The 144,179-nt window shown below is 41.3% G+C and overlaps 1 protein-coding gene across 1 annotated transcript; it reads right to left on the bottom strand.

Moving 5' to 3' along the window:
* Positions 1–31,163: 31,163 nt before the first annotated feature.
* Positions 31,164–99,180, bottom strand: EPC1 (enhancer of polycomb homolog 1). The gene is given in 17 exon segments (XM_032622099.1): positions 31,164–32,539; positions 34,689–35,005; positions 35,007–35,053; positions 35,163–35,245; positions 35,247–35,302; positions 36,141–36,227; positions 36,315–36,427; positions 44,206–44,558; positions 46,151–46,299; positions 46,388–46,477; positions 46,565–46,741; positions 47,751–47,910; positions 48,808–48,956; positions 49,325–49,531; positions 49,934–50,079; positions 60,772–60,931; positions 98,762–99,180. Coding segments are annotated over 17 exon segments (2,520 nt in total). The 5' UTR covers positions 98,915–99,180; the 3' UTR covers positions 31,164–32,466.
* Between the last annotated feature and the right edge of the window lie 44,999 nt (positions 99,181–144,179).

Genomic DNA, 144,179 nt, shown 5'->3' on the forward strand with positions numbered 1-144,179 from the left:
CTTGTCTGTAAGGGACCCCCGGGGTTTGTGGATTGTGTGCGCGTGTGTGTGCGCGTGAGTGTGAGATGGGGAGGTCCAGCCAGGGTCGGGAAAGGGAATCTGAGAGCCTGGTGTTGGGCACACCCGTGGGCCGGAGGGAAGCAGAGCTCGGCACAGATGCGGCCCTAGGGGAACCTGCCGGGCTGGTCTGCGGGGATGGTCCCCACGTGCCCAGGGAACCAGCCTGAAAATGTACCGGGCGGTGAGAAGGGAGCGAGGGACTCGGGAAACAGGAAGATCATCGATCATGATCAGATTTCATTTCCGGCTTCCTGGAAGTCACCTGATTTGGGGGGAAATTGGGATCGAGGAAGGTTTTGTTTTATTTATTTTATTATTATTTTTGGGGGGTTACTTTTTTTTTTGAAGAGCAGTGTCATGTTCATAGCCAAACGGAGAGGAAGGTGCAGAGATTTCCCACGTGCCACCTGCACCACAATCAACATCACTCACCAGCAGGCACGTTTTTTTTTACTAAGGATGAACCTACACTGAACATCAACGTCACCCAAAGTCCATAGTTTCCATTAGGGTTCATGCTTGGTGTTGTACACTCTGTGGGTTTGGACAAATGTATAATGACACGTACCCACCATTAGAGCATCACATAGAGCCTTTTCACTGCCCTCAAAATCCCCTGTGCTGCACCGATTCATCCCTGCCCCACCAAACCCTGGCAACCACTGAACTTTCTACTGTTTCCATAGTTTCTTCTCTCCCAGGAACATCAAATAGTTGGAATCATGTAGGATAGAGCCTTTTCCGACTGGCTTCTTTCACTTAATAATATGAATTTAAGGTTCCTGAGGGGAGATCTTTTTCATTTTGAAATATCGAAAAGAGGAACCTGTGGGAATTTCCTGGCCATCCAGTGATTAGGACTCTACCCTCTCACGGCCAAGGGCCTGGGCTCCATCCCTGGTCGGGGAACTAAAATCCCACAAGCTGCGTGCATGTCCAAAAAACAGAGGAACCTAAGAAAAGCTAGGATCCACAGTCATATTGCTTCTGGTAAGTGAAAACCTCAAAGTGTATCATCGAGTATTTACCTGTGAGACTTGGGAAGCAGACGACCAAACGTCATGATGTAAAGAGCCTGCCTGGCTCAGCATCACACATGGTTTACCTTTAAGGGTTCCAACGGCGTTCCCTGCATCAAGAATACCTTCCCGAGCTTCCCTGGTGGCACAGTGGTTGAGAATCCACCTGCCAATGCAGGGGACATGGGTTCGAGCCCTGCTCGGAGAAGATCCCATATGCCACGGAGCAACTAAGCCCACACACCACAACTACTGAGCCTGCGCTCTAGAGCCCGCGAGCCACAACTGCTGAGCCCATGTGCCACAACTACTGAAGCCCACGAGCCTAGAGCCCGTGCTCCGCAACAAGAGAAGCCACCGCAATGAGAAGCCCGCGCACCGCAACGAAGAGTAGCCCCCGCTCGTCGCAACTAGATAAAGCCCACGCACAGCAACGAAAATGCAACGCAGCCAAATATAAATAAATAAATAAGTTAATTAAATAAGAGAAAAAGAATACCTTCCCAACGTGGGGTGACCCACACCAGCCCGTCAGGGAACTGCAGGACGAGGAACCCAGGTGGTCGCTAGGAGAGAAGCCCTCGGTGGGTAGAAAGATACCAGCAGGAAACTTCACATCCACAGACTCAGCTACTGCTCAGGCAGCCCCTGCATGGCTGGGGGCAGGGACACAAGAGGAGTTAGTTCTCCCACTGTGGCCACAAGGCCACAGAAATGGTGTTCCGGGGCCCAGCCCAGGACAGGCCGGCCTCCTCACTGCCAATCACTTACTAACCTAACCCTGGGGGTGGGGAGTGGGGACAGCCACCTGGTTGTACTTGAAGGATTATCTGATTACAGGCAATTCCTATCTAGGTCAGAGTTGAGGCACCTGCTGAAATCCACATGACATGAGATGAGAATCACCTCCATTTCTCTGAAATCCACCACGTACAGGAGTGCAGTATCTAACGTGCTGTTCTACGCCGCTCTATGCGGTACTTTGTAATCCTATCAAAGAAATCTGGTTAATTTAACACGATGTATTGTCTAATTGGGAAAATGCTGTCTCCTTCATTTCATGTGGCTCCTGTCAAGGTGATTATAGAATCAATATCTTATTTTCCCAGCTCCTGAGGTTAAACTAATTGACTTGATTTTCCCGGATTTTTTTTCTCCTTCTTTCCTTTAATTTGCCCTTTTCAAATACCTTTTTTAAGAATCCATGCTCCAAAAAAACTTAGTCAAAGGGATTTATGATCCTGGCTTCCAGGATGGACATTTGCCAGGTCCATTACAGTTTTACCCCTAAAGATTCCAAATCCATCAATAAATAATCAAGATACAGCAGAACCCTGTTATTGTACCAGGGAGAGAGGCCCAGGATAGCAGTTCCATCCCAACTCTTACCATCCCAGGGGAGGCTGTGTGGATTACAGGGCAGGACATGAAGCTGGAGGCCCAGAGGCAGGAACCACTGATAAGTTGTGGTACCTTGGAGTTAAGTTAACCTCAGGGTTTCATTCTCTACCTGTAAAATGAGAAAACTAGATTAAATCATCTCAGATATCTATATGTCTAAAGTAGCTAAATATACAATAGGGAGGTAGACTGTGATGTAATTTCTGGTTTTGATTTGGAAGGAGAAGGCTACAGTAATAGTGACTTTAGGAAAAAGATTCCCCAGAAATCTGTCCTGAAAAATAAGCACTGTTCCCTCTGATGAAAGGCTCGTCATTTGAGCATCTGCTGGAAATGTGAGTAGGTCAGGGAAGAAATGACTTTCAGCTAAAGGTTTATCAAGAGGAAAACCCACACCTGTCTTGCTTAGGCTCAAGGGAGGAGAGTAAAGGATGCAATCATATATGATGTGGTCTCTACCTCAAGAAGCTTATCTTAGGGGCTTCCCTGGTGGCACAGTGGTTGAGAATCCGCTTGCCAATGCAGGGGACACGGGTTCGAGCCCTGCTCGGGGAAGATCCCACATGCTGCGGAGCGGCTAAACCCATGCGCCACAACTACTGAAGCCTGCACGCCTAGAGCCCACTTGCCGCAACTACTGAGCCCGCGTGCTGCAACTACTGAAGCCCGTGTGCTTAGAGCCCGTGCTCCGCAACAGGAGAAGCCACCGCAATGAGAAGCCCGCGCACCACAACGAAGAGTAGCCTGCGCTCGTCACAACTAGAGAAAGCCCGCCTGCAGCAATGACACCCAACGCAGCCAAAAATAAATAAATAAATTTGTATTAAAAAAGAAGCTTATTATAGAACCATCATTCATCATCATCACCAACATCATCAACATCATAGCTACCCTTTGGGAAGTTCTTATGTTCCAGACAATGTTTATATCTGTTAATTCATTTACTTTACATGGTCATGGAAAAAGGTTCTCACATCTGCGAGTCTTTGAACTCCCTAATTCTGTATCCCTCTCTTGCTTTTTCCTCTCTTCTACTTACATATAAATTTTACAAGAAGTTTGTCTTTTGCTTTTCATCCTCTGCTCGTGAAGACAAGTTACAGCAGTGACATAGTCATAACAAAGAAGACTGGGGGAGACTGGAAGATGTAAAGAAATAAACTGCTTATCGCAACGCTTGGCAAAACTTAGGCCCTTAAAATTTTTTAGTTCCCTTTCTTTTTCTTACAACTGGTTTGGCTGTGTCTGCACTAATCATTCATGCCACTAGATGGCAGACTTTTGGCCTAAAACCTACTCTGACAAATTCATACCTTAAAAGATTTCTTGGGTTCTCCCTACCTGTAATACGTGGTGGCTTTTAATGTGCCGAAGTAATATAAATCTATTTGTTTGTGTCCCAAATAATGGCAAACGTAAATATGTGGGCAGCAAAGAGCTGTTAGGTGGGAAAACTGTCAAAAGCTATGCCCCAGCCAGTACCAGGCACATAACTCTGCACGGGAGGGGTGATCACTGTTTACTGAATGTTAAATGTCTGTTTATCTCACAATGTCTTCAGCATTAACTGGTGACAATGCTTATTTCAGGTTTAAGAGCTAACCGTATTTGCAGGAATATATATATATATATATATATATTTTTTTAGGAATATATTCTTTGAAGTAATTACGCTGGGGAGACTGCTGACCTCAGATCACTCAGTTACCCTTCTCCTGATGCAAGGAGGGCCATCAGTAGTTCTTGGAGTCACACTGTGCTTTGGTTAAGGATAACCTGAAACAGTTACATTTGTAAGCTGAAGCTAAGATGCCTTTGGTGCCCTTAGAACCGTGATGGATGCCCTCATATCATGGGGATTTTCCCAGCCTTCTTTGCGGCAGCCCAGTAGTCCCACCTTGTGGGCTATGGAGGGAGAGGCAAGAGGCAGGTTATTTATTTATTTTTTTTGCGGTACGCGGGCCTCTCACTGCTGTGGCCTCTCCCGTTGCGGAGCACAGGCTCCGGACGCGCAGGCTCAGCGGCCATGGCTCACGGGCCCAGCCGCTCCGCGGCATGTGGGATCTTCCCGGACCGGGGCACGAACCCGTGTCCCCCCCATCGGCAGGCGGACTCTCAACCACTGCGCCACCAGGGAAGCCCCAGAGGCAGGTTCTTTAGCGGGAGGCCTGTTTGCCTGGAAACAAGACCGATATTCAGAGAGTAATCCTGCCCTTGGTGGGCTTGGGCTAAATCTGGTCATAGTGGATCTGTACTTAGTTCTATAGACAGTTTTAGTGGTGATCTTTTTTTTTAATTATTAATTTTTATTGGAGTATGGTTGCTTTACACTGTTGTGTTGGCCTCCACTGTACAACAGAATGAATCAACCATACACATATATATATCCCCTCCCATTTGGACTTCCTTCCCATTTAGGTTACCACAGTGCATTAGGTAGCGTTCCCTGTGCTCTACAGTATGTTCCCATCAGTTGTCTACTCGATACACAGTATCAATAGTGTATATGTGTCAATCCCAGTCTCCCAATTCCTCCCACCCCCACCCCCTTCCCCCTTGGTATCCATACATTTGTTCTCTACAACTGTGTCCCTATTTCTTATAGACAATTTTAAATGGGCTTCTCAGTGGGGACCAAAAGCCAGAATTGCTGGCTCATGTCTACCCGAGTCCCCCAGGCCTGACCCAACAATCCTCAACTCTCTGCAGGAGCATATGCAGTCGTGCATTAGGATGCTTTAGAGCATCTCGGGGACTCCCCTGGCGGTCTGGTGGTTAAGACTCCACGCTTTCACTGCCGGGGGCCCGGATTGGATCCCTGGTCAGGAAACTAAGATCCCACAAGCCAAGAGATGGGTCCAAAAAAAGATTCTTTAGGTGTTCAATGTGTGATCGCCAGTCTGGAAACGTGGTAGAAATGCACCAGGTCCCACTGAATCAGATACTGTGCAGGTAGGGTACAGCAACCCGTGTTTTCACAAGTCCTCTAGGGAATTCTGATGCCCTGGAAAGTTTGAGAACTGCTGTGTTCAATTTTGAGAATGGAGTTGAACTGTAGTGGAGGGAACAGGCCAAGGCTCTAGCTGCTGCCCTGGGAGCGTGCTGTTTCCACCCCTCTCTGCAAGGCCACCTCCCTGCGTTGAGGGCAAGGCTGCCTCTTTGAGAGCTAAGATGCGGGGAAACACGGATGTGGGCTGGTAGGATTCCAGTAGCATAAAAGGCAGAAATGGAGCCAAGAGTTACCTTATTGCCCTAAACCTGGCAGCTTCTGGTGGAGAGGAACGAGGGCAGAGACACCTCGAGCCAGTCCCACGTGAGGCTCCCGTGCACCGAGACCCAGTCGCGCCCCATCCACAGATAGACCCCTTCCTGCCCTGCCCTTAGAGTGGGGAGTTGGCTGATTATGCTGTTTGGTTTTCCGGATTTCAAGAGCTAAATCTGACTTTAAAATGTGACCTCCGTGGTAAACACGCTTTAAAAGGCAGCTGTTGTCTATTTCTGTTTTAGTAAATCAAAAACAGAATTGATCTTCTTATCCCGCAGAAATGCAAGAGGGTGGAAACAGCTGTTCTGTGTTGGCCTTAAAAAAGCGCTGGTCCTCGTAAAGGGCTGCACAGCTGTGGGGTTTGCTGGCTCAGCTCTTAAACCTGCTCCTGTCCTGCTTTTCCGTGGACATATGCCACCGTTTGTTGGATAAAAGTGAACGTGGACGAAAGCCACAGGAAAGCATGGAGGAACAGGGCAGGGATGAGAAAGATAAAGCAAACGAGTGACTGAGGCTGGCACATCATTAACAAAAAGGTGGGAGAGACCTGTGTGCCCTGGGCGGGGCTTCTTGAGTTCTGACGTGCACCCCAGCCACCGGGGAGACTGTCAAGGTACAGATTCTGATTCTGTGCGTCTCGGGGGAGCCCCAGAGCCTGCACTTCTAATAAGCACCTTGATGGGGTTAATGCTGCTGGTCCGAGGGCTGCACTAGACCAGGCACGCTCTAAAGATGTCAAGTGCATGTGATGAGGTTGCCCTCTAGCGATAATCCCGTGCAAGGCCACTTGAACAGAGAACCAGGTCAACCAAGGTGTTGCTTTTTTTAAAAATTAAGATTGTTAAAACAACAAGGTCCTACTGTATAGCACAGAGAACTATATTCAATATCCTATGATAAACCATAATGGAAGAGAGTATAAAAAAGGGGGACTTCCCTGGTAGTCCAGTGGTTAAGACTCTGCACTCCTAATGCAGGGGGCCCGGGAACTAGATCCCGTATGCATGCTGCAACTAAAGATCCCATGTGCCACAACTAAGACCCGGTGCAGCCAAATAAATAAATAAATTTATTTTTTAAACAAAGAACGTGTCTATCTATCCATCTATCTATCTAATCTATCTATCAATATATGTAACTGAATCACTTTGCTGGACAGCAGTAATTAACACAACACTGTAAATCAACTATACTTCAATAAATATGTATATATATAAAAGATTGTTACCACCAAATTAATTAGAAATTTACTCAACTTTACAGAAAAAGAATCAACGTCAATCTTGTTGCTATTTACATTACTTCAAACTCCCCTTTACTGTATAAATGGAGAATCATTCACTCTCAATCTTCTGCCACTTTTCAAGACTGGGAATGCTGGAGCCAACTCTATCCCACATTCACCTTTGTCCAAATGGTCACCACGACTTCCAGTAATACTGTTGCCATCAAACTGTTTCTTGAAAAACATTCTGCAGCTCTCCTTAGACACAGCGTGAAGTTCAAACGCCACAGTCTGGTATCAGCCTTGACAACACAGCTCTAATCCTCTCCAGCCTCGTTGGAGTTGGATTGTTACACACACATCATAATTTTACAATGCTCTCTTTAGTGTGTATATCCCGTACAAATTTATTCTATTATCACGGAGCACCATGCCTGCCAGGTGCCAGGGGCTGTAGGGCTGGGGCCACAGGATCTTGCCATCAAGTAATTTACTTTTTTTTTTTTGGTCACGCCCTGCGGCATGTGGGATCTCAGTTCCCCGGACCAGTGATAGAACCCGCGTCCCCTGTAGTGGAAGCGCAGAGTCTTAACCACTGGACCACCAGGGAAGCCCCTGCATCTTTTTTTATTCTACTCTTTTTCATGTACTATTGGTTTATAGAAACACTCCTGGGCATTGACACAGTCCATTGTGTAACTACACATAGTGTTTGGAATGTTCTGATGTTATTAATGTGCTGTTATGTACACATATCTTTTCTTTTAGTTTTTTAAATTGAAGTATAGTTAATTTACAATGTCGTGTTAGTTTCAAGTGTACAGCAAAGTTCAGTTATACATATATATTTATATTCTTTTTCAGATGCTTTTCCATTATAGGTTATTACAAGATACTGAATATAGTCCCCTGTGCTATACAGTAGGTCCTTGTTGTCTATTTTATATATAGTACTGTGTATATGTTAATCCCAAACTGCTAATTTGTATCTCTCCTCTTCCCATTATCCCCTTTAATAACCATAAGTTTGTTTTCTATGTCTGTGAGTCTATTTCTGTTTTGTGAATAAGTTCATTTGTATCTTTTCTTTTTTTGCGGTACGCGGGCCTCTCACTGCTGTGGCCTCTCCCGTTGCGGAGCACAGGCTCCGGACGCGCAGGCTCAGCGGCCATGGCTCACGGGCCCAGCCGCTCCGCGGCATGTAGGATGTTCCCGGACCGGGGCACGAACCCGTGTCCCCTGCATCGGCAGGCGGACTCCCAACCACTGCGCCACCAGGGAAGCCCTGTATCATTTTTTAAAGATTCCACATGTAAGTGATATCACATGATATTTGTCTTTGTCTGATTTACTTCACTTAATATGATAATCTCTAGGTCTATCCATGTTGCTGCAAATGGCATTATTTCATTCTTTTCTTTAATGGCTGAGTAGTATTCCATTGTATATATGTACCACATCTTCTTTACCCATTCATCTGTCGATGGACATTTAGGTTGCTTCCATGACCTGGCTCTTGTGAATAGTGTTGCTATGAACATAGGGGTGCATGTGTCTTTTTGAAGTATAGTTTTGTCCAGGTATATGCCCAGGAGTGGGATTGCTGGATCATATGGTAATTCTATTTTTAGTTTTTAAGGGACCTCCATACTGTTCTCCATAGTGGCTGCACCAATTTACACTCCCACCCACAGTGTAGGAGGGAATTTCTTTTCTTCACAACCTCTCCAGCATTTATTATTTGTAGACTTTTTAATGATGGCCATTCTGACCCGTGTGAGGTGGTACCTCATTGTTACACATATCTATTTGAGGAGGAGAAGGGTAGGGGAGAATCTATCTTTTTAGTCTATATACCCTAAAATAGAATCATTGAGTTAAGTTATAGTGAGTTTCATAGCTTATTACATATTGACCGATTTCCTTTCAGAGAATGAAAATATTTCCAGGTTACCCGCAAATTATTTATACTAGTTTCCATGCAGTACCTACTTCACTGGGTTCTAAAATATTTTTGTTACCCTGATGGATACATTTAGGGCTACCACTGGCCTATCGGTGCCTTTGTGCAAATTAGGAGAAAACAGCCTTATAGGCATATCTTTTCTTTAAAAAATTGAAGTATGGTTAATTTACAGTTTATTTGTTAGTTTCAGATGTACAGCAAAGTGATTCAGCTTTATATATATGTATGTATATATATATTCAATTATATATGTATTCTTTTTCAGATTCTTTTCCATTATAGGTTACTATAAGGTATTGAATATAATTCCCTGTGCTGTACAGTAGGTCCTTGCTGTTTATCTATTTTATATACAGTAGTGTGTATATGTTCATCCCCAGAGGCACACCTTTGTGTAAGAAAAAGATGCGTTTCCTGTGGATGGATGCAGCCCCATGACAGGGAACAGGATTAGTGGTGGGAGCCTGGGCTAGACTTCAGCTCGTTTCTCCCATCTTCAAAGTGCACAGCTTGACTCTTCATCTGTGGGGCTGTGCGTTTATTTAACAAACATTTTGAATCTCTGTTAAAATAGGTAAAATCATGACCTTAATGCAAATATATAAAAACACATTTCAAAGATTTTTTCCAATTCATTAATTAATGAAGAATCCGGGAAGATGTTATTAATGGCTCCAGGAGCATTTGCAGAGTGGGGCACTTACAGGCAATTTAATAAAGGATTTTTAGGATGAAATTGCTGGGTTAGATTAAAAACTGTTTAATATGCTACAGGTCAATAGACTGGAACTCGTGGTTATCTCTTCCACCAGATTATTTGCATCACTACCAGACCTCTTTAGGTTAACCTTTAAAGAGTTGCGAAACAACCCAATCAATAGAAAGAAAATCAAAGGGCAAACCTAGCACTGCACTGAAAGAACGCCCAGAAATCTCTTGTCTGTTTCCAAGTTTTGCATAAATATTCTGACAATTTCCCTCACTTGCAATCAGAAATAATCGCCAAAGATTGTTTTCGATCCGAGAAAGCTGGTCTCATTAGATTTGCCTGGCTTAATTATTTACGTGCGTGTAGCGAGAAAATTAATTACCTGTCAGGCCAACTTGAGCTTACTCTGCAACCCAGAACCATACACTACTGGGCAACTACCACTCCTAAGACACTCTACTTACCAGATTTCACCAGCAGCACCTATTTAGACCTGACTGAATCAGAATCGTTCTCAAATAGAGCACTCTGGATATGATCCTGATCGCACAAGTGAGCTTTTCATTATTTTCTGGTGAAAAGGAGGACAAATTATTATTAAACCTATATAAATAATGATAGTGTAAAAAGAGAGGTGATTCAGTAAAAGTGTTTTCTGAATTCTGAGCGGTGAGTGAGAATCAGATACCATTAAAAATGTACAAAAGTTTGTACATTAAAAATGTACAAATGGGGCTTCCCTGGTGGCGCAGTGGTTGAGAATCTGCCTGCCAATGCAGGGGACACGGGTTCGAGCCTTGGTCTGGGAAGATCCCACATGCCGCGGAGCAACTAGGCCTGTGAGCCACAATTACTGAGCCTGCGCGTCTGGAGCCTGTGCTCTGTAACAAGAGAGGCCGCGACAGTGAGAGTCCCGCGCACCGCGATGAGGCGTGGCCCCCGCTCACCGCAACTAGAGAAAGCCCACACATCGAAACGAAGACCCAACACGGCCAAAAATAACTAAATAAAATAAATAAATAAAATTTAAAAAAATCTCCCTGGATCTATGAAAATATATTTAAAAAAATAAAATAAAATAAAAATGTACAAATGTTTCAGTTTACCGAAGCATGGGATACTAAATTGAGAGCTATAACTTAAAAAGACAGAGACAGGACTTCCTAGTCTTTGCATGGAAATTAGAGCATTAAAACTAATGCCAACAATATTCTAAACAGAATACCAGAGTGAAATTTCCCTCAGTTCAGTCCTATGGAATTGATTCTTATGTGGCTGGGTCTTGGGTCGGCAATCTGCTTTCATAGGTACGTCTGCATGGATTAAAAAGAGTCCTGGAGGGACTTCCCTGGTGGAGCGGTGGTTAAGAATCCACTTGCCAATGCAGGGGACACGGGTTCGAGCCCTGGTCCAGGAAGATCCCACATGCCGCAGAGCAACTAAGCCCGTGCGCCACAACTACTGAGCCTGCGAGCCACAACTACTGAAGCCTGCGTGCCACAACTCCTGAAGCCTGCGCGCCTAGAGCCCGTGCTCCACAACAAGAGAAGCCACCACAGTGAGAAGCACGCACACCGCAAAGAAGAGTAGCCCCCGCTCACCAGAGAAAGCCCTCACGCAGCAACAAAGACCCAAGGCAGCCAAAAATTAATAAATAAAATGAAAAAAACCTAAATCTTATGAAAAAGTAAAATGTATGCTTATAGTTGACTTAGTACTGATTTTATCTTTCTGTCTCCCTCCCTGTACACTTTTATTTTTTATCTTTATCGGAGTATAGTTGATTTACCTCCTTGTACACTCTGAATTCATCTACTTTGAATCACTCCTGGAATGAAATATGCGCGTTTAATAAATACTTTTGTTCCTGTTATTTGCATGTACTTAACAGACACTTTTGTCACTTGTATTCTCACATATGTAATTTCTTGACCGTTGTTTTCTTTTTGACACGTACAAAATATGTTCCGTTATGCGATTGTAAATTTTAAAAATATCCAAACATCTTAGAACTGATAATAACTTTGACTTATTCATTCATAAGTTTATTTATCTTTTCCAGCAGGTTGTGCTAGTGCTTTATAGATTTTATATATTTTATTTTTTTTTAAATCCACTTGTAATAGTTTGCAGTTTGGGGACTCAGACAGATTTGTCCATCTGCTACCCAGCTGCAGACTTGTTCCAACAGTATTTATGAGTTTCCTTTTCCCCTCTGCTGTGGCACTCCTGGGTTTATAATGCCCTACATCCAAGTAATGGTTGAAGTTAATTTCTGGAGAGCCTTGTTTAGTTTTAATTGTGATTTTAAAGTACAGTCAGCCCTTCGTATGTTCAGGTTCCAAATCCACAGATTCAACCAACTGTGGACTGAAAGTATTCAGAAAAAAAATCCAGAAAATGCCAAAAATCAGTATTTGAATTTTCTGTGCACTGACAACTCTTTACATAGCATTGACATTGTATAAGCTATTACAAGGAATCTAGAGGCGATGTAAAGTATCAGGAAGCATGTATGTAAATTGTATGCAAATATACACCATTTTATATCAGGGACTTGAGCATCCATGGATTTTAGTATCTCCGAGGGGTCCTGGAACCAATCCCTCCAGATACCGAGAGAAGACGTGCTTTTTCTCTTTGTAGTATTCATTTTAATTAAAATTCTCAAAGAATATTTTCTAGAACTTTATAAATTTGTGATGAGGTTTATCCAGAAAAAAACAAGAAAGAATATTAAATATTTTTAAATACTCTAATGAAGATGGACTCAGGTTAAGAAGTCTCCACTTGGATTTTGCAGTTTTCATTGATTAGCTCTCTTGGTTCCTAAGTTACATGAATGCCCACGTATTTTGAGTCTTATTTTGGTGGCAGTAAGGTCATCACTGCGAATGAAATCTTACGATTATGTCTTTTAGCTGTATTTCATTGACACGAAGACTGTGTGATAGGTTTTCTAGTTTCACAGGCAGGAGACTCTGCTTAAGGTATAAACCCAAGATATGACACCAAGCTCTCCTCTCAATTAGAGGCAGTGCAGAAGGCAGTCAGGAGTCCCCAGGTCTGAGCCCTGACTTTGCCCTGTCTGACTTTCAGCAAATCAGTAAATTAGTAAACTTCTCTGTGCCTTGGTGTCCTCAGCTAAAAAGTATGAATAATAATAGTACTTGCCTCATACGATTGTCTAGAGGATTGAGATAATATATGCATAGCTCTGAGGCCATATCTGGCTCATAGCACACACTCAGTAAATATGTTACTACTATTATTATTATTATTAAGGTTTACCTGACCCTTAGGTGAGGGCAAAGAAACAGAGAAGCACTGCAGCTATTGGGAGAGCTGTATGTCTTTGGTGACTGGGCCCTAAACAGCCAGATTTGCCTTGAGTATTTAACGTGCAAGATATGCACCAGGCTGTCACAAACACCTTCCAGAAACCAGAGAAAATCTTGAGTAGATCCTTTTTGTGATCCTATTGCCGTTTCCATAACCAGTGAATTTTTACCTTACAATGCAATTTAGTAAACATTCCTTATTTTGCTTTGTGCATTTTACTTATTAAAAAGCAAAAGGGCTTCCCTGGTGGCACAGTGGTTGAGAGTCCGCCTGCCGATGCAGGGGACACGGGTTCGTGCCCTGGTCCGGGAAGATCCCACATGCCGCGGAGCGGCTGGGCCCGTGAGCCACGGCCGCTGAGCCTGCGCGTCCGGAGCCTGTGCTCCGCAACGGGAGAGGCCACAGCAGTGAGAGGCCCGCGTATGGCAAAAAAAAAAAAAGAATTGGCCACGTGTTCCAAGAAGAAAACTTGATTTTATTCTCCATATGCAAAGCTGCTGTCACAGTCACCGGTTTTGCCAGTGTTTATTAGGCGTTCTGTTTTGCTTCGATTGGCATAATTTCATGCTACATTAACCCTACGAGGAAGATTCACGGCGAATGATATCCAGTAGTTCCAATTAGCAAAGATGCCAGGTGTGTGGTGTTGGAAAATTGTAATGGGAAGATTCTAACCTTGTTCACAGAGCACCCTCATTGCCCAAAACATTATTTTAACATCTGTTCAAGTCACATTGATTAGCAGGCATTTGCAGTATTGTGACTGGAATACTGATTTCCAAAGACAAGGCAATCACCAGTTGCCTGATTTGGAAACCAAACAGTTGCCGTTATTTTGCATGACAGTGTCATTCTGTGGCTGCGAAGAATGCTGTTCTGCTTTGACGAAGAGAAAGTGGCACTGACTGCAGGAGTCTCTAGAAACCTGGTAGGTTTGTGGGAAGGGCTGGAGAGGGCCTTCCCTTGCCCTGCATCTCCCAGCCGCCACGGAGCCAGCTTTTCCATTGGCCCAGCGTGCCATCTGCCCACCCTCTCCTCGTTCTGCCCTGGTGTGGCCGCATCGGTTCCCACGTGGGCTGTTACACAGCTGCCTGCCACTCCTGCTTCTAGCCCCGTTCCCTCCAGTGGTTTCTCCACATGGCTCCTGCCTGAGTGAGCTTTCTAACATGCACATTGTTTTACCTCCCAGAACAAACTCATTCAGCGGCTCTCCGCTAGCCACAATGAGGCAACCGAAAATGTGGCGCTTGGCACGCTAGGCCCTCAGGGTTCCTTCCTGCGAAGCCTCTTCCCCCTCTGTCCCCGCCCAGAAACTTCATTTCTTCTAGTCACCTTTCTGCTCAATTCCTTTCCTCCTGAAAGAGTTCCAGACCCCCCGGCAGACCCTCTTCCCCCGTGCTCCTATAGCACTTTGTAACGTCAACCAAAAAAATAACGCGGGAGGCTGCAAATCGGAAGAGTTTCCTGGGGATCTTAAGAACTGCAATTTGGAAGACAGATCCGGGTAACCCCAAAAGAGTGTTCTGGGGAAGCGAAAGGGTCAGGAGCTTATAAAGGCAAAAAGCCGCAAAGCTGTTAAAAGTTGCCTGACAATAATTGTGATGGACTGTGACGTAAGTCAGAAAATACGTTGTCCTTAAGGAATCACAAGTTGTTTTAGGGTAGGTGTCTGATAAATAGGAAGACTGTCATGAGTTATTATTTTAGGGTAAGTGTCTGATAAGTTGATAGGTTGTCGGGTTTCTGGCAGATGTTCTGGATGATCTCACCAGGTCAAAAGGTCAGATTCCGTCCATCCTGAGACACGCATAGGTCACGCTTTCCCGATGGCCTCCTGGCTCCGCCTTAGAGACCTCTCTTGCCAATACTCACTCCATTTGTACTTTCCTTTCAGAGTACATAGTCCATAATAAGAAATAAAGCATTGTGACGTCACTAGTTGTTTAGTATCTCTCTCTCCACTAAAATGAAAGCAGGGGCTATCTCCTTCATTTTCATCTTTGAATTCCCATGGCCTGGCATGCTACAGGCAGGCAATATCTATTTGTTGGGTCAACTTTAAATTGTAAATAAATAGCATAAATGTATCATTTCACCATAATTTAACTAAAAAAATAAGTTAAAATGTTGAAAAAATAGTAGCTACCTTTCATTGTGTGTTTACTATTTGCAGGCACTTGGGTAAGTACTTTTTATTTGTTTATTTATTTTTTCATATTAAAAAGAAATATTTATTATTTTTTTTTGCTGCATTGGTTCTTCATTGCTGCACGCGGGCTTTCTCTAGTTGCGGCGAGCGGGGGCTACTCTTCGTTGCGGTGTGCGGGCTTCTCATTGCGGCGGCTTCTCTTGTTGCGGAGCACGGGCTCTAGGCGCGCGGGCTTCAGTAGCTGTGGCACTTAGGCTCAGTACTTGTGGCTCAAGGGCCTTAGAGCGCAGGCTCAGTAGTTGTGGCACACGGGCTTCGTTGCTCCGCGGCATGTGGGATCTTCCTGGACCAGGGCTCGAACCCGTGTCCCCTGCATTGGTAGGTGGATTCTTCACCACTGCGCCACCAAGGGAGTCCCAATACTTTTTATTTTGTTTTGTCAGTGTTTCCCAAATTTCAATGTATACATTTTTAAAATTTGACTCATGTTTACTAATATAAATGTAATTTAAAAGAAAAATGTATATGACTACCACATGTGAAAAAACAGCATCACTTGCCGTAAACAAACAAAGAAATAAGCCACGTAATATAAGCAGAAGTGTATTTAATCAGTTTGTCAAAATGTTCTCCAATGAGAAGAAGAAAAGTGGTTAAGATCAGTCAGGAAATAAATATTCAGCTCAGTTTCTCATAGCTTAAGAAAAAAGTATGAGGATCTACAGTAATGTTTCAGTTTTGATGTAAACTTGTACCAAGAATTCTAATTCACGTGCATTCATAGTTTGAGAGGTGATTACATATAATTACTCTTTTGACAGTTCCTAACAAAGGTGATGAAAGCGATTTTTGTTCAACAAATTTTAGTTAAAAGAAGCCACATGAAGAGATCGCCAAAATTTGTACTTGTGTAGAGTTATTTGGTAATGACGCCCAAAGTCATGGAAAACACATTCCTTATTCACCTGAGGCTGCCAAGGGGACTGGAAAAACACTTGTGAGAATCTCTTTTTATTAAGTTGTTAGAGTCTCTTTTTAGTTCAAAATTTTCTCAGCAAGATCTGAGATTTGAACTTGGGCTGAGTTCAAAAGCAGTGTGGTCAACTAACAAGAGGAATCAAGCACACCGTAGTCAGAGTGCCCCTCCCTGGGTCCAGTTTTTGGGCCGTTGTGTACACCTTGCCTCACCTGTGGACCACTGCTTCGTAGGAATCAATTCAAGTTGTTCAGATGAGCAGATGTATCTGCAGGTTATGGTGATCTGCAAAGTCATCCAATCATGCATATTAACTCAGAGGAAAAAAAGGTATCTTTCAGAATGACTTTCTCTTTTTGATTTGGATGGACACTGGGAAAAACCAAAAGCTTCAATGTGAGCCAGTACCTGTTTGGAGTCACTGCCCATCTCTACACAAAGCTAAAAATAAAAGTTGACAATTCAGTTAAAATGGACAAATGTAACCATTTAAACATCTTGATTAAATATCGAAGTACTTCTCTTTACCTCCAGGCATTTGAGGGCTTCTCTGTGTTTCTCTTAGTGCATAGATTTTAGATTGTAATTCTGGAATGATAGCTTGAATAGATGGAACAAGTCCTCTTGGCTTTAGCTCTATCTGGGTTTAACATGTGGTCACTGACATAACAGTTCTCCTAGTGAACTGGACCCACTGTGGTACACGCTCACACTTGTAAAGAATTATGGCAAAAAAAGACAGTTATTGAACATTTGAAATATATTCTGTGTGACAGGCAGAATCATGACCCTCCAAAGATGTCCTAATGCTAACCTCCAGAACCTGTGAATATGTTACCTTATATGGATAAAGGGATTTTGCAGATGTGATTAAGGTTAAAGACCTTAAAATGGGAGATTAAACTGGATTATCTGAATGAACGTAATCTAATTCCATGAGCTCTTAAAAGTTGAGACCCTGGGGAGACCTTCAAGATGGCACAGGAGTGAGACGTGGAGATCACCTTCCTCCCCACAGATACACCAGAAATACATCTACACGTGGAACAACTCCTACAGAACACCTGCTGAACGCTGGCAGAAGACCTCAGACCTCCCAAAAGGCAAGAAACCCCCCACATACCTGGGTAGGGCAAAAGAAAAATGAACAAACAGAGACAAAAGAATAGGGACTGTATCTGCCCCTCTGGGGGGGAGCTGTGAAGGAGGAAAGGTTTCCACACACTAGGAGCCCCTTCGCGGGCGGAGACTGCGGGTGGCGGAGTGGGGAAGAAGCTTCGAGGCCGCGGAGGAGAGCGCAGCAACAGGGATGCAGACGGCAAAGCGGGGAGATTCCCGCACAGAGGATCGGTGCCGACCGGCACTCACCAGCCCGAGAGGCTTGTCTGCTCACCCGCCGGGGCGGGCGGGGCTGGGAGCTGAGGCTCGGGCTTCGGTCGGAGCGCAGGGAGAGGACTGGGGTTGGCGGCGTGAACACAGCCTGAAGGGGCTAGTGCGCCACTGCCAGCCAGGAGGGAGTCCGGGAACAAGCCAAAAGGAGAGATCACTAACAAAGTATAAAAAATAAAATAAAGTTAGAAAAATAAAGATTTATTAGGAAAAATAAAAATATAAAAGAATCAACAAGGTAAAATAGAACCCCAATCTAAAAGAGGAAAAAAGAAAGGAAAAAAAAAATCCCTGGCTATGGGGGTGGAGTTTAGGCAGGGGTGGAACTTAGGCAGGGGTGGGGGTTTAAGGTAGGGCAGGACCTAGGTTGCTGGGGGGGTGCCGTTTGAGCATGGGGTGGGGCCTCTGCTTAGGACCTGCGTGGAAGGGGAGCGGCAATGTTAAGTTGAATACAGGGAGGGGGATTATAGTGGTCATGTCGAAACAATCTACCATAAGACACATCTTTTTCCTTTGTACTAATACATAATGTGGGGGATGAGTCTTTGAAGTCATGTGAATCCTGTTTCTCAACTTTTTACTTGATGGTTTTAGCATCCACTGATATCACACTGGGAGTTACAAAGTGGTGATTTTCTATTTTATCATTTCTTCTACCTTTATTAGCTGTATTTCAGTAAAGAAAAATTCTTCCTTTCCCTCTCTTTTCTGTATCTCTTTTTTGACTATCACTATGCACTTATGGACCTTTAAAGTTCAATAGATTATAATCCATAACTTTAATTTTTTTTTCTTTTTTCTTTCTTTCTTTATCTTTTCTTTTTCTCAGATTGTCTCAGATTTGGTTTGTGGGATCTCCTTCAAACTGACTTCTATGTCCCTTTGACATTATCTCATTTGATGTTTTATGTTACCTTGTTTATGTTACCTTGGACTTTCCCTGACTTGGGTTTTGGAATCAGCTGGAGGATTCCAAAGATCCCGAATTATTTCCAACGGGCAATGGTATAGAAACCAAGAGCTAGACATTAGATATGTTCAATGTTCTGAAATTTTGTTGTTTTTAGACCCTTTCTGTGGACAGAGCTGGGAAATAACACACACACAATCATGCATTTATACTGATATGCCATTCAAACCTGACAGACAGGGTTCTCCTTCACTTTTGCCATTTCATGTCCAGGTACATGAGGGAGTTTAGTCTGTGACAAAGATAGCACCTCAATCAGTGAGGAAAATATGGTTCATTCCATACATTGTTTGGGGGACATTTGGGTATCAATTTGAAAACAAACAAATCCCTACGTAAAGCAAGTTCCAGAAGAGTTGGTTAAATGAGTATAAAAATATTAGAAAAATTGTTGGAGAAAAAACGTAGAATCTTGGGGACGGAAAGCACTTTTTCAGAAAGATGAAACCCATAAGACATAAAGCAAAGGCTGACAGGCCCGAGGGTGAAACGTCCTGCACAATATTCCTGTCAGTGAAAGAAGTGGCATCATTGGGTTGCACTCCTCCTGAGTTTCCAATTTTGAGAGACATTGTCACGTTGTCTTCTAAATAAGAAGTGCGTGTTTCCATTTTAAAATGAACAAAGGGACTTCCCTGATGGTCCAGTGGTTATGACTCTGCCTCCCAATGCAGGAGGTGCAGGTTCGATCCCTGGTCGGGGCACTAAGATCCCGCATGGCTCACGGCCAAAAAACCAAGACATAAAACAGAAGAAGGGCTTCCCTGGTGGCGCAGTGGTTGAGAGTCCACCTGCCAATGCAGGGGACATGGGTTCGTGCCCCAGTCCGGGAAGACCCCCACATGCCGCGGAGTGGCTGGGCCCGTGAGCCATGGCCGCTGAGCCTGTGCGTCTGGAGCCTGTGCTCCGCAACGGAAGAGGCCACAGCAGTGAGAGGCCCGCATACCGCAAAAAAAAAAAAAAAAAAAAAAAAAAAAAAACAAACCCAGAAGCAATATTGTAAGAAATTCAATAAAGACTTAAAAAAAATGAACAACGAAAACATCAAGTAACTAGCTGCCTTCTTGAGGGCCTTGAAGGAAGGTCGGGGGCCAGAGGTTAGACCCCAGACAACCACGAAGCACTAGAGATGCTGAACACATTTCAGAGAGAGAAGGATAAAATTCTCCCATTATGATTCTGCCAGGGTCAGCCCTGGGTTGAGGTGATATGATGGGGCCTTGGAATCACATGTCAACATGTGCCCAATCTCAGGAGTCTAAGGACATATAGCAGTTTCTCAGTAGAATAACCACAGAATTACCATTTGATCCAGCAGTTCCACGTCTGGGTATACACAGAAAAAACTGAAAGCAGAGACTCAAACAGATTCCTGTACACAGTGTTCATTATTCACAATAGCCGAAAGATGGGAAAAACCAAATGTCCCTCAACAGATGAATAAATAGGACTTCCCTGGTGGCGCAGTGGTTAAGAATCCACGTGCCAATGCAGGGGACACGGGTTCAAGCCCTGGTCTGGGAAGAGCTGCATGCCGTGGAGCAGCTAAGCCTGTGTGCCACAACTGCTGAGCCCATATGCCACAGCTACAGAAGCCTGCGTGCCACAACTATTGAAGCCCATGCACCTAGAGCCCGTGCTCCTCAACAAGAGAAGCCACCACAATGAGAAGCCCGCGCACTGCAACAAAGAGTAGCCCCCGCTCGCCGCAACTAGAGAAAGCCTGCGCACAGCAACAAAGAACCAAAGCAGCCAAAAATAAATAAATAGTTTTTAAAAGATGAATAAATAAACTAAATGTGGTATATACATACAGTGGAATGTTATTTGAGCTTAAAAAGGAATGAAATTCTGATACATGCTATAGCACGGGTGAACCCTGAGGACATTATACTAAGCCAAAATAAGCCAGACACGAAAGGACCAAATACTGTCTGATCCCTCTTTCATGATGTTATGGACTGAACTGAGTCCTCCCACGGTTCTCATGTTGAAGCTCCAACCCCCAATCTGACTATATTTGGAGATGAGGCCTTGATGAAGGTAATTAAAGGTTAAATGAGGGGGAAAAAAAGAAAAAATGGGACTTCCTTGGTGGTCCCAGTGGTTAAGGCTCCACGCTCCCAATGCAGAGGGCATGGGTTCAATCCCTGGTCAGGGAACTAAGATCTCGCATGCTGCATGGCATGGCCTTAAAAAAAAAAAAAAAAGTTAAATGAGGTAATAAGGGTGGGGCCCTAATCCAATAAGATTAGTGTTCTTATAAGACACCAGCTAGTTCTCTCTCTCTCTCTCCTTCTCTCTCTCCTTCCCTCTCCCACTCCTTACCAGGTGTGGACATAGTGAGAAGGTGGCCATCTGCACGTCAGGAAGAGAGCCCTCACTGGAACCATCCTGGCACCCTGATCTCAGACTTCCAGCCTCCAGAGCCATGAGAAAATCAATGTCTGTTGTATAAGCCATCCAGTCTGCGGTCACTTGTTATGGTGGCCTGAGCTGACAAAGACATATGGGGTATCTAGATAGTCAAATTCATAGAGATAGAGAGTAGAACAGTGGTTACCAGGGGCTGGGGGGAGGGGAAGTGGGAGTTCTCGTTTGATTGGTACAGAGTTTCAGTTTAGGAAGATGAAAAAGTTCTGGAGCTGTGTAGTGGTGATGGTTGCATAACAATGTGAATGTACTTCATGCCACTGAACTATATGCTTAAAAAATAATTAAAATGGTAAATTTCATTATGTATATTTTGCCACAATTAAAAAGTAAAAATTTTTTAAAATAAGAGGAAAATCTCCAACAACCTTAACAACTAAAGAATCTCAGGGGCCTCTTGTGGCCTTTCTGAAACCCTGATTCTGCGTGATTATCCAAGGCCAAGGTGGCCATCTCTCCCACGGCCATGGACACAGTGACGGTGCCCCCCCTACTAGGGCCTTTGGAAGGCACACAGTTCAGCAGATAACAAACTGGAGAACCGTTTAAGTTCTTTCTGAATGGGCTCTGGAGCTCCGCTGTCACTGAACTGAAAAGTCTTTTTCCCAAGAGGAAAGAAAATTAAGAAGAAAAATATGTTCGCAGCTGGAGCCTGAATTAGCAGTTTTGTCTCCAAAGACCGGAAGGCACCTGGTCCCAGCAGACTTTCTGTTGAATTTCATGTGGCTTTCAAAAACAGGCTCATTCTGAGCTGACTGGTAAGATTTCATTCTGTTCGGTTGTCTAACGCAATTTTATCTAAGTTCAAGCCATCACACAACACTTTATTTATTTTTTAGCGGGGAGAAGGCTACACAAAATTACTGTCATAGCTTTCCTAGATTGAGCTGTAGTTTTGAGAACTCAGGAAGCTTAGAACAGAGCAAAGCTCATGGTATCAGGGTATCAGAGAACACAGCAGTCAGGGGTACACAGACCAACACTGGAAAACCAGGGAAACCTGCTTCTCTGAGCAGGTTCTGGGTCAGGCAATATTTGCATGTTCTCAGAGCTTGTTGGAAATGCAGGACCTTCCACCCAGACCCACTGAATCAGAATGTGCAATTTTAACAATTCCCTAGGAATGCATGTTAAAGTTTGAGAAGCACTGCTCCTCAGAGGGTGCTCTTCAGACGCCCCCTCAGCCAAACTGCCTGGGAATATTTATTAAAAATGCATCTTCCATATACCTGGACAAAACTCTAATTCGAAAAGATCCATGCACCCCAATGTTCACAGCAGCACTATTCACAATAGCCAAGACATGGAAGCACCCTAAATGTCCATTGACAGAGGCATGGATAAAGAAGATGTGGCACATATATACAATGGAATACGGCTCGGCCATAAAAAAGAATGAAATAATGCCATCTGCAGCCACATGGATGGACCTAGAGATGATCACACTAAGCGAAGTAAGTCAGAGAGAGACAAATATCATGGGATATCACTTATATGTGGAGTCTAAAATACAACACAAATGAACAATATCTACAAAACGAAACAGACTCATAGACATAGAGAACAGCCTTGTGGTTCCCAAGGAGGAGTGGGGTGGGGGAGGGATGGACTGGGAGTTTGGGATGAGCAGATGCAAACTAGTATATACAGGATGGATGAACAACAAGGTCCTACTGTAGAGCAAGGGGAAACATATTCAGTATCCTGTGATAAACCATAAATGGAAAAGAATCTGAAAAGAGTGTGTATATATAAGTATAAACCAAGTCCACTTTGCTGTACGGCAGCAGAATTAACACAACATTGTAAATCAACTAGACTCTAATAAAAAAAAAATTTTTTTAATGCTCCTTTTGGATCCTGCCAAGAACTAGGAGGGATTACCTCTTATGATTCTTAGGCAAAGCAGTGTGAGAACTGTTGCTGTAGTTCTCCCCCAAAAGCAGCCCAGCCCTCCCCTTTGGGAACGGGGTTCTAGAATGTGAGGTCTCCTGAGGGGGGAGGGGGGAGGGAGAAGTGAAACTGTGCAGGCGGGATTCTAGGTGGCGCTGACTCTACACACCCGGTTTGGATGTTTTTTTTGTTTGTTTGTTTGTTTGTTTGTTTTTTTGCGGTACGCGGGCCTCTCACCGTTGCGGCCTCTCCCATTGCAGAGCACAGGCTCCGGACGCGCAGGCTCAGCGGCCATGGCTCACGGGCCCAGCCGCTCCACGGCATGTGGGATCTTCCCAGACCAGGGCACGAACCCGTGTCCCCTGCATCGGCAGGCGGACTCTCAACCACTGCGCCACCAGGGAAGCCCCAGACATTTTTCAAATGTCATCAGTTGCCTCACGAATATCCTTTTCCTGGACCAGGATCCATCCGGGAGCACATATAACAGTTAATTGTCCTGCCCCTTCAGTTTCCTTTGATCAGGGACAGAGTCAATGAGAGCCTTTCAGTGACAGATGGCTATGACAACATTAACAACCCACTTGAATTTCTTGCTCATCTTTGAATTCACGTGGTTCTCAAACATCAGTGTTCATAAGAAACACATGGGGAGCTTGTTTAACACGTTCACTCCAAGAGAAACTGAATCTGTAGGGCTTGGGTGACGTTTGGGAATGTGCACTTTTTAAAAAAAATTTATTTATTTATTTAGGCTGTGTGGGGTCTTTAGTTGCAGCATGCAAACTCTTAGTTGCAGCATGCATGTGGGATCTAGTTCCCTGATCAGAGATTGAACGCGGACCCCTGCATTGGGAGCGAGAATCTTACCCACTGGACCACCAGGGAAGTCCCGGGAATGTGATTTTTTATCAGTGTACTGGGAACTATGATGCAGGCAGTCGGATGGAGGACCAGACTCTGAGAAACATGCCCAGGTGAGGCTGGCACAGCTTCAGTGAACACTTGCAGTGCAATCCTCCTTCTACAAGGACAAGCTGCCTCTATTTCTTAAAAACATTTTCTGAAGCGTTACATTGACTCAGCACATTCCTAGAGACAGTGTAGACCTGCGTCCCACCACTGCCCCCATTCATAACACAAATGCCAGAGCAGCAGGTCGCCCTGCTCTGCGCTTGGTGTTGTCACCTTTCCTTTTCCGCGTCTTCTGGGTAGTTGGGGGTTTGCTCTTTTGCAAAGTTTGCCACAAGGGGGCACCAGTGACTTCCTCCTTGTGCTAACATAATAACAGTGCTCGTCAAAGTTGCCAAATTAGGACACAGGACTTTACCACCTGTGCCCTCAACGATCTGGATCTTTTCGCCTTTGGTGGCATTAGGATGAATCCAGAACCACTTGCTTTGGGCTGTCTCTCTGCTGATAATAGAGAGATCTATTTGCATAGAATTGGGTGTGCAGGCTTGGTTCCGTTTGCAGGGGTCTGATCTGGGCTGTCCCGCGCAGCAAGGCCACCGTGAGCAATGCAGCAGTTGTGTAGAGGCTGAGACACAGAACTGCAGGCTCGACACACTCTCCCCATCAGGTCCTTGTGATCTTTTTCTTTTTACATCCCTTTCCCCGGGGGCCAGTGGCAGAAGCAAAGCTCTTCACACGTCTCAACACTCACCCTCATTATCCCGAGAACTATGCCAGTGATGAGTTTCTCGTTCAGTGGCAGACAGGGCTGAGACCAACATCTACGCTGAGCCTAGTGGTGGCTGGTACATGTTCAGCAACCAGCACTCCAAACAAACAATTTTTAGTGTTTCCCAGTTTCTGCGGGGGTAAATTCTCCCATCATGGCCGATTTCAAGCTATCAACGAGATATCATTGAACGCCAAGTTGCGAAGTGATGTGCAGAGGCCCAGCTGTACATAGTATGTCTACCTCATAAACACAGTAGAAGTAAGCTGAAGAGTGTAAACAGGATAGAGCAAAGTAACTAGGAAATGATGAGGTCTGTTTATTATCTTTGATTTTAAAAAATTTTTGTGATAAAACACGATACAAAATTTACCATCTTAACCATTTATTTCAGTAGCGTTAAGTATATTTACATTGCTGTGCAAGCCCCAGAACTGTTATCTTGTAAAACCCAGTCTCTGTACCCATTGAAGAACATCTCCCCATGTCTCCCTTCCCCCAGCCCCTGACAACCACCATTCTACTTTGTCTCTATGAGTTTGACTACTTCGGATACTTTATGTAAGTGGAATCATACCGTATTTGTCTTTCTGTGGCGGGTTTATTTCACTTAGCGTAATGTCCTCAAGATTCATCCATGTTGTAGCATATGACAGGATTTCCTACTTTCTAAAGGCTGAATAGTATTTCACTGTATGTCTATAGCACGTCTTCTTTATCCATTCTTCTGTAGATGAACACTGGGTAGTTTCCACCTCTTGGTTATTGTGAATAATGCTGCTGTAAATGTGGGTGTACAAAGAGCTCTTCTAGACTCTGCTTTCTATTTCTTATACATATGTGCCCAGAGGTAGAATTGCTGGGTCACATGGTAGTTCTGTTTTTAGTCTCTGGCGGGACTGTCACACTGTTCTTTAGCATTTGAACCACTTTACATCCCTACCAACAGTACACAAGGGTTCAAATTCCTCTGTGTCCTCACCAACACTTGTTATTTTCTGTTTTTTTCTTTCTTTCTTTCTTTCTTTTTAATAGTCATTATCCTAATGGGTATGAGATGGTAGCATCTCATTCTGGTTTCGGTTTGCATTTCTCTGATGGTTAATAGGCATGTTGAGCATCTTTTCATACGCTTGTGGCTATTTGTAAGCTTCTTTGGAGAAATGTCTATTCAAATCATTTACCCATTTTTTTATTGGATTATTTTGTTGTTAAGTTATAGGAGTTCTCTATATATTCTTTCATTTAAAAAATACTTTTTAATTGAAGTACAGTTGATTTACAATGTTGTGTTAGTTTCAGGTGTACAGCAAGGTGATTCAGTTATACATATATCCATTCTTTTTCAGATTCTTTTCCCATATAGGTTATTACAAAATATTGAGTAGAGTTCCCTGTGCTACACACTAGGTCCTTGTTGTTTATGTATTTTATATATAGTAGTGTGTATATGTTACTTCCAAATTCCTAACTTATCCCTCCCCCCACACCTTTTCTCTTTGGTAACCACAAGTTTGTTTCCTATGCCTGTGAGTCTGTTTTGTAAATAAGTTCGTTTGTATCAGTTTTTTAGATTCCACATATAACTGATCTCATATGAGATTTGTCTTTCTCTGTCTGGCTTATTTCACTTAGTATAATCTCCAGGTCCACCTATGTTGCTGCAAACGGCATTGTTTCATTCTTTGTTATGGCTGAGTAGTATTCCATTGTATATGTACCACGTCTTCTTTATCCATTCATCTGTTGATGGACATATAGGTTGTTTCCATGCCTTGGCGATTGTAAATAGTGTTGCAATGGACATTGGGGTGCATGTATCTTTTTGAATTATGGTTTTCTCCAGATATATGCCCAGGAGTGGGATTGCTGGATCACAGAGCTTTGTGGTAAGTTTTAAAATCAGGAAATGTGAGACCTCTAACTTTGTTCAAGATAGTTTTGGCTCTTCAGGGTTCCTCGAGATTCTATATGAATTTTAGGATGGATTTTTTCTTTCTGCAAAAACTGCCATTGGGATTTTGATAGGGATTGCTTTGAATCTGTAGGTTGTTTGGGGTTGAACTGACATCTTAACAATATTAAGTCTTCCAATCCATGAACACAGGCTCTCTTTCCATTTATTGATGTCTTTATTTCAGCAACGTTTTGTAGTTTTCAGTGTACGTCTTTCATTTCCTTGTTTACGTTTATTCCTAAGTATTGTATTCTTTTTGATGCTATTGTAAATGGAATTTTTTTTCAATTTCCTTTTCAGATTGTTCATTGTCGGTGTACAAAAACACTACTTATTTTTGTGTTTTGATCTTGTATCATGCAACTTTGCTACTTTTGTGTATTAGTTCCAACAGGTGTTTTTGAGAAATCTTTAGGGGTTTCTCTATATAAGGCCATGTCATCTGCTACAGAGATAGTTTTACTATTTCTTTTCCAATTTGCATGCCTTTTATTTCTTTTTCTTGCTTAATTGCTCTGGCCAGGACTTCCAGTACTATGTTGAATAGGAGTGGTGAAAGCAGGCATCCTTGTTTTGTTTCTGATCTTAGAGGAAGAGCTTTCAGTCTTTCACCACTGAGTACGATGTTTGCTCTGAGGTTGTCCTATAGGCCTTTATTATGTTGAGATAGTTTTCTTCTATTCGTAGTTTGTTGAGTGTTTGTATCATGAAAAAGTGTCACGTTTTGTCAAGTGCTTTTTCTGCATCAGTCGAGATGATCATGTGTGTTTCTTCCATCATTCTGTTAACGTGGTGCATTATATTGATTGACTTTTGTATGTTAAACCCTCATTGCATTTCAGGTCACTTGGTCATAGTGTATAATTCTTTTAATGTGCTATTGAATTCTGTTTGCTCATCTTTTGTTGAAGATTTTGCATTAATATTCATCAGGGATATTGTTCTGTAGTTTTCCTTTTTCGTATCATTATCTTTGTATAATTTATTTACTTGTAAGTTTATATAATTGACTTTCTAATAATGGCTGTTTAACAACCAGTTCATAAAATTCCTGAAAATTTAACAGGTGATTCTCATGAGTCAATGTGAGCTGGCTCCAGCATATTACTGTCCCGACTTTTCATGTGTCTTTTCCTTTTGCAATTTAGGCCACAATAAATTGAGAGACTTACTTAATTTCTCATAGTAATAGGAAGGGCAAGAAACGAAGGGTACCTCTGTGTGTCAACTTATTTGGCAAAAACTAAAAACAAAAAAACAAAACCCCAGAACAAGTATTAAGCTGTGAGTTATTTTCCCAGTTCCCACCTGACTGCATCATCTTGACAAAATGAAATTTAATTCTTTTTAGGGAAAGGCACTACATTCTTTATCTTTTTTTAAACATTGGCCTCAGTACTGTACTTGCATGGTCTCATTTAAATCTCCCAACAATGTAGGTGCTATTATTCTCCTCGTTTTAGAGATTAAGACACTGAGAGAGGTTAAGTAACTTACACGACGTCACACAGTTAGGCATACAGCCAGAATTTGAACCAGAGCTGCCTGGGCTTCATTTGTCATCTGAACACACACTGGCACATGCTAGGATGTATGGTGCCCCATCTGATCCTTGGTTGCTGATACAGAACTGTGTCCCTTGTCCTCCAGTGCTGACTCTCTACAGCTCTGGTTCCATCTAAGTAAGCTCTATCCACGCCTCCTTAGAAGCATGGGGTAAATTTCAGCTGCTTTACAATGCCACTCCTGGAAAATGAGAAACTATGTAGTTATCTCAGGCATTAGTCACCTAGATATGCCACACAGTCATTTTTGATTCTTACTGGTCATAATGTCGTATCATTTGTACATATTGTTGCAACTGACTTGCTAAAAAATGTTAAGCATTTTTTGTGTCAATGTTCACAAGGCACATTAACCTGTAGTTTTCTTTTGTTGAATTTTTTTGTTTTTAAATCTTTCTTCTGGAGAGAGCTTTGGTAATTTGTGTCTTTTAAGGGATTTTTTCCATTTCGCCTAAGTTGTCAAATTTACTGGCGTATAGTTTTTAATATTTCCTTGTATTTGAATTTCAGTAGAATCTGTAGTAATGTTTCCTCTTATACTCCTGATATTGGCAAATTGTATCTTCTTTTTATTCTAATTTGTCTGGCTAGAGGTTTATCAATCTTATTGATCTACTCGGAGAACCAGCTTTTGGTTTCATTGGTTTTCTCGGTTTCACTTTTTAAATTTTCCTTCCATTCTGATCTTCATCATTTCCTTTCTTCGGCTTTAGGTTTAATTTGCACTTCTTATTCTAGTTTTGTAAGGAGGTAGAAGTTTAGGTTATTATTTCTTAATTTTTGGTATAAATTTCCTTCAAGTGCTGATTTAGCTACATCTCACAACTGTTATGTATACTTACTTCCATTTTCCATAGTTTTCCAGTGTCCATAGTTCAAAATATGTTCTAATGCCCCTTTTGATTTCTGCTTTGACCCATATATTTAGAAGTTTGTTATTAGGTTCCAAATATTTAAGGGCTTTCTAGATCTTTCTGTTAATAATACTAACTTAATTCTATTCTAGTCAGAGCAAATACACTGTATGATTTAAATCCTTTTAAATTTATTGAGATTCGCTTTATGGCTCACAGTATGGTGTACCTTGCTAAACATTTCATGTGCATTTGAAGCAAATGTGTATTCTGTATTTGTTGCATAGAATGTTCTAAAAATGTCAATTAGGGCAACTTAGTTGATACCGTGGTTTCAACTGATTTTCTCACTGATTTTTCTCACTGATTTTCTCTGTCTACTTGTTCTATCAAGTATTGGAAAGGGGATACTGAAACCTCTAATTTTAATTGTATATTTGCCTATTTCTCCTTTTAATTCCATCACTTTTGTTTTATGTATATTTGAATTTCTGTAATTAGATGAATAAATGTGTAAGAATGTTATGTCTTCTCGATAAAGTGATCCTTCTATAATTATGAAATGACCTTTTAAAATTCCTGGTAATATTCTTTGCTCCGAAATGTACTGTCTGATATTAATATAGCCACTCTAGATTCTGATGAGTGCTAAATATGGTATATCCTTCTCCATCCTTTTACTTTTGTCCTACTTGTGTCTTTAGATTTGCAGTGGGTTTCTTGAAGGCAGTATATAGACGGGTTTTTCTTTTTTCATACCATCTGACAATCTTTGCCTTTCACTTGGGTTGTTTAGACCATTAGCATTTAATATTATTATTGATGTGGCTGGGTTTAAATCTACCATGTTCATATTTGTTTTCTATTAACTGTCCTCCGTTTCCTTTTTCTTCTTTTTCTGTTTTCCTTTGGGTCAATAGAATATTTTTTACGATTTTACTTTATTTTCTTTCCTGCTTATTAGCTGTACCTCTTTTTTGTGATTTTAGTGGTTGCTTTAGGACTTAAGTATACATCCTTGAACTTAGCACAGTCTACCTTCAAGGGATATTATACCATTCTGAGTGTAGGATCAGGCCCCTAAGGCCCCTTCCTTCCCTGACTTTTGTGCTACTGTTCTCATATTATGTTCCTTCTCCTTTGTGTTATAATGCCATAATACACTCTTATTATTTTTGCTTCAAAAAGCTGATTATCTTTTAAAGACTTAAAAGATCACGAGAAGAGTTTTAATGCGTACACATATATTTACCATTTCTGATGGTCTCTGTGTGCACCCAGATCTCTGATACCATTTTCATCTGCTTCAAGGACATCCTTTAACATTTCTGGTATCGGACGTCTGCTTGCGATGAATTGTCAGATTTTGGATGTATGAAATATTTCACCTTCGTTTTTGAAAAACAATGTTGCTAGGTTTAGAATTCTAGGTTGAGTTTTTTGTTCAGTAAGGATATTGCTCGCATGTCTTCCAGTGAACATCTGCCGTCACTCTTATTTTTCTCTGTAATACGTCTTTTTAAAAATTATTTTTAAGATTTTTCTCTTTATCATTGACACTTAGCAATTTGATTATATGCTTTAACAAATTTTCTTCGTGTGTGTGCTTGTGGTTCGTTGATTTCCTGAGGGCTGTGGATTGTCTTCATCACATTTGGAGAAACTTCGGTCCTTTACTGTATTCTGAACACCTAAGCCAGAGTGAGCCTGTTCTGACCACATCACTCCTCTGCTCCAGAATCCTAAGTCCTTAAAGTCACCTATCGGGCCCACCACGAGCAGCCTCCCCAATGCCCTCTGACCTACCTTACCTACTCCTCTCCTCTTTGCCTGCGCGCCAGAGCCACACTGCTGTTCCTTCAGCAAACCGGGCACACCCCACCCTTGTATGTATGTATCCTCTCCACCCCCCTTGCCCCATCATCTCTGTGGGCGCTTCTCTGCCCACCCTACCGGAAACGGCAACCTCCACCCCATCCTGGCACTGCTTCTCCCCTCTCCTTGCTTTACCTTCCCCCCAAATACTTACCATAATGCAATTTAAATTTTACATATTCATCTTGTTTTTATCACTCAATGAAATTATAAATTCCATGAGGGCAGGACATTTTTTCACTGTAGTAGGACCTAAAACAGTCCCAAGCATACTAGGTAATCATTCAATAAATAATTGTTGAAAAAAATGAACTGGAAAGTAATTGCTCACGTTCCCATGACCGGCCCTGCCCCCACCTTTACTGAATGATTTTAATTAAAGTCACACAAAAGTTCTTGGCTTGAAAAGAAAAGCAAACGACCACTACACATTAGTTTGTCAACATGTAATGCCCTGGGTTTATTTTGTGAGAATTCTATCACAACTTTTCCAGGTGGGATTAAAAACCTTAAGGATAATGTATGCCATTGGACTGGGCATTCAGACTTCGGTACTGACAAAGCACTAGTAGTAGTCTGTTAAGTACCATTCTCTTCACAGAAGAGAGGTCAAATATTTCCAAAGGAAGGCACCCGATATTTGTGGTTCTGGCCTCGCAGCCTTCTGGAGAGTCTTAGAAGGAGAAAAGCTGGCTGGCTGTTTTTAGAAACTGGAATGGTGATACACGTACAGCAATTACTGCATTCTTCTCCCTTATATCCTTTTTGTAAGAACAAGTAAAGCATGAAGTCTTTGAAACAATTCGACAATAAAAAAGTACAATTTTTTTCTTGTGCTAAAAAAAGGGCAAGACAACATAAACTCCAGTTGTAAGGACTCCATCTGCATACTTGATTTAACACTTTCTGGTGTGGAAGGAAATGGGACTACTGGGCTGTTTGCAGAGCAGCAACATGACATTAGTGCTTTAAGTACCAGAAACTGCCCACAGCTCTGTGGGCAGGTGGGGATGGGAAGATTCAAGAGACTTCATTTTTAGCTCGTTACTTGTCCTAATGATAGTAGACCAGGAAGATCCCCATTTAACAGTACATTCCCCATTTTTTAAAAACTGATGCCTTTTTTTTTTTTTTTGTAAAATTCTGTATGTATGTCACCATTTTTTTTCACATGATACACAGAAAACTCAGGGACCCAGAGGGGAACCAAGTTATGTTATACCATTTACAAAATACCAAGGAGTCCACAGCTACCTAACACATTTACTACAGCACAGGAACCAATGAAGGTACAGTGTACAAAACTGTAAACACGGCACAATAAATAGGTAAAACAGCAGGTTCTGCACCATGCACGTGATGTGATGACACCTCATCTCTACACACTCTCACATCTCACACTCTTTGTTGCAATTTATTTCCCTCCCCCCCACCCCCAAGTGCAAAGCATCACAAATGAACATCTCTGTATTCAAGTAACATATATACAAGGGTATTACAAATATGCAGTACTGTACAGGTAATTGCTGTATTCTTAATTTACAGATGTTGATTTTTTCCCCTATTAACAGTAAGAAAAGAAAAATTGAAGCATGAGAGATGAGCATTGCTGTCAAGTCCCCACAGCTGCCACAGAAACGCATGTGCTGCATTCCATCATCCCTTGCATTCAAAATGCTACTGATGCATAGCACCTAATCAAGTCCCCAGGCTGCGGCTCCACTCCTGAGGAAGCTACGTCACCTCCATCGCTACTGTATTGTCTGCTATGTTGTTTAGTGCTGGCTTTTCTGATTCGTGATTTTCCCTGTTGAAAAAAGTTCAATAAATTACTTATCTGCAATCAATTTAACAAATCAAGATGATCTTCCCAATAAAAAGTTTAAATGTTTTTAATAATAGAGAGAGATCTGACTCTTTTGGGACAGGATAGCAAGTAGAGGAATATGAACTTTTACGATTTATTATTAGGAACACACAACTGGAAGTCAGGCTTGGGTCCGCTGCACATTCCATGGTCAGCTACGTTACCAACAAACCTGTAGCAGCACCCAAGCAACCTAGATGTTACAACACATAAATAACCAAGCTTTAGTTTATAGTTTCAATCTCTTCCTCTATTAAACCTTTCCTAAGAGTTTTAAAAAGGAACAATGTGAGTGAAGGTCATTTATGTCAGGACTTTTAAAGTCCGAGTTTTTTCTCTACGTGGAGCTGAGCAATCAGAAGACCAGGGTCCCCGCTGCCCCTGCCCCTCGACTGCCGACGTGCTCTGGGAGCTCAGTTCCTCCTCTGGGTCTCAGTTCTTACTTAACTTACTTACTTACTTATTTACTTTTTTTTTACAGCAGGTTCTTACTAGTCATCCATTTTATACACATCAGTCCCAATCGCCCAATTCATCACACCATCATCCCCACCCCCCCGCGGCTTTCCCCCCTTGGTGTCCATACGTTTGTTCTCTACATGTGTCTCAATTTCTGCCCTGCAAACTCAGCTCCCTCACCTTTAAACAGAGGGGCTAAAGTAAGTGATGCGAACGTTTCCCTTACACTTTGAGTCTCCCGTGGTTATATAATTCTGTCGTGATGAAAACCACGTATTATATATTTAAGTAAGAGCTATAGTTGTTTGGCTAGCTATGACTAGACCCAGAATATTAAGAATGGATAAGCACTGAGCAGATGTGACTACCACGTAAGTTCAGAAGCAGAAGGGATGCACGGGTCCAGAAACCAATGGCTGCAGTCTGTTGCTACGAAGCCCGCTCCCGCCCTGGGCCACTGCCAGCTGAGGAAGTCTACGCGTCAGAGCGGCAGCCAAGACGCCTCACAGTCCGGCCGCCAACCACTTCAACCTCTACCACTAATCTTCCCAAATCTCTAGACAAACTAGCTTACTTGGTAACCTCTGAAACACATACGTATTTCCCCAACTCTTTTCTTCCTCCCTTCTGCCCAGCCAAGATGAAATCTGATTTTTTTTTTTTTTGGTAGAACATTCCCAGAATATCCCTGGTGTAAAAAATATCTCTTATATGGAAATTACAGCCACATTCTATACATGCTAATTTGACAAGCATATTATATTTTGTGATATCTCTAGAACAATTTTTACCTATTACTTACAATTAATATTATTTAACTTTTCACACTTTTATGCTCATCTTCTAACTCAACTGAAAACGCCTGTCTTTCTCTTTTTGTTTACCCTCAAGTTGACAGCAAGATTTTAATTCCCGTTAATATTTAAAACAGAATAGAGCCTGAGCAAACATTCTAAACTGTCTACTGAAACCTAAGAAAACAAGTTAGCATAGAAAATAATGGTTTGATTAAAAGCTAACCCGGCATGAATACTGTAACCCTTTACATTATTTACATTATTAAGAGAGGCTTGGCTGCGACAGTGAGAGGCCCGCGCACCGCGATGAAGAGTGGCCCATGCTCGCCGCAACCAGAGAAAGCCCTCGCACAGAAACGAAGACCCAACACAGCCAAAGATAAATAAATTAATTAAAAAAAACAAAACAAAACAAAACAAAAAAAAAAAGAGAGGCTTAATTAGTGTACTAGCCATGGCGGGTTTTATCAATTCTGTCTATGTGAGAAGCTGTGGAAGAAATCATAAGCAAAAGAAACATTCTAAAGAGAACTCCTTCGATCCAAAGGTGAAATAAAGAGTGAGAATATTATAAGCTCTTATTATACTAAGTCATGTCCCAATCATACATGCAATATTCCCTATACTCCCTTGAAAGTTCAAATTCTCAGCAATACTGAATTACAACATTTATCTGTTTAGTTCTTACATAAATAAGGAATTCTCATCTATACATTTTTAATGTATATAAGGAAAGAGCAAAAAACACAAAGAAATAAGTAGAGAGCAATGCCAGTGGAAGTTAAGTCAGATTTCATATTTTTCAAACACTTTGGGTTTAAGTAACTACTCACCGTGGAACTGCATCTACGGAGGATGAAGACGGGACCTTGGAAACTTGACAGTTTGCTGCGGCAGCCAGCTTTAAGGCAGACGATGGGACAGCACTTAAAGTCCTAGGTATGTGTCGTGCGTTTATGGGGGCAAGAGAGTTTACAGTGGCGACTGACGAAGGTACAGTTAATCGGATGTTGTTCCCAATCAGAACCTGAGTTGTTACAGAACTGGCAGCAGTCACTGGGTGACTCGGTGCACTGTGGGAACCCGCCGCCTGCGTCGCGCTCGCAGGCTGTAGCAAAGCTGGCCCTGCCGTCGACGGACTCGTGTGGACACAGTGCCGGGGGTGCAGTACTACTGAGGTGTAAGCCCTTGTATACTCCTAGGGAAAAGGAAAGAAGCAGCTGAACAACCGCAACTCTGCTCCTTGTTTATTACAGACGTACGTTACAAACACTATCAAAACACCTTAAACGTCTTTATCCTTTTACCTGAGGCTGGAAGGACGCCATTCACCCCGATTCCAAGCACCACATCCTCCTTCATCTTGAATCCCATCAGTGTTCTGATGTCACCAAGCAGAAGCAGCAAACTGAGCACTGGCAGAATCCAAGTCTTGGAAACAAAAACCCTAAAAAGAAAATACAGAACAAATCTAATCAGCATCACTTAGTCTCAAATTATTATTAAAGGCCACACAGGTTACCAAATCAGTCTGAATATAAATGAAAGTTGCAAACCACTGAAATAGCTTCATCTCTCTGACAGGCATAAATTTGATTAATGTTCAAATCATCTTATAACTCAAGGATTATGAATTTTGATCTTCTTATGTGACAATATATAATATGGAATTACCAAAATAAACCTTTCATAAGGTGGAAACAGTAAACCTCCAACACAAAGTGCTGGACACGAAAGATATGCTAGTAAAACACTTCAGTGATTTGCAACGAATGAGTCAATGGATGAATCAATTCATATAATCTGAATAAGTAAGTATGTAAAACTTCCTTCATCTAACTTACACATACATATACACACGTGACCAGAGGCACGTTTGGGACAGTAAGAGAACTCTCCCTTTAGAACAGAAGGAACAAAACATCAACATTCTAACTCAGCCTAGAAATTAAGAAGCGCCTTGAATTTTTTTTAATGAATTTTTCCTCTAAGATGCTTAGAGACACGAATCTCAGCCTTTAGTTAAGCCTTAAATATGTTTAAGTGGCAAACATTTATCACGCTTTAAGTTCAAAAGTGATTTGATAGCAAAAGAGGTTATTGAGCATAAATTTTAATAATAATTAAAGCTCTCCACATAGAGAGCTGGGTGGGGTTGTATATTAAAGAGGTACGTTCACAGACTACAGGTCAGACTGGAAGACAGGGTCTCCGTCTCATCTGACTATGCTTTTTAGTTTTACTTTTTAAAATAGGAAGCAGAGGGCAACAGCTTCTATACTCACCTGTAACGTTCTTTCTAAACCCTGTACAGAGTGGCTATGATGTAGATTCAGGTGAAAGCCACTTTTCTGCTGGTTAGGTGCAAGGCTCTATGACAGCAGTTGGTAATTAGAGATGAGCTCTGGTGGGAAACCACAAGGGGTAATCATGAGACAGACAAGTCCCTCACCTGTGACGCGGGTGGCGGAGGAACTACTACTTGCTTGCTGTTGCTGAGTTTGTGCAAGCTGCTGTTTCTGCATGAGCGCCAGCTGCTGCTGATGTTGCTGGTATTGTTCGGCTGTAAATGCTGAACATAAAATGAGAAAACACTTTATAAAAAGGCACCGCTATCACACACATCATATAGCACACTAAAACACATTTTAGCATTTAAGAACAAATGTACGCAGGATTAAAGCATTTTAGCATCCTGTCAGAGATCACTTCCGAATGAAAAGTTCAGCATGTTTATAACCACACTTAACGAGAGTGGCTTGAGTTTAAAGAAAAACAAAATGAAACTTTCCAAGCTGCACGTAGGAAAGAGAAGTGCTCACTTCCCAAGTTTCAAAACCATTACTTTTTGTAAGCTGTGACACTTGTGCTAGACAGTGTAAAAGGTAATACCAGCTTTTTTCATCCACATTATTTGAAATTCAACTTTGCACTGAGCTTGAGAAGAAATCTGATAATCACCATTCAGTTTCTAGTTTATTCATACTACTGTCCCAATGCATTCAGACGATCCCTAGCACATCTGTGTAGAAAGGCTAATTGTTCTACATATTTTCTAATTTTAGTCATTACAAAAATTTCCTTCATATGAAATAGAAGGTTGTTGGTTTTATTACTTTTTTTTTTTTAAAGAACCCATCCTTTAAGTTTAACAGGAAGAAAAGAGGCTCCAAAGGTTAATTAATTTTCCCCACCCTATTAACCCACCTGGAAAAAAATCCAGTCAATAAGAACGGAGATGTTTATGTTGGTTTACTGTACAGAATGATGTCTGAGGAAAGACACTGTGTTATGCTACTTATGTTTGTCTATGGAGAGCTCAGTTCTAAAAAAAACAAACAAAAAAATGTTCATTTATTACTCCCCCAAAAAGTGTGTGCAGTTTTTAAAAAGGAAACCTTTTTCTTTTTCTTTTTTCTTTTTTTTTTTTTGCCAATTTAAAAAAAAAAAAAAAAAAGCACATACAATCACAACATCTGACTTTAAGGCTTCTTTTAAGAAGCCTGTGATGGTTGCGTAAGAACTATTTAAAACAGAAAAAAAAAGGGTTATCATGCATCCCTGGGTACTAGGGAATCTATAAATCATGCATATTTCCTCAATCTGAAGTTTAATGTTTTCAAAATACTGTCAGCTAATTTGTTGTCTTTAGTTAAAGACATTTTGATAATTTCTTTAGAATATTACTTCATCAAGTTTTGCAGTTTTCACTTATAACTCATAAGAATCTTTATCCCCCAGGATACAGCTTCTGCCTAGGACACCTACAAAATGCTTAGATAGATGTTAAGTAGAAATTCTACCACGTTTTGAACGAATCAGAAAACTGTGAAATAATGTTTAAGAAAACCTCAGAAGTTATTAGTATTTACACAGGCTTTTATACTTGCGCTGAACTAATTTCTTGGGTTACAAAGGCAAAAAATAATTTCGTGTTGGAAAAATTCTACTTTTCATTTTCTTATTTTGGGTGTTACAAATCTGTTTAGTTGATATATGTCCTTTGATGAGTTTCTCTTCCTACTATGTTTGTAATTCTCAGATCTGAATTCTACCGGAAAAAGCTTTTATTGATAATAGGATAATCCCTAAATATTGACATAAACTTTCTGTCAACGTGACCATTTCCATATAACAGAAATGTGTTAAACCAGAACTTGAAAAAAAAAAAAAAATGCTGCCCTGAAAGAGTGATTATTAATTAAAATAATATCTCTATGTTGAAAAAAAATCCATAAAAGCAACTGTTTAAAACTAAAGATCCTTAATTTATTAGATAGGTTCGCTAATATGTTTTTGTGATTTCTACTTTAATTTCCTAAGCTTGAGTGCGTTGCCTAAATCTTGAATTTCCTGGTAGGAGATAATTAATAACTTAAAAAAGAAGAAAAAAAAAAAAAGGACCATTTCTGGAAGGTCACGTCATTACACATCTAGAAAACAATAATTTAGCATTCACTGTAAAGATCTATATACAAAACTCCATTTATATGAATGAAAATATTCTTTTGCAGAATTCTGCTGGTATTTGTTTTAATTTAAACATTGGCAATATTAAATTGGAAATCGATTTGAATAAAGGTTCCAAATATTTTTTCCCTATTTAAATCAACATTTCAGTCCTCAGTCTCTGAGGGTTTTGTGAATTTCATTTTTTTAACAACTGCTAACTTCCTCCAAATACAGATTTAGAAATAAAAATACAACTGACATTTTAGATCACTAACGCTCATTGAGATTTTAGATCCCTATGTTAGCCTATTTCTTACATATCTCTATACTCCAGAGTCTAGTTATAAAAATTTCCCCTGGACATTTTTGATAAATGTTCTAGAAGAAATGCACAGAGTAACGTAAGCTAGAAGTGATGGTAATAAAAACCATGGGTCTAGGGGCCAAGAGATCTTGATTTTTCTTTCATTCTCAGCTCTGTCATAACTGGCTGAGTTCACCTGAGCAAGTTATTTAATCGTTTGGGGCTCAGTATGTTCATCTGAAATATACGAGATTAAATTAAGTCATCATTAAAGTCCTTTTCAAGCCATGGGATGCTAAGATTTTATACTTCTTCTGAGAAATAAAACTCCAATCCAAAAGGCTGTATGAATGAGTAGGAAAGCTTGGACAAAGGTAAGGCAGTAAATTTGGGCAAATAAAATCTGAGCTGGGTTTTGCACTATTACTTACACAGGAAACTGAGCAAAGTCTAACCAAATGCTAAGTGGAAATAAACAAAAATGAGCATATTCCCTGTATCTCTATCAAGGTAAAGTTTTTAGGTTGTATGTCTACCTCCAGATATTGTGTGGTAGTCAAGTTTGCAATTCACATAAAGATGGACAAGGTGGTTTTGTGGACAGATCACCAGACCTAGAATCAGAATCATTTCAAAGGACCAAAAAATTTTAGATCAGGAGGGATTCTTGGTGATTTCCTTCTATAATCTCACACTAGAGATGAAGAAACTTTCATCCGAGGTCACAAAGATATTTAGTAGTGGAAGGGGAAACAAAACTACCCCCAAGCCAATGAGATTTTAAATATAAAAAGAAATAGACAAAAGTTTGTTTTAGATTTAATACGATTTACAAAAAATAATCAAACTTTTTATGTACCAACAGTGTGCATCATGCTTTAAAAGAAATCTCATCTATGGAGCATCTGACAGACAGGGGTCTAGGGAGGGGAGCAGAGTCACGGGAGGGACAAAATTAAAAGCTGAGAACAGGGAAGGAGCACGACAGGACTTCAAATATCTGGAGGACACTATGATGTGGGAGAGCAAGAAAACGTACTCAGTGTGCTTCCAAGGGCAAACAGGACCTGCGGATTTAAATTTAAGGAGGCAGCTTTTGCTCGATATATGGACAAACTTTCTAAACAAGACTCCTAACTGCAGAATAACCTGATCTAGAAAGTTGAATTTTAATCTGTCCCTAGAGGTGCCGAGGCAGAGGCCAGAAACCACCGCTCTGTGGGTAGCTTCTAACAATCCTCTGGGGTAGGAATTTAGATGAAATAATCTAAAACTTTACGAGTCCATGTCTTATGCAAGGACCTATCAGGTAGTAGGTACACCAGCGCCAGGAATGGCCTAGTGCTCAGCCTGCTGGCCTTTAAGTCACATTCCTGTAGCAGATCAATGGAATGACTGGGGGCGGCAGGGCTGTGGGGGGAGGGAGGTGACAGGTACTCAGGAAAAAGTAAACAATTTGAGAATTCAGTTTGAGAAGATGGATTCTAGATTACCAAAATGTATATTTTGTTAAAAAAACAAAACCAACAAACCCAAACACCTGTTTTAAAAGATACTCCTCAATTAGAAGTTTCTCTGAGCAGTACACAGGTAGAAAATTATTTTAATACAGGAGAGAAGGGTAACTATAAAGAAATAAACATAAGCTGAAATGACTCCAGACAGTATTACAGTATGACTGTCTCATCAGTAAGCCTGAACTGACAGACTGGAGGTTCGTGAGCACGTATCAGTTACCTAAAACATCCAATCTGAAAACAAAAGTTTGTTGTAATTCATATGACGGCAAAACACGACCAAACCTGAATTCATTTGGCTGCAAACATCTTGAACATGAGGTTATTTGTGGTCAAACTTTCCACTGAGTGTGACTACTCTCGCACTTCACTACACGACTGTAGAACTAATAATGTATTTCACTATGGGTGTTACTCCAGAATCTGCTGAGGAAGTAATTCTGAGTTTTGAAACACATCCGGGTAAGGGTAAGGTCCCACAAATCTACAAACTCTAACAATGAAAATATTCAGTGTTCAAATCTAGAGTTCCTTTTTTACTGTAATATTAAAATTTTATGCTAACTAATAAGGACCTACTGTAGAGCACAGGGAACTCTTCTCAATATTCTGTAATGACCTATATGGGAAAAGAATCTAAAAAAGAATAGATAGGGGCTTCCCTGGTGGCGCAGTGGTTGAGAGTCCACCTGCTGATGCAGGGGACGCGGGTTCGTGCCCTGGTCCGGGAAGATCCCACATGCCGCGGAGCGGCTGGGCCCGTGAGCCATGGCCGCTGAGCCTGCGCGTCCGGAGCCTGTGCTCCACAACGGGAGAGGCCACAGCAGTGAGAGGCCCGCGTACCGCAAAAAAAAAAAAAAAAAAAAAAAAAAAAAAGAGTAGATATGTATAACTGAGTCACTCTGCTGTACAGCAGAAACTAACACAACATTGTTAATCAACTATACACTCCAATAAAAATGTTTTAAAAAATTTATGCTACAAATAGAAGTAAACCGCACTGCTGAGTAAGCTACAGATATTGAGACTTATTAGAACCTATCATTCTTGCTACAATTTCTTATTGACTTATGAAAATAAACCAAATCTATACTGTAGATATGGGAGTTTGGAAAAATGACTTAAAATGCTGATGAAATTTCACCAGGAACTAGGAATTCAAATCCTGAACATATAATGGTTTTAAAATCACTTTTCTGTTTTCAGTCTTTCTGAATTACAGAGTCTTTCCTAATTATGAAAAAAGGTATTAATTCTGAATCTGATATCCCCTCAAACGCATGCAAATGAACAGTCACTGAACAAACACTAAGCTTTCAAAGATTTTTTTAATAAAGTTTTTTTTTTTTCTTTTCTCTTTTGGCTGCACCGCCCAGCTTGTGGGATTTTACTTCCCCGGGCAGGGATTGAACCCGGGCCCTCGGCAGGGAGAGAGTGCGAAGTCCTAACCACTGAACCGCCTGGGAATTCCCCAAAGATATTTTTGTAGATAAAAAAAAATAGAAAAACGTATTTGGAAACTGTCCAAATCACATATTAACTAAAGATTATTTAAAATACACAATTTATCCTTACGTACTAAAATCCAGTCCCAAAAATTCTAACACTGTGTCATTCTGCTGTACAGTACCCAGAGGCCCAAGCACTCTAGCACTCACTAACCAGGCTACTGGTCTGACTGCACAACTCTGCAAAATGGTCAAGACAGGGAAGCAAGCAAAAAAGATTCCAAGCAGCAGCTGACACAGAGGCTACGAAAGCTGGTGTGTTAGAACTCAGGCCTTTACCAAAAACATGGCTCCTGACAGCCTCATTAGAATTTCCTGTTTCAAAGTGAGAACAGGCCCTTATAGAGGCTTATTTAGAAAAGGGACAATCAGTCCAGAGGGCATCACTATGTCACAGCATACACATAAATATTGATATTTAAAACAATGCTAGAATAATCAAAAATGGCTAAATCAAAACCCACATATTTGGCTTAGGTGGCAGGCAAGTATATCAGGTGACTCGTAGGTCATATAATGACTGGTTAAGTTCTAAAGTCAGTGTGGTAAAAATTAAGCCTTAAAAATTCCTTTAGCGTGTACCACGACGGGTCCATCTCCTCCTTTCAACAAGCCCGACACAGCCGCGTTTCCTCTGGCATCACGCTAGATCAGAGTTTCTGTGGCTGAATACCAGACGGAGCAGTTTGGTTTGTATCTGGGGGCTACACCAAACGAAAAAAAAAAATCTTTAAAACTACAATTACATCGACAAGACGAGATGCTTAACAGAGCGAGGCAGCAATGCAGGCACTGACGCTGCAAGAGGAACAGTAATAGACTCACTTCTCCCGCTCCCAGCGTGGCTCACTCTTTTAGTTCAACTCTATTTAGAATCCTGTATAATATCTGAACTGCTAAAATTTTAATTTTTTCTCCAGGGGCCTATAGCTGAATTCCCTTAAGATAAAGCTACACATGATATGAATCCACTGTTACATACTTTATAGAGCACAAAGAGAAAAGCTTTAGGTTTCTGGAATATCCACAAACATGAAAGAATGAAGCACTACCCTAAAGCAACCTGCAGGTATCTATTCTCTAAGTATACAGGAAGATCTAGTAAAATTTAAGGGAAAATTGAAAACAATTAGATGCAACAGGAAAAAATTGATAAACCCATTTAATTTTATCACATATACAGGGGAAGGAAATGATTAAAAAGAAAATTATACGGTTATTAAAGATTGTTTTCAGCTATACTTATGGTAATACTACTGTTCCATGTTCACCTTTTAATATTCTTTGGCAAACACAAATCAAGTAAGTTTTACAGTATCAATGCTTACTTAAGTAGTATGGCAAAACAATTTACGTTAAAAAAAATCACTGTAAGAGCCTTAGGATAGTTATATGACTTTATTTTAAGAGCTGGAGAAGACGAGGAATTGACAGAACAAGCCAATTTTCTACGTCTAGTCTCAAAAGAATTTTAAACAACTGAAAAATCTTTATCAGGGAAACATATTACAAGTTTATACTATTAAAATCTCTACACTCACACCAATATATGTCCTCCTTCATACTGAAAAATTCTTCATTTTGATTTTTAAGACTATAAAAGCAGAGAGAAACTGACTCTTCATGATATAGACTCTGAAATTAATGAGATTATAAATAATCTATTAGGTAGGCCTCAGACTAAGTTAGATTATCTTCTACTTGATTTCTGAAATGTTACTGTTTTTCTTATGAGCTGAATGACTTCCGCTTCGCAGAAGTACTTTATTTCTAACCACAAATAAATTAGTTTATGGAACCTTTTCTGAAGGTCTTCAAGAATAAGAAGCACATTTTCATATTTATTAGGTTTAACTGTAGCCTTACCAGATAATTAGGGGGACAGAATAAACATCTTTATAAAAATCTGTATGACAATTTTGACAGTGAATTTCTATAATCTACATGCCTCAAACAACAGATATTTGCTTTAAAATAGAAAACTAAAATTTGAAGAATGTTTTAAGTAGATGGCATTTATTTTAGACACATTTCACAATGTAGGCCTAATGCTAAAGTAGGTATTACCTGAAAATGTTTCCAAAATTATTAAAATAATCCTTACACAAACGTTGTTCTTTGAAAAATTAGCTTCCCTCTTACAAATTATTCTGAATGAATGTGTAAGCACAGAAAGCTTGTATATCTATCGACTTGCTGGCTTACTTTAAAGCAGTCTAAGTAAAAGACCAGAAAAGTGTCCAAATATAAAACACTATCAACTTATGGTCCATTTTCTTTTTATTATCATTTGAAACATAATAGTTGGCTCTTGGTTGGCAGTTCACAAAGTATATCCAGGAAACAAATGTCATATATTAAATAGCAGTAAACATCTTATGTATGTGGAAATGTTTAAATGAAGACACACGTACAATCAGGACTCAAATAAATACTTAAACCTTGATTTTTAAAAAGTTCTATTTTAAGAGGAAAGGACTTTTAGCTGTAAGTATAATAGACCACATATTCCAAAAACTGATGAAGCCGGTGCTTCTACAGAAACGCACGTCGTAACAAATGAACATACCGAAGTGCGCCGAGCCACTGCCGCTTTTACTCTGTGCAGAGGCGCTGCATGTCTGGGTCCCGGGCTGTGCTGCTCCTGTTCCACTTACACTCCGATACCATTTTCTACAGGAGACTCCGTCACTGTCACTGTCACGTAGGGATGGTGTCCGAGGCCTAAAATGCCGCCATCTACATGATTTGATATTGACTAATATCTGACTGAGGTCTTTAGAGAAAGATTTGTCCGAGGTATTTGTTTCTGAGGTATTGGCAATCTGATTGACTGGAGAATGTTGTGGTGAGGAAAGCATTTCCAAATCCAGATGGCGAAACATGCTGTCATAGTCCGAGTGAGCTCTGTCCAGTAAGACCCTGTTAAAAATAAGGCACAAACAGACATGTAAAACAGCTACTCCCCCAAGTCCCCCAAAGCCACCTCATACTGAATATTTAAGAGCTATAAATTTGATTATTTCGTTATTTGGCTCTATGGGCTAAAATCTCAATTTCTGTTAAGGTTCTTTCACTTTATAATGATTCGATTAAAGAAGAAAGGAATCCGCCTTCAAGAATAAGGTATACCATCCATCTTACAACAGCTAGAGTCTTCTAACAGTTCTACATTTGGCTTTACTGCATACAAGCGAATTTGATTTTTCGCTTCCATTATAAAGCACCAAAACATTCATGAAATATTGCTAACACATCTGTTCTTTATTTAAGCAAAAACTTCATTTTTTTTTTTTTTTTGGAGGGGGTGGGTAGGAGAAAAGCAGTAAAAGGTATGTGATCTTTGGATATTTTACACTATTAAAATTTTTTATAGACAAAATATTTGAAGCTACCACTCGAGAGGATATATTTTCATTTTATTTATATAAACTTTATAAATGATTCCATCTTAGGATGTTAACACTGACTCATGCTAGTATCGAATAAAATATAGCCAATGTAGAGAATTTTCACTACTATGATGTCAACATAATGATGAGGTTGAAAAAGCGCTTAATAAAATGTATTTTAGTGACTGGATAATTCTAAACTAACGGTGAAGTGATAATAACTGCAATCAAGATTCAAAAATGAGGGCTTCCCTGGTGGCGCAGTGGTTGAGAGTCCGCCTGCCGATGCAGGGGACACGGGTTCGTGCCCCGGTCCGGGAAGATCCCACATGCCGTGGAGCAGCTGGGCCCATGAGCCATGGCCGCTGAGCCTGTGCATCCGGAGCCTGTGCTCCGCAACGGGAGAGACCACAACCGTGAGAGGCCGCGTACCGCAAAAAAAACCCCAAAACACAAACAAACAAAAAAGATTCAAAAATGAAAGAAATGTGTATAAGTCATCCACTGACTGTAAATTATACCCTTAGCTTTCTTCCTCAAAGCACCTTGATGATTTACCTGTTTTGCCTTTTAATTTTTTTTCACTAATATTATACGAGTGCCTTTCTTTTCCTTGGCTTTCATGTGTTCTGCAACTCCTCCCCCCTCCCACACACAACTTCACACATAAAGGCACCCAGAGTATGAAGGGCTCTATCAGGTCTAAACAAAGGCAGGCGTCCTGACAAGCTGATGTCAAGATCAGGTCCTGCATGGGCCCTGGAGCCTTTCCACTGACGAGTTAACTCAGTGTACCAGTTGTATGACACTTCTTAGCTTATTTAATCCTTTTTTCTCAATATCTCTCAGAACTCCTAAAACACTTTTTTGTTATCCTGATTTACACTTGCCTTCATCTATCTCGGAGGCTTTCGATCTTGGGAAGAAAAGCAGATCCATTAGGGAACCATTAGTTATGCATTAAAAGCTACGGTTGTATAAGAAACAGGTAACAAAGTGGTGAAGTATCTCAGTCAAAAAAATCAGTTAAGAATAGCAGACAGGAACAAAACGAGCTCTTTAGAAGGACCACCTCACTTTAAGCTTAAACATCCCTCTGCTAGGAACACAGAAGGGCCTTACCTTCCACCGCGCCCAACCCGTCTTCGTGCAAATCCGATACACCTCTGGGGCACGGTCAGGGTGGTCAAGCAGTAGCGGTATCGCACATCCCCTAATCCTCCGTCGCTAGGACTAGTCCAAGGCCAGTTGCCAGTTTGGTCTAAGTGAGGCTTAAAAAGAAAAAATCTGAATTATTTTTTTTTTTTTGTCAGCTCCAGGTAAACAGTTTGTTACTTAAAAAGAGAACCCGAAACTTACAGCATAGTACTGACAGCCTGCCTTCCTACGGAAAGCAAAAGGACCATCGGGGTCATTCTCTTCCTCAGCTTCCGAAGAGCCAGACAGAACCTTTAAATAAAAGGAAGTGCGTCAGAACATGTGCCTTCCCACATTCCTCATGTGTGTTCATGAGAAATCAGAAATGCTTACACTGACCTGGGAGAGAGGCTCTTCGTCCGAGCTGGGAAAGTCATACTGGTTCAGGTCTTTAGCGCTGAAGCCAGGCAGCGCGGCGGGGCTGGCCTGCTGAGGAGTGGCGGCAGCAGACGAAGGTAAGACTTTGGGCTTCTTTTCATATTTACGCTTAGGTCGGATAAGCTCGGCCTTATCTTGCTGCAATACAGTCATGAATTACACACTAGAAACCATGTTCAACAAACTGAAAGTTTGGGGGGAGTTTTAAAAATAAGTTTACTGCTAAAATGAAGGCATTCCCACTCATAAGAGATACAAGACCCTTAACATTTTGTCATCTTCTATTGTAAAGTCTTAGAGGTTGGTCTCTGTGAAAACACAGGAATATGTTTCTACAACCTAAACATAATCATAATCAAGTAAAAGAAGAGAACAGAAGTTCTCCAGCTGCTGAAATCCTTGAACAACAATTAGTATTTACTGCTGGCTCCTGTATCTGTTTCTTAGTTTTCTATGAAAATTCTAGGGGAGCATTTTTAAAAAGGGATGTCTAGTCTTTATTCTAAAGAATTAACAAATCAATATTGGGAAAGTAATAATGAAACATATACACAAAGCAAACTTCAGATAACTGTTAACATAGTGAAAAATAAATCCATAATGCTGAGATATTAAAAAAATAAAGAGTAGTAAGGACTTGCTAGCTAAACAATGAGAGAGAATTGCGAGCAGTTTTAGAGGATAAAGATATGAAATCATTATATAGGGAAACAACACAGGTATAAAACACAGAGGCAAGAGTGACAGAGCAATGAACACAGCGCATGTTAGAAATATGTATGGCAGGTGAGGGCAGAGGCTAGAGAGGTATGAATTTGAGGTACAGGCAACAGGCAAGAAAGATCAGAGACTGAAATGATATTTGTTAGGAAGAAAAAGATTATGGCAGGTATCACGGCTGACATAAATATTTATACCAAGATTTATGCAGTTTATGGCATTACGGTTTTTAAAGAAAAGTTAATTATTGAACTATAAGGTATTTCTCTTTACAAGTTCTACTGCTATATCTAAAGGCTAGTCTTAAATCAAAAGCTGGCTTTCACGGTAGAGTTTATATACGTATTTTTTCTTTTTCACTCTGAATCTAGTGATAAAATACCACTCAACATTATCAGCTACTACCGCCCACAGAAATTTTTATCACCTTATTAGCTTTAAACTCCTTCACGTCCATGGCTTCCTGGTGTTTGAACTGGCCGCTGTTGGTGAGGGGGACAACGGGGATGGAGTACGCAGGTTTCATGGGCTGTCTCTGCGCCATGACCTCAGACACGATCTCGCCACTGTAGTCACCCAGACTATACCTGAGATGGCAAAGAAAGGAAGTTGAAAAAGTTAGTTCAGGAAGTACTCATCCTCGTGACGACTAATAACTAACTGAGCTGTAACTATAAATCCTGATTAGACCTAAGGTAACATTACAGGTAAACTATTTGCTGAATGCTTATTAAAACTAGATTACGTAATTCCTACTGTTCCTTTCTTTTGCTTTTTGGCTTATAGCTTTATCTTGGCACCATTAATAGGTAACTGTGGGAAAGAAAACCAAGGTTTAAATTTTAACATAGCAATTTTGGTGAAAGATTTGGTGGAGATGTTGAAATCCATGCCTAAAATGGTGTGGAGGAACTTTCTGCTAATTTGAGTTGCCTGTGCTATAAAACTAACTTTTCTGAAATGAATCACAATAAACTGATTAGTGGTTTTCTTTGGGAATAGGGGCTACGAAATAGGGCAGTGAGGCTTGAAGTTTTCACTGTGCTCCCTGCTAAAGGATTACCGGAGTGTTAAGATGATGGGCCTTGCCCTCTCCCCTTTTTATACTTCCCTGTTAAAAAGCTCAGTTAAGTGTTAAGAAAAAATTCAGTACCATCTAGTAAATAAAATAAAAGCTTCAGAAGTGATAAATGTTCTCTCCCTCACAGCCCTGCACACAACTCAAGTAAGGGCAAAAGAATACGATTCCAAAATGTAAATACCTGGCATAACTTAATTTTACTGAACCCAGTCACTTTAAAAGTGAAAATAAAGAGAGGAACGTATGTAAAAATATGCAAAGCATACCACAGCACACATTTCAGCAGTCTCTATTATTAAAAGAATATATTTCTGGAGTTACAGATAATTGCTTAGGACATAAATTAACTCTACACAAAATTCTAATGGTACCACGCTGCTAATGCTATTAAAATATACTTTACCTCTTTTCCATAATTTCCAGTGTTAAGTGCAATAGCTCCCTTTTACTCTTTTCTCTTCTTTTTATCATCTCTAGAATAGTAACAGCCCGACTCAGATCTCGACGCAGCTTCAGCATTTTTTCATAAGAGGCTTCATCATTTTTACGATTCTGTAAATGTGAATGCGCTTTGGTTAATGTCAATAAGCATTTCTGACTACTGGCATTCTGAGTATAGCTAGTGATATATAAGAATATATATATTTGAAGGGTGAGATTAGAATTTAAATACACTGAAATGGATTACCAGGAAATCAATTTTGAATATGGTTTTTAATGGATTAACATTAAAATATATCATTAATAACTCTAATGAATTTTAAGGCTGACATTTTAAATTAATAGTTTTCATTACAATATATAGAAAGTCTGTCTAAACACAAATTAAAACACAGCCTTCAGATACTGAGATACTGATAATTATAATAAATTTTCTTACATCAAAAACATTACTACAGAATTTCCCCAGGTTCTCTTACTTTTCGAGTCTGCATTTTTTCGGTACGTCTTCTAAAGGCCACGTAAGGGTCATTTGTGCTGGAGCCATCCCGCTTCTCTTGTTTCACTGCTGGGATGAGGGCCGGCCCTCGGCAGTCTCTTCTCCGTCTGACCCAGTGCTCGTGAACGTCCCTAATTAACTCATCGTCTTCTTTCAGCAGTAGTTTGGCTTCCTGCAGGCTGACTGGCTAAATGTAAAATCATCACGTCATTTTCACATAATACAAATAAAAGGCTCAAAAGTACCTGCAAATTTAAATGACAATCAAAACAACAGCAGTAACAACAGACATGCTGAGCACCTTGTACATGTCAGACCATGAGCTAGATGCTGTATATAAATTATTTAATTTTTGCAACAATCCTGCAATGTTTATCCATCTATTTTACAGATGGGGAAAGAGAGGCACAGAGAAATTTAAACATGCTGAATATTACACAGGCCAGTAACGGGCAGAGATAAGACATGAACTCATGCTTGTCCGGAGCCTGCTTGCTTACCCTCTCCCCAGCATTACACTGTTTCCATATGGAAGAGAGATTTATATAGACATATACACACACTTAATATATATACAATGAAGCTGTACCTGCTGACCACTGCCTTTTTCTAGACGGTCAATCATCTCCTCAAACTGCAGTGGGCAGATGTCCATTTTCTTCTTCAGTTTATTCACAAAGACTTCATCTTCCGAATCCAAATCGTAATCGGGCTGCTCAGCATCCAAACTAAAAGCTGACAGAAGAAACCACAAGCAACCGTTTACTGTGTGAACACACGGGCAAAGCCTCTCGAGGGTGTCTGGACAATCTCTAAAGAAACAGGAAAGAGTTTTGAAAGACTGTGTTTTCAGACTCACAAACAATCTAAGCTTCCCACACTTAAGTTAAGAAAGAAGGGACTGCGCTCATGGCGCAGCGGTTAAGAATCCGCCTGCCAATGCAGGGGACACGGGTTCGAGCCTGGTCCTGGAAGATCCCACGTGCCATGGAGCAGCTAAGCCCGTGCGCCACAACTACTGAGCCCACATGCCACAACTACTGAAGCCCACGCGCCTGGAGCCCGTGCTCCGCAGCAAGAGAAGCCACCGCAATGAGAAGCCCGTGCACCACAACGGAGAGTAGCCCCGCTCGCCACAACTAGAGAAGCCAGCACACAGCAACAAAGGCCCAACGCAGCCAAATTTAAATAATAAATAATTTTTTAAAAAAAAGCCTGTTCTAGATCACTCCCCTTTTTACTTTACAATCTTATTTGTTAAGCACTCGAATGTGCTTGATCTCCCAGAGAGGAAGCACTGTGTCTTATCCATCTCTGTACGTCAGTGCAGAGGCAGTAAACATGTTCATCTTGTACACCAACTCTGCACGCAGTACTCTACTGAAAAGCATTTGGATATTGGCTCTATTCAAGTGGGAAAAAACCCTGAAAACATCTGCAGTCAGCGTGGTGACATCTGTGACAGGAACAAGGGAGGGGACTCTGCCTGCCCCACATGTGCTATCCCTGCTTCAAGACTGACACAGTATCTGGCCCATAGGAACCCAACGAATATTTGTGCAACTATAACGCTTCATTTTCACCTGTATCACACTTCTGTAACATTCCTAATTAAAATAAATGAATACTCAGATCCTTCATAAAAATCTCTATAAGTTACCCTCTCTGCACCCATGTTTCCTGCACCATCACATCAGCCCTTCAATGATTTTCCACCATCTAATTCTGTTTGCTGTTGCAATGTAAACAGAGATTTTGGAGATTCCCAAGTGGTTTAAAACTGCGGGATTAATGGGCTTCCCTGGTGGCGCGGTGGTTGGGAGTCCGCCTGCCGATGCAGGGGACACGGGTTTCGTGCCCCGGTCCGGGAAGATCCCACATGCCGCGGAGTGGCTAGGCCGTGAGCCATGGCCGCTGAGCCTGCGCGTCCAGAGCCTGTGCTCCGTAACGGGAGAGGCCACAACAGTGAGAGGCCTGCATACCGCAAAAAAAAAAAAAAAACCAAATTTTGGATTAAACACACTTGTTGTTTTGTCCCTAACCAAAAAAATCCACATCTGTGGAGTAACCACTAGCCACGTATGACCAATTAGATTTAAATTAACTTAATGCAAAATTCAGTAGCCACATTTCAAGTGCTAAGTATTACATGTGGCTAGTGGTTACTGCTGTTACCAGATGCTACAGATTATAAAAACATTTCCATCATCACTGAAAGTTCTATTAAAGAGTGGTGATCCAGATAATCCAGAAAGCCAAACTGATAGGGCCCAACTATCAATGTTCTGCCTACTTAAGGGTGTATTTTATACGTGTTTAGGGTCTCGTTCATACATTGCTTTGGCACCCTCCACTATAAAATTTATTTTTCTTTTAGAGCAAATCACATTTACAAAGCTTAATTATTCATAAAAACTAAACAAGCCTACCTAGTATCACCTTACTTATGCATTATCAAAATACACTTGACATACTTCTGGCATACCTTATATCATCAATGACAAGTCACATCCAACAAATTAAGGAGATGGGAAAGGAAGACTCCCGCCCTAGGGAGCTCTATGTCTTCGCCACTGAAGTTACCAAGTGCCTGAGAGGCTGCTCTTGCCTGTGCCAGAAGCTTTTCTTTAGTTAATGCAAACACATCTAAGACCTTCAAATATGAGGAGAACCAAATCTTGTTCAGATATAAAATATTAAAACCCTACAGAAAAGCTAACATGTAAAAACTCACTTTAGGATTTCATTTGACCAAAAAACCACAGCCAATGATTGAAGTGTAATTTGGCTTCAGCCAAATGTCCAACTGACAGCTCAGCTGCAGCTGATAAAGATGTAACACATGGGGCTTCCCTGGTGGCGCAGTGGTTGAGAGTCTACCTGCCGATGCAGGGGACATGGGTTCGTGCCCCGGTCGGGGAAGATCCCACATGCCACAGAGCGGCTGGGCCCGTGAGCCATGGCCGCTGAGGCCTGCGCGTCCGTAGCCTGTGCTCCGCAATGGGAGAGGCCACAACAGTGAGAGGCCCGCGTACCGCAAAAAAAAAAAAAAAAAAAAGATGTAACATATGTATCATGGTTCTAGAAACAGAATATCTTCAAATTTCCTGGGCCATGTTACTGAGTGCAAAAAACAAGGTCTAAAGAGAAACAGGCAAATGAGCTGCCTCTTCTAATTGAGTTCTACTACCATTACAGTGAGCCCTAGTTAGCCAATGATTGTTAACTATGGGAGACATACAGCAGAAGGGGACTCTTTAAAACATTCTGCTAGAGATAACCCAGATATGTATACGGGTAAACAAAATACGTATTCTATAGAGATGGAGGAGAAAATTCTATAGAAAATAAACCTAATAAAAAGAACACAACAGTACACGTAAATTGATTAGATTATTTAAAGGAGATACAAAGTGGTACAAAACCACTGGGCTTAGAATCCAGTAGTAAAGGCGAAATGCACATAAAAGTCTATGTAACAAATGCCATATTACAGCTCATACTAAGTGTGCACAGGTAGGTATGTCCATAACTCCAAGCAGCATTTTTAAATTACAGGAAGCAATAGTGAAAGGGTATTTGGGTCCCCAAAATGGCACAAAACGTAGACTGGGAACAGAATAGAACTCCTGATGGAAAAGAAGGCACAGTATTCGAGGCTGAGGAGAAACCTCCCACAGCAGGGAGGGCACACAGGTTTCCGCTCAAGCACTAGCTCCCCGTGACTGGTAACAGCTACTTGCAAAGACCCTGGAATAAATTCTGGGCAGCAGAAAAGACCATCGTAATAGTGGTATTTACTGTGCGGTGGTAGGTATTTGACATCCTTGCTTGGACCTAAGAAGACAAAAGCGATCACTGGCTAGCTAGATCATGAAATTCTTCAACTTCTTTATATTTATAAACTACTGAGTCACTTCTAGAATGTACTTGGGACAGTAAACAGAGAATCCCAGATCTGAAAGATTTGAAATCCTACATATGAAGTCCTTGTAGATAAAGTTCTGCTATACCTGCATGGTTGGTTGATGCTATAGATTTTTATCTGTGAGAAAGTAAAAACCAGAAGAATAATGGGGAAAGGGAAGGAGAAAATGTAATCTTTCAGATTCAGGGCATAAGAAAGGATACATCTGTTCTGAGAGGTAATAAACAAAAGGAGGCTCTATAAAGATCTGTTTTTTAAACATCTTTTTATTATAAATAAATTCAAACGTATAAAAGCCTCCAAATAAAAACAGCACAAGGGACACCTGCATATCCTTTACCCAGATTCACCTGCTGTTAAAATTGTACTCCATTTGCTTTGTCACTTGCATGTGTGTGTCCTCTCCCCCTCCATGTGTATACACACACACACACCGCAAACACCCCAACACAATTTTGAGCCACCAGAGGGTAAATTACCTTCATAATGGCTCTTTCCTGCTAAATACTTCAGAGTGTGTTTCCACATAATCACAGTACAGTCATCAACTTTATATTCCACTTTTGCCAGCTGATCCAATAATTCGTAACATTTCCACTACAGTACAACGACCAATCTGGGATCAGGTATTATTTTTCCTGATGTCTCTTTAGCCTCCTTTACTTTGGAACATTTCCACAGCCTTTCGCTGTCTTTTAGGACACTGATGATGTCTGTTTCAGGAGTATTACCGTTCCCACTACTAGCAGGTTGCTCACGTCTGCGTCTGTGGGATTTTCCCCGCTGTGATTGGTTACACTCTCTTAGCCGCCACACCACTCGGCTTTATTCTTAGTCCTTTCCGGGGTCTCACACCTAGAGGCACATGATGTTCACCTGTTTCTCCTAAGTGGTGATAACTGTGACCACCAGTCAAGATATTGCCCCATTACCCCACCGTGTAACTGCCGCCCCCACCTGCCGCCGTAACTGATGAGCAGTTGTGGGGAGAGTTTAAGGCCATGGAAATGTCCTGACCCTCATGAGAATTTCCCCTTACAGCGAGCACACACTGGCGATTCTTGTGTGGCTCAATCTCGGTCGCACTTAGTGCGAAGATGATTCTCCAGCAGTCTCTTCGCACAGCACCGTTCAGCTCTTGACATTCTGTACTGTAAAACCACGAGACTACACTTCTGGTAATAGTAATAAGCCCCCATTTAGCACGGCTTATTACCAGTGTGGTGATAATGAATTCCTACGTTTTCCATGTTTATTAAGTCGTTCACTGCTTACAATGTCCCCAAATTAGCCAGTGGATATGCCTCTGCCAGTTTGTGAGTTCTTAATTTCTGGTATAACAAGATGTCCCAGGTTTATCTTGTACTTACCCTGCCCCAGCCCTGGGATCAGCCATTTCTCTGCATATTCTTGGCCCTATTTAGCAGGGAACAGATCAGGGAATAGGTGCTAGGTGTGCTTATTGCTACTGAGTATTTTTTGCTTCTTGGCTCTACCAGTGGACAGAACCGGAAATGCACAGATCTGTATCTATACACACACATATATACATATTCAAATATACACCAAGACTGCCTGATAAGAAAAGATTTCCTTTGAGGATTAACAGGAGAGAACCTTGAGACCCGAGTGCAAAGGGGAAGGGGGAGAGAGAATTGTTCCTGCCTATCCTGGTCAGAACTGTTTTTGTCCTTTCTGCCAGTATGAATAGGAAAGGAGAAGTCCTAGCTGTACAATCTAGAAGGCTTCCAGATCAGCAATCAAAAGAGAAACAGCATTAAGACCCTGTGGAGCAGGAGATGTTGAATAGCACTCTGAAATAGTTTAGAAAAGTAACCACAGTTTGGAACTATAAGAAGGGGATGATGGTTTTAATACAGGTTTCTTCCTTTACAGCTCTGACAGGAGAAAATTATGCTCTTTCCTAAGCCTGTTAAAAGACAAGAAAAACGTTGAGATTTTCCAAATAAATGTTCAATGAAATGTTAACAGATAACATGTAATGAATATATTTTGAAAATGCTGGGTTAAAAGAAACTTTCTTTTTTAACTGCGAGATTCCCAGAGCCTATTAAGTAATATGCATTGTAACTCTGGGGGTGGAAGGAGAATATAACAGGCAATAATTCTCAAACGTGTTTATCATTACTTTTTTACAGTAATGTAATCATTACTGTAAAGTAATCATTACTTTTTTAAAGATTACTTTTTTAAATCATTACTTTTTAAAATGATACAATTATCATCTTTAAAACTCCAAGGAGCAGTTTGTGTAAATTAGTTTAAGAGTTTTACAAAATAGAAATTATGAGAATTGAAATGAACCAGTCTACATACATAATTCAAGGCAATGTACCCTTCATAAGCAACTTCTTAGACCACCTGGCATTCAAGATTCAATTTTAACTTTGCAGAAATTTACAGTATAACTAGCCTTTTCTTGTGTATTGTAGTATACTAAAAGCCAATACCAATTTTTAAAGAATTAACATCAATTTTACACAATTTCTTCCAGAAAATAAGAGGGAACACTTCCCAACTTGTTTTATGAGGCCAGTATTACCCTGATACCAAAACCTGACAAGGCAGAGCACACACACACAAACACGAAAGACTACCGGCCAATATCTTTCATGAATTTAGATGCAAAACTCCTCAATAAAATCCCACCCAACAATGTATGAAAAAAATAATACACCACAGCCAAGTGGGATTTATTCCAGGTATGCAAGGCTGGTTCAATATTTGAAAACCAACCAATCAACCTATCATATCAAAGGCTAAAGAAGGAAAAAAAAAATCACATGGCCTTATCAATTGATGCAGAAAAAGCATTTGACAAATTCAACAGTCATGATACAAACTCCCAGTACCCTAGGAATACAGGGGAACTTCCTCAATCTCATAGAAGCAACTACAAAAAGAAACCACCCTACAGGTGACATAATACTTAATGGTGAAAGACTAAATTCCTTCCTTCTAAGATCAGGAACAAGGCAAGGATGTCTGCTCTCACCATTCTTATTTTAAAATCATATTCAAGTTCTAACCACTATACTAAGGCAAGAAAGAGCAATTAAAGACATACAGGTTGGAAAGGAAAAACAAAACCATTTCTATTTGCAGACTACGACATGATTTTCCATTCAGAAAATCCCAAAGAATCTGCAAACATCTCCAAGAACTAATATGTAATTTCAGTTAAGGCCACAGGACATAAGCTCAACATACAATTAAGCTGCATTTCTGTATACAATGAAAAAGTGGAAACCAAAATCAAAAGTGCAATACCATTTTCAATTGTTCCAAAGAAAACAGGTATAAATCTAAAAAAGAGTACTAAAAAACCATGGCTCTCTATGATGAAAATTTAAAAGTGTCAACTTTATAAAAGAAATCAAAGAAGACCTAAATACTTGGAGGGTCACACGGTGGTTGTGGGATCGAAGACTCAACACAGGAAAGATGTCAGCTCTCCCTACAATGATCTATAGGGTTAAGTGCAATTTCTATCAAAACCTCAGCAGGTTTCTTTGCAGATACAAACTTATTGTAATATTTACAGGGAAAAGCCCTAGAATACCCAAACAATCTTGAAGGAGAGAAATAAAGGAGGAAGTATTCTCCCTGATGTTAAGGATTATCATAGAGCTGCAGTAATCAGGACAGTGGTACTGTCTCGGGATAAACACAGAAATCAGTGGAATAGTGGATGAACAGAAGCCAGAAATAGAGCCAGAAAATAAATGCATAATTAATTTCTTGCCAAGAAGCAAAAGCAATCAATGGAGGAGGGATCACTTTTTCAATAAATGGCGCTGGAACAATTAGATTATCCAGAATGGAGGCAGGGGAACACCGTGACCTAAACCTCACACTCAAAATTGATCACATACTTAAACGTAAAAGGAAGGGACTTCCCTGGTGGCCGCAGTGGTTAGAATCCACCTGCCAATGCAGGGACACGGGTTCGAGCCTGTCCGGGAAGATCCCACATGCCGAGGAGCAACTAAGCCCGTGAGCCACAACTACTGAGCCTGTGCTCTAGAGCCCACGAGCGATTAACTACTGAGCCCATGTGCTGCAACTACTGAAGCCCGCGCGCCTAGAGCCCACGCTCCGCAACAAGAGAAGCCACCGCAGTGAGAAGCCTGCACACCGCAACGAAGAGTAGCCCCGCTCGCTGCAACTAGACAAAGAGTAGCCCCCGCTCGCTGCAACTAGACAAAGAGTAGCCCCCGCTCGCCTGCAACTAAACGAAGACCCAACGCAGCCAAAAACAAATAAATTAAAATAAATAAATTTTAAAATAAAATGTAAAATGTAAAACTGTGAAACTTCTAGAACAGGTCATAGGACAAAATCTTTGGACCCCAGGCAAAACAAAGAGTATTCTTAGAGTTTGATACCAAATCATGAACTGTAAGAGGAAAATTGGTAAATGGATCTCATCAAAATTAAAACTTCTGCTCTGTGAAAATCTGTTAAGAGAATGAAAAGACAAATTATATACTGGGAGAAAATATTTCCAGATCACATATGACAAAGGCGTGTGTCTAGAATATATAAACAAAACAAAATCCTCAAAACTCAACATTAAATAAACAATCTAATTAGAAATGGGCAAAAGACCTGTGCGATGATTTCACCAAATAGGATATATAGATGGCACACACATGAAAAGACATTTAACATGTTAGCCATTTAAAGAAACACAAATTTAAAGTACAATGAGAGGGCTTCCCTGGTGGCGCAGTGGTTGAGAGTTCGCCTGCCGACGCAGGGGACCGGGTTCGTGCCCTGGTCCAGGAAGATCCCACATGCCGCGGAGCGGCTGGGCCCGTGAGCCATGGCTGCTTGAGCCTGTGCGTTCCGGAGCCTGTGCTCCACAATGGGGAGAGGCCACAACAGTGAGAGGCCCACATACCGCAAAAAAAAAAAAAAAAAAAAAAAAAAAAGTACAATGAGATATCACTGCACACTATTAGAATGGCTAAAATTAAAAAGTGGTAACCTCAAATGCTGGCAAGGATACAGGAGAAACTGGATCACACATACACTGCTGATGATAATGTAAAACAGTACCTCCACTCTGGGATACAGTGTAGACGTTCTTGTCAAACTAAAAATGTATGACCCAGCAACTACTCTTAAGGTATTTAAGCCAGAGAAATAAAAATTTATGTTCACTCAAAAATCTGTACGTGAACACTCATAGCAGCTTTACTTGAAATATCAATAGTTAAAATCCTGGAAACTACCCAAATGTCCTTTCAGTGGGTGAGCAGTGAAACATGCAGATGCACATGGATCACGGAAGACTGCTCAGGCAAGAGGAAAGAAGGACTACTGATACATGCAACAACCTGGATGAACGTCAAGGAGGCTATGCTAAGAGGAAACGTCAATCTCAAAAGGATATATACTGCATGATTCCAGCTATGTTACCTTCATCAACAAACATAATTACAGAGATGGAAACATGACTAGTGGTTGCCCAGGGGCTGGGGGTGCATTTAAAGGAGCAACAAGATGGAGTCTTGGGGTGATGGTACAATTATCTTAATTGTGGTGGTGATTATACAAGGCTTCACATGTTCTGTGAATCTATAATCATCCAAGACAAAATGTTAAAAGAAATCCAAAAGCAGCTAACACTAATTTAGCTGTCTTTATTAACATTCCAACGTAAATACATCTTTCCAAATTTGTACCGATGCAAAAAAATTTTTTCCCAAAATAATTTACAATTCTGCTCCCATTTTATTACTATTATTTGATTACAATGTCAGCAAAGTCAATTCCTTTTTAAATATAGTCCCCTTTTGACTCTTCTGACCACAATTTAATTCATGAGCTACGAAATAAAATGTGGTTTGTGAATTTTGGTCATCAATAAGCAACTATTTGTAAAACATGCATTCAAATTTTTTTTTCTGATAGTAATGATAATATAAATTGATTAATGTAATTTTATCTTGCTCAGTGCTGCTTTAACCTAAAAGCCTGTATTCGTGAGATAATACAGCCTGTGGCTGTGGAATGCAGTGTGGCTCTAGTTCACGTGTAGAGGAAGGATCAGTTCTGGTACTTTCACACTGACATGATTTTCCAGAGAAACTAATTTTTAGGTCCTAATATTGGTCAAAATTGTTTAGAATGTCTGTGTCTGACATGTTATTAAACATGTGAGTGGGCAAGAAAACACATGCTGCTTGTCTGGTTCACTTCAAAGTAGCCTTTAATAAATTGGAAACATTTCTTTTTTTTCTAAAGGAAGTCAGGAAGATTAGGTACAAGTCAGAGGTAAAGATGAAAAAACATTACAAGTTAAAACTATCAAATGCCAATACAGAACTGATAAGAGTCAATACAGGCATTATGTCTACTTTTAGTTTTCATATTCAAGAAATAGTTAAAAAAAAAATGCTTAGAATCCAGGACAGGAACTAGATCATCTGGAGAGAGGTTAAATGAGTCAGAAAAGTAGTTAATAAGTTGGAAACTGGTTAAAGCTAGTTTCTCTATGTCCGTAGAAAGAACAATAAAAACAAAACAGATTTATATTGTCCTGAGAAAAAGTTGAGACAGGCCCCTAGAAAAACCTCTTAATCATAAAGGTCAGCAAGACCACAATGAAAGCTGTAGCAATTTTACCTTAGTAACCTTTCAATATCTGTTAAGTTGCCCACTACATGGGGACTGAGTGAATGAAATATATTTGCCTAAGTCTACAAGCTCTCAGCTGTTCATCAATCAAATGTGATTAGCTATCAAAGGATCATTTCCAGTGAAGAGCCTATCAATATCAAGTGAGACAAGTTACCAATTAAAAATGCTATATTTATAAAAATTAGGGGAATTCTCTGGCAGTCAGGTGGTAAGGACTCAGCACGTTCACTGCCAAGGGTCTGGGTTCGATCCCTGGTTAGGGAACTAAGATCCCACAAGCTGCGCAGCTCGGCCAAAAAAGAAAAAACGAAAAGTATTAGTAGAAACACAGATGGGGTTGGCAGACTACAGCCCGTAGGCCAATACTGGGTTGCCATCTGTTTTAGTCAATACAGTTTTATTGGAACACAGAGTAAAATAGCTGTGACAGAGACTGAATGACCCGCAAAGCCTGAAATACTTACAGAAAAGGTTTGCTGACCTCTGACTTCCATTAAGAAATTCTTTAAGGCAATTAACATTACTATTTCTGAAGAGTAAGAAAATGATCTCTACATCTAAGGTATATTCTTTACCCTACTCATCTACAGTAGCATAAGGTCCCATATTGAGATGAAGCTAAAAATCTGGGATGAAAATGCTATCTTTTCTGTCAGGCAGAGAGCTCAAGCACAATTATAAAAGGTGAAAATGGGCTCTAATAACTCTCAAGCTGATTCTGGTCAGTGAAGTGGGTACTGAAAATGGCCCCAAACTGATAAAAACCTGTCAAGAGTTACAGAAGAAGAGAATGCCACAGTACAGTTACCAGAAGAGGAATTACTTACGCTGTATGTGAATGAGCTGCTTTGGCATCCTGAACTCCCCGGGGTAAATGGACTCATAGTAAGCGATGTTGCTTTCTGCCTCCGGGACTGGAATGACCATGTTGTCCCTCTTCTCGCCATACACCTGCTGTGCCGAGATAGCCCGCTGAAGATGGTGTTCCTAAAAAGAGGGAAAAAGAGGTAAGTTACGTATTAAAAAACTAGCAAACAGAACATGTAGCCTCATGAAGAGGTTTTCATTTGTTTTTAAAATAGAGGAATTTTAGTAGCCTTGCAAGGATGCTAACAGTACAGTTGTGGTAAAAACATTTTGAATAGAAACAAGATTTTGTTAGATACACTGTATATTTCCTCAATTTAAGAAAAGGTACTACACCGAAACTGAGTTAAATTATACAAAAAATTCCAAAAACTGACCAGAACTGTTATTAAAGTTTGCATTTTATAGGGACTTCCCTGGTGGCGCAGTGTCTAAGAATCTGCCCGCCGATGCAGGGTACACGGGTTCGAGCCCTGGTTCGGGAAGATCCCACATGCCTCGGAGCAACTAAGCCCGTGCAGCACGACTACTGAGCCTGCGCTCTAGAACCCGCGAGCCACAACTACTGAGCCCATGTGCCTAGAGCCCACGCTCCACAACAAGAGAAGCCACCGCAGTGAGAAGCCCGCGCACCGCAACCAAGAGTAGCCCCCGCTCGCCGCAACTAGAGAAAGCCCGTGCATAGCAACGAAGACTCACCGCAGCCAAAAATAAATAAATACATAAATTTATTTTTAAAAAAGAAGTTTGCATTCTACAGATGAGACTGTTTTAAAGAGGGTTAAAACATTCGAACGTACTGTATGACGAAAGCAGGCTTTGTATAAAAAATATTTTATCGATTCTAATTGCTTATTCATACAGTGTTTCATAAATGTCATACAAATCAACTAATATGATCATTCCAAAGAAGGGTACAGATTATTGTCTCCATTTTTCATTCACGAAGCTGACACGGATTCAAACCTGGTCTGTGTTTCGAGTAATAACCTTTCTTCTAAATTTCCGGAGCCCTTTTTGAACGGTAGTAAAGTATAGGGATTGAAGGCAAAGGCTCCAGAGTTTGTGACTCCTGGCAAGACACTTCATTCTTCTAAATCTGTTTCCTCCAGGAAAAGAAAAATAGAATCTTCCACGGATGGTTGGAGATTTAAGGAAGCTAAATGTGCATTAAACGTTTAGTACAATGCTTGGCAGTTACAGGTGCTCAAAATAAGCTTGGTTGAGGTGCCACACAGAAAGATATTTACCAGCTGCCACAGAAATATCTGTTCTCACCCACCCCATCATCATTGAATTTTGATAAACATTTCATTAAATTTAAGCTAGTTTTTAAAATACTGTATATAAAATACATCATTGAAGGATGAAAAACATTCCAACAGTATGAAAACAAAAAATTCCAGTCTTCATACGTAGCCTCTGTTAATGTTACATATACGTATATATCACTTCACACCTAGGATTCTGCTGCACAACATACAGAGCTTTATCCCTAGGGCTTTGGTCCCTTGACATACCTCGGAGATTTTTCCATACTGATACTTTCACTACCATTTTTGCAACAGCTGCATTGTATTCCACTATGTGGATGTACCGTAACTTATTTAACCAGACACGAATTGATAGGGAAAAAACCCTGGAAGCAACTTAAATGCCTATCGTTCTCCCTGAACGCTGCAAAAACCAATCCTGTACTACTATATGTATGAGACACCTTTGTGAGCCCGTGAAAGCATCTGTAGGACAAGAGACGGAAGCACTCAAAGGGTATATGAAGTTACAGCACATATTCCTACCACTCCTTGCAGTAACTCCTTAACATCTCTTTTCAATTTTAAAATGACCCATTTTATTTTAGGTTAATTTCTTTACAATGAGTTTTTCTTCCCTTACGTGTTGCTGTTTGCTCATTTTCAAAAGTGCTGCTTTTCTTTTTCTCATTGATGTTCTCATTGATGTGGATTATTTTCCTTTTCAATATTAAGGAAATTAGCCCCCATGTAATAAAACTGACAACTGTTTTCCTGAAGTTTGACTTCTGATTTTGTTTAGAGGATTTTTTCCACGCAGGAAAGTTCTATTAGTCAAATTTATTAACCTTTTCCTTTATGATTCTGTCATCCTTAGTAACAGGTATAAATCGTATAGTCACAAACCAGGGTGTGTAAACAAAACCTTTCATTTTTACAGCTCAACTTATCTTTGATTCAGGCTGCCTTGTGGCTCCTGGGAGCTGGTAGAAACTAAGTGTGAGGGGGGAGGGGTGACTCCGAACAGCCTATGGGCGTGTGTACTGGCCCTTGTGCCCTCTGACACAGGGTGCTTCTGAGCCCCAGCTGGGAAATCAATCACAGGTGTACTCTTCTCCTCTCAGATACCCTCAAAGAGCAAGAGAAATTTTCTGTGACCTATGCCCCCTACTTACATCAAACTCAAGGAGGGAGCGGGGGAGTGAGGCACACTATTCTTCATTTGCCCTTAATCCATTAGCACTTCTCTGTGTAGGTGAACACGTGAGAGACGGTTTATTTTTTTGTATACGGAGAGACAGCAAGCCATCTCGAAGGGTATATGAACGTCATGCATAAAATCACCTATTCCCTATTTTAATGACTAAAAATGTGCCTTTCTCAGAATTCCACTTGCACTTGGGAGTATTTCCAAGCTCTTTTGCCCTCCTCTACTCAACTGCCTCCTCTGCTAGTATTTAACGTGCTTTTCAGAGTGCAGCCGCAGACTACATTTTATCATCCAGTGCTGACTAGATACTAAATTCACTCCTCGTGATTCCTTTTCAGAAATTTCCCGGCTATTTCATTCACTTCTCTAGATGAACCACAATGAAGATTACTTTCTAGGTGTGAAATGGGACCACTAAGGGCTTCAGATTTCTTATAGGCACCGTAGTGTGGTGGTTAAGAACATGATTTGTAATCGGGAGAGCTCTGGATTTGAATGTTGGCTCCACGGTTTACTAGCTCCATGACTTTGGGACTTGGGACAAGATAGTCATACCAGCAAGTTTTATTACCTATAAATGTATACTGTGTACCTACCATATGGGATTGCGGTTAAGATAAAATGGCTGAGACACACTACCTACCTAAAACATGGTAGCAAATGTGTACCTTTCATTACTAGAGGAGCTGAAGATTTACCATATGCTTGTTACCATTCCTATTCTTCCTAGTGTTAACAGCATTCTGTAGAAAGACTTCCTTATCTTTATATCCATTTTCCTAGAATCATGAAATCAAACTTTTTATCAATATTATAGTAAATACTGCTTTAAAAAAATCTTCCATGTGTTTTTTTGTTTTATAAAATATTCGACAAAATTTCCTCATAAGGAACATAAGGAGCCAAGATATGTACAATATACAACAAATATGTTCTTCTAAGCCTTAAAAATCACTCCTCAACAACTGGTGTGTAACTATAACCTTAAACCTTCCTATTTACTGTAGCCCTGTGTATGTACAAAGACTCGAGGATGGGAAGGAGACCACACACAGGTGCCGGTGTGGCTGGAGCACAGGGGGTGAGAGTGCAAAGGGGGTCAGGGTCAAATCATGCAGGGACATGCGGCATGTTACGGATTTGTCCTTGTACTAAGAGCAACAGTGGCTGAAGGATTTTAAAGATCAGCCTGGCTGCTGTCTAGAAAACGGACCATATTCTAGAAAATGGAACATGCATAGCCTTTAAATGGTTCAGAATAATATTTAATGAAATGGAAAAACCCATCAATTTATTAAGTAAAAAGACAGATCTGAAAATTTTATGTTCAGGATATTTGTATTTAATCTTTTTTAAGAGCAAAAGACATAATTGAACACATATAGGAAAAAGTCTAAAAGTAGCTGAACACGTAACAATCCTTCTCTCTATGCTCCTTTATTTTTCTCACTGCTATATTTTTCCAAAGCTCTTACAGTCCCCTGACATGTCATACCCTTGGTTTGTTTACTGTTGTCACCCCTTCCTCCCCCCCGCAATCTAAGCATTGTGAGGGCAGGGATTTTTGTCTATTTTGTTCACTGCTAAATAACCACCCGAAAACAGTGCTGAGTACAAAGCATGGTGCTTAAATATCTGTTGAATGAATGAATATGTATGTAGGTATCTGTGTATGTACACACACACACACACCACACAGATGCAAGCAGGCACACATATGTGTCAAGTTTCAAAGTATGTACACCAGTTAACAGATCACCTCCTGGTGATGTAATTTTGAAATACTCTTCTATAATTTTATTTTCCTTATTTTCTAAAATTCTTTGTAATTCTTTTTGACAAAAAATATTTGAGTACATCTCACTACATGATTTTCTAAAACAAAGGTAATTTCTGAAAGACACAATTTATTTAGTTCAGTAAAACCCTTCCCATTTAAGTCAAGTTTAGTTCCAGAGTAAAACATTACACTTGCAGCTTTCCAGGTAAAGAACGTATTTTTAAAACCCCAAACTATATACATCTACTTCCAAGAAAAAAACATTAAATTATATTAAAGTAACATTAAATTGTAAGTGAAAATGAAATTTTTGCTTTGAGTAGTAAGCTGTGAAATGGTGAAGCCAAGTAATACATGAAATAAATTAGAATAAGATGAGCTATGAATTCAATTCAATAATTACTTATTGAATGCCTTGACTAAATAACTAAGATGATCCGATCCTAAATTACAATTATATAAAATGCCAGATGTTCCTGGAAGATAATATCTGTCAATGAAACTTCTAAACACATCTACTTGCAGCACTGAATAGGCCAGCCTTCCCAAACTGTGTTCACTGGAGTACTTAATTTCAAATTATCAATAGGTAGTCCAATAATGAGTTTGACAGTTAAAAAAAAAGAGAGAACGTTGGCTTTTTAAACTTTGGGAATGAAAGCTTTTAACATGGCAACGTAAACTGTGGTTGCTCATGACAGAGGGCTCAGTCATTCCAAATCTATGACCACAGAATCATTTTTTCAGAAAGTATCCATTAATAGCTCATGGAGAACTTTTGTAATGCAGTTTGGGAAATGCTGGTATAGGACAACTGGAGATACAGGGCAGAACAGCTGGGCTTAAGCTTCTCATTAATTAACTTAGTCCATATTTACTGACTGCCCACTATGTGCCTCTCCTGGGAACACAATGGTAAATAAAATAGCACGGTTCCTGACACTGTAGTAGGGAGGACAGACACTAATAAAACAGCCCTAAAAATAAACTGTAAAGTGTGATAAGTGCTGTGAAGGAAAAGAACAATGTGTTAATGGGAAATATAAATAGGAAAGGGATCTCAAGGACAGTATCACTTTCACTAGTGCCAAGTGACATTTAAGCTAGAACAGGAGTTAAAAGATTACTTTAAGAAAAGGAAGTAGCTGTGTGTGAAGACCACTTACTAGCTTGACACCCTGGGAGGGTAAAGTTTCTTTATATCATAGAATATTTATAATAACTAGGCTCAGGTGCAATTTAAGAGTTAATCATCAAAACACCAGGATCGATCCCCATTTTTCATAAAATAACAAAGGTATACCCTCTCGAATCTGATCTTACAGGGAACAAAGTAAATACTATTAAATAATCTGAAGAATTTTAAGATATTCAACCTTACATAAAATGGAATCAGATGAATCGTAACTTACGGTTAAGCAAATTACTTTAAAAGCCTCTTGCGCTGCAAGTAATGATAATGTTTTCTATACATAGAAACAACAGAACAATAAAGAAGAGGATCAGAAAAAGACTGAACGATGATCTTCGTGAAAGTTCAGAGGCACACTTTCGTGTCCCCATGAACCCTGCAATTGCAGGCTCCAAATATTCACTTTTGTTACTTCAGCCCACCTGGCGCACTGGAAGAGCGTGGGCTTTAGAGACAGAGACCCAGGCAGGAATCTGAGCTTCCTCCTCAGACCCTAAGTCCAGCAAGTCACTCTGCTACTTATTTTTATTATTTGTTTCATATACATATCTCTTTTTTTTTTCTTACCCGTCTTTCCCTCTTTTCTTTCCAGCACTTAATGTTTTTTCTTTTACTTTCCCCTTTGTTATTTTTGCTTACCCCTAGAAAATGTCTGCCTTTTCAGGTGGTAATGGTCTCTTTGATAAAAACATTGGTAATTAATGCAAAATGGTTAACTGGTTATAAACAGGGCACATCACAAATTTGAGAAGTCAGAAAATATCATTTTTATTGATTAAGAGTGACATTAGGTATTGGTAGATAAGACCCATCTGAAGGGACAGTACTGTGTCTTAAACATCTGTTGTGTGCCTTTGCTCACACAGATGGACCATACGCCAGCCCCACTCCCAAGGAAATTCCCACTTGTTCTTCAAAGTCTGGTTTAAAATGATCTTTCTTTTTGTCTTGTTTATAGTCTCCTTTGCTGTGTAAAAGCTTTTTAAGTTTCATTAGGTCCCCATTTGTTTATTTTTGTTCCCATTCTCTAGGAGGTGGGTCAAAAAAGATCTTGCTGTGGTTTTATGTCAAAAAGTGTTTGTCCTATGTTTTCCTCTAACAGTTTGATAGTGTCTGGCCTTACATTTAGGTCTTTACTCCACTTGGAGTTTATTTTTGTGTCTGGTGTTAGGGAGTGCTCTAGTTTCATTCTTTTATAGGCAGCGGTCCAGCTTCCCAGCCCCACTTACGGAAGAGGCTGTCTTTTCTCCCCTGTATGCTCTTGCCTCCTCTGCCATCACCATCATTAATCGTTAGAAGAATGCACATCAAAACCACAATAAGGCCATTATCAGAAAATCTACAAACAATAAATGCTGGAGAGGGTGTGGAGAAGAGGGAATGTAATTGCAGTGCAATTCCCACTTGCACTGCAGGTGGGAATGTAAACCGATACAGCCACTATGGAGAACCAGTATGGAGGTTCCTTAAAAAACTAAAATAGAACTACCATACGACCCAGCAATCCCACTACTGGGCATATACCCTGAGGAAACCATACTTCAAAAAGACACATGCACACGCCACAACTACCGAAGCCCGCGTGCCTAGAGCCTGTGCTCCACACGAGAAGCCACCACAATGAGAAGCCCGCAAACCACAACGAAGAGTAGCCCCTGCTCGCCGCTACTAGAGAAAGCCCATGAGCAGCAATGAAGACCCAATGCAGCCAAAAATAAATAAATTAATTTAAAAAAAAAAAGAAATGCTAAAGGAAGTTCTTCAGATGGAAGGGAAACAATAGCAGATGGAAACAGATTTATCAGGAGAGAACAAAGAACCAAATTATGGGTAAATATAAAAGATTGTTTCCCTTTCTTAAAATGCATGTGACTGTTTAAAGCAACAATATAACAATAAATTGTGGGTTTGTAAAAAAAAAAAAAAGACACATGCACCCCAATGTTCACTGCAGCTCTCTTTACAATAGCCAGGACATGGAAGCAACCTAAGTGTCCATCGACAGATGAATGGATAAAGAAGATTGGCACATATATACAAAGGAATATTACTCAGCCATAAAAAGAAACGAAAGTGAGTTATTTGTAGTGAGGTGGATGGACCCAGAGAGTGTCATACAGAGTGAAGTAAGTCAGAAAGAGAAAAACAAATACACTATGCTAACATGTATATATGGAATCTAAAAAAAAATGGTTCTGAAGAACCTAGGGGCAGGACAGGAATAAAGAGACAGACACAGAAAATGGACTTGAGGACATGGGGTTGGAGGGCGAAGCTGGGGCGAAGTGAGAGTGGCATGTACCTATATACACTACTGAACATAAAATAGTCGGCTTGTGGGAAGCAGCTGCATAGCACAGGGAGATCAGCTTGGTGCTTTGTGTCGACCTAGAGGGGTGGCATAGGGAGGGTGGGAGGGAGGGGATACGGGGATATATGTATGCATATGGCTGATTCGCTTTGTCATAGAAACTTTGCCAACAGAAACTAACTTTGCCAACAGAAACTAACATAGCATTGTGAAGTAATTATACTCCAATAAAGATCTATTTAAAAAAAAAAATGATCTTCCCTCTGCTCCCCTATCTGTGCTTTTACAGCACTACATCCTCTACTTAAGAAATCGTGCTGTAATCATTTATTTGTCTACATACTGATCTCCAAGATGTTAAGCTCCTTAAGATTAGATGCTATGTCTAACTAACCTTTATATCTTTTCCTTTGAAAGATGTATTCTCTTGTAGTATGGAGGACTCTAAATTCTTTTAAGGATGAGGGATAAACAAGATTATCTTTGTAATCTACTTAGCAGCTAGAACTATATTTTCCTTTATTGCAGGTACCCAGTATTTTTAAAAATATCATTATAGGAAAATAAGGATAAGACTAAATTGAATAAAAAAGGCATTTCTACCTGCTCTATAGTAAGTTCTAACAAATATTACCAAACCAGAAAGTTATTCAAGGTTATACTGGGCAAATTCCTAAACAAAGATTAAATATTTATCAACTTATTCATTAAGTATATTTATTTAAGAAAATAATGGCCTTAACGGTCAGCCATAACAACAATTAAGACCACATTTAGACCTTTTGGGTTACTGAATTAAAAACAGGTTATTGAAAGCAACAATATTGTATAAGATTTCTTATGGGTAAATAAGTGATGACTAATTTGTAAAAAGCCACTTAAGAAGTTACTGAACCCCTGCTCATTTATGCATGGAGGGCTAGACTCCACTGCTACCACAACAGAAGGGCTGAGCCGAATCACTTTCCCGGCTGCTTCCTGACGGCTTTCCTAAGAACCAGACAGCCATGCCTATTCAGGAACAGTGCCCCAGCAAGGGCTCCCAGGTTCTGCATCCGAACGCCCAGCTCTTGCCTGGCTCATTACGACAGCCTTCTGACTGGTTTCCCTGCTTCCATTTTTGTCTGTCTTCATGCAATAATCAGAGTAATCTGTTAATATACAAGTCAGACCATGCCATTCTTCCGTTAGAACATTCCAATTATTTCCCACCTCACTCAGAATAAAAGCCAAAGTTCTTAAAACTGCTTACAAGGTCCAACAGGCTGTGCACATCCCCCTTCCTTGTTGTGCCCAGGCAACCCTTACTTCCATTCTGCTCTTGTCATACTAGATTCCTTGCTCTCTGTCAAACTCAGAATGGCTTGCGCTTCCTCACTTTCTTCAAATCTTGGCTGAAAAGTCCCCTTTGCAGACAGAGCACTCTTCACCAGCTCTTCCACTCTACGGTCCCCAGAATGGCTACAACTGAGAAGGCTGACCACACCGAACAACTCTGAGGATGAGGAACAGCTCCAACTCTCAGACATGGTTAGTGAGAAAAAGGGGCGGCGGACCTCATGAAGCCAGACATACACGTTGCACATGGCCCAGCAATCCCACTCCTAGGTATTTACTTAGGAGAAATGAGGATGCAAGCCCACAAAAGGACCTGAATGAGAATGTTCATACGGTTTTATTACTCGTAATAGCCCCAAACAGCCCGGAAACAGTCCGAACGTCCATCATCAGGACTGGTGCACAAAACTGCGGTTTGGTGACACAACGGAGGACCACCCAGCAACACAGCGGAACAAACCACCTACACATGGCATGACACGGGCAAGTCCCCAAAACACTGGGGTGAGGGAAAATAGCTCTGCACAAGACAGTCCACACTCTGAGTCCATTTATGTGACGTTTCAAAACAAGCAACATTAATCTATGGTAAAAAAAAAAAAAAAAAAAGCAAGAAAGAAAAAAGAAAAACAGTAGCTGCTTCTGAGGCCTGGGGGCAAGGATTGACTGGAATGGGAATGAAAGAATTTTCTGGGATGATGGTAAAGTTCCATATCTTGTTGGGGGATGGGTTAGACAAGTAGGCGAATTTGTCAAAATCCAGCTAATATACACCAAGTATTTGTGAATTTCTTTGCATGTAAATTTTACCTCAGAAGAAAAAAAACAGTAAATAAATGCTGAACTCTAATTAATGATATGTATGCTGAAGTATTTAGGGAAACATGCACTGATGTCTGTAATTTACTTAGAAATGCATCAAAACAAGGACTGATAGATGCAGAGATGAACAGATGTGTGATAAAGCACAGTAGAGTGAAATGTTAAGGGTGGAGTCTAGCCACGGGGTACATGGGTGGTCACTATAAAATGCCTGCAACCTCACAGTACGTTTGAAATTTTTCATAGTAAAATGCTGCAAAAAATATGGACTCTCTCCCCCTCAACCCTATTCTATCCCACTACCCTGCTTTATTTTCTTGGGGAGCACTTACCTCCTCACAGACTACTGAATTTACTTATTGTTTTGTTCATTGTCTGTCTCTTCTCTCCAGAATGTAAGATGCACGAAGGATAGGAATTCTTTTTTGCTCTGTCTACCCCAGATCCAGTATTGTGTCTAACACATACAAGTATACAGTAAATGTCTGTTGAATAAACGTGCCAGTGAAACTACAACAGTTTTTTGTTTTCGGTACGCGGGCCTCTCACTGTTGTGGCCTCTCCCGTTGTGGAGCACAGGCTCAGCGGCCGTGGCTCACGGGCCCAGCCGCTCCGCGGCACGTGGGATCTTCCCGGACCGGGGCACGAACCCGTGTCCCCTGCATCGGCAGGCGGACTCTCAGCCACTGAGCCACCAGGGACGCCCTACAACAGTTATTTAAGGTCCACAAACTGTTCTGGTTTGGAATGGACTTCCTTAAAAGAAAATAAGATTAAATTTCATAAAAGCAAAAAATAAAAAAAGACAAACACATTTTGCTTTTGTGCTTAAAATACTCGGGGTAAACACTTAAAATAGTTGAAGACAGATTAGACTACTTGGCAAGAAAAAGAGCAGTTCGATACTTATATTTTCTACAAGAACTAAATGGTAAAAGATTCTATTACTCTCTACTCCTCTCACTTAAAGCTCAGTACTCTGAAAGTACTTTTACTTCTAGACTATAAAACAGTAAAGGAAGACCTTTGCTAAGGTATGGGTAAAACTGTCCAGTCTTCTTGTTTCTCGTCAGTGTGAAATATTTGTCAATTTGGTACTTATAACATATTCAGGACTTAAAAGTTGCTAAGAAGCACAGGAAAGGCAGCCCTAGGCAAAATTCAGTTTACTTTTTTACTTTTTTTTTTTTTTTTTCCGGTATGCGGGCCTCTCACTGCTGTGGCCTCTCCTGTTGCGGAGCACAGGCTCCAGATGCGCAGACTCAGTGGCCATGGCTCACGGGCGCAGCCACTCCGCGGCATGTGGGATCTTCCCGGACCGGGGCATGAACCCGTGTCCCCTGCATCGGCAGGCGGACTCTCAACCACTGCGCCACCAGGGAAGCCCTTCAGTTTAATTTTGATCCTCACCTTCTCATGTCCCTTATTTGTACCCCTGACATCCCTTTGGACGTGGGCTGTTAGTGCTGTGCTTATTAAGAGTCTGCCGGCCCAGTGTGATGTCTGGCAATGTGAAAGGGAAGGGACTGAAATTAGTTTCTTTCTACTCTCATAAAATTACAATCTAATCAGAATGTTTCCCTAAAAATTAAAGTTAAAACAGCTCAAAAAGCTCTTGTTTCTGTTTATAATCTTTATGCTGAGGATTTCTGCACCTCCAATGTACCCCAGAGAGCTAGTCATCTGCCGTTATTTAATACCTTTTAACCCATGCAGTCAAATAAAATACAAACATGTTTCTCATTTTGGGGGGTTAGACCCTAAAGCAACAGCACTGAATAAACTGAAATCTAATTTAAACTTATCGAAAACTAAACATGTTTCTATAGGCTAATACAAACAAATGCTATACCAAGTCTTAGTCCTTAGCCCTGCACATACTCACTCTTGCAATTTCATCCACTATCATGGCTTTAACTACCATTTGCACGCTGATGACACGATTCAAAATCTTACTCTCTAGCACAGATTTCTGTTGAACATAGGCACATGTAGAAAGACCTCTTACTCTATGTTCCACTGACATATCTCGTGTTAACATCAACGTCCCCATCTGCCGACTCTCCAAACCTGTTCCTCCTTGTGTCTTATCAATTTCAGTGAATCGTACCATCATACATCCAGTCACCCAGTCAGAAGCCTTGATTTTTCCAGTTCCCTTTGGCTTCCTACGTCCCCATTTCCAAATCAGGCACCAGATCTTATAAATTTCTCCTTCGTGTCTAGAAATTATTCAGTGCTTTCTCATCCCACTGTCACATCCAGGCTGCAGCCAGCCTTCTCACCTCTAGCATCACACTATTCCCCACTTCCCTTCTGTAGCTACCGTCAGTGGTCTTCCTCAGCAAGTATGGGGGATTCCCTGGTGGTCCAGCAGTTAAGACTCTGGGAGTCCACTGCAGGGGGCATGCGTTTGATCCCTGGTCAGGGAACTAAGATCCTGCAAACCACATGGTATGGCCAAAAAAAAAGGTCTGATCACGATACTCTCACACTTAATCCTTGGCTCTCTATTGCCTTTACGATCCTGGCGTGGCAAAATGGGGTCCCTGATGGTCGAGCTCTAGCTAATTCTGCCAGTCCAACACCATACCACTTTCTACCCTGAACTTCACACGCCAGCCACAGGGAGCACCTAGTGGCACCTTCTAATAACATCTACATGTGAGGCTGCTCCCTGTGTTTTAAGTCCATCTAAACCTCTCTCATTTCTTTCTAATTCTACTAGCATGTCTACCCCTCTTTTAGAAAGTCTTTGACGACAGTTACAGGAGACTATCACAGTGGTAGTAAAACAGAAAACAGGTACAGCTGATTTTTTTTTTTTTTTTTTTTTTTGTGGTACGCGGGCCTCTCACTGTTGTGGCCTCTCCCGTTGCGGAGCACAGGCTCCGGACGCGCAGGCTCAGCGGCCATGGCTCACGGGCCCAGCCGCTCCGCGGCATGTGGGATCTTCCCGGACCGGGGCACGAACCCGTGTCCCCTGCATCGGCAGGCGGACTCTCAACCACTGCGCCACCAGGGAAGCCCGGTACAGCTGATTTTTAAATTGTCTGTTCAATTAAGATCTTTATGAAACTGGAAACCAAACAACTCTGAATCCAGAAAGAATATTTCCTGATAGTGGTTTCATCCCTTAACTACCTGTCTCGCACATACCAGAAAGGACAGGGTACAGCAGGTAGGAAAGAACACCAAGACAAAGAACAAATTCAGTAAGAAGATACTTTAAAAACACATTCATCTTGGATAAAATGTTAATCTTCGTGGAAGAAATGACTTCGGGAAGTCTTTTTTAGCTTTGGGTTATAAAGCCTTAGGCTTTACTACTATGCCTACTAATTCATATTTCCAGAACTAAAATAATAGCTGACATTTGCTAAGCATTTATTACATGCCAGGCCTGAGCTTCACATTCTTATTTCATTGTTTCATTTAAAGCTCATAAATAGACAGACAAAGAGATGGCAACTACCTCCCCTATTTCACAGATAATAAACTTGCCTATGTTCATAGAGTTAGCTGGACTCGAACCCAGCTGTGACTTGAGTATAAGCTCTTAACAACTTTACTACATCGACTCTCAAAAGGATGTAGATTCCCCACAGATTACTTATTAATTCAAGGGAAAACTAGCAACGATACAGTGGAGACACTGGGCCACACCTTGACTGGGTGATCAAAACATTACCGGGGCTTCCCTGGTGGCACAGTGGTTGAGGGTCCGCCTGCCGATGCAGGGGTCGCAGGTTCGTGCCCCGGTCCGGGAAGATCCCACATGCCGCGGAGCGGCTGGGCCCGTGAGCCATGGCCGCTGAGCCTGCATGTCCGGAGCCTGTGCTCCGCAACGGGAGAGGCCACAACAGTGAGAGGCCCACGTACCACAAAAAAAAAAAAAAAAAAAAAATTACGAATGAGGGGCAGAGAGATATATGTGCCTCTGAATGTGATGCCATGAGAATATAACATCATTTATATAATGTGCTAGCTGGTAATGCAACACCTGAATGTAACTGAGAAAACATGAGACAAACCCAAAATGGGATCACCCTATTCAAAAAAAAATCAAAGGGACTCTAATCTTTAAAAATGTCCATATCATAAAACATGAAACACTTGCTGAAATATTTCGGGGTAAAGGGCCATGATATAGGCAACTAATCTCAAATGGTTTGGAAAAAAAATACATGCGTGTGCATGTGTATGTATGACAGAATGGGTGTATGGAAAAACATAAACAAAGCAAATGGGACACGATGGTAACAATCAGTATACATGGGTGTACTCCCCTTTTTCTTGCAACTTTTCTGTAAGTTTGAAATTATTTCCAAATACAGCTGACGACCCTTGAACAACTCGGGGGCTAGGAGCATAGACCCTGCCCCCCGCATCAGTCGAATATCTGAGTATAACTTTACAGTGGGCTCCCTGCATCTGCAGTTCTGCATCCATGGATCCAACCAACCACGGATCTGTAGTGGTGTAGGTTTTTTTTTGGCCACTCGGCACTGCATGTGGGATCATAGTTCTCTGACCAGGGATCGAACCCGTGCCCCCTGCAATGGGAGCGCAGTCGTAACAACTGGACCGCCAGGGAAGGCCTGTAGTGGTGTAGTTTTTATAGAAAAAAAATCCATGTATAAGTGGATCTGCACAGTGCAAACCTATGTTGTTCAAGGGTCAACTGTAATAGTTGTTTTCTTTAAGCTAAGAGCAGAACGAAATGGTGAGGGGGGAAATAGTAGACTGTATACTCAAGAGCAAGAGATGTAAATTCTTCTTCCAGAATGCTAAGTAACTGCATGATCTCCTAAGTCAGTGAGACCAGAGAGCCTCAGAATACCATCTTCTGAATATAGTTCTAGGGACATAATTAGCTGTTCTATGAGGAGTTCTGTGATTAAATAATTTTGGAAAACGCACAGACAGTAACAGACAACGTTGAACAGTTTCTTTACAGAAGCATCCTCAGTGGTTTTGCATTTGCCGAAATGCACCATGATTTTCCAAATGAGTAATATAGAAGTCAACATTTCCTAATTATGTACTGACCACTGTTAGTGGGATCTATATAAATGTTTGGTGGGACCAAGCCTTTAATTTTCAGTATTATAAAGTAAGGTTGGGGGGTGGTGGTGGTGGTGGGATGAACTGGGAGATTGGGATTGACATGTATACACTAATATGTATAAAAAAGCTAACTAATAAGAACCTGCTGTAGAAAAATAAATAAAATAAAATTCAAAAAACAGAAAGAGTAAGGTAAACATTAAAATAAAGTTGCAGTTAAACAGTGGTACAGGAAACACTCTCTTCTACAATAACAGACTTTATCCGTTTGGAGAAATATAACCTCCTGACTCCACTGAGGTAAGTTTACTAAATTTATTTTTAAAAAGGAGGGCTGTATTACGATGTAAGACTATGAAATCTCTGGTAATAGGTCTCCCTTGTACGGACAATAATACGGACTAGGGTTTGGCAAGCTGTCACCGGCGGGCAAATCTGGCCCACCACCTGTTTCTGTAAATACTTTATTAGAACACAGCCGCACGTGCTCATTTACATATTGCCCGCGGCTGCTTTGCTCCATAACAGCAGAAGAGCTGTGACAGAGACTGTAAGGCCTGCAAAGCCTAAAATATTTACTATCTGTCCACAGAAAGTCTGCAGATTCTTGATGCAGATACAGTTATTTACGCTCTGTTTAATGCTTGAGATTCAGCAGTCTGGCGGATCACTGGCACACACAGAGCACGCTCTGCTATTTACAAGATGAACATGACAAAAGAGGGAAGCTCATTAAGTAAAAAAAATCACTATATTAGACCCTACATTAGACATTAATCTTCATTCTGAAGGTGTATTATTATAATACCTATTTTGCAGGGAAAGTGAAGCTCACTAAGGTAAGTCACTTGTCCGAGTGGTGAAAGTAGGATTTGGCTTGAGGTCTGACTCCAGAACCCCATGGTCTTTCTACTGTAGTTTAATTCCTCCTTCTTGCCTTCTTTTGCCTTTCCCATGAATGGCTGAGCTCTGGCTGGTACTCAGGGGAGGACTCAGAATACTAAGAGAGAAGCAGAAAGGACTTGAAACAGCTGAAGAAATGACTGACAGCATCGTGGGTACAAGGAGCGTGGGGAAGCTACAACCAGGTAAGTTAAGGAAGTAAGGGCAGATCTCCTCACTTCTCTTGCAGGATTCTCTCCCGAGTACTTTACTAGATGACAGCTCATAAAGCTTAACTGCTGACAACACCCAGGCACCTGGATATGCAGGATGGAGCGGAGGAAGATTACGTCACAGGAGAGCCTAGGCCAGGTACATATGCTCCCCTGTGTAACTGACTACTCTTAATCGCCCACAAAGACGGAGGTTCATAGTAAAGGGTAAAGTATAGTCTTCTCTAGTAAGTATTGTTTTATCTTGCTGTATGGGCAAGAGAAAAAGCATTAAAATTTGTTATTTCTTCCCCTGGACTTCCAACACTTTTGCTTACTGTATCTTCAACACCACATATACCAAATGCGGAGCCAAAATAATCTTCTTTTTATAGAAATAATTAGTAATATGAGTTTCCCTCAAAGAAGGGAATCAGCTTTTAGTTAAAAGGAAATTATGAAGGACTCACTTGGCTTTAGAAGTACTTTATTTAGGTACTATTATATAATCTACTATAAAAATAGTCAGAGGATACCAAATGATTTACCACTCCAGAGAGCGAAGGACTCTGTGATGAACTAAGAAGGCTGAAATAAAGTCACAAATTTAGACTACACTGCACCATCCCCTGTTATTCTATCAAAAATAACAGATTTACCTATTGTAGTTTCCTACCAGTCAATGTAGCAATCAAGACTCGGCTGTTGATACACTGCTTTTATTAATACTCTGTTTTACCCATCAAAAATGTAAAACTTTAAATAGACTCACAGACATAGAAAACAAACTTATGGTTACCAAAGGGGATAGCGGAGAGGGGAGAGAGATAAATTAGGAGTTTGGGATTAACATATACACACTACTATACATAAACAACAAGGTCCTACTGTATAGCACAGGGAATTATATTTAGTATCTTGTAATAACCTGTAATAAAAATGAATCTGAAAAAGTATATGCATTTTATATATATATATATAATATATATATATAAAATGGAATCCCTTTACTGTATACCTGAAACTAAGACAACACTGTAAATTAACTATACTTCAACTTAAAAAATGGTTAAAAAAAAACATATGTAAAACTACTTTAGGGCTTGTAGGAATGCTAAGATTTGTCCAAGTTTAAGGCAATTGTGGAAAATACTATAACATGGTTAGTACGGGAAGAAGTGATAGTTCATATGTTGTACTTATTATTCACTTAGGACCAAAGCTAAAAATAATCTTACAAAATTTCCTTCCTTTTCTTAACTGAAATCAAGTCCCCTGGTTTTACCAAAACCATAAAACTCCTGTGTAACTTCTGAAGTTGTGTCTTCTAGAGTGGCTAAAAAATAGAAGGGGCTCTGATAATCTCAAAACTTTTTTGTTTAATAATGTTTGTTTCCCTCACTTAAACTCACCCCTCCTTTATTTAAAGGAACAAACACATTGATAGACGAAAATAAATATTTCATAATTTCAAGTGATTTTGATTAATTTAATGTTATTTGGTACCATAAATTATTTTCTTATATAAAACATACTGTACAGAAAGAAAAATTGACTTTATTAGAATACGCTCTCGGGATTCCCTGGCGGTCCAGTGGTTCGGACTCAGTGCTTTCACTGCTGGAGGGGGCCCTGGTTCAGTCCCTGGTCAGGGAACTGGGATCCTGCAAGGCACACGGCACAGCCCATAAAAGAAAAAAAAAGGAAAGAATACTCTATCAAAAAAAAAAAAAAAAAAAAAAGACATATAAGAAGTCATACTATTTAAGAGCACACATTTTTCTGTGTCAGAAACCTGGATTAGAATCCCAATCCTGCCCTTTACTAATTGTGACTTAACATCTCTAAATTCTAATTTCCTTATTAGTGAAATGAGGTAACTGCCATTATAAGGATAAAATGAGATAAGACATGGAGAGAAACCTCTTAACACAGAACCCAGCACCCACTTATTAGCTCTTTGTACTATAAATAATGAAACCAATTTAACCTTTTTTCCTACTAGTAAAGGGCAGAAAAAGCTACCTACCTGATCAGGTTGCACTGAGGATTAAATGAAGTTATATCCATAAAGCCCTGGGGTATTATTATTGTTAACAGGCAAATTATAATAACAAATTATTAATAGAAATTATTTTACTGTAGCTATATACATGAATCAATTAATAAGACGAATTCCAAATTTACCGTGTGTGTGTGTGTGTGTGTGTGTGTGTGTGTGTGTGTGTGTGTGTGTTTTAAACCCTATAAAGGCAAATTAACTGCTGAAGTTACACCTCTGTCTTCACAAATGTCTTCTAAACATGAGAAGCCAGCACACCGCCAAAAATGCAGGGAGTTATAGGATGTAATTTACAATAAATACCCTCTTTTCTTCATCTTCAAAGGCGAACACTGAACGTGTAACAGACAGCCTTTAGTTTTGGTCCTCAAATCGTTTCTGGCCTCCTGTAGGTGCTGGGGCTAGGTGACTAATGCTGGCCATTGAGCTGTGAGTCAAAGCGACTCACGTTACTTCTGGACCAGAGTATTTAACTGCTGGTGGAAGATGCAAAGTTTTCAAAGCGCTCCTCCCACCTGTCACCATGTTTGAGACCTCTGCTGCACTAGCTTGGTTGCCCAGCTGATCCATGATAAAATGGGACACAAACAAGAACTAAACTTTTGAGACTGTCTGTAATCACTCATCATAACCTGGCTATCCTGACTGACATAAACTGGTCCCAGAAGTGGGGTACTATTATAACACAAAGACTAAAATACATGCCATTAGCTTGGGGGTCAGGCAGCAAGGAAACTTCTCAACAGGCTGAAAGGGTGGCATTCCATTGTAGGTAGTACAAAATATTTCGTAAAAGTCAGTTACCATGATTTTGGAAAGATCATGTAATTAATAAACTTGTAGCTCTAGAAGAGGTTAAAAAACCTGGACATTAAAATGGTGTGTTGGTTGCTTTGTTTGATATTACAAGAAAGAAAGAAAATTTAAAAATCGACTAGTTTGTAAGCAGGAATAAAAGAGAAGAGGCCAAATATTTGAGGATTTGCAGTGCTTGAAAAGTGCTTCTCAACTCAACCCGTAAATTAACAAATCAAGAAGGCCTTTGACTAACAAAGACGGTAAGGTTCAAACCAAGGTATGGTCCGGATACCCACGGTTAAAACACACGAATGGATTAGAGTCTCAGAGCAGAGACCCAGATAAAACTGGACACACAGTTAAGTGCTTTCAGTTGAACAAAATGCTCAGAGAAAAAAGAGAGACAGAGACAGACACTAAGGATGCAGCTCTTCCAGCAAAAGCTAACAGGCTTCTGGGATTAGCATTTAGGAGACAGACAGCTGTAAAGAACTGAGAGGACAAGCCATCTTCCACACTGAGCTAAACGGAACCACGTTACAAGCCTACAACGTTGTGCTGCCAACAAACAAGCGAAAATCAACAGCCCGGATTGATTTAAAAGTACCCTCAGGTCTCCTAGCTTCTACAGGAAGGGAGCAGGCTGTGAAGGGCTCTGGCCCCCAATACCTACTTCAGATGAGGCTAGAAGATGATGGAAAGAAAGGAAGCATCTCCTGGGTATCAATGCCAAGAGCCACACAAACCAGTGGACTGGGAGCCCCTCCAGGAGCCTGCACTTGGTACCTACGTAAGAGTATTCCTCACACCCAGGGAAAGGAGACCCTTATAAAGCCAGCCTGGTGGGAGTCCTGAGTTGCTACGCATCAGGAACTGCTGTTTCCATTGTCCAAAGGGGAGCATTACTGCGTTGATCAGGCCTCTGTTTTTCCAAAGTAAACTGGATGGGGGGCGGGGGGCAGATAATATTTTCACTCACAGATCTCCAGGTCAAGGGGAAGCACATCCAAACCTGATCTAGGGAAATAAGTGTATCACCTGGAAATCCTAATATTCCAAGCTTGATGCTGTCTAGCTGGTCTCTTTCAGGCTGGGCTCACTGCGGGGGAGATGAGTACACTTTGTCTGTGGGAACGACAGTGATGCAAATCTCTGGTTGACCAGAAGGGCAGGTCTGTCATTAACTGCTGTTTGCCAAATGTTTTTGTTCTTTGCCATCTGGTCATTATGGCAGAATTGTATCTCCTGGTCAAAGATACGGTTACGGTGGAGCCATGCAACTTGCTCTGGCCAATGAGTTGTGAGCTGAGGTGATGAAACCCTCGTGTCTGGCTTCTGGCCAGAGCATGTGAGTAACTGATACAAGACAGGAGACCTCCCAGAGCTCTTCCCTCTAGTATAGTGCCCAGCAAGGTTCAGAATGGAGGCTGTCCTGTGAGCTGGGTCCTGGAATGGGGGCACATAAAACAGAACCCCCAAATCAACCCAGGCGACAGTGCAGTTAGAAGCCAATCTTTGTTATAATGCCACTAAGGTTTCACGGCTGTGTGTTCACGGTACAACCCTGCCTACCCTGTCTGATAAATGGAGGGAAACCCTTAACGCCACTGAACACGTGAGTCAGAGGCAAACTTACAGATCAACTATGGCAGGTTCCTTCTACAACTGATAAACATGAGGTCTACCGTTAAGTGACTTGTCTGATCACAGAGTGATCACATGCTACAAGAATTTGATGGAACCATCATTATCCTCATGGAATTCTAAATTACAGAGTGAGTTATGTTCTAATCTCTAAACACAGTTCTGGGATAGACTGAACTAGAAACATATGAATAAATTAGCAATAGCCCAATCCAGTCATTCACTCAACAAGTAATGGTGGCATTAAGCTCCAATGCTGAAAGGTACTGGGAGCTCCAAGTCATGCGGTAAAGACTAATCAAACATCTCCATAAGTGGACCGGAAGCTCACAAAAGTAAACTGCTAAGAATGATACTATGGGAGCATGTAACCGACCTATCTTAATGGGTAGATATCTCAGCAAGTGACCCTGAGAGGAGATGTGAGGGATCACTGGGAGAGCACTAAGCCAACCCGCAGGGGAGTAACGTTTTGGTACATGGGATAAATGAGGAATGACCCTGTTGCTAGAGGGAACCTGAAGGCTTTGGAGGAACAAAACGGAGGCAGGGGCCAGATTACGTAAGGCCTCACAGATAAGCCAGCCACTTGAAGAGCAGTGGAAACCCTTTACAGGTCTTTCGCAGGAAGTGACACAATGAGATTTCAGTTTTCAAAGGACCCCTGGTTGTGCTAAGAATATCAGGGAAGCAGCAACTGTACTCTTGGGAAGACCTGTTAGGAAGGTACTGAAATCTAGGCAAGAGATGTTAGTACCCTGAATTAGGGAAGTGCCACTGAAGATGATAACATGTGAACTATTTAGGAAATTAAATACCACTACACTGGAATTTTTATTCAAGATATTTTAAACTCTTGCTAGCCTCTCTGAACTTTTATCGTAGTTCTCTAATTTCTCCACTCTGATTCACAGTAAACCCAAATACATTAAACTGAGTGAAAGGACAGCATGACACCAACATGATATGGCTGGCATAACACATTTATATCACAAGATACCTCTCCAACAGACCCCAGAAACACTTTAAAAAGATACACATAGTGTATTCCATTGCTTCCCACATGGTAAGGCAGGCTACTTACTGAAAACTTTCTAGACCAGGATCTTAGAAATCACAGATTTTTAAAGTTCAAATGTAAGATTTATTCCAGGAAGGACTTAAAAGGGCTGGGCCCAGAAATTAAGGGACATTATAGTTTTAAAATTGGCCTCTGGCTAGTGATACAATGTATAAGGCACCCCCGAGAAACAGTTTTAGATATGAATAAGAGTTAAGGTTCAACTGAGAAATTTTACATGGAAAAAAACCAGCCCTAAAAATAGAAAGATGAGGGGGAAAAAAAAGTTAATCCTGTCACAAGCATTTCTTTCTTCTGTCCATCTTCAAAAAAACAGAACAAAAATGTTTCATCACTACAAAAAGATAGGAAGAGTTTCTGAGGTATATTCCACAAAATCACAGCATAAAAGTTCAGACGATACATAAAGTAGAACTCAACAGATGTTTTAAAGTGGTGCATAGAAAACTCAAGACAAAGGAATCAAGGAATATATTTTTATGGAATTGATTCTATGATATTTCCTGGTAGACAGAAAAAAAAAAGATGGCTTTTATTTCATTGGAATTGCATTACAAAGGAAAAATTCACTAAGGCAAAAAAAGTTCATACAGAATTTTCACAAATAGTGTCAAGATACCACTATGATAGATGAACAGGAAAATTCAAAGACAGTGATAAAAACATAACTGCAACCAAAATTTTGGTTTTCAAGCCACTTTCAGATCAGAGAGAAAATTTTAATGTAAAAACTTACTTTTAATGTAAAAATCTTTAATGTAAAAATGTTAATGTAAAAACTTTCAGTAAAATAATTGATTTTGATTTTTGCATGATTCTACCTATATTTACTTCAAATGGGGGGGCGAAAAAAGAGATGACTTTTCAGGAACTCAGCGTTAGAAGTTGGCTTACACAGTTTTGTTAGACTGAGTGATAATGTACAAATTTACCCAAAGTAAAAATAGAGATTTCTGATCTTTACAACCAGGACTTAAAACGACTGCCTCAGATTATGGTTTATTTACCATATGAAGTCTAAGCTCCTTAAAGGAAAAGACATGTCTGTGGACCCTATAATACTTAGCATTATACTTTGTAAGTGTAAGTTTACAAATATTTGATACATCAACACCATATAAAATAAGTGCTTTTAGCAGAGCATTTCACAAAACTTACCACTGGAAAGGCCAAGACATTTTCTCTGGCTTAAAATTTTGGATTATTAGAATGTCTCATGTCCCTCGCGATCACAGAGAAAAACATGCAAAGCCATAGCTTAAATCCTACTTTTACTAGCCTGCTCCAAAAGCTCAAAGGCAGGTAAAGCAGGTAACTGACCACCATTTTAGAGTGCAGATAATCATAAAGTACCTAGATTTTCCCAGAACTATATAAACACTGATTAAAGAAACATCTGTGCCAGAACAGTGTTACGTTTCTGAGCTACAACACTGCTTCTGCTTTCAGAGGGCTTCAAGCGCAGTGAAAGCAACAATCATATAACTGAATTTGTTCTCTAAAACTCCTGGTGATGTCACTCGGGGAGGCTAAGTCAAGAAGGGCTTCAGAAAAGCTGACTAAACATGGGGCCCGGAAAGGCACGTGGGGTCAGGGGGGCGGAGCGAGCACGCGCGGACAGGGGAGCTACGAGAGCTGAGAGGGCGTGGAGCCCGCCTTACCGAGCTGCGGGCTCGCGGCGGGCGGCCGGGCTCCAAGCGACACAGGCACCTTCCCCTGGTGCTCACAGCCTGGGGCGGCCCTCTCGCACGTACCAGGGCTGGCCTGTGTGACCCAGGGCTGTGGCACAGGTGATGGCGGCCACGCCCAGGGCACTCCCGTGTCGGGCGGGCGCGCACCTGCTCCTGGCTGGCCTGCTGGGGGGGGGGGGGGGGCGGGGTGCAGGTGTCAGGCTGTGTGGACACACGGGAGGGAGTCACAGAGAGGCCCGGTGATGGCTGCAACGCCAACAGCTTCTGCCGACAAGAGCCACCCGGTAAAGTTGCTCCCAGATTCCGGATCCTCAGAAGCCGGGACCAGTGTTTGCTGTCGTGAGTGGCGCAACTCTGGATAAGCTGTCACGCAGCAACGGACAACGCGCACACACGTGAGTACGGAGAGTCCTCACTGAATAACACAACCCTAAGCTGTTGGAATGGTCTGGCACTGGGCCCCGGTCTCTGAGGACAGTGTCAGCGAAGAAGCTGTTAGTAAGAGCCCTGTGGTGTTTCACAAGGTGAGGCGAACGTTACTGGAAACCAGAGGAAGAGGTATCCCCGTCAGGAAGGAGCAGAAGGTTTACTGACACCGACCCCGTCAGGTGTGTGAAAAGTGGGCAATCTGCCTAATGAACTGGGTGACCTAGCTAAGGAGGCTTTCCACCAGAGAGCTGCAAGTGCCGCCCTGTTCTTCTGCCATATACGGTAAAAAATGAGAAGATGAAATGGAGAACCGTTATAGAGGAGCCAGGACGCGAAGGTTTGGACGATTTGCAGTCTCACCAGACTGAAGACGGTGCTCAAATTCAGGAATGGATTCTGACCCAAGATCAAATCCAGGGCTCTGACAGACAAACACGGCCTAAAAACTACGCTGAGGAAGTGACTAGGAAGTCCTCTGTAAGACCTCAGAAAGATCCAAGATGGTGTCTCAGAGTACTCTTCCGTCAGACCAAAGGCTGCTACACAGAACTATGTGCTTCAAAGATTCTCTCAATCAAACAATAAGGCTGTGAGGAAGCTTAAGGGCGTTGTCTCAGCAGGAGCTCGAGGTAGTAAAAGGCTTACCTCCAGAGGTTCATGGGCGTGGCTTTTGGCTAATGGAATAAAATTAAATAGAAGACCAATACAACGCATGGAAGACCCACAAAGTTTTTAAAAGAATTATATAGACAGAAACATTACCAGCTTGAACTAATGGAGATAAGAGACAATACAAAATGAGAAGAGGCCTTCAAAGTCCTACAAGTTAAGGGCTTTGCTGGCGGGAAGCAAGTTAAGAAAACCCAGTAGCAAACAGGTTAGGTTCTACCTTCGTGAAAAAGGAAGGGTGAACCAAATGCCCAAAGGGCAAAACTGACAGCTTGCGTGAATTATACCCAGGAGTTGACACTCAACCAAGGAATTACCATCATTTGCCTGGCTGGATTTCAGCAATGCTATGGACCAAGAACTCCCCTTGAATAGGAACGTTTTATAGCAGTTATCCCAAGCCTGACCCAATACTGTATACTGGTCGGGGCAGAGGGTGGGAGCAGATGTCTCTTTAGCTTCACAGGTTGAGAGGAATTTGTACGTGAGAAGCTATACGTAATGAACTACATTTGAGACGCCTCAGCTGTACCTGAAACCAATCTGGATGAGATCCTTACGCTGTAACGGGACGAGACTTTTGGGGGCTTTGGGAGGGAGGGAGAGTATTCTGCATGTGGTCAACTGTGGGAGCCAGCCTCCAATGATCCCTGTCTCCTGGCATGCACAGCCGTGTGAGGCGCCCCCTACACTTACCAGGGTTGGTTTGTGTGACCAACAGCAAGAGATAGAAGTGATGACGTGTAACTTCCAAAACTAGGTCACAGAAGACTGTGTGTTCTCTCTCCCTTTTGGACCCATTCCTCTGGGGGAAGCCTGCTGCAGCCCTACTGGGCTGCTGTCCCAACAGCTTTACTGGGACTCTGTGAAAGATCCCGGGCCAGTATCACCCACATAAGCTGCTCCTAAGGTTCCCAGCCCTCAGAAACCGTGTGAGAAAGTGAAGTGTTCGTTGTTTCGAGCTACGAAGTTTGGGCGCAATCTGTTATGCAGCAACAAACAACGAATACGGGGCTGAAGGAGGGAAAACAGGAAAGACTGGGGATGGAGGCAGCAGTCAGATCCTGCAGGGCCCAGGGAACCCCACTGAAAGGTTTTTGCATTTTATTCTATCAGAAAAAGGAGCAACTTAAGAATTTAGGTAGCAAAATAACAACCAGACTCAAAAATATCATCCTGACAACTTTGAGGGGGGTGTAAAATTGAAAACTAGAGTACAGAGACCGGTTAAAAAGCAATTATAAACCTTTCAGAATTAGAGCACATCCTAATCTTTTAACAGAAATTCTTAGACCCAAACGCACGGCTGTACGTGAAAGAGCAGCCTCCAGAACTAAAAATCTGTACAGCACAGAGAACTATATGCAATATCCTATGATAAACCATAATGGGAAAGAATATATTTTAAAAAATAATGTGTGTGTGTACATGTATATATATATATTTACGTATATACACATACACACACACACATATATATAACTGAATTGCTTTGCTGTACAGCAGAAATTAACACAACGTTGTAAATCGACTATACTTCAATAAAAAAACTGATTAAAAACGTTTAAACATTTTTAAAAAACAGAACTAAAAACCACTAAGATGTACAGAACCTGTTAAAAAGTACAGAAAACCTTTTTTTCCCAGCAAATTCTTTGAAACACATTTCATACATTTGAGGCTGGGAAACCAAGCATGTATTTAAGTTGAGAAAATAATCCATTTGAGTTGACTGCCTTGACACGACTTAAGACCTTGTTTTTTGATACCTTGCTTATTATCTCACATTCTGTCATAAACACAACTAGATACGTATAAAAACCATACCCACTCACTATCAAAACACTCATCAAAAATCATTTGCTATGATGGAAATCTGTTGAAATTTTAAAATCCTACCTAAAAAACACATTTCCATCCTTCAAGGACAAAAATTAAACTAAAATAATAAGTAAAAAAGATCCAAGCACCTACTATAAGTAAAGCACCATGCTATACACTTTACACAGGCTCATTTCATTCTCATACCACACTTAGAGAGACCTGGGGTAAATGTTAAGTAACACAGACCACAACTTAGCTCGTGTTTTGAACCCAGCAGAACAGCTGTTTTCAACCCTGTCAGACCCAATGCTCCCTTTTTTCAAATTACTCCACTCTTCTACTTATGCACGTTTTAATATAATCAATCCAAGGATCTAACTGCAAAACCAAGTGGAAATTAAAGGAAAGTAAGTTATAATAAAATACTATGTGTTTTCAACATGTAAATAATTGGGATATGTACCCAGGAAGACAAAACGAAGTAACTACAGAAGCTTAGATGTCTACAGAGAGCTAAAAAAACCAGACTTTTTGCATGCCTGTACTACTGTTGACTCAAATACCACTAACAATGTTGATAAAGCTATTACTATTTCCAAAACGGTAACAGTGACTGCAAAAGTTCTCAACAACATGAAGTACAACATTCCCTTACTTTATATACATTGCAGCCCTGGAAATTTTAGCGTATACCAAAACTACACAGAAAACACTTTACAAGTAAAATGGAATCAGGTTCTTGACTCAGATAATCTGTAAATGGAAATCTCACCAACTGGGATGTTCTGCGGGACAGTCAAAAAGTCAAACAGGCAATTCTTTGTTTTGCCGGGCTGTCCTCTGCGTGGTGGCACTTGCATTGTTTCTGTCCCCCAAAGCACCTCCCCCAAACCTGTGACAATCAAACCCCCATTTTCCGGAATGTTCTGAGGGTGAGCGACTGGTGCAGTGTTGAGAAGCACTGCAGAGGAGGGAGAGTTCTCAGGCGCTCAGTAACAACCGTAAAAGCCCATTTCCTGGGTCCTGAAACAGGCACGCTGTACAAAAGCTCTTCTCTGTACAGATTATTACACACCTGAGCGGCAGGAGTGACAGGCCTCGGAGTTCACCGGGCCAGTGTCTGTCTGGTGGGGCCGCCCCTCCTTTGGGCCCCCCCCACCCCGTCCCCAGCGGCAGGAAGGGATTCTGAACCATCTGTGCATCTGAGGTTGGCCGGATAAATCCCATCGTTCTTCACACCCATGACCAGAGTTCACGACTTGACAGCATCACTCTAGCTCTTACTACCACTCTGACCCAACGTCCCCTAATCTGACCCAATCTTCTGGTCTTCCCCCCTCCCCCACACTTCCACGCTGTTCTCTAGAATAAGACGTATCAGTAAACTCTCCACAGTCTCAGCCTCTTTCAACGTTCCCTCATCCCCTTGCTCTATTTTAAGCCTGGCAGTGTCTTCCAGAAGCAGCACTCCCGGAGCCCTTCCAAGGAGAAGCTGTGTACCTTCCCACGTCCCACACACTTACAGACAGGCTAAGTGTCCTCCTTGCCCGCCACTGCCAGGCCACCCCATTCCTCTCCACTGTCCTGTCAGAAAGCCTAAGCCCGCAGCTGTTCACACCCTCACTCCCTCTCCCCGGAGCTGCTCTGCTCAGGCAGAGCTCAGGTCGTCTTCTCAACTATTCCCACACCTTCGGCATCACCCTGAGTAACGACGTCTACGTGGACAATACACCGCTGAAATCGAAACTCAAGCATCTCACTCTTTAACTGGCACCCTCCTGGCTCAGGCTCTCCTGTTCCAGCACGGCACCCCTCCCCCGCAGAGCCATCCCGGTGTGTCGGACCACTTCCCCGGTCCACACCAGCTCCCTGAGGCCTTCCTTTCCCTGCTTAACCAGTTTGGATCCAGGTCTATCATGATCATCTACCTCACACATACTTTTAATGCCCTCATCCCTCTTTCCCCCCTTTGTACTTGCTGGGCAAACCTCAACCCTAGAAAGACCTTATTATATACCTGCTTTATTCTTGAACTCAAGTTGAATGCTTGCATTCAACTGCCCAAGTGAGCAGACTGGTCTCACTTAAAATGATCACAAACCCTGAGCCCCCAGCTGGCCCATCAGTCCTGTTACACTTCTCTAGTAGGTGAGCTTCCCACACATACCTTCGTCTCAAGGCCCCCCCTTGCTCTCAGGTGATGACGTCACCTCATACTGCATAGAGGCAACAGAATCATAGAATAAATACCCCACCCTCCCATTGCCAACTCTACCACTGGTCATATCATATCCTTCCTTACTTCTAAAAAGGAAAAAGTACTTCTGCTTAAATCAGTGACCAAGCCCTCCATGAAAGCAATCCAGGAAAAGGTAGGAAACAGTTTTTAGGAACAAAGTCCTCGAGTAGGAGAGGAAATAGGATTATTTCATCCTTTTTAATGACATCATTCCAATGGTTACACTAGTTCTAGTAACTTATTTATTTATAATAGCCATTTTAACATTTTTGTCTACTAACTCTATTACCTGGGTTATTTCTACATCTCTTTCTGTTGATTAGCTTTTCCCTTAGTTATTGGTTAGATTTTCCAGCATCTTTGCATACCTGGTGATTTTTTTTAACTGGATGCCAAACACTAAGTTTTATGTTGTAGGATCTTTTACTATTCCTCTAAACATTGTGGGGCTTTACTCTGGGACACAGTTATCCGGAATTAGTTGGCTCCTTTTGAGGCTAGTGTTTAGTCTTTATTAGGCTAAGTCCAGAACAGTTTAGTCTAGAGCTAATTTGGCCCTACCACTAAGGAAATGACCCTCTGAGAACTCTTATCTGATGCCCTCTGCATTAGGAGGTCTTTCCACTCTGGTCACTGAGGACATAACATATTCCCAGCCCTGTGTGAGCTCCCAGAAATGTCCCTCCTACTTCTTTCCAGGTGCTTTCCCCCTCCAGACAGGCTCAGACCAGTTTTCGGCTAGAGACTCCAGGGGACCTCTCTGCAGACCTCGGTGCATCTCTGGTACCTAGCCCTGAAGCCACTGTAGCCTCCCCAAACTGAATTCTCTGCCTCTTCAACTCCAGGAGGCTGGCAGGCTCTATCTGGGGCCTCCCCTACCTGTGCCTGTAGCCTGGAAACTCTCTAGGTAGTGGCCTGGGCAATGGAGGACTCAGCTTTGCTTCCCTACTTTGCGTCTGCCTAAACTGTGTAACTAATTTTTTAAAAGAAATGATTTGTTGATGCCCCCAATCCCCCCCAGATATTTTTTCAGTGCCTCTTCCCAGCACAACTATTCCAAGGAGTCGTCTATACTTGCTCTGACCCTTTTATTTATCTTTCAGTATTTCTTCTATTCCACTCAGGCTTTCCTTCCCACCACGCTGTCAAAATAGGCCAATGGCACATATCTAATCAAATCAAACAGTCCCTTCCCCTCACTCATCTTCTCCGTGGACGGACTTAACCAATGTCCTTCCTTCTTGAAACACCTTTACCCTCACTTTCTTCCTAATTCTCTAACAGCTCCTCCTCTTCTTGAGCCTCAATGCACAGCCTTAGAAACACCTGTAACCCAAAGACCTTCAAATTTATCGCAGAGCCCATGACTTCTGAATTGTGCACCTCTAGTGCAGATTGCTCTAATGCTCACATTCTTGCGTACCCCGCTAAACACAACTGAGTAAGAGGCACTTCAAACTGAGTAATAAATCCATCCTTTATAAACCCTCCCTCCTCCAAATTTCCCTACATCAGGAAGCAGGGGCCTAATCACCCATCCGCCCAGCTGCTCAAGGTAAAGTTCAGGGATTAATCCTTGATTCTTTCTCTCCATCTAGTACATTCTAATCTGTCAGCCAAGTTCTGTTGGTCCTACCCTCAAACTATACCTCCAGTTTATCCATTTCTCTTCTTCCCTACCACCACCCTATAGTTACAGCCACTCTTGCCCGGTACGACTCATTCTGCACATGGTAGTGAGAATAACCTTGAAAAGACATAAATCGGATCATGTCACTGCCTTGCCTGAAACTCTCTAAAGGCTTGTTACTTCACCTCAAAACTACCCCAGCTCCGTGCAGTAGCCCGCAATACCTCACCAGATACAGGCCCCCGACTGGGTCCTCTGGGTCCTCGTACTGCTCAACCCTCTTCGCTGCCCTCTGGCCACACTGGCCTCTGTCCCTCACCTGGGCTCCCTGCATCTGCAGCCTCTCTGCCTGGCACGTTCTCCATGCAGGTCTTCGCAGGGCTGGCTCCTCCCACCTCAAGTTTCAGAGCCAGCGTTCCTTGACCCTCTGCACAAAGAAATCTCTATCCTCCTCCTGCCACCTGAAACTCTATACTGTCCTGATCCACCGCCACTTTTATTCATTCGCTTTTTGTCTCTTTTCCCATTAGAATTCAGTCATTCAACTAAACAAATACTGAACACTTACTATGTGCCAGGCACTATTTCAGGTGCTGAAAAAACACCAGTGAACAAAGCAAACAAAAAGTCCTGCCCTCATAGAGCCTAGGCGCTAGAATGTGAGCTCCATGAAAAAGGGGCTGTTTGCTGACTGTCAGATCCACAGAGCCCACAGCAGTCCTTAGTTCACTGTAAGTGCACAATAAGTATTTGCTACAAAAGTGAATGAAATTGGATTTATCTATATTTTCTTAGTCTTTGTACAATATGTCTCAAAAATCTTCCCTTAGCCATTAGAACAATGATCAAATTCTTGCTTTAGACTTCCAAACAGCCTTATTTATATTTTGTTTCCCCTTCAGACTCTTATTATCTTATAGGTAAAGCACAAATTTGCAACCTTCAATACAATATCCTGATTCTAATTTCAAACTCTCATAACAGTAAAAGCATTCTGTGACTACTGCAGCCGACTTATATTCTTTTAAGTGTTTTAAAAAACACAAGCCTTCTCGACTAAACCGGAACCAATTATCCATGCACCCAGGTTACCTTTACCTCTGTGTAAACTGTGTTTATGTAGAGTGCAAATGAAGCCATCAACTAATTAAAGATGTAATGATTACTCTAAAAACACATAAAATACATAAGTTAACAGACCTAAATGCACTGGTAACATAATATGCTCACTACTACAGGAAACTATCACGGCCCTACTTCATCTTGCAGTTAAGAAAATCCAGGTGTGTGAGAGCACGCAAGCACGTGTGTGCACAGTCAGAAGCTGCATGAGGTCTCAGGTCTAGTAACTCCCAGCTTGATGCTCTTCCCAATTAATAATTACCTAAATTTAAAGACACAACTTTTCACAACTACATCATACAATCCTCTGAGGATAGACAACACATCTAACATATTTATACCAGACAATCCTAAATACAAGGGATTGTACAAATGTAAGTAGTTTTGAACAGCAACAAAAAGCAAGGCCATCGTGAACATTCACTTAGTATTTGGTAATAATGAAATGCATGTGTACAGCATTTTCACGGATACCGTCTGATTCACTCCCCAGAGCTATACCTCCCTCATAAGGTAGGTCAGGAGAGCGTTGGCACATGAAGAAACTAAAGTTCATCCCGTAAGCTTAACTGACTTGTCGAAGGCCACAAATGCCAAAGTACATTCTTCTCAGAGGATATACAACTGGTACTTGTGATTCTAAGATAAACAAAATAATTCATCCCAATATAGAAAGAAGATTTGCACCTTTAGTAAATCACCCACAGGATATTTCAAACCTCAGTTTACCTTTGCCCTGGATTTACCCTAAGTCTGCGTCATACTTCTTCAGCCAGCACTTGCTATACAGAAGGAAATTCAACCAAAATGATTTGCTTTAATAATGTGTTGCAAAACTCAGCAAACTGTCACCAGGCGTATCTGAAGCTGAACCAACTTCTTAAGGATAACCTCCATGACAACAAATAATCGAAGACGGGCTTTATCTTTTAAAGAACTGATTATATCCCTACTCATCAAAGAGACAACTCAGATCATGGGTCACAGTAGATTTATTAACAGCACGTTTGTTTTTGATTTTCATCTACCTACGGTGGGGCTGGTGGATGAAATTCAATTCTACTATTTAAAGGTGAAAAGTTAAGTATCCACTCTGTTTAAAATACCGAAATTGCTCAAAATCATTAACTATTATCAGAGGCTTTAGTAAACTTGACCAAGATAATGGGCAGAAGTCAACAATTAAGCTTCAAGTAATTCACTGAAAGTAGTTCTAGCAAGTTGTTTAAAACATCTGAATCACTTCTTTTCTCGGTGATTTCCCTGTAAATTGATTTATTCTTACAGAGGAGTTATTGTAACATATTAATATAAGTCACACTTCAAGGGTTCAAAAGCTTACTTTAAAAGTAAAAGACACTATCTAGTTCTGCCTATGTATTTATTTCATACTTTCATACTACTTTTGCACTTGGAGACTCAGAAGTCATTTTACTCCCAAATTACAATATAAAATTCTCATTTCCTTGTGGGTTGTCTTCTTCTAAGAAATAGAATCACAAACCATACCATCATTCCATTATATAAAATGCTACCCTCTACTTTAAAATTACGTTTTAACCAATTGCTGATAACAACTACCCTTAACTTTTCAGAAAAATGGAATCACATAGTCAGAATCCACACCTTCATCTCTTGCCATTATGTATGTACATAGATACACATACATCTTCCATCTGTTTCTCTCCCATTACTACTACTACAGACCACAATATGGTCGAATGCAATATATAGACTAAACTAAAACCTGTACCTCCAGTTTATCCAAACATAGTCTTAGATACTATTAGGAATGGCTAATTTAATATTTAATCCTATCCACAAATTCATGAACCGGTAAGCACAGGTTATTAGTCTTTATTTACAAGATTTAAGCTCTCCTGTATTTAGATGGCACTTTTAATTAAGTCCTGTTGATTAACAGAAAGAAAAGGTAGTTCTGCATAAATTCCATTACAGGGCGCAAGCACCCACAAAACACCATTAGACACATAAGCCCATTAGTTTTCATTATTGTTTTATAAGAAAATGAAGTCTAAGTACAAATGATACTAATCCAAAATCTTAAATATCAAACAGCACACCGAAACAAGAGCTAATATTAACACTTTAGGCACCAGGCCCTACAGTTTTCAAGAGGCTCCTTTTGTAGGTAAGAGCCCTCAGTCTTCCCGAGTTGCCGATTAATTTTTGCCTTTAATTTTTCTTCTCTGATTAAGTCTATGTAATAACTTCCATACTGATGAAACCAAAATGACTGCTGAAATTTCTAGAACAGCAAATCTTAACCTTGGGTTTTCTGCCTTTATCAATACCTTCAGAAACTCATGACAAACATGAATTTTCTCCCGAGAAAAATATACTGTCACAAAACTGTATATGCGTACCATGGGAATTCACTACTTCTAGCGTCATTTCCACATAACCCTCAGAACCCAGCTGATACACTCAAAAATATCTTGGGCAGGACAGAAAATTGGAACTAGACTTCATTATTGCTTCTCAATTATCTTTTTTTTTTTTTTGTGGTACGCGGGCCTCTCACTGCTGTGGCCTCTCCCGTTGCGGAGCACAGGCTCCGGACGCGCAGGCCCAGCGGCCGTGGCTCACGGGCCCAGCCGCTCCGCGGCACGTGGGATCCTCCCGGACCGGGGCACGAACCCGCGTCCCCTGCATCGGCAGGCAGACTCTCAACCACTGCGCCACCAGGGAAGCCCCTCAGTTACCTTTGACTTAAATTATTTGCTACTTAATGGAAAGCCCCAAATATCCTCAATTCCTTTCTAATTCAAACGAGCTGTAAAAATTAAGCTTTGCTTCTAGTACAGGTGCGACTTCACGTATTTCTTTTCACTTCCAATGCGGTGGACAGAATGGAGGACTCTAGATTAAGGACTAAGAAATCTTGGTTTACAAAATTTTAAAGGAAAAAAAGGATTCTTAGTTTCTGTCAGAAAAATCGGACTTTTAAACATCACTTAAAGTGATTTAAGCTTGTTTTTATAAAACAAACTAGATTTTTATCGTTTTGAAAATGTAGTGCTTAACTACTTTTCCTCTTAACACAGATATGTACGTATTTCCACTTTAACCCCTAATTGAAAACAAAAAACACCTACCTGTCTACTTTATAAACTTGGTTTTCATAACGTTGTATACTGGCCACTAATGAAGGATACAGTTTGAACAGAGGAAAGACAGGGGTATGGGACTATACATCTGATTAGAACCCTATTAAAACCAGGTGTTGGACTGCGATGGCTGGGCCCTACACCCAACAGTCCCAAAGGTGGCTGCGTAGGGCAGTAACAAGGCGGTATCATCATTAACGTTCTAATTACCGTCACACTTCCTTCTCTTCTCCTTGGCTGGAGAAGAGGTTAAGCCTCCACCCCTTACAGTATATGGAGTCACACACTCTGGCATCCCCATGAAAAAAGTTAAACTACTAGAGGAACCAAGCAGCTCCACTTTGTTGAGTATCACTTTAAAACCAACTTTTTCAAAATGTCTTTGCTGAAGTGAGAAGTAACCATAAAGGAAAACGTAAAGCTCCAATTGTAATGAAAACATTCGATTGTACTGATATCTTGGAAAAACTACCCTTTCATTTAAAGGTGAAGCCATGGCACTAAGTAGTATTTCAACATTTCTAACCTTAAAGTTAAGATTATAATCTTAAAATTAAAATGTTAAAAAATTATAATGGTGCAACCTCTGCACCCCCCATGTGTTTAAATTAAGGGACTTATTTCATATTTAGAGCTGACAGCCTATTGATTTCCCATGATCTGAAAATTACCTGTTATTCATTAAATCAAAGCCTTTATCAACTGTTACTTTTTGATATAGCAAGTTACAACATATCACATTATACCAATTGAGACACTGAATCTCTAACATCTATGTGGCAGTCAAGTCCTTCAGTTTATTACAATCTGGAGTTATTTCTCAATCCTCACCAAAAAAGGACTAACAACTAAGTTCTAAAGTTGAGTATAATTCATGTTTGGAGGGGAGGAGGGGACTTCTACTTAAAGTTGTTTCTTAAAAATTAAGAGGCATGCCTAATTAAGGCAGTGCGTTCAGCTTATATTAAAATTAAATGGGAATACTTTAATAAGTGTTATCCTCCCTGTGTTTAGACCTAGCATTTCTGCCACGTTTACCACAGAAACAAAATATGGTAACAGTTAGCAGGTACAGTTCACATGACAATTTTCCAGATATATTTGATCATAAAATGTCTTCTTAGTGAGGTGACATATATACAATACTGTCCTCATCTAATTCTGCCCTATCTTTCATGATCAACATAGGATTACACATTTTCTAAACTAGACACTCAATTCAGGTTCTAGATCGCTCCTGACCCTGACATGTCAATCGGAGGTATGAGTTTGCCTTTATAAGAAGCACATCATTCTTCAGCAAATTATCAAAAAGTTTCTTCTCCTCAGGCTAACCCGGAATTCAATTACCTTTAATTGTGCTTGGCATACATTTCAGCGCTAACATGCTACTTTCAATCCTGTGATCTACAGAGCCTCCCCCCACCCCCACCCCCGGCCAGCACTAGCCGCAGGACTGGAGAGCAGCTGTTTGCCTGGGACTGTTTACATTCTTCTGTTCAGTTCAGTGTCTATTCCTGAAGTCTATGTTTCACTGGTCATAGTTTTGGTTGGATGTGAAGTGAAACAAATTCTACACGGACGATGGGAAAAGTCAGTCTGAAGGGGGAAAAAAAAAACAATCCCTCAAAAACAGGGACTCCACATGTTAGAAAACAATGAACTACAAAATGTCAAAATCATTTCAGTGAACAGAAATGATCCGTAAAAACCTAATAAGCCTTGATACTTCAGTTGAGCTCAGCTCTGATTTCAGGTTGGGGCCCTTGGGACAGTCCAATGTGCTCCGAGGAGCAAGACTTCACTGAATTTCAAAGTGTACTGCAGGGTTATCTGTTCTTATCAAAGCTCTCCCCTTCCTCGGCTGCAAAACAGGAACTACCAATTAATTTCCAGGGCAGTGGTAACGACGACACCCCCACTTGAAAGTATTACCTGCAAAAATTGGAAACAAAAATAAAACCAAAAGACGAGATTCTGCAGTCACAAGTACTTTAATTTTTAAAAACAAATCACTTATTTAAAAATAAACAAGCGGCACCATTCTACTCTGCCGCTGATACAAGTAAAACACGTTGAGAGGTGGTGTCTCACAGGCAACGTGCTAAAGGTCAGGACCGCGCTGGACAATCTCAACTACTCCACACGCTAAGACGACGCTACTCTCGGAACACGCGACGGTCACCACTATTTGACTTTGAAAGGTCAAACAACCCAAAGAGTTTAAACAGCTTTATTTTTCGAAATCGACATTACAGAGCAGGATTTCTGCATTTTGAAAATTCTTACAGCACCAAACAGAGGTATGACAGAACGATTTTCCACCACAAAACTGTAGCACCAATCCAGCGACTCCTCGACTTCCTGGAACTGTCAACACACTGCCCCCTGTTTAAGTGACTGTACCTGAAAACCAAGGTATGCAATTCCTTAGGGTGAGAAGCCATCAAGTGACCCTGCCAAGGACCTGGGGGAACGAGGAGAAGAGCCTATTATCCGTGGGTCTGAGCCCAACTTCCACGACCAGGGAGAGCTGCCGCTGCGGTACGGCGTCCGGGAGCCGTCGACACTTACATGGCGAAGCCCACCCAACCGAAACACCTCCAGGTTAAGATTTCTAGGAAGGGGTTCACTTAACCCGAGTTCGGTGGCGGGTAAGAAAGCCCTCTTCCAACAGGTAGATCTGTTAACACCTGCTTACATGGGGTCCTTTCTCCCCTAGCTCGAGAAACCCAGCCATCGGGCGGAGTCAGGTTTTATTAGGGAAGCAACTAATAACGTTACAGGCTCCAGAAGAGCCACGTAGTACCCCCAAAAAACCCGCAACATATTCTCAAGGATCAAAGGAAAAGTCAGGAGGAGGAGTCCGACCAGGTAGGACTGAGGAGGGATGGAGGCACAAGTCCCACGAAGAGGACGCAGCACCTAAGTCGGCTCCGGGCGGCTCGGGAGCCGCGACCTTCCGCGGCAGGGCTCCCGCCGCCCCCGCCCGGCCCCTTGGCGGCTCCACGTGGGCCGCGCCGGCCCCGCCAGCCTCCCCGGCCGCCGGGAGAGCACGGCCCCCAAGCGCCCGGAACCTGCGCTGCCGGCGCCGGCGGAGCGCGAAGGCCGAGCCGGCCCCAGAGCGCCACCCAGCGGCCCGCGGAGAGGCCTGCAGGCGGGGCCTCCGCGGCCCGGCCGCCGCACCCCCCGCCGCCCGCCCGCCCGCCCGCTCGCTCCCTCTCCGGATGCACAAGGCCCAGCCCAAGCGCTCCGACCACAAAATGGCTGCCGGCAGCCTCGTCACGTGACCCCTTTGTGCCTTGCGGGAGCCTGAACTCCGCGGGGCCCGGGTCCGAGGGGCCGGGGTCAGCGGGTGGCCCAACAGGAGGCCCCGCCGGGCCGCCGCGGCCGGGGGGAGAGGCCGGGGGCGGCGAGGTAAAGGCCCCGCCGGCGACGGGAGTCGGCGGCGGAGAGAAGATGGCGGCCATTTTGTGTGGGTCTGCGCTCCGCCGCCGCCGCCGCAGGCAGCGGAGGGAGCGGGGCCCGGTGGTGGGTCGGACAGGGGAGTTAACACGTACCGACTCCTCTTCCTTTTCCATTCCGGTGGGCATCTGCGGCACGGCCCGGTTTATCGAGGCGTATTCGTGCAGGTCGGGCAGATCCTCACAGCGGAAAACCGGCAGCGGCTTCGAGGCGTCTAGCGCCCGCGCCCGAAACGACAGTTTACTCATCTCAGGCGCAGCAGATACCTCTCCGCTCTGGGGAAACGGCCCCGGCCAGCGGGATCATGGAGAACCGGGGGTTCGGTCCCCACTCGCCCGCCGCTGCCGGGGACTGGAGGGGCGGAGCGCGGAGCCCGCCGTCCGGGCACTCAGAGCCGCCGGGAGGTGGGAGGCCGAACCGCTCCGCTCCTCTCTCGCTCGCTCTCCTCAATACGCCATGGCCAACATGGCGGACATTAAAACTCCACTGTGCGCTCTTCAGCCAACCCCAGCCATTCCCCACACTGCATCGCGCAGCGGCGCGGGCACGCGGGGGGGGGGGGCGCGGGCTCGAGGCCGGGCGCCGGCACGGAGCGCGCGTCCCGCCAACCCCCGGCGCCCGGCCCCGCTCCCCGCGCCGGGCCGCCCGGCCCCCGCCCCCACGGCCGCCAACAGGCCGGGCCGGGACGCGCGGGGCGCTCGGACGCCGGGGGCCACGGCCGACCTCCCCGCCCTGCGCGCCCGCTACCCGCCGCCCGCGCTCGCTCCCGCCCGGCGCCGTTGGCTGACAGGCGAGGGTGCAGGGAAGCGACCGCCCCTCGCGCGCCGGCGGCGGCGGCGGCCCGGGCACCTGTCACTGCCCGGCGGCCCGGCCCAGCATTGGGAGAGCGGGCGCCCCCAGCCCGGGCCGGCGCGGCGCTTCAGGTCTTACGACGAAAATGCAGACGGCGTTCGGGGCAGGATGCTACTTTGCCGGAACTTTTACCAGCCATTATCTTTACGTCTAACGAAACTCTGGATTGTATTTGATGGGCTCCGCGTGGATCCTGTGTCAGTTCCCATCATTGCGCTCCGTGTAAACAGGAGGCGTCCTACGTTGCTCCAAAGTAGGGCTTTGGTGGGGTTTTTTTTTTTTTTTCATCCTGCATTTTATCGACCCGCACTCTTTTATTGTCATCGAAGCAAAGGGAATAATTATTATTGGACACCGTAACCTTCAGGGAAAATTTTTTTAAAGCAAGACACTTCAAAATTTGAGAGCCGGATGATTTTTCTATACTGGAAGAAAATGCTGCTTCAACATAGCCATGGGTTGACACTTATCATTTGTCCTCTGAAAAACTTTATACAATTGAATTATATGAAGACCTATAGTGCTCCTGTCAAACCAAAAAAAGAAAACTTAAAAAAGAGGAAAAGATGTATTGTTAGAAGAGATTTAGATAGATGTGATGGCTACCATGTGGCTTATATTACACACGAAAATGAGTATCTAGAGAGCTCTTTGCAGTAGAATATTTTAAAAATCCGGAAGACTGTTGCGGTGGGTTTAATAGGTTTGACAGCAAATTTTCAAATACTTGCCAAGATACAAAAATGTCCTGTATCTCCACTTTTCTCCCCGGGGGATACCTAGTAAAAATGATCACTATTCTTAAATACTGAATTGGATGGGAACTGTTATTGGCTTAAGGCACAGAAACAAAGTGCTATCTTTCAGGCTGGCTTCGCTACCACCCTCTGGGGTGGGGAGAAAACGGATTGCAGGTCGCCAAAATTATCCTCAAACTCTAATACTGACAGCTCACCTCCCATGCAGCAGATGGACATTCATCTACATGTCCTATACTAAGACGATGCATTTATTCATTCAGTGAGCAAACATTTTTTGAGACTTCACGGCCCTCCAAGTATGCTGCTAATTACTCAGCACCCACAGGACTCCCGGAGGAGATTACATGGTGGGAGCAGGACCGGTGGATGGCAACTGCCACACCTGGGGTAAGTGTGAGGGCGAGAGCTCAGGCTATTCGGAACCAGGCAGAAGTGGCACCCAATCCGTGGGGAGTGAGTGGCTCTAATGAAAGCATTCAGGAAAGGCTTTTTGGAGGAGATGATACCGGGGTAAAAACTGTGTAGGGTAAGTATGGGCCAAGGTTACAAAAATGAAGAGGAGAAAGGTATCTTGGGCCAGGGGAGCAGCACGTGGGAAAACCCAGAGCCCTGAGTGGGTGTGTCACATTCTGGGATCCTCACCGCACCGTGGACCATGACACTTAATTAGCCAGGTTGAACAGTTCCGAAAATACTGGCTGGATATTAGTACAGTAGTCCTCGCCAGCCTACTCTATTAGATTTCTGAAAATCCTAGTAGTAGAATTCGGTTGATTGAGGAACCTAAGAACTAAAATAGAGTCTTACGTCATGAGTGAACCACCAAGAAAGTGAATATATATATATATATATATATATATAACTTTCATTAAAATAAGAGCCTATTGATAACATTCTCCATATCCTACACAAGTAATATTGGGCACTATACGACTAAGTTCCTGTTCTCTAGAAATTCTAGACTCACCCTCCATGGCAGGTTCAGAGACATGCTTTACAATTCAGCTTGCCTTTTGCAGGTGGTCTGCCTGCCGAGAGACACTTTCTTCCTGCCACCGGTCCCCATCCAGCTCAATGCCCTGGATTTCTGACCTGTAGGTCTTAGTTGGTTCCCAAAGACCCACAGGCTGGAGTCCCAAGCCTCTTACATTCAGTTCACTTCCCTCCCTCCTATGGGGCAGGAGTGCAGCAATAAAGGCTCTGGTTTAATTTTCCTCAGCATCCTTTATCCAACCCAAAGGTCCCATGCAAAAATGGCTAATCCTGCACTGCCTTTCACTTTTTCTACTCCCAACTCAAACTTCCCTTTTTTTCTAAGTACCCACAACAAGAATGAGATGACATTCGCCATGTTGCAAAAGATACATACTAATGTAAAGCTGTATGTACTACCCTTTCCCCAAAGGGAGGCTTTGGGTTGGGAAGGGACTTGCAGTATTTAAAATCGTTTTGATTCACGCCACAAATCTTTATTGAATAAGTAGGCAACACACAGTACCATCATGGCGGGGATACAAATAAGATCCTGCTAAGGGGTCACCCCGTTAACAAAATGACCGTGACCAGGCAGGATGGTGGCCTGCAGTGCTCTGGGAGTTCAGAAAGAAGGCAGTCAGTTCCAGGTGGGTTGATCAGACATTATGGGGAAGATAGCGTGTAATTCGGTTCTGAAGGATGGCTAATATTCCAACTGGTAACGGGAGTGAAATGGTAGAGGAAAAGGTCTTCATGGGAGAGGGCAACTCTATGGACAGAAAGCAGGGCGGAGGCTACTGCCAGGTGAGTGTGGAGATGAGAAGGTGGACTTGGCCAGGGTTCAGTAGGAGATGATAACAACACGGGTATAAGATAAAACTGGCAAGAAGCTGGGTGAAGGGAGAAGGATTAGAAAGGAAAGAGACAAACGTTTTAACGGTAATGATAATCGCTCATAAGATCGTCGCCTTGCAAAGTAATTCGCTGCGGCTGATCTCACATACAAAACGTCTGCTTAAACAACGAGGATATGTCAAACGCTAGAGCGCTGACGCTGCACTTTGCTATAGATGATAAACCTGAAATGCAGCTCTAGGTATTACTTTATGCCCAGTACGTGCCCAAGTCCCATTAAATGCTCTTTGAAATTGTTTCTAGGATTTGCCTCCTTATTTCCTTTCCCACTGTCTTCACCATCACCTCAGCTTTCATCACGTCCCACCTAGAAACAACCTCCAAGTCCAAGTCTCCTTGATTTCGCTCCTTCCTTCAATAAGCCTCGATGAAACTCCTACTTTATAGGCAACGGGGCTAATGCTCTCCTAACGGGGGCTGCTGGGAACCAACGGTGGCTTGTTGAGGCTGTGGATCCCTGGGGATATGAAGATACAGAACAGACTGCCCTTCAGGCATTCACGGTGCAGTGCAGGCCCCCAAATCAGTGAACCTGAAGCCCCACTTCCATCTGTATCCTCCCTTCCCCAGCTCACTGATTCATCTTGCTCATTAGATAGAGCCAGTTTTTTTTTTTGGCATGGTTGTCGAGGCCTTATAATTTTGCCTCACTCTCTCCAACATCATTTCTCCTTACTGCTTAAGACAGAAAAGCTCTTCGCTCTGGATTTTACATCTCATCACCAGCTTTAGAAATCGGCCAAGTCTTTCCTGTCTCCAGGTTTTTGCTTTATTCCTTTCTGTCTATTCTCCCTGCCCAGCTTCAGACCATCTACTTCTAGCTACTGAAATGCTACTTCACAGGCATGTTTTGAAGATCAAATGAAACAATCCATGTCAAGCATTCATACGGTCTCCCGTCCACAGTAAACATTCAATAGATGTAAGCTACTGCTGTTATCCTTCAAAATGCAACTCAGTGATCTTCCTTCATGAAATTTTGACGGCGTCACTTCTCTGGGTTCTAATTTCCTAATCTGAAGAATGAGTAAGTAGTTAGGTGAATTCAAACTAATTTTTAAGCCGTCGCCAATCTTTCTCATCTCTGAACTCCTATTAGAGTGTTCAATCAGCAAGAACGGTAGCTACTACTTATCGAACATTTACTATGTGCCAGGCAGCGCAGAAGTACTTTTTTTTTTTTTTTTTTTTGTGGTTCGCGGGCCTCCCACTGCTGTGGCCTCTCCCGTTGCGAAGCACAGGCTCCGGACGCGCAGGCTCAGCGGCCATGGCTCACGGGCCCAGCCGCTCCGCGGCACGTGGGATCTTCCCGGACCGGGGCACGAACCCGTGTCCCCTGCATCAGCAGGCGGACTCTCAACCACTGCGCCACCAGGGGAGCCCTGAAGGACATTTTAAATGCATCATCTCACTTAATTTGCAATATCTATGAGGTGCCTCCTGTTAAGAGAGGTTGCAAGTTCTGCCTCTCAAAGCTGGTGAGTGGCAACGCTGAGACCAGAATCCCTAGGATCTGACTCCAGAGTGGAGCCCCAGAAACCAGATGATAAAGTGAAGTGAGGCATGAACTGGGAGTGAGCCGAGAGAGAGGCTTGGCAATCAGGGCAGGAGGCAGAGGGAAAGAAAGCGGGACGGGTCGGGCCACCGATTGCATTGTTTCTGAGGGTGGGAGAGACGTGGGCATATTTGTTTGCTGACAGCAAAGAATCATGTAAATGGATTAACTTTAGGACCGACTTCCTCTGAGGTTAAACTCTCAGAGAAGAATTCCAAAGAAGATAAACTCTCATTGATGGGCCAAAAGATTAAAAAAAATAATAATAATAAATCCTGATACCAGTTTGGGTAGCAGGAGTCCAGATTCTTCCCTCCTTCAGGTATTCAACAAATATTTCCTGGATGGTTACAGACAGCTAGGCAAAGCCGTTTGTGCAGAAGAACAATAATAAACAAGACATGATCCCTGTAGCCTCACAGAGCTGAGAGTAAAGTAAGATACCGCGCTTGTATTTACTTGGGAAATGTGCAGTTAATCTCTTCAAGACGTGTGATGCACAATGATCTCAACATTTAAAAAAATGATACAGTGCTGGGCTTCCCTGGTGGCGCAGTGGTTGGGAGTCCGCCTGCCGATGCAGGGGACACGGGTTCGTGCCCCGGTCCGGGAGGATCCCGCGTGCCGCGGAGCGGCTGGGCCCGTGGGCCATGGCTGCTGGGCCTGCGCGTCTGGAGCCTGTGCTCCGCAACGGGAGAGGCCACAACGGTGAGAGGCCCGCGTACCGAAAAAAAAAAAAAATGATACAGTGCTCTAATTGAGAGCATTGTGCAAAAGTACTAAATACATCTTCACCTGCAGTAATCATTTTCCTTCACTTTCTTTTTATTTTCATACTAAGCTATAAAGAAATGGCATCAAATAATTCTTCCAAAATAACATTTAGGAAAAGAAAAACTGGGAGCCCTTTATGATGTGTTGTATGTTAGAAAGTAAATGTTGAAATTGCGTTGCAGCTTTTTTTTTTTTTGCGGTACGCGGGCCTCTCGCTGCTGTGGCCTCTCCTGTTGCGGAGCACAGGCGCCGGACGCGCAGGCTCAGCGGCCGTGGCTCACAGGCCCAGCCGCTCCGCGGCATGTGGGATCTTCCCGGACCGGGGCACGAACCCGTGTCCCCTGCATCAGCAGGCGGACTCTCAACCACTGCGCCACCAGCGAAGGCCCCGTTGCAGCATATTTAATAGGGGTCACAGAAGCGATATCTGAACTGCTGATTTCTCTACAGAGTTGATTTATGCATGGAATTCTGTACATACTATTTAAGAACTATGTTTTGTATAAAATAAAAACAGTTCAGAATATATCCAGAAACAGTCTGCCTCTACCTTAAAAGAATAAAAGGCGAGGGCTTTTATTTATCTAAACTAGTAGTATTTATCTAAACTGGACTTTGTTAAATTACTGTATTTTTAATATACTTATTTATTTATTTTTGGCTGTGTTGGGTCTTTGTTGCTGCGTGTGGGCTTTCTCTAGCTGTGGCGAGCGGGGGCTACTCTTTGTTGCCGTGCGTGGGCTTCTCATTGCGGTGGCTTCTCGTCACTGAGCACCGGCTCTAGGTGCACGGGCTTCAGTAGTTGTGGTTCATGGGCTCAGTAGTTGTGGCTTGGGGGGCTCTAGAGCACAGGCTCAGTAGTTGTGGCGCACGGGCTTAGTTGCTCCGCGGCATGTGGGATCCTCCCGGACCAGGGCTCGAACCCGTGTCCCCTGCATTGGCAGGTGGATTCTTAACCACTGCGCCGCCAGGGAAGCCCCTTAAATTACTGTTGCCTTATTTAATCCAGTGACTGGCACTTACTGATAGACACTGTCTGTAGCCTACGTGTGGGTCCAATGTAAGGCGCAGAAGGACATAAACGAGAGGGAGGAGAGAGGGAAATGTAGGAACCTTTAGGTGCCCTACAGTCTTGAGCATATGAAACATATTACTTGAGTGTTACACAGATCAGTATGGTATAAATGGTACGTGAGGGGTGAAGGGATGAAACTTAGAGGAACAAGAACAAAAGCTGTTTAATGAAGTCAAAATTTATGTTGAAAGGTTGAAGTCAAAGTTACCAGTGGGTGATGGACAAAGAAACGTTGACAGGGAGGAAGGCATTCAAGAGAGAGACTGTGTGAACTGCCTTTACTCCTATGACCCAAGGAAGGAACTTACTTCTATACTCATCTGAAACGTAATATTAGCGAAATAAAACTTTTACTTTCACTACATGTATTCTTCTTTATGACAGTTTGAGTAACGTTGTGCCGATTGCCGAGATAAGCACTCCGGGTCCGGTTCCTCCTCTCTTCCAGAGATGCGAAGGGCAGGTGAATGGTTTCAAACCTAAAGAGTGTGGTTATGGGTGTGAAGAATGATTCATGGAATGAGAAGGGGCTGGGGATGGAACCGCGGGGAACACCAACATCTAGAAGACAGCAGAGGCAGAAGGGCCAGGAGAAGAGCAGAGGAGGCTGGGAGAAGCCAGATGACTATTCAAGGCGGCGATCGATGAGGAGGTCCCTGGAGACGCAGCAATCCCGATTGCCACAGGACAACGTGGGCGGAAAACTGAAGGTGTCACGGGCTGAGTGGTGCCTGAAACGTGTTCATCAGTCATTTCCCAGGCAAGTCAAGCGAGGTCAAGTAATGAAGTGCCTCCTTATGAGACTTTTCTAGGTACTCGCTCACAGGAGTGAGAGCACCCTGAAGGCAAGGAAATCAGCTTAGCTTCAGGACACAGCTAGGGACACATCATCAGCACCGCGCCACCACGTGACCCATTAGAAGAGAATATATGGCGTTATTTCTTGAGTCCTCACAAAATCCTGGTGACAGGAGGAAGTGAACCACATCTTCCATCTTTAAAGTTGCAGAAATAGTAAACAAACCACCAACCTGACTTGTTGAAGTGAGTTACTGACAAGAGCATACGCCACACCCAGATCTTAAAATTTCTTCTGAATTAGGTTTCCCAAACACTAGGCTCATTAGCTACAAGCAGCACAAGGACACTGTGGTAACACATATATTTGGATATATATTTTGGTGTTAATAGATTTATTCATTAGCCCGTTAACTTTTTGATGTTTTTATTCCCTCCAGTCTTTCTGGCTTTGTTTCTGTTTTTCACTTTCTTATTTTATAACATTGGAATAATACTGTATATTATTTTGTGGTCCTCACTTCTCAGTGTAATTTGAGATAGTACCACCTCATTAAATATTCTTCCCAAATGTTAGCTTAGCGTTTTTTTCAGAAGTGTGTTTCATAAAACACTAATCCCAGAAGTTATGTTCTAAGATGAGAGTTTCATAAAGAGTTCCATATAAAACCAATAAGTGAGGGAAATACTGCCTATTATATCTTTCTCTTTAAAATACATACAGGCTCACAATGTATAGGCTTAAAGAAGTCTTGCAGAAATTTATTTACTTAGAACAGTATTTTCCAAAGTCATCTCACCTTGCAACCCCTTACCATGCATATACTATCAATTATTACCTTTAGTTTTATAAAAGCACACCTTGGAAAATTCTAACCTAGGCAATTCAAGGAAATAGAAGTTTTATCTGATCAAGTTATCTAATTACTTAAGAAGTCTCACATGTGAACTTTGAAAAAACATAAAGTTCTTATAAATGTAAAAATGTATCTTTATTAACACTTCTTAAGATTTTTATCCTGGTAAAAACAGTGCAAATAAGACAGGCACTAGAACTGAGCAGGCTGCTATACTTTGGCAATATATTTGGTGTTTAATACTAAATTAACTAAAATGTTTAGCTACATTTCTTTCCAAAAATGTCTCCACTAAAAAGGGCATGTTGAACTTTGATTCAGAGAGGTTTTTAAATTTAATTTAATTTTTTACTCTTACTTATGCTCTTGGAGCTGCAGTTTCTCCGTCCATAAGATAGGAATCATGATACAATCTATCACCTATGTTGTTACATTGATTCAATGAAATCATTAATGCAAAGAGTTTAGCAGGGACCTGACACAAAAGTCACGATCAACCCCCACGAGCTATTTTTTTTTGGCGGTACGCGGGCCTCTCACTGTTGTGGCCTCACCTGTTGCAGAGAACAGGCTCCGGACACGCAGGCTCAGGGGCCATAGCTCGCGCACCCAGCCGCTCCGCGGCACGTGGAATCTTCCCGGACGGGGGCACGAACGCGTGTCCCCTGCATCGGCAGGTGGACTCTCAACCACTGCGCCACCAGGGAAGCCCGAGCTATTTTTTTAAGGATATTTTTTATTCTATTCCTTTGAATAGGTCATTCTACTTTTCTGAGCTTTATTTTTGTCCATACAGTCTAAAACATAACACTCATTGTAAAGGCTTCAAAACTCTTAGCTAAGGAAACAAAACTAAGAAATCCTCGAAACCAGAGACCAAGATACATATATAAACTAATCTATGTAAACTCTTACACTCATCTTTTTGTTTTGTTTCCTTTTCGGAGTTTTGTTTCCTATGTTGAAATCTACAAGGACCTCTGCTGTACCCCCTCCCCCCATTGCCAATTGATTCACTCGTCGGTTGCCCAGTGACTGCTTAAACTCCAAATCTGGTCAAGCCACCTCCCCAGGGGGTCAGGGCCTCTCTGCACAGGTTGCTACAGTTTCTCTCAGGGTGAGTGCTGTGTGAAAAAAGAGTCCAATGCTATGTAACATTTTGCATTCAAAGTAGCAACATAGTGTAGTGAGACACAGCATTATGTACTGGAAGGAACGCTGGCTTCCATGATGGAAGATCCAGATGCTCATGTAAGGCCTACCGTTTACCAGCAGAATGAGCCTATAGAGATGGTTTCGTTACTGGACCTTGAGCTTCTCGTACACCTGATCTAAGAGAACACTTTTTCTCCTCCCTCTTAGACCATTATGAAGAACAAGTAAGATAGTATTGTGTGTTCACTGCAGCTCTATTTACAACAGCCAGGACACGGAAGCAACCTAAGTGTCCATCATTGGATGAATGGATAAAGAAGATGTGGCACATATATACAGTGGAATATTACTCAGCCATAAAAAGAAACGAAATTGAGTTATTTGTAGTGAGGAGGATGGACCTAGAGTCTGTCATACAGAGTGAAGTAAGTCAAAAAGAGTAAGACAAATACCGTATGCTAACACATATAAATGGAATCTAAGAAAAAAAAAGGTCATGAAGAACCTAGGGGCAAGACGGTAATAAAGACACGGACCTACCAGAGAATGAACTTGAGGACATGGGGAGGGGGAAGGGTAAGCTGTGACAAAGTGAGAGAGTGGCATGGACATATATACACTACCAAATGTAAAACCGATAGCTAGTAGGAAGCGGCTGCATAGCACAGGGAGATCAGCTCGGTGCTCTGTGACCACCTAGAGGGGTGGGATGGGGGGGGTGGGAGGGAGGGAGACGCAAGAGGGAAGAGATATGGGGATATATGTATATGTATAGCTGATTCACTTTGTTATAAAGCAGAAACTAACACACCATTGTAAAGCAATTATATTCCAATAAAGATGTTAAAAAAAAAAGAGATAGTATTGTGAAAAATCTTTGACAATTGCAAAGTGCCATATAATAAGGAAGAATACGTTATTTAATTTCCATTTCACCATAGTTGGTTAGGAAGGGCATAGGTATATTTGCCCCCAAATAACACATTGAAACAGAACATCTGTCAGCTGTTCAAATCGTGCAGTTGATCACAGAAGATTTTATCGCTAGTCTAGGGCCCTTTAGACATTTTCTTAAATAGGAAATCTTCAAGACAACACCAAAATTCACCCACTTTATTTATTTTTCAATAGTCTTTCTTTCACCACTTTTAATTATCTTGCCATAGTTTTTCAGTTATTCTAGAGAGAGTGTCTAGCGCAAGATAAAAATTTAGGAAATCTATGATAAGTTTCCATTATTTTGAGATAAAAAATGTACCTGTATTATATTTTTTGTGGTTATAAATTTTTATAGTTTTCTCAAATTTTTCCTTATCTAAACCCACATTTAGAACAGAAAATAAAAATGTTTTCTTGACTTTGTTCACTAATTTACCTTTAAAGCAGCATTCAAGGTTTCTGGCAGATGACGATACGGAGGAGATTTAAGAACAATTGTTAAAAGAGTGTAATATAGTGGTTAAAAGTGCTGGCTCTAGAGTCAGACACGACTTGGGTTTGAATCTCAACTCTGCTCTTTTCTAGCTCTGTGAACCTGTATAAAATTCTTAACTTCTACACTACACTGAGATAACGCATACTTCCAAGTATTTGGAATAGATAAATAAGCCACATAAACAAATTTACTGAGTTCTTACTTTGGCCTGTGTGCTTCATTTGCATGATATCATTTAATCCTTACAGAATCTTACAGTTGCTTCAGTTCCTGTCATGATAGTAAGATTTCAATAAGTGTTGGATATTATTTCACAAAAAAACCTGAGTATTTTTCTTATAGACTAAGAAATAGTTTCCAGTGGAGGGTGGAAAATTGGTTGCTCAGGTAGGGTGACCCAGGTCCAAATTACCTTCATTTTAACATAAACGCTACACTGGGTTTACACTAGCTGTTTAGTCCTCCTTTCTCTTGAACAAAAACATTCAAAACCCAAACCTTAAACAAAAGAAATGCTATCTAAATAAAAAAGTGTTGGGCTTCCCTGGTGGCGCAGTGGTTGGGAGTCCGCCTGCCGATGCAGAGGACGTGGGTTCGTGCCCCGGTCTGGGAAGATCCCACATGCCACGGAGCGGCTGGGCCCGTGAGCCATGGCCGCTGGGCCTGCGCGTCGGGAGCCTGTGCTCCGCAACGGGAGAGGCCACGGCAGTGAGAGGCCCGCGTAACACAAAAAAAAAAAAAAAAAAAGTGTTCCCTCTTGAACAATTTTCCAAACCCCATCCTTTCTCATTCCTTCACAAAAACACCAGTGCCCGTGTGCGCATGCACGCACACACACACTTTTCCACATCAGGCTTGTAGGGGACACTGTTGCGTGTTTCTCCAGCATCTCGTTACCCTCCTTACATGTTTTTGTTGTTTGTTTGTTTGCGGTACGCGGGCCTCTCACCGTTGTGGCCTCTCCTGTTGCGGAGCACAGGCTCCGGACGCGCAGCCTCAGTGGCCATGGCTCACGGGCCCAGCCGCTCCGCGGCATGTGGGATCTTCCCGGACCGGGGCACGAACCCGCGTCCCCTGCATCGGCAGGCGGACTCTCAACCACTGTGCCACCAGGGAAGCCCCTACTCTCCTTCCACCTTAAGAGAATTCTCTTTGCCTTTATTTTCTTGGGTTGTTCCATAACCTGTGCCTTTTTTGAATAACTAAACTTTCATGCTCTCCTTGAAAAACAATGATTCTTCAGCATTAATTTTTAACAATATTCTATATAATGGTCTTTCTTAATTCCCCATGGGAATATAAAAAACAATTTTAAGTATACAGGAAATAGTCTAATTTTATAATAATATTGTCTCCATTATGTGAGTTTTTAGGACTAGTTTTTAAAAGCAAAGAGCTTTTTAAGCCACGTTACATTTTTATAATTGAGTCATCAATGAATTAAAAAATAATTCACACTAGGCTATCTCATCTGTATTAAATATTTATTAGCATTTTACTTTAAAAGATGTAGGTTCCAATCCTGGCTTTTCCACCAACTAGCTGTGTGATCTTGATCTTAATTTCCCTGGACCTCAGTATCTTCGACTTTGAAAAAAAGGCCTAAGACTTACTGATCCCTCCAATGCTTCCAACTCAAATTTTATGATTATCTCCCCATTGCTGTAGTTGGTCGAAAAAAAATGGGGATACATGAAATTTTCTAAATGTAAAATGCTAGGAAAAGAAAATTAAATTTGAGATATGTGATTTCCATGGAAACTATGCCTTCAGCATTTCCTGACTCTATGTTTACATAGTATACAAGGCCCTTATGAAGGTTATGAGAGCAAATAAAGTCCTAGAAGATATGCCTTAGGGAGAGTAATTTCAATGAGTGAGTCAAGATGTTATACTGTGTTAGTTGGTAATTAGTAACACTTGATGATTAAACAAAAAGTTCTTAAAGAATGCTTAGTAGACGTAGTCTTGCCATAAGTGTGGTCAAATGTGATCTGAGAAATCCATGTAGCTTACAAATATATCATTAAAACTGGAAAATAAATATTCAGAATTAATATGGAAAGAAAGATAGAAACTTCGAAACAAAAGCTGAAGCAGAAATGGTCAAAATAATTAAGTCTGGGGCTTCCCTGGTGGCGCAGTGGTTGGGAGTCCGCCTGCCGATGCAGGGGACACGGGTTCGTGCCCCGTTCCGGGAAGATCCCACATGCCGCGGAGCGGCTGCGCCCGTGCGCCATGGCCGCTGAGCCTGCGCGTCCGGAGCCTGTGCTCCGCAACGGGAGAGGCCACGGCAGTGAGAGGCCCGCGTACGCAAAAAAAAAAAAAAAAAAAAAAAAAAAAAAAAAAAAAATTAAGTCTGGTAATAAAACGTCTGCAGTTAGTCTGATATTATCACTGGAAAGGTGCAGGGAATTTCTATGTAATAAAGAAAGTAATTAACACAATATTATTGTTCAAGCACTGAGAAAAAAATACCAAACAGCAACAATAACAACAATAATAGTAACAATTTAACCAATAACAATTTGAAAAGTATGATGAAAGTATGAAGAGTACGTTTAGATCTTACATCAAAAAACTAGGTTACGTTTTATATACTTTAATAAGTTTTCCTAACATTGTTTCATTTATGGGGCTCCATCTCTGTGCAAGCATTGTATTATGAACCATGGGAGATACAAAGAAAAAGATGGCATTGTCCTTAATGAACTTAATTTGTGTAAAAACAAACAGGGTATGTCCTGTGTGAATATTCTGGAATACCCTGGTTTGAAAGGAACATTTAAAATAATTTTATATCTTTATATTTTCAGATTTACAAATCATTGAAATAAAATATACTGGAAATGTTTCATAAATTTACTTTACAAGTGGTTTATTTTCATCTCTTTTCATGATATTTAAGAACTAATGTTCAGGTTAACTATCTTAAACCGACAGTTTATTCATCATTTCAGATTTTCCATAATGAAGTTGGAAATCAATATTCAACCATCATGGAATAGTCAGCCATCAATTTATGTGGCTATTCATCATGAAAAACTCTACAAGCAACAAATGCTGGAGAGGGTGTGGAGAAAAGGGAACCCTCTTATGCTATTGGTGGGAATGTAAATTGATACAGCCACTATGGAGAACAGTATGGAGGTTCCTTAAAAAACTACAAATAGAACTACCATATGACCCAGCAATCCCACTTTTGGGCATATATCCAGACAAAACTCTAATTCAAAAAGATACATGCACCCCTATGTTCATAGCAGCACTATTTACAATAGCCAAGACATGGAAACAACCTAAATGTCCACGGACAGATGAATGGATAAAGAAGATGTACCTATATACAATGGAATACTACTCAGCCATTAAAAAGAACAAAATAATGCCATTTGCAGCAACATGGATGCAACTAGAGATTATCATACTAAGTGAAGTAAATCAGAAAGAGAAGACAAATACCATATGATATCACTTATATGTGGAATCTGAAATATGACACCAATGAACCTATCTTCGAAACAAACAGACTCACAGACATAGAGAACAGACTTGTGATTGCCGAAGGAGAGGGGGTCGGGAGAGGGATGGAGTGAGGTTGGGGTGAGCAGATGTAAGCTATTATATACAGAGTGGATAAACAACAACACATACTATATAGCACAGAGAACTATATCCAATATCCTATGATAAACCATAATGGAAAGAATATTTTTAAAAGAATATATATATATATATATATATATGAATCATTGCTGTACAGCAGAAATTAACACAACCTTGTAAAGTAAGTAATTTATGTATCTATTAAAGTGACAATGGTGTTATGGCAGTACATGGAAAGAAGCACCTACAGCAAAGGTGAAACGAGGGAGCAAAGAGCAGTACATGAGGAACCCACACAGGGATCATGACCTCCTAAACGTCTATGATAGACAATGAGAGAATCACGAAGGAACAGAGAGAAGAAAGTTCCTCCCCAAGTGTGTGAAGCAGTGTGATACCACCTTCCTCACACACTTGAGAGAGAGAGAGAGAGAGAGAGAGAGTTTCTCTGTTGGGTGTAATGTAGCATTTGCAATGGTAAATTCCAGAGCTAAAAAGAAACTACCTGGAAATTTCCAATTTTCCACTCGTAACATCACTAACCATCCAAACTTTTAAAAAGTTTAGTAAGAGGTGAATTACGCCAGAAAAATCTTATGAAATTTAGTGTAGCTAATCTTGAATTTTAGATCTAAAGAATAAACAGTTTTAAAATAAAATTTCAAAATCATAAAAAACCGAAATTTGAAATTCCATATATTTGGTATGTCAAATAGAATGTGTACTTAAAATTTCTATTCATTGTTTAACTCAAGTTTTATTTTCAAGATTTCCCCCACTGTTTCACTAGTTCCTTTAACATAGTGTGGCTGAACAAGTGTGCTTCCAAAAAAGCGCAAAATCTTAAAGAGTCAAATAAAGATGTGTTTCCAATTGAAATGTATACTTTTAAATTTTATACGAAATTTGAGTTCCCATACATTTGAAAGGAAATAATACATAGACAACCGTCTATTTTTATGGTCTCAAATGAAGAGTAATGTCATTCTGCCATTAGCTAGCCTGTTTTTCTTCTTTTCTCTTTACATTTCTATTCATTTAGGGAAAAAGAATACTCAGTTATTATCAATACAAGTAGCCTTATAGATACAAACTCATAATTGCCAAGAAATAGTAAACAAAAGCAAATAAATCCCTTATGCATTCTTTCAATTCTTCAGTGCTGCCCCCTGCTGCCCCCTGCTGCCCAGTGTTCACACTTAACTGAAAATTGTCCCAAACTTTCAACCTATTTTACTTCTCTTTACTCTTCCCACCAAAACTTATCTGGCCGGAGATCCAGACCCCTGGAGTTTTCCTCTACCAGCCTAATGCGTAAACAGGTTTATATATCAAAGAAGTAGTTCCTCCCTATTTAACCCATCACCATTTTCTGGCCAGTTACAAGCACTTGAACTGATGTTTGATGGGCAATGACCAACATCCAGGTTCCCAAGTCCTCCCTGTGCTGTTTCCCAGCTACCATCATGGGTCTATCTCCCCCCAGTCTCTAGCCGCCAAGCATTACAGCTTACTGTCTACCCACACTGGACTTCTAGTTGGTATTCCCAAGTGCCACAGTGTTTTCTCTCCTCCTTGCCTATGCTTACACTGCTTTCTTTACCCGCATGTCTTCTCTCAATTTCTACATGTTGAAAGCCTATCCACCTTCCAAGGTTCTGGTCAAAAGTACCTGCTCCACGAGGTTTACCCCAATTCCCAAATGTTTCTCTTCTGTTCTCCCTTTAATCCTTTAAGGCCCTCACAATACAGTTGTTGTTTTAATGTAGTAGAAGCTCAACAAGGATTTATTTAATGAGTGAAGAGCAGTTAGCAAAGGAATCTTAATTCTTGGAGAGGCTAGCTGATTCACTGACTTTTTGTAGAGGACCTGGGGGAGGACAAAGGGAGCCTCTCTAATATTGCCACAACCTTACACCTGAATAGAGTGGTCTTTTTAATTCCCATCACACCAAGTAAGACTGATTTTGATCCCTAAAATCAGGAGTGACTGTGAAAAAATGAACTTAAAGCGCACACTGAGTGCTTATGTCATGTCAGGCACTATTCTAGGTGCTTTAGATGCGTGAACCCCACTGTAATCTCACAGCAGCCAGGTGAGTAAGTAACATCACTTTGATTCATAGAAGAGAAAACTGGGGTTCTGCACAGTTGAGTAACTGGCCAAAGGTTACACACGTTGTAAAGGGCAGACCGAGGAACTCAGATTGGTCAAAGCTGTGTACTTAAAGTGTTCTCATAATGTCTTCAACAGAAATGTGTATGGAGAGACTTCCAGTCAGCTATCTGGAAGTTTAAAAAAACCTTGTCAATAGAATCGCCTTGGAAATTGTGACCACATAGTCAGACCAAAGCCATGAGAGAGACTCAGTGTCAGTTAAATCTGTTAGTATCTGCAAGAGTTGATTGCCCTACAAGACAGAATGTGAAAGAATGTAGGAGCCTGCAAGAATTATCGATTTCTTGAATATTCTATATTTGTTTAGACTAAAAGCCTAATGATGCTACATGTACATTTTTATTTATTTTGTTTCTTGGTATTTTTATCATATGACTTGCTCTGAGCTGTATGCTATGGCATTTTGTTTTCTTGATTAAGAAAAGTAACATCAAGGGGGCTTCCCTGGTGGCGCAGTGGTTGAGAGTCCGCCTGCCGATGCAGGGGACGCGGGTTCGTGCCCCGGTCCGGGAAGATCCCACGTGCCGCGGAGCAGCTGCGCCCGTGAGCCATGGCCGCTGAGCCTGCGCGTCCGGAGCCTGTGCTCCGCAGCGGGAGAGGCCGCGACAGTGAGAGGCCCGCGTACCGCAAAAAAAAAAGAAAAGAAAAGAAAAGAAAAGTAACATCAACTAGTATAGAGTTTTTTGGGTTTTGGTGTTTTCCCCCCATAATAGGATAACCGGAGGTTTTTTTGGCCTTTTTCTTTTTCATTTACATCTTCCACTTTTTAATACTACTTTACGAAGATAACCTGGGACGGGAGGGACTTCTATTTGAGTTCTTTGAGTGCTTGTAGCTTGTAGCAGTGATTAAGAGCAGGGGTTCCAAGGCAGACTGCCTGCATTGCAACCTTGGCTCGCCTGTTCCCTAATTCTGTGGCTCTTTGAGACAGTACTTCTCTAAGCCTCCATTTTCTTCTTCTCTGGAAATTGGGGGGACGGTAGTATTCACAGGGCTTTGAGGGCTACACAGCGTAATTCACTTTAAGCCCGTAGCACAGTGCCTGAAACACAGTAAAGCTCAATGAATGGTAGCTAGTATTTCCATTCTTGTGATGATTGTTATTTTTCACAGGAATGGGTAGGGTATAAGCAGCCAGCTCTTAAGTTTTCTCATAATTGTAATTGAATAGTTATAAGTAACGTCTGCCTTTTCTACTGAGCTACGTCTATTGTCAAATTCCATTTTTGGCAGATGGGAAGTAAAACAAGATTGTCCCCATAGGGAGTGTTCTTATGTGGTGGGGGAAATTGAAATCCTTAAATCTGAAACATGTTTATTTGTATCTACAGAAGATAAAATTATTAAGAGAACTAAAAAAAAAACAAAAAACAAAGAATGTAGAAGCCTGCCAAGTTCAAAAGTCTCTAAGGGACAGTTATATATTCTAGAAGATTAAGAAATGCAAAATCCAAATATTTGTCAGTTGATGTAGCCACTTGTCCGGGGACCAACGATTCTGACATGACTTGAAAAAAAAGGTAAAGATATGACTCAATATCTCAGGGAAGTAGACTTTGAGAATAGTTTTTTGGTTTTTTTGATACAGTGAACATAAATAAAGCTCATTGTGTCACATCAGTGTCTCAGACAAGGATCTAATTGTGTTCTAATCAAAATCTCTGCTCATCAAGAAACTTCAATTAGCTGAGAAGGCAGACAAAAAATAAACCTGAGAAGGCCATACCACAAATTGTTTGGTAGGATAACTCTTTTCTTAGTAGGTAAGAATCTTTTAACTTCAGAAAGATTTAGGATAAGTACAGAAATGTTTTTTTAGTCTATGTAATTTTTCTGTTTCAGAACATTTGACCTAATGGAGTAAGAGGTTAGCTTATTACACATTTAAGTAGAACTCCTACTAAGTTATATGAAGTATAAACATTAAAGAGAACTTAAGAATCAACATATTTGGAAGTTCAATTTATGAGCTAGGTAAGACTTTCTTAACTTAAAAATGTCTCTGAAGCACCAAAGTAGGCAATCAGATGTAGTAAATGTATAAATGTATATAAAAAGTTGGGAGATGTTTATATAAGTGAGACCAACAGTCCTTCAACATACAAGACTATCTATAGTCTTTCAATACACAAGACTCACTCTTGAGAGCATCAAGTAACTTGTAACTGAAGACTAGCAGTTGATCCATTTTTCTTCCAACTGAAGTTGTTCATTAGGCAATCAGAATATGTTGACAGAACTGGTTGGACTGTCCAATTATTCTTCCAGTTTGAACCTTCCTCACTTCCTAGAAGACGGATTGTAGCTTTTGAAAGATTGAGATGAGAAGTAGAAACACTATCTACTGACCACCCCAGTTTGTGGTTTAGTGGCTCTCTTCCATAGTGTCGCTCAGCAATTCTCAACCCTGGCTATGTATTATCGATAGAATCACGTGGACAGCTTTTGCAAAATACTTACGCCCAGATTCCACCCAGATCAGCTAGAACCTCTGAGGATGGGGTGCAGGCATTTTATTTTTGAGTTTCTGGTTGATTCTAAGTGCAAACAGAGTTGAGAACCACTGGTCTACATCGTGAGCCTACCGTGGTCTGAAGTTCCAAGAGAACTTTCCACAACTATGGACATTGCTGCAGACTGAATGTTTATGTCCTCCCCCACCCTCCAATTCATATATTGAAATCCTAGCCCCCCGATGTGATGGCATTTGGAGGTGGGGCCTTTGGGAGGTGATTAGGTCACGAGGGTGGAGCCTTCATGAATGGGATCCGTGCCCTTGTAAAAGAGACCCCAGAGAGCTCCTTCTCCCCTTCTGCCGCGCGAGGACACATCTATGAACCAGGAAGTGGACCCTCATCAGACACAGAATCTGCTGGCATCTTGATCTTGGACTTCCTAGCTTCCAGAACTGTGAGAAATAAATTTCGGTCATTTATAAGCCACCCAGTTTATGATATTCTGTCACGGCAATTTGAACGACTAAGACAGAAACCTTCCACAAATCTGTTGTCCAATAACCACCAGCCAGGTGTAGCTACTGAATGTTTAATTTTAATTACTTCAAATTTAAATTTACATATAGCCACATGTGGCTAGTGGCCACGGTCCTGGACAGCACAGTTCTGGCAGTCCTGGCCATTTTAAATGATGTGTGTCTGTTATTACACAGGTGCTAAGTGACGCTTTTTGATACTGGACAAAACCAGTACAAAGCTGCCTCCTCGGGGTACTTCATCCCAGCTTCTTGACAAGGCCTCCAGTGGATACAAGGATAACTCAATGCTTACACAGGCTTCTGGAAATGTTAAGGACATTGAATTGGCTGACTGTTTTTTACTCATTTATGTGGGAGGTTTGTTTCTTGGACTTTATACTTTAATGAAAAATGAGCAAAAGCCTTCAGAACTAAATTATTTCTTTTTTTAAAATTTATTTATTTACTTTTGGCTGTGTTGTGGTGCGTGGACTTCTCATTGCGGTGGCTTCTCTCCTTGCGGAGCACGGGTTCTAGGCGTGTGGGCTTCAGTAGTTAGAGCACGCAGGCTCAGTAGTTGTGGCGCACGGGCTTAGTTGCTCCGCAGCATGTGGGATCTTCCTGGACCAGGGATCGAACCCATGTCCCCTGCATTAGCAGGTGGATTCTTAAACACTGGGCCACCAGGGAAGTCCCTAACTTGTTTCTTATGTCTCAAAGCAGTGAAGCAATTAAACTCTTGGAGAGGCCCTCTTGGCTCCTTGGCACGTGAGAGTGTTTTTCAGCTGGAGGTTGTGACCTCTGTCTTGGGAGGATGGAGGGTTTCCAGTGCATTGGGGCAGCGGCCTGAGTTTCAGAGCTAAATATAGGTCATTGGCATGATGGCCTCTCTTTCTCAGTCTCATCAAAACTGTGTCCTTTTAATGAAAGTGGGGCTTTAGTGGCTGGTGGGATAAAATCTTGAGAAAAACCATCAAAATGCCACAGATACACAAGTCTTTTTCAGATGTAACTTGCTACCGAGTACAGCTACGTTGTTTTTACTTGGTTTTAAAAATAATTGGTAAATTATGGACTAATTTTTTTTGAAGTTAAAAACACACACATATATGAATTGATGGAAAAATAAGTCTCAAATGTGTTGTTCACGCGAGGATAAGAGGAATCCTCCTTCAAGTCATCGCTCAGCTCTCAAGCAGGCTATCCCGACCACCTATTCATCCTGCATATGTATTTATTCATATATTCGCCATTTATGAAATGACATCCTTTACAGTTTGGCATATTTCAAGCCAGAATAATTACCATGGCAGGTACCATCTGATCCTCTAGAGCAGTGTCTCAAAGGGTGGTCTCTGGACTGAAAGCATCGGCAGCACCCGGGGGCTGGCAACTTCTCAGGCCCCACCCCAGACCCACTGATCCAGGAACCCCAGGTGTGGGCCCAGACACCTGTGTTTTAGGTGATTCCGGTGCACACTCAAGTTTGAGATCCACTGATCCAGAGTACACTGAATCCCCCAAAAATATCCCAGAGGGGAAAACTTCCATACATCCCAAAGATGGAAACATTTTGTACATAAAATTGACCTTGTAAGTTGTGAAATAGGAGCCAGTATTCTCTTTCAACCTAGTGTTATCAATCATGAATTTACCTACTTCAACAAAGCCTCACTGACTCTCTACTCTCTGATCTTTGTTTCCCTATAGAAATGCAACTTCTAAAAGAATTTCATGAGATGTTCCTGAAGAGATGAGATGCAGTACATGTGCCTTCTGCAAATTCAGATATGTACAACTGATAAATTAGGTAAGCACTACTCATCTTAAGAAAAGATTATTAGATTTATAAAATTAGTCACTAGAGGATTCATTTAAACAGGGGTATCATACAGTGCATTTAAAATATGCCAATTTACAGAACATAAATTCACAAGTATCCAGTGTGACAGTATAGAAGAATAGGTAGTTATACAGGCTATGATTTCAGACTTTCCAGGTTCAGACTCCACCTTTTTCACTTACTGTGTAACCTGGGCCAAACCTCTCTAAGCCTCAGTTTCCTCATTTGTAAAATGGGTATAATAATTATCCTATCCCCAAAGTTTGTGTGAGGATTTAAGGAGATATTTAATAAAGGTAGCATTTAACCTAGAGGCTGGGACATAGTAAGCTCTAATTAAATGTTTATTTTTTTCTAAATTAGCTGCATCCATGAGCAGTCTGCTCTCTATGAAAACAGATATTCATGTTTTATCTTTGAACAATGTTCTTACAAAGCCATTAAAGTTTATACAAAGCAAATGGGAGCTAGCCACATTGCGCACTGGCTACTCAGCAGGTGTTCACCTTTCCAAAAGATCCTCCCTAGCTAAACCGATTAAGGTAACTTCAATCTCCCGGTCGGTGAAGGGTTTAGGTATGAGCATTTCCTACAAACCTGGCCAAAGAACTGTAAGAAGCAGTGTGATGTGGGCCTCTGGGAAAGAATTTCTTCCCTTCTAAAAAGATACATAAGAGAAACTCTCCTCCCTCTGGAAATTGTAATATCAGGATATGATGCTTGGAGCTGCAGCAGCCATCTTGTGACTATGAGGAAAGACACTGCTGACATTACGGCAATGTAAAAGAATAGAACCTACCAAGGAACTTGATAACATTGTTGAGCTATTGAACCAAACCTAGAACTGGCTTGCCTCCTGATTATTAATTTAGTTGAAATAATAAATCTCATTTTTTCACACCATTATCAGTAGGATCCTACATTAGTACAAAAGCAAACTATATGATATAATACATTTAGTATCTTAATTGGCTGTATGACAAACTAATTTGGTGACTTTATTCTGGAGGTGATCTTAAACCACACGTAGAGATTTAATGAAGAGTTCCTTCCCTTCCAATTCATCTGTATATAACAGCAGTCTTACTTTCCTGCTCCATATCTGATGTACTTAACTAATTACCCATTAGCTAAATGTCTAATTATATTACCTTCATAAATTAAAATACAAAAGGTTATTATAAAAATTTCTGTTACATAAATATCATTAAAATTTTCAGGTTTCAAAATAAAAATAAATATCTTAATTCTGATGTAATCCTTCAACACTATAATTGTATTTCCCTGCTTCATCTCACAATTTTTATTGACGTTGACATTTATTTCATGACAAGGAGAGCAAAATGTACAAAATGAGGCTTCACCACGTTAAAAAAAAGTTTTCATTAAATGGACCTCACAAGGACACATCCAAAATTCCTACAACGAGAGTGATCCCCATCTCCTTTCTTCTCAAGTGAATAAGTTAATATTTTATTTCTCACTTTGCAATAGAAATTTGCATTAGCTAACCAGCTATTTATATAGCATCTGTTTGGTCTATATCTAAAATCTGAGGGCTATCTTCCCCTCACTGTGTCCCAAATAATGGTCCTTTAGTAGAAGGACAGAAGGACACTTGTTAAATCCTATATAAATAGATTAAAATTTTTTTTAAAAGTTTTTACCCCAGAAATCTCATTTTGCCTTTATTCTCAGATGGGAACCTCCCACATCCAAGACCTTAGATTTAAGTATCTTTAAAATGTTGAACCACATTGGACTGTAAACTCCCTGAGAGCAGGGATCCTTGCCTCTTTGTCTTAATATTGTATCTCAGCCCTTTAGCATCATAGCACATAATAGGAGGAAAAACTAGAACAAGCAAACCCCCAAAAGAAAAAAATGCTGAATAAATCAAGTATAAAGGATACTCCTTTCATCTTTTTCTTCAAGAAATCATTATCTTTGCTTTACTTTCCCTTCAGTCTCCATTTGAGAATCTTTTGGGAAAGATAAAAAACAAAGTCATAACACAAACACCCATTTGGTCTCTTATTTTCTTTCCCCGTCTCTTCCTTTGCAAAACATGTAATGATATGTCCAAGAACTAGCACAGGTAAGTACGCACAAAGAGAAGGTGGAATTAGAAATATATACAGTTTCAGGTCTCTATTGAACTTGGTTTTCAGAGGGCAAAATTTTTAGCTATCTTTCCTTCTTTTAAAAAAGTTTATTCCAAGGTGTATTAGATTGGTTCTGGCTAATATTGATATTTTCAGCATTTTATGATGTCATCTTGATATCACTGCAAATGTTTCTTCCCTTTGTTACTTCATCTTTCCTAATAGGTTTGCTAACCTGAAAATTTCCCCAATCTTTAGCAATACTAATGCATACAAATTAATAAATTAGGAAATTATGTTGGTTCATTAAATGAAGTCTTAATAAAATTTTCAGTTTATTTCCATTATTGACCAAGCTCATAATTTCAAGTTCATATTTCTGAGGTTTATTGTTTGGAATTTGATTTACAGATTTTCCGTGTCTTTGGCATTATTTATTTCTTCTTTCTGCAAACTGTTTTTTGGCCATTTCACTACTCATTGACCCCTCCCCCTCCCTCAGAGGGATGGGCAGGGTGAAAAAAATGATAACGATATTTTAACATAGTCAATTTTGCTACTTGCTACTATCTATGATAAAAAGGTGTGCAAGAAAAACATAAGTGTGTAATTGTTGACTGAAATGACATTTCAAGATTAAAAAAATAATTCTTTATTGTTCATGATCTAGCAACTGTTACTATGAAAAACTGAGTTAGTTCCCTGTACACCAAATTTAATAAATAAAGATTTTTTTCTGATAAAACATAGTTTATTATAATCATTCTAATCATAATCTCACCAAACTCAAACTAAATGCCTACAAAATGTTGTCAATAAAAAAAAAAAAAAAAAATTAACGTCCAAAGAATCAAGAGCTAAAATGAAGCCCAAGGTGGATTTAAAAATGGAGAATAATATAAAACAATGAGTTGTTTTTGCCTCATAGATTTAAACCTCCTTATTTAGTGATGCAAGAGTCACAGATAGAAGAATATCTTTAACATAAATATCTATGGGTGATTTTAAAAAGTGAAGATGTAACTATAGTGGTTACTCATAATCAATGATGTAATAGTCAATGATATAGGAGAACAAAGAACATTGCATACATAGCTACATATGGACTTCACAGCATCAGTCTGTTTTTAAAAGAGGGGCTACATTATATAAACATTTTTAGTTTTCACAAATTAAAATGAAAAACGTCACCAGATGAATAACAGAATATTTTAGCAATAAACATATTGGGCAGTATAGTTTATTCAGTAGGTTAACTTCGGGGAACTAAACTCCAGCACAATCAGGGGGTTAGATAATATATTTACACCTGCAGTATTTCATTCTATAAATAATCTATAATGTCAAAACCAGTCTTGATGGCGGCATTTAAATTTTATGAAGAGATAAAATGTTACAGTGAACATTTTCAAATTTTTATAGCAGAGTATAAACAAAATATAGGCATAATATATAGTTATTTTTGAAGTTCAAGGAAAGGGTCCTACACAGATAAGTAAATTATAGGGACACAAAAATTGGAAATACTATTCCTAGTCATTTTCACACATTCTTTTACTTCAAAATTTTAATGATTAGTGAAATGAGTATTTACATATTTCAAAGTGAATAACAACACTTAATAATAACTCCAGAAATTTTTACTCAAGAAATCATCTCTACAATCATGAAAAGGTGGTTTAGGATACTATTTCAGTTTTTTTGTTTGTTTTATTTGGCAAAATGATGTGTTTTTAGGTACAATGACTGATTTCTCCCACTTTCTTTTTCAATTAAGGACATACTTACTATCTTCATAAACAACTAAAATGTTCACAGAGACCAGTAAAAACTATGTCATATCATAATATACATTTTTGTTCTTGGGAGGCTTTGGGCCTAAATCCCATATTCTCTAATCAGATAACTCCCAATAAGAACAAAGATGGAAAAGATTTACCCTGCATTTAGATATACAAATACCAATATTTTTAAAGTTAAAAGCAGTTGTATCCACATTCTTAAAAAAATTATCCTATTCCAAAATATTTGCTCTTTTTAAAGCAAGGATGCACATAAATCCAACTGAAGTATCACTTCAAAATAAAACAAACAACAATGTAGGCATTCTTATATGTCAAACTCCTAGAAAATTCCCAGGAGAAACTTCGAATAGTTATTTAAGAAATTCCTAGGTTCAAAATGAAATTCAACTTTTACAACGTTCAGTGAGCTAAAACGCAAAACGTTTTGTTCAATTGAAGACATTAGCGATGGATGATATTGTAATAGAAGGAAAATGCAAAATGTTACTGAGGAAAGAGAGGGTAAGCTGACAGCTTACTATTGAAAATTTTCTGATCTAGAGATAATCAGATCAGAAAAAACACAACTGCAAACTGCATGCTCGGCCCTGCTGCTCCCCGGACGGGCTGTGACGACGTGTCTGTTCTCACCCTTCACAGTTCACAGAAAACATTAAACTAATACAACTGAATAATTTCCTCTGACCAAATTGAACTTTCTTTTAGGAAATAAAGGGAGAGGATAATAGATCAAATCTTGCCCCACCTCTTTTTTTTTTCCTCCTTTTTTCTTTTAGTGAAACTGACGTAAATTGTTGAGAGCTATACAGCGCCACCAGCACAGATCCATGCAAAACAAAAAAGATCACCCACCGTGTGCAAAAAGAGAAAAAAAAAAAATTAGAAAAATGCCCCAAATTACAAAATGTCTCCCAAATATACATTTTTGGAGAAAAAACAAGATAGATCTGCAAAGATTATCTAATGAGGAGCCTCAGAGAATTACTATCATGGAACACAAGTTTAGATCTGATCAGCAAATAAAAGATCCACTATTTAGTAACAGCCATAACTTAATATAAACCCGGTTATGTCAATCTCCACCTTCATTATACCAAGGGCAGCTTTTCTGTAGTTTGTATCCAAGTAATCCATCAAGAAAACCACAATAGGCCTATTTCAAACCAAACTACATCCATAGTTTGCCTGCTAATCATTTAGTCCTGGACAAATTAGGTAATACATCATTTTTATAAGGAGGATATGCACATATGTGGCATTACCAACATGCTGGCACAAAACAAGTCCATCTTGAAATAGCTGAGTTTCCCTTAGCTCACAGTAATTAAAGTATAATTGATATCATAAATATTTAGCTGTAGTCATGGGGTTAAAAAAAAAACACTAATTTTTCTTTTCTTCTGGTAAAAATTAGCCAGACAAGATTAGCTGGAAATGTGCAGAGATCAAAGCTAAAGAAAAATACAAAGATTGGTTTTGTTAGAAGAAACACAATGAAAATCCTTCTTAGCTGGCGGCTCGTTCAAAGATGTAATGACATAAATGTTTAAAATTACAAACTTACCATCAGCGGAGGCGAAGAAGAAGCCAGTTCTGGAAAAAGAATTGTAACAATATAGGCTGGACACTTGTGTCCCTAGAAACAACAGCCTCCGGGCGGCACACGGATCTTCCAACATCTTCACAATATTGGGTAAATAGAAAGTCATACTTTCTTCCCTTATCGGTGGCTGCTCGCGGTGGCTTCTCAAGGATCTGTGGGCGTTTGGGAGAAATCGGAGAAATATCCGCGGAAGATTAAAAGCAGAGGAGGCCGAGGCAGCCTTAGAAGACTCTGGGGTTAACAACTTTGCGATGGCAAGCAGGCAGGCCCTGATTGGCTGCGAGGCCAGTGTCCCCCTCTCCTCCCGCCTCCTGCAGCTCGGAAAAAAATGCAGTGTGAGTGCCATTTTACACTGGGCTTTTAAACACACAGCCCCCGAAATGACAAAGTCTGAGCTCGCTACGAAGTGACACTGCAAAACAATAGCGCCCACGACCGCCCGTGAGCTCAGGAAAATGTCCCTTTGACGATCCGGCAACGCTCTTATTTCTTGCATGTGGGTTTTTAGGGAATAGCATGCTTTTCTTAAGCAGATGGTCATTCACCGACATCGATGTCTAATTTGGATACCAATGTGGCCAGTGAAAAATGATTCCCGTCAAACATTTTTTTTTTTTCCATTGGACGTCCTGAAGGTACCTAAAGAAGTCTTGAACAAAATTCATGTCGTCTGCAGCTTTAACTCCTTGGGAAAAAAAAAAAAATAGAATTGCTTAGCCACAACAACTTCCATTTGTAAAGAAAATAAAAATAAAATAATGCTTTTTAGCGGCTACATTACAAACAATAGGCATACTTTTTTTTTTTCCTTCTTAAAAATTGTTTCAGAAACGTCTGCCGGCTGATAGAATTCTACCAGTCTGCCTTGCAAACAAAATGGCTGTGGTACTGAGTTTTTTTGGATCCTCCCACTGTGGCTCCTCCAGGCCTCCAGGAAGTGGTAAAAATCCAAAATAAATACAGTACTAAAAGTACATTGTCCAGGCTGAACTCCGGTGAAGCCTTGGGGGTCTGGGGCGGGGGGGGGGGGGGGGTGGGGGGTATCTTAGAAATGTGCTGCTTTTCATTAGTTCTTTTAAAAAACTGTTTTGAAAAGAACATCAATCACTAGAGATTTACTTGACTGTAATTTGAACTTCCTGTTTTACATATTTATAAGGCCTTTCACCTATCTTGGCAGGCTTTCAAATTAAGTGGGCTGGGAAATTTGACGCTCTGTGTCTAGCAGTGAGCTGAGTCAGGTATTTGGTGGTTGCAACCGGGCTTTTAAATAAAAACGAAGTTGAAAACTTTAAAAAAGGATTAACGTTAAATGAACGTTAGGCTATGATTGATTGCAAATGTAAAGCCACAAAAGTCAGCAAATATAGAAATATGTCAAATACTGCATACATGTGTTAATTGAACACATTCGGTATAAAATTCTTTGCCAGCTAAATTTCTAGTGAGCCAAGGGTACAACCGGGTTTAAAGAAATCGGCTGAAGAAAGGAGTGAGCAAGTAAGTGCCTGCATTCTACATATCCCTCCCCCAACCCCCCCCCCCCACACACACACACACGCACGCTCGGTCTGGTATGCCTATTCTCACCTGGCATTTAATAGGTAACATTCTTCTATTTGTAGTTTTTTAAGGAACGTCCATACTGTTCTCCATAGTGGCTGTATCAGTTTACATTCCCACCAACAGTGCAAGAGGGTTCCCTTTTCTCCACACCCTCTCCAGCATTTGTTGCTTGTAGATTTTTTGATGATGCCCATTCTGACTGGTGTGACATGATATCTCATTGTAGTTTTGATTTGCATTTCTCTAATGATTAATGATGTTGAGCTTTCCTTCATGTGTTTGTTGGCAGTCTGTATATCTTCTTTGGAGAAATGTCTATTTAGGTCTTCTGTCCATTTTTGGATTGGGCTGTTTGTTTTTTTGTTACTGAGCTGCATGAGCGGCTTGTAAATTTTGGAGATTAATGCTTTGTCAGTTGCTTCATTTGCAAATATTTTCTCCCATTCTGAGGGTTGTCTTTTCGTCTTGTTTATGGTTTCCTTTGCCATGCAAAAGCTTTGAAGTTTCATTAGGTCCCATTTGTTTATTTTTGTTTTTATTTCCATTTCTCTAGGAGGTGGGTCAGAAAGGATCTTGCTGTGATTTATGTCATAGAGTGTTCTTCCTATGTTTTCTTCTAAGAGTTTGATAGTGTCTGGCCTTACATTTAGGTCTTTAATCCATTTTGAGTTTATTTTTGTGTATGGTGTTAGGGAGTGTTCTAATTTCATACTTTTACAGGTACCTGTCCATTTTTCCCAGCACCACTTATTGAAGAGGCTGTCTTTTCTCCACTGTATATTCTTGCCTCCTTTATCAAAGATAAGGTGACAAAAAAAAAAAAAAAAAGATAAGCTGACCATACGTGCATGGGTTTATCTCTGGGCTTTCTATCTTGTTTTATTGAGCTATATTTCTGCTTTTGTGCCAGTACCATACTGTCTGGATTACTGTAGCTTTGTAGTATAGTCTGAAGTCAGGGAGCCTGATTCCTCCAGCTCCATTTTTCTACCATACGACCCAGCAATCCCACTACTGGGCATATACGCTGAGAAAACCATAATTCAAAAAGAGTCATGTACCAAAATGTTCATTGCAGCTCTATTTACAATAGCCAGGACATGGAAGCAACCTAAGTGTCCATCAACAGATGAATGGATAAAGAACATGTGGCACATATATACAATGGAATATTACCCAGCCATAAAAAGAAACGAAATTGAGTTATTTGTAGTGAGGTGGATGGACCTAGAGTCTGTCATACAGAGTGAAGTAAGTCAGAAAGAGAAAAACAAATACTGTATGCTAACACATATATACGGAATCTAAGGGGAAAAAAAAAAAAGGTCATGAAGAACCTACGTGCAAGGTGGGAATAAAGACACAGACCTACTATAGCATGCACTTGAGGATATGGGGAGGGGGAAGGGTAAGCTGTGACAAAGTGAGAGAGTGGCATGGACATATATACACTACCAAACGTAAAATAGATAGCTAGTGGGAAGCAGCCGCATAGCACAGGGAGATCAGCTCAGTGCTTTGTGAGCTGATCTAGAGGGGTGGGATAGGGAGGGTGGGAGGGAGGGAGATGCAAGAGGGAAGAGATATGGGAACATACGTATATGTATAACTGATTCACTTTGTTATACAGCAGAAACTAACACACCATTGTAAAGCAATTATACTCCAATAAAGATGTTAAAAAAAAAAAGGTAACATTCTTAGAGAGCAATAGCTAGGGTGACTATACAATTTATTGTCTAAACCAGGACATTTTTTGAACGTTTTATTCTGTAATCTCATCAGTAGTTACCTGACGAGAGTCGATTTCAACGACATTTATGTGATCAGTCAGGAAAACATCGTTAAGAAGTCATCTAGTGAAGAGAGTAGATTACAATTCTTGAGAAATTTTTACGCAGTTGTCCTTCCAACAGAAAAAAAAAATTGCTAGGGGCCATTTTCACTATATACTATTTTGTCTATCCACCTCCCCAGCTCTGTCCTTTTCTCTCCCATCCCTTCCCCCACCCTTACATATGCACGAGATTCATATATGTATATATATATGTACAGTTATACATGTAAATGTGAGTATGTATGTACATCTATATATAAGTATATGGATGTGCATGTCCATATATACTTTTATTACCTGTAGATTAGAATATTCTATGCATTTTCCACAGTACGCATATTTCAAGTTATGCACTTCCCAAAGGCAGAATTTTCTTCAGAGTTTTTGAGACAATATTCATTATAGACGTGATCTGAGCATCTTTTGTTTTGGTAAAAGTCAAATGTAGAGTGAGATGTTTTGGAAAAATTATCACTGAAAGACATAGGATAAATTATTCTCATGTTGTTTATTCAAATAGTTCTTGAGAGCTTAGGGTGTGCCAGGTGTGATGCTTGGTGCTACATACACATTAATGGACAAGCAGGAAGTTCCTCTCCTTCATGAAGCTCACAGTCTCATGGGAACACAGAGAAACAAGCAAGGAAACAAATACATAATTGCAAATTATAATTGCTACTAAGAAATAAACAGAGTGCAGCCTTCCAGAATAACAGGCAGGGCAAGACATAGATAAGAGGATAAGGAAAGTTATTTCTTTTTTTTTTTTTTTTTTTTTTTTTTTTTTTTTGCGGTACACGGGCCTCTCGCTGCTGCGGCCTCTCCCGTTGCGGAGCATAGGCTCCGGACGCGCAGGCTCAGAGGCCATGGCTCACGGGCCCAGCCGCTCCGTGGCATGTGGGATCTTCCCGGACCGGGGCACGAACCCGCGTCCCCTGCATCAGCAGGCGGACCCTCAACCACTGCACCACCAGGGAAGCCCAGGAAAGTTATTTCTAAGAACATGGCATTGATGATAGACTTGAAGGAAGAGAAGGAGCCAAAGGGTGAGAAGAAAAATGCATGAGAGATAGCAGACCCGGAAGTGGTTACAGCGTGTGCAAAGGCTCTGAGGCAGAGTGGAGCTTGGAGTATTCCAGGAAGTAAAATGAGCTCAATGGCCCTGCAGCACGTTGAGAGAAAGGGAAAATGACATCGGAGGAGGTCAGAAATGGAGTGACATCCTGCCGAAGTTTTTAAGTTACAGAGAGGAGTTCCACATTGAAGAAAGTGAATCTTATTTAGAGAGTAAAATGTTGGAATTTGAGAGTTTGAAGGCTTTAGTGTGGGTAAGATCCAGGGAAGCTGTGGTGAAGTGACAAAAAAAACCTCCACGCTAATTTTGAATTTACATAGCTGTATCACGGTGTCTTGGTATTATATTTTTAAAAACCCACACTTCATTTGCATTGTTATAGACATTGATTATGACTATGTTCATAAAGAAACATGAGCAAGAAACAAATATCTAAGACCATACACATTACTAGTAAAACCGAAAGGAAGAATTAAGGCAACTGTGTACCTCAGTTTTGTGCTTCTCTTTAATAGTGTCAATTCCGGTATTTTTTATTCAAAAAACCTCACATTTCATATCAGTTGAACGAAGCTCAATTAACGCTTCTTTTTAAACAAATAAGGCAAAGCATTATTAAAGCTAGAATTTAACTCATATAGTTGGAATAAAAACAGTTATTGTTTTTGAATTTACTAACTGGTTGTTAGCAAACAAAATCCTATGCACACATGGGCAGAAACAATGTGTTCAATTTCTCAGATTCCAAGACTTAGAACAGCAGGTTCTTAGACTTTAAAAGTAGGTCAAATCAATGATATGTAATCCCTTGAATGAGCTTTGATAGTAATAGGTATCTCTAAACAAATCAAATTGTGAACCAATTAGGTAACGCGGTTTTTAAGATCTCTACCTCTCAGAACTGTGTGGGGAAGCAAGATTTGTTTTGGAACTCAGATTTTTTAAATAATTAAAAAATAGTAATAGATAATCACCCATAATCACCCCATAATCAAATAAAATAATAGATTGTAATGAAATATGTGATCGGTCACACTAAATGGGGTAAAGGCAGACCATAGGAAGCCCTATATTAGATCAGGTCAGCTTCTGTCACCAAACAGATACTACAACTTTTGAGGAAGCTTTCAGTTTTCAAAGATTTGGAGAATCCTTGACTGTGCATAAGGGATTGCGCAACCGTGGACTTTAATCCCATTCCGGTTGTTTCTTAAAAAGATATTCTTATGACCCTTTAAAACTTTTGTCAAGGGTTTCCATATTTTAAGAATCAAATTGTATGTTTCCTACCTGAGTCTGGCCTAGAACAGTGAATATTTTCATGTGTGGTAGATATTTATAGGTGGAATATTAAATTTTATTATTTTCAGGAGGGTTGAGCCAAACCAAAAGTTGGCTCTCTCAGTAAGAGCTTTGGAAAAAATTATGTTAAAAGAAAAAGAGTTCAGGGCCTCCCCGGTGGCGCAGTGGTTGAGAGTCCGCCTGCCGATGCAGGGGACGCGGGTTCGTTTCCCGGTCTGGGAGGATCCCACGTGCCGCGGAGCGGCTGGGCCCGTGAGCCATGGCCGCTGAGCCTGCGCGTCCGGAGCCTGTGCTCCGCAACGGGAGAGGCCGCAACAGTGAGAGGCCCGCGTACCGCAAAAAAAAAAAAAAAAAAAAAAAAAAAAAGAGTTCAAAAGTAATTCTGTCTCTCTGAAATAATGCTATAAAGGACTATGATTTCAGAGAAGGGAAAAAATATCTGGAAGGGGAAGCTAAACATGAGAATACTACCTGCCAGATTGCTTAATACAGACCCATGTGGCAGGCAAATTAAGAGAGTAAATCCTGAGTTCTCATCACAAGGGAAAAAGTATTTTCTACTATTTATTTTGTATTTATAGAAGATGGATGTTCGCTCACAAAAATTACTGTGTAATCATTTCATGATGTATGTAAGTCAAGTCATTATGCTATACACCTTAAACTTATACAGTGCTGTGTGTCAATTATATCTCAATAAAACTGGAAGAAAAAATATAAATAAATAAATAGAATGACAAAAAAAGATATTCTTCGCTTAAATCAAAGCTCATAATCCTAAAGATTATAAACAGAGTTACAAAACAACAAGGTCGTACTGTATAGCACAGGGAAACATCCAATAAAAAGAAATAAACAAAATTACAGTTTGGAAATGGTCAGATTTCCATTTGTGGGCCCTAATAAATGAATGTACTCTGTACTAACAAATTACTTTAGTTATTTGTTCGGTCTTGGACAAATCCTCTAAATTTTACCCCCTATGATTTTCCCCATATTTTCCTCAAGAATAGTGAGATTCACTTTGCTGTACAGAAGAAGCTAACACAACATTGTAAATCAACTATACTTCAATTTAGAAAAAAAAAAAGGAATAGTGAAAGTTATGCGTTTTTGGCAAAGTATTTTAAAGCAGCACCTCATCAGACCTTTTCTTTCCCAAATGTTTGAATATGTCTCTGGCAGAGAGGCTGAGAGTGTTTACTTTAAATCTCTCTGCCCATTGTGGGATGCCTTTAGATCGCATTCATCCACTGCAAGCCAAGTGGCATTTTCTAGAAGGGTCATTCCCGGGAGCAGTTTGTAGACCATCAGTGTGGCCGAGACTGCTCACTGACTAACCAATATCCATCCTCCCTTTCTTTCTTCCTAATAAAATTGGATTTTTTTTTTTTTTTTTTTTTTTTTTTTTGCGGTACGCAGGCCTCTCACCGCTGTGGCCTCTTCCGTTGCAGAGCACAGGCTCCGGACGCGCAGGCTCAGCGGCCATGGCTCACGGGCCCAGCCGCTCCGCGGCATGTGGGATCCTCCCGGACCGGGGCACGAACCCGCGTCCCCTGCATCGGCAGGCGGACTCTCAACCACTGCTCCACCAGGGAAGCCCCTAAAATTGGATTTTATATTGGATTTGCCACCCAGACTTGTGTTTCCCACACAGGTTTAAACAGTGGGGTTTAATCAGAGGTCCATTGGTTGCGCTTCTGAGAAAGCCTGTGAAGGGGGCTGACTCAGCGGGAGGTGCCTTTTGCTCATCACCTTCGCCCTCTTCCTGCTGGGAGTGTGGTCACCACACCCGGGTGAAGTCAGGAGCTCTAATTTGACAACCGGGAGGAGAGCTCAAGACCAAGTGTAGCTGAACAGAAAGAAGGAAGCTAGGCTCTCTGGAGCCTTCCTACGATCTGCATCTTTTTTTACATGAGAGAAAAAAAAAAAGAAAACCACCAATTTGTTTAAAGCACTGCTTTGTGGGGTATCTTCCTCATAACTAAATGCTATTCCTAGTACAATTAGTGTGAGTAATCTTCAAAGTATCTTCTCTGTTAAATTCATCTACTTTTTTTTTTTTCCATTTTTTGGCCGTGCCGCACAGCACGTGGGATCTTAGTTCCCCAACCAGGGATCGAACCCATACCCCCTGCAATGGAAGTGTGGAGCCTTAACCACTGGACCACCAGGCAAGTCCCTATATTCATCTACTTTTTAAATGCTTTGTAGTACCAGGCTGAGAAGGAGAATGAGGGGACTTTAGGGAATGCAAGAGATCTGTCTTAATCTGGGTTGTGATTACATAGTTATGAGATATGAATTTATCTATGTCCATGTATGTGTCATATATGTACACGTATATCATATATGTAAAAATGATTGAGCTGTACGTTGATGTGTGCACTGAATGTGTTTTATTGTATGTTATCCCTTAATTAAAGAAAGCCATTTTAATGTGTAACAGAGTGAAGGTGAAACTGAAACCGAACGCCTCGGATGGGATTTGAAACCAGCCAAAACTCAGTTTCCGACTTGAACCCACGGGCTGGGACTCGAACCCACCCACCGTCTTTTAATGAAAATCACTCGCCTGGTGTCAGGACTTAACTGAAGCTCAGGTCCTTTATGTCTTGGCGAAGAAGGAATTCAGCAAGAGGCGAAGTGATTGATGGGTAAGAAGTGGATTTATTAGTATCATTTGCAAAGAGTTTGCAGGATAACGGGGCACGAGAGGATGGTCCTGTCCCAGGTCTCACGTGAGCCCCTGGGGTGGGCCGCCAAGTGAGGGCCCTCCGCTTCGTGCAGGAAAGAGTTCAAGGGCGAGAGCCATGGCAAAGTGAAAGCAGGTTTACTGAGAGAGAAACACACTCCATAGACAGAGTGCAGTCTGTCTCAGAAGGTGAGACCGGCCCTGAAATATGGGATGGTTAGTTTTTATGCGCTTTGTAATTCCACAGGCTAATGCGTGGGAGGAGTATTCCAAGTATTCTGGAGAAGGGGCGGGGATTTCCAGGAATTGGGGCACTGCCCACTTTTTGGCCTTTTATCATCAGCCTTGGAACCATCATGGTGCCTGTGGTGTGTCATTTAGGTGCTGATGTGTTGCAATGAGCGTATAATGAGGCTTAAGTTCCGCTGGAAGTCGAAACTTCCGCCATCTTGGGCCTAATTTGTTCCGACCACTTTTTGTTGTATCCAATTTTTCTCAATGGCTGTGTCATTCTTTAAGGGTTGTGCCCTACCCCCTTCCCTCCTGTCTCAGTGGGATCTGATAATTTGAATATAGACACTGTAAAAGAGCTGGACAGATACAATTCTTTTAAAAAATATTCAATAATCTCTTTGATCCAAGTGCCTAAGACAAGTACCCATTTCTCTCATTTAAAGATGGTTCTCAAAAAAAAAAAAAAAAAAGATGGTTCTCTTGGGATTTCCCTGGTGGTCCAGTGGTTAAGAATCCGCCTTCCATTACAGGGGATGAGAGTTCGATCCCTGGTCGGGGAAGTAAGATCCCACATGCTTTGGGGAAACTAAGCCTACATGCCACAAATGCTGAGCCCATGCACCTCAGCTAGAGAGCCCGTGTGCCACAAACTACAACGCCCATGTGCTCTGGATCCCATGTGCCACAACTAGAGAGAAGCCCCCGTGCCACAACAAAAAGATCCCACATGCCGCAACGAAGATCCCACGTGCCACAACGAAGATCCCACGTGCCACAACTAAGACCCCGACGCAGGCAAAAAAAATAAATGAATGAATTAATTAATTTTAAAAAATGGTTAGCTTACATTTCTACTTGTTTCCCTGTAACCACGTTGCTGACACAGTGTCCTAGAGCCACATATTCCATCACTACTCCCTCTCTGAATATTCCTTTTCTTATATTCTTCTTTGAGAGCAACGCACATGTCTCCATCAGCAGCAGTCACCTTCATTTTATGAACCCTAAGTCTTGGGCCACTCAGATTTCTTATTCCTGTATGGCTTATCAGAATTCTAGGCTCTGTGGTAACTGACCTATTGTGGACCTAGTGAAGTGGTTAAACAGCAAAACCCCGGGTTGGAGTTTTTTTGTAGTATATGGTATTGGAAGTATCATAGTACAAACATAGCAAAGGAATTTTTCATCTAGTATTCAATGTGAAAGTTATTCTTTTTGCTGTTAAAAAACTGGACTGTCTAGAACTCCCTCCCTGACTGCCCCACCCCACCCTGGTCTGCAGGTTACTGATGAGAAAAAAAAATCATACATTGACAGAGACCATACTGCTTAAAACTTCAGCATTGCTTATCATCAGAGAAATGCAAATCAAAACCACAGTGAGATATCACCTCACACACGTCAGAATGGCCATCATCAAAAAGTCTACAAATAACAAATGTTGGCCAGGGTGTGGAGAAAAGGGGACCTTTGTGCACTGTTGGTGGGAATGTAAATTGGTGCAGCCACTATGGAGAACAGTATGGAGGGTTTTCAAAAATTAAAAGATAGAACTACCATATGATCCAGCAATTCCACTCCTGGGTATATAGCCAAAGAAAATTAAAACAGTATTTTGAAAAGACCCATGCACCCCCATGTTCATGGCAGCACTATTTACAATAGCCAACGTATGGAAGCAACCTAAGTGTCCAAAAATAGATGAATGGGTAAAGAAGATGCGATATACACACAATGGAATATTATTCAGCCATAAAAAAAGACATCTGTCATTTGCAGCAAGGTGGACGGACCTAGAGGGTATTATGCTTAATGAAATAAATCAGAGTAAGACAAATACTGTATGATATCACTCATATGTGGAATCTAAAAAAATTTTTTTTAATGAATGAATATAACAAAACAGAAACGTACTCACAGATATAGAGAACAAACCAGTGGTTACCGTGGAGAGAGGGAAGGGAGGAGGGGCAGGATAAAGGTAAGGGATTAAGAGACACAAACTACTGTGTATAAAATAAATAAGCAACAAGGATATATTGTACAGCACAGGGAAATATAGCCATTATTTTGTAATAACTTTAAATTGAGTACAATCCATAAAAATGTCAAATCACTATGTTGTACACCTGAAACGAATATAATATTGTAAATCAACTACTCTTCAAAAAAATGTCTCACTTACTAAAAATATTCCAGCATTGCATGGATTTATGAGGTCAAACAGGGACTGGAATAGCTGTAGCAATAGAAACACAGTTGGTAAAGCCTCTGGATTAAAGTATGAACCTGGACAATCATAGAGACAGAGACGAGAATTTTCTGTGAGAGATCACTACAGCTTCCATACAAGAAAGGCCATTCACTGTCATGGACCATGAATTATTATTGGAATAAAAAAAGCGTCAGCAAATAATTCAGGCCTAGGATGACAAAGGAAGAGCAATTTAATAGGATCAAGTTGTAAATTCTTTCCCTAGCTCTATCTAGCTAAGAATTCTTATGAGCCCTTCGTGCGGAGGGAGTAGGGTGGATGTTAACGACAGAATCTACACAGGGGGTTTATTGTATCTTAATATTTGGTCAGTTATTCTTAATGGATCCTACTGTCTGTATTATACAGCATTAAGAGAACAACATCATAAGTTAGCTTTGGGGACTGAAGAGCTCTCAACTGACAACTGCAATCAAAATTCTGGTGCTCAGAGTAGTTGGTGAAGAGACCAGCACCTCTTACAGAAAATGTGATTTTACAAAGCTTATTCCTGTCTGGCTGGGTTAACACCTTACGGGGCCTTACACTGGAAAGCAGGGGCCTTGATTTTGCTAATTAAGTGTAACTAGTCAAAGAGAAACAGTTTTTGCAAACCTGGATTGCTAGTGGGATAATTCATTTCAATCTTTTGACCATTGAAAGAATCATTATTTGACACATATGTGAGATAATAAGTAAATAAATAAATATATATATATATTTATAGTCAACAGTCTATTATCCAATCTCAAATCTAGCTTTCAGATTTTCTTATTGATAAAAATAAGCAATAGTCTAAGTGACCTTTACTCTTTTTTGCATATTATTCTCTTCCATTGTATTTATTTTCTTTCCCAGATGGTGAAAGTAATATAAACTCATTACCAGCCATTTGGAAAAGGTGGAAATGTGTAATGAAGACCATATTAACCATTTGCAGTCCTGCTCCTCTGGGTCTCTTTCCAGTGTCTTTCCTTGTACTTCTTTTTGTGTTGGCAAACTTTCAGAATAAAGGGTGCCAAATCAGAGATCCCTATTATATAATTGAACAAGTATATATAACAGCAGTCACAAAAATAACTCAGACAGAAATGATTACATAATTAACACAGTTGCACCCTGCCTTGATAAAGGGCAGAGATTTTGCAAGAACTGTCCCTTCTTATAGTTCTAAAGCATTTGTAGAATCTCAAGTATAAACTACTTTTTTTTTTTAATGTTTATTTATTTGTCCATTTTGGCTGCTCTGGGTCTTAGTTGCGGCACGTAGGATCTATAGTTGCAAGCATGCGGACTCTTAGTTGCGGCATACATGTGGGATCTAATTCCCCACCAGGGATGGAACCCAGGCCCTCCGCATTGGGAGCATGGAGTCTCACCCAATGGACCACCAGGGAAGTCCCAGTACAAACTACTTTAAAAGAAATAATCAGATTGCTCTTTTGCTTCCTAATCATTTACCAAGATCATCTGAGCTGAATGAATGGGGTTACATGGGAGTGAATGTTGAAGACAGGGCTAACTTTGGGGCAATGAACACTTGGAAAACAGGGAAAGATAGCCAATGGACAAAAATGAAGATAGGGGATTCCTTGGGGATGAGGGAGAAGACGTGTTCGGAGAGGGAGCTGGGGCGTAAAGTAATATGGGACGGTGCCAGATAGGGTGACCAGATAGAGTAAAACCCAGAACATTTTCAAGAGTGAAAACGGGGGCTTCCCTGGTGGCGCAGTGGTTGAGGGTCCACCTGCCGATGCAGGGGACCCGGGTTCGTGCCCCGGTCCGGGAGGATCCCATGTGCCGCGGAGCGGCTGGGCCTGTGGGCCATGGCCAATGGGCCTGCGCGTCCGGAGCCTGTGCTCCACAGCGGGAGAGGCCGCTGCAGTGAGAGGCCCGCATACTGCAAAAAAAAAAAAAAAAAAAAAAAAAAAAAAAAAAAAAAAAAAAAAGAGTGAAAACGGCATCATCGGGCTTCCTTGGTGGCGCAGTGGTTGAGAATCTGCCTGCCAATGCAGGGGAATGGGTTCGAGCCCTGGTCTGGGAGGATCCCACATGCCGCGGAGCAACTAGGCCCGTGAGCCACAACTACTGAGCCTGCGCGTCTGGAGCCTGGGCTCCGCAGCAAGAGAGGCCGCGACAGTGAGAGGCCCGCGCAGCGCGATGAAGAGTGGCCCCTGCTCGCCGCAACTAGAGAAAGCCCTCGCACAGAAATGAAGACGCAACACAGCAAAAATAAATAAATTAATTAATAAACTCCTACCCCCAACATCTTCTTTTAAAAAAAACAACAAAAAAGAAAACAGTAAAATTAAAAAAAAAAAAAAGGCACCGTCAACAATTGCACTGGGACAACAGGCTGGATTATACAGGGTAAATCAGGAAATGTGGTCATTTTATGTAAACTTTAAAAAAACAAACCTACAGCTCTGGTGGCAGTCAACTGTTGGCTGCTCTTACCATATATAGGACAAGTTTGATATTACCATCCTTAATTTTTAAAATAAATAAATATTTTTATTTATTTATTTATTTATGTCTGTGTTAGGTCTTTGTTGCTGTGTTTTCTCTACTTGTGGCAAGCGGGGGCTACTCTTCATTGCGGTGCACGGGCTTCTCATTGCGGTGGCTTCTCTCCTTGCAGAGCACGGGCTTAGGTGCGTGGGCTTCAGTAGTTGTGGCGTGTGGGCTCAGTAGTTGTGGCACACGGGCTTAGTTGCTCCGCAGCATGTGGGATCTTCCCGGACCAGGGCTCAAATCCGTGTCCCCTGCACTGGCAGGTGGATTCTTAACCACTGCGCCACCAGGGAAGTCCCACCATCCTTAATATTTGACCCCCCATCATTCACCTCTTATCTATTTTTACAAACAGAAGGAAATGCCAGGTGGGTTCTATGGATCCTCACTGAGGGTTCTTTAAAGAGATTGTTTTTCTAGGAGTTATTGTAAAAGGTTGATGAGGCCAAGATCAGGTTTCGGTCGTCATGAGAGTGGGTTAGAGTCCCTCTATTTTAGGGTCCAGACTTCACTCTCAGAACTGCTGGTAAAGATCTGTGCTATTAGCTGTTTGTTTATGGTAATTTTAAGCCGGAAGCTGGCATGATGGACTCTGTCTCGGCCTCTCTGTAGTGACTGTTGCAATATATTCAGTGTCATCCTACAAGTCTTAAAATGTAAGGTCCACTAACAGACATCTTAAGCTGTTTGTATTTTCAAACCAGTTTGCTGAGTCCATTGTGAATGTTTGGAAACCAGTACATCAAACCTGAGTTTGCAAACCCTAATTTGAGGGATACATGCAATTGGAAACAAGACTAAATTCTTTTCTGCTTTGAACCAATCCTGAAGCAGTGCTTCTGGACCAGCTTTCACCCTGGGAAGTTGAGGCATAGGGGCTGAACTAACAGGGATAGGGTTGCAATAAGTGCAGAGAGGTCCTCAGGTCACCTGCTTTTTTAGGAATACCCTGTGGTGGGATTTCTCATTGAGAGCTGCAACCCGTTAGGATTGGGACTCTGAGTAGACTATGATGCTGGGAATTTGCTGTTGCCAAAAGAACCCCAAAGAGCCTTTGGGACCCCCGAGCCCCTTGGGCCAGCATGTGGCTACTGGTACCATCAGAAGAGATGTATTGTAGACGTATCTCTTCCTGCTGTTCCTCTCTTTCCCCGGTGGTCTGTATCAAACTAGCACTCACTCTAGCTGGATTCCCCACCTCCCGGTGCCCCAGAGAGCCAAGGGTACAAGAGAGAAAGGGCTGGAACCTTGAAGGAGTATGGATGGTACTCGGGAGACTTTCCACTCTTACTAGCTGGAGATGCTCCAGGGCTTCCTGTCAGGCAACAGACTGGGATAGGATTGAACATCAGATTATTTAGAAGTCATCTGCTCACCTGCTTTTTAAAGAATATTCTGTGGTGGGATTTCTCAAACTAGAGATTCTGGTGTCTGTGAGCTCACTGTGAAAATTCAAAAAATTTTCATTTTCATTTAAGTAATAACTTAAAAGATAATATGAGCAGATTCTGGATCATCTAAATGATTTCCCTATAACCAAGCGCTACCCTGCAAGTTTAGTCTTGGGTTTGTGTTTGTAATTCAGTTAGCACTGAGCGGTTCTATTTTAGTCAGGGAGCTAATGAGAAAGAACCAAAGCAGATTTAACATGCAAATGATGCATTTATGCCAAGCGAAGGCCACATAATATCACAACAGGCTGCAGAAATAAATGGTTTGCAGTGATTTGAATGAAAAAAAAGTGATAGAGAATTGTCATCTCACAGTACCTGGTCGTCACCTGGTGACAAGGAAATTCGTGCTACAACTGGTGATGAGGAAAACAATATCATCTGTCACATTAAATTAAACTTTTAAAACTTTCTGGTTTTATTGCTTGGTGTATATTCACTTTATAGCCTGATTTTTTTTTTTTTGCAGTTCACGGACCTCTCACTGTTGTGGCCTCTCCCGTTGCGGAGAACAGGCTCCGGACGCGCAGGCTCAGCGGCCATGGCTCACGGGCCCAGCCACTCTGCGGCATGTGGGATCTTCCCGGACCGGGGCACGAACCCGCGTCCCCTGCATCGGCAGGCGGACCCTCAACCACTGCGCCACCAGAGAAGCCCTAGACTGGTATTTTTTATAGTCACATAAGCTCTATAAGTAGGAGTTTACATCTAGTTGCATGTGAGGACCGGGATGGTTAAAGAGAATGAACTCGGGGCCAAATTTCTGGATATCAGTCTTAGCTCTGAGTAACCTTGGGAACGCTCGACCTCTTTGTGCCCCAATTTCTTCATCTGAATAGGGATAATGACGGCACCTACTATTATTCTGAGGGGTAATTGAATGCATGTAAATTATTAGTATAATACCTGGGCCTGCTACGTATTCCTACAGTAAAAATCATTTAGCTCATTAGAAAGCTGAGTGAAGTGCGTCAGAAAGAGAAAGACAAATACCATATGATATCACTTATATGTGGAATCTAAAGTATGTCACAAATCAACATACCTATGAGAGAGAAACAGACTCACAGACACAGAGAACAGACTTGTGGCTGCCAAGGGGGAGGGGGGGGGTGGGGGAAGAGGGATGGAGTGGGAGTTTGGGATGAACAGATGCAAACTATTATATATATATATAGAATGGATAAACAACAAGGTCTTACAGTGTAGCACAGGGAACTGAGGTCAATATCCTGTGATGAACCGTAATGGAAATGAGTATGAAAAAGAGTGTATATATACGTATAACTGAGTCACTTTGTTGTACCGCAGAAATTAAGACAACATTGTACATCCACTGTACTTCAGTAAAATAAATTTAAAAAAAAATTTAGCTCAGGGCTTCCCTGGTGGCGCAGTGGTTGAGAGTCTGCCTGCCGATGCGGGGGACACGGGTTCGTGCCCCGGTCCGGGAAGATCCCACATGCCGTGGAGCGGCTGGGCCTGTGAGCCATGGCCGCTGAGCCTGCGCGTCCGGAGCCTGTGCTCCGCAACAGGAGAGGCCGCAACAGTGAGAGGCCCACGTACCGCAAAAAAAAAAAAAAAAGAAAAAAATTTAGCTCAGAAATAAGTGAAGATCCAACAGTGTGAGAAGCCTTCTTTATCAGATAAATTAAGGTATATAAAATAGTAACACAAATCACACCACGTTTATAAGAAAACTTTTCCAAATATATTATTCTACTTAGCCTTCAACGTCTACCCTGGAAGCTAGATGATATTTTTGTTGTTGTTATCAAGATGAGGAGACTAAAGCTTGGACAGTTGAAGCGCTATGCCCTGAAAAACGTGTTTGCCATGAGCATTTGATATTTTTTTCCCTCATGGAGAATGAAGGAATATTTTGTAACTGAACATTTTCCCCATTTTCTTTTGGGTTGCTAGGAGGCCCAGAGCTAATTTCGTAGTTGGTCCACATCAGTACTTGTAGAGTACTTATTGCTGTGGACAGCTATGTTAGATTTTCTCCCCTGGTCTTGATTTTCTATTCTAATTTATATCTTCTCTGATTCTGAAAATGTATGCATTGTTTTCTTATTTGGAATTCTTATAATCTGCCTCATGTCCATATTGGAAAACTTTGAGCATAAACAAATAAACTGACCCATAGTAAGATTCAGATCTTGACCTGAGCTCTTTCGGCTTCGTGGGGAAGTCACATTTATTTAGCATCTAGTATGTCCTGGTGCTTTATATACATTATTGTATGCAATCCACACATTAGCTGGTGTGAGGTCGCTCAGTCACTGCTGTCTTTATTTTCACATGAAGATACTGAAGCTCATAAGAGTTTGAAGACGTTCCCAAGGTGAATAAATGTTGTTCTAACTTCTGGTTCTGTAAATGGTTAACAATTGAAACGAAAACATGCAGTTCCTCTTCTACAGCCAGATCTTTATATCCATCTCCCCGACCTCTGTGCCCCCCGAGCCCCTCCCCTACCCCTGCCCCTCCACCATAGGGCTTTTCCTCTTATGGCTTTGCCACGAACAAAATTACCATTCCAACTATCTGCCGCTTAAATAAGCTATTTATCATTTTTTAGTTAGATTAATACTTGCTATGACAGCAGTAACACAAATATCCAGCAAAGATGGTCCCCAGCTTACAGTATCCTTAGTGGACTTTCAGAGCTTCCCAGAGCACTGCTCTTTTTGTCACTGTTGTACACTTGCCCAGGACACCTTCTAGAAAGAGCCAGAAAAGAGGGAAACTCAGAGACTGGGGTTCCAAGGGTGAGGTGGCATGTAAATCTATGCTCCCTGATCCTGGCCAACTTGCCTGTTTCTTTATTAGGGTTAATTTTCTGGCCTTTACAGGGCTTGAAGTCTGTCACCCAGTTCGGCCCCTGTCAATGTATTCCCTGGCCGTTGCAAACCTGTGATAGGATTTCTTCTCTAATCGCCAGCCAGCGACGGAGGGTGGTGAAGTCAGCCCTTGGCTGGATTAAGGCAGAACAGAAAGTGTAGGATTGGCTCTTGCCATTGTGACCTAGATCTAAATCACAAGGAGGCACAGGAAGTACCATTAGAGAACAGAGTAAATGCCAGTGGAATCTCAATAGCCCAGCCATAATTACACACCAGTCTCTATAGCGTTTCCCAGAGAGTGAGGTTTCACAGACTTCAGTCATTTAATTGTCAGTTTTTTGCCATATCCTCATATCATCTTTACTATCATATATTTCAATGTTCTTAAACGATAGTTTTACTTAAATATGTTATTTTAAAGGGAGACTTTATGTTGCCACCATTAATGAGAGAACAGTTTCACTTACTA

The sequence above is a fragment of the Phocoena sinus genome, chromosome 2 (assembly GCF_008692025.1).
Source record: "Phocoena sinus isolate mPhoSin1 chromosome 2, mPhoSin1.pri, whole genome shotgun sequence".
NCBI lineage: Eukaryota > Metazoa > Chordata > Mammalia > Artiodactyla > Phocoenidae > Phocoena > Phocoena sinus.